Source organism: Phascolarctos cinereus, unplaced genomic scaffold (genome assembly GCF_003287225.1).
Source record: "Phascolarctos cinereus isolate Bilbo 61053 unplaced genomic scaffold, phaCin_HiC Scaffold_3;HRSCAF=262, whole genome shotgun sequence".
NCBI classification, from domain to species: Eukaryota; Metazoa; Chordata; class Mammalia; order Diprotodontia; family Phascolarctidae; genus Phascolarctos; species Phascolarctos cinereus.
The window spans coordinates 202,984,083-203,128,261 of NW_027555736.1; the positions used below are offsets into that span (position 1 = coordinate 202,984,083).

At 36.6% G+C, this 144,179-nt stretch overlaps 1 protein-coding gene across 7 annotated transcripts; it reads right to left on the minus strand.

Moving 5' to 3' along the window:
- Positions 1–56,780: 56,780 nt before the first annotated feature.
- Positions 56,781–116,703, minus strand: TC2N (tandem C2 domains, nuclear). Of its 7 annotated transcripts, none has more exons than XM_021004307.2 (14): positions 116,498–116,703; positions 93,113–93,166; positions 92,450–92,551; positions 89,274–89,366; positions 88,685–88,915; positions 79,307–79,474; positions 77,731–77,822; positions 76,254–76,329; positions 75,399–75,499; positions 74,363–74,479; positions 73,394–73,585; positions 70,312–70,426; positions 60,790–60,989; positions 56,781–58,732 (listed from the first exon to the last, which is right to left on the minus strand). In XM_021004307.2, the coding sequence occupies exons 3-14, from the start codon at positions 92,493–92,495 to the stop codon at positions 58,622–58,624; spliced, it is 1,542 nt and encodes a 513-aa protein (XP_020859966.1). In that variant the 5' UTR covers positions 92,496–92,551; positions 93,113–93,166; positions 116,498–116,703; the 3' UTR covers positions 56,781–58,621. The 7 variants fall into 7 exon arrangements, with proteins under 7 accessions (XP_020859966.1, XP_020859965.1, XP_020859961.1 ...); XM_021004306.2 differs by having other exon boundaries at positions 93,113–93,169; XM_021004302.2 differs by lacking the exon at positions 116,498–116,703 and adding an exon at positions 107,171–107,423.
- Between the last annotated feature and the right edge of the window lie 27,476 nt (positions 116,704–144,179).

Genomic DNA, 144,179 nt, shown 5'->3' on the forward strand with positions numbered 1-144,179 from the left:
AGATTCTGAGCAAGGAAGCTAAGAAAAAGTCCTAGTGGTGTTTACAATCCAGGATAGCATAGGAAGAGAGCGAGGTTTGCAGATTCTTGAAGAGGATTGGCCAAAAGCACAGTACAGCAGTAAAAGTGACATCATTGTTGTTGTTTGTTCTTCATTCTTGAAAAGGATCAGCAGGAAGGTTGTGCTATGACTTGCTTGTGAATTGGATTTTAGTGAGGGAGGGCTGTGCAAAATGACCACCAATATCACCTTCTCCTTTAGAGCCATCTGGGTCCAGTGGCAAGATATAGATCAGGATGACTGGAGTTAGCACTGGATGCAGTGAGAGGTCATGACCTTTTTAAGCTAACGTCTCAGTTTGACTGAGGCAATGCTCATTCAGTGATTAAAGCTAGGTAAGAAATGAGGCAAAGAATGGCCACTTTTATCTAGTCAAGAAAAACATTATTAATCTGGGAAGACCCTCAGGTTTTCTGGTCAAAAACATAAATAATTACTATTTACATTCACTCTGAACAATCAGGGCCCAAACAATGACTCCGTGGGCTTGGACTGGGACCTATTGTTGGCCAATCAGAGCCAAAGTGATTTGGGTTTAAGCCAAATTTCTAAGGAAGAAATCTAGCCCAGAAATCCCAAGACTGTGATTTCAGTGATAAAATTTACATTCCTTTGGGCAGAGCACCCTTAGGTAAGGGTATGATATCCTATGTGGAAAGAGGAAAGGAGAGGAGAGGGAAAGAGAGGAGTGGAGAGAAGGGGAAAAGAGAGGAAAGGAGAGAAGTGACATCAGGCTGAAAGCAGCACTAGCAATGGCAAGGAGCAGCCTAGGAGCCAGGGTCAGTGAGGAGACTGAACATCTGGGCAGAAAGAGATGCAAGGGAACCACTGTCCTAGCGCTGGAATCAAGAAGAGGTGCTACCTAGAAGCTCCGTGGCACATTACACAATTCTGGGTCATAGTTCCAGGGCAGAGAAGAGTGGTCAAAATCACTAGTGAGGGAGCAGGGGTCCTACCTGTGAAAGGAATAAAGAACAGACCAGGAGGGCAGTAGAGAGACCTCTCCCTTGATCACAACACGATGGAAGCACCAAAAATGCACAGTTCGCAGACTGAGCTGTGAAAGCAGCAGATGGACAAAAAAGATGGAAGCTCAAGCCAGTCATACCCTATCCCATAGGTGAACAGAGCCTACACTAACATAAAATCCAAAGTCAAGAAGTAGGCTGGGAAAATGAGCAAACAAATGAACAACAACAACAACAAAAAAGAACCTGACCACAAAAAGTTACTATGGTGCTAGGGAAGCTCCAAACACAAACTCAGAAGAAGATAAAGACTTGAACGTATCTAAAAGCAAACCATAAAAGAAAAATACAGATTACACACAAACCCAACAAAGACAACTAAAAGAGCTAAAGAAAGTAATAAATAAAGAGCAAAAAAAAAAGATTTTAAAAATCGAGTGGTTGAGGAAAAATTGGTTAAAGAAATGAGAGCTATGCAAGAAAATTATGAAAAAATAATTAGCAGCTTGGGAAAAGAGGCACAAAAACCCACTGAAGAAAATAATTCTTTTAAAACTACCCAAAAAGCAATAAAAACAAAGTCAAAAGATGGAAGAAAATATGAAATATCTCATAGGAAAAATGACTAAGCTGGAAAATACCTGGGAAATAATTTAAGAATTATTGGACTATCTAAAAGCCATGGACAAAAAAAAAAGAGATTAGATATTATATTTCAAGAAATTGTAAAAGCAAATAGAGGGCAAGGTAGAAATTGAAAAAAAAATCCATCCATTACCTCCTGAAAGAAGTTCCAAAATGAAAATTTCCAGAAATATCGTAGCCAAAATTCAGAGCTCCAAGGTCAAGATGAACATATTGTAAGTAACCAAAAAGAAACAATTCAAATACTAGGACCCACAGTCAGGCTCATACAAGATTTAGCAGCTACCAATACAAAGGAGTGGAGGCTTAGAATATAATATTCCAGAAATCAAAGGAACTAAATTACAACCAAGAAAAAGCTACCTAATAAAACTGAGTATAACTCTATAGGTGAAATAATGGATATCTAGTGAAATAGAGACTTTCAAGCATTCCTATTAAAAAGATGACGGCTGACTAGAAAATATTATATTTAAACACAAGACTCAAAAGAAGCATAAAAAGTAAACATGAATGAGGAATTAAAAGGGACTTAAAGATAAACTGTTTATATTCATATAATAACATCATACGTGGTCTCTGAGAACTTTATAATCACTAGGGCAGTTAGAATGAGTCTTCTTAGAAGGCATGGGTATGAGTCTATCATATTGGATGATCTCAAAAGAAGAATGGAAGGGTAAGAAAGACAGAGTCACTGGTAGAACAGGGAAGAGAGAGGAAGAATGGAGGAAATTATCTCACATAAATAAGATGTAAAAGGAGAATTTATGCACTGGAAGGGAAAATGCAAGAGGAATAGACAACTCTTGAACCTCACTTTCACCGGAACCAGTCCATGTAAGAAAGAATATACACAAACAGTTGGGTAGAGAAATTCATCTTACCCAACAGGGAAGCAGGAGGGGAAGAGGTTAAAAGAAAGAGGGAGGGGGAATAAGAGGAAGAATAGATAAAGGGAGGTAGTGGTCAGAAGAAAAACAGACCCTTGAGGAGGGGATAGGTTTTTTTTAAAAAAAAAAAGGATAAATATACGAGAATAGGATTGAGGGAAATATACAACTAATGATCAGAATTGTGAATAGTAATAGTATGGACTTACCCACAAAGTGGAAATGGGTTCCATTTCCAATTCCACAGAATTCAATATGTCATTTACAAGGAACAGAATGATACACAAAAAGTTAAAATATAGGGCTGGATCAGAATTTGTTATGCTTCAGCTGAAGTACAAATGTTTTTTAAAAAGCAAGGGTAGAAATCATGATCTCAGGAAAAGCAAAAGCAAAAACAATCCTAATTAAGAGATAACCAGGAAAACTACATTTTGCTAAAAGTACCATAGAAAATGAATTAATGTCAATAAATAATATATGTGCACCAAGTGGCACCGCATTCAAGTTCTTGAATTAAAAGTAAAATGAATTATAGATGGAAATAGAAGTAAAATCATATTAGTGGGGGGCTTAATTTATCCTTCTCAGAACTAGATAAATCTAAAAATAAACAAAAAAAAGAAGTTAAGGAGATGATAACAATTTTAGAAAAGTTACATTTTGATAGTTCTCTGGAGAATATTGAATGGGAATATAAGTGAGTATAGCTGTGCATGAAGCCTTCACAAAAACTGATCATGTACTGAGACATAAAAGCTTCATAGGCAAATGCAGAAAAACCAAAATATTTAACACACCTTTTCCTGACCATAATGCAATGAAAATTAGATTAGATATAAGGCCTTTAAAGTACAAATTAAAAATTAATCAGAAACTAAATAGCCCAATATTAAGGAATGAGTGGGTCAAAGAATAAATCACAGGGGGAAAAAAAATCATTAATTTCATTAAAGGTAATGACAACAATGAGATAACCTATCAAAATTTGTGCGATGCAGCCAAAGCATTACTTACGGATCTCTAAATATTTACATCGATGAAAGAGAGAAAGAGCAGAATGTTCATTGAATTGAAGATACCACTAAAAAACTAAAAAATAAAAATTCCCAATTAAACACTAAGTCCTGAAAACCAATGCTAAGATCAACAAAATTGAAATTTTTAAAAAATGGATTTATAAATAAAAATAGGAACTAGTTTTATGAAAAATAATAAAACAGTTAAACCATTAGCTAATTTGATTTAAATTTTAAAAAAAGAAAGGAGAAAGCCATTACCCACACCAAAAATAAAAAGGATGAATGTAGCACCAATGAAGATAAAATTAAAGCAATTATTAGCTGTTTTGCCCAACTACATGCCAATAAACTGACAATCTCACTGAAATGGATAAATATTTACAAAAGTGTTAATTGCCCAGGTTAACAGAAGAGAAAATATTAAAACTTAAATAACCTTATCTTAGAAAACCAAATTGAACAAGTCATAAATGAGCTCTCAAAGGGAAAAACAAATCCATGTCCAGGTGGATTTAAAAGCTAATTCTACCAAACAATTTAAAGAACAAGATGGAGTCCTTCCAAATTCCTTCTATGACATAAATATGACTGTGATACCTAAACCAGGAAGATTAAAAAAAGAGAAAGAAAACTATAAATGAATGTCCCTAATAAATATTGATGCAAAACTTTTAAATAAAATACTAGCCAGGTGATGACAACAATATATCACAAAGATCAGACACTATGACTGGACTGGATTTATACTAATAATACACAGCTTATTCAATATTAGAAAAACAACAATTGATCATATCAACAATTAAAAAATTAAATCATATGAATTTTCAATGGATACAGAAAAGACTTTTGACAAAATAGAACACCCAGTCCTATTAAAAAACACTAGGCAGCATAGGAATGGAGCTTTTCTTAAAATCATAAGTAGTATCTAGCTAAAATGAAAAGCAAGCATTATCCATAATGAGTATAAACTAGAAGCCTTTCCAATAAAATCAGCAATAAAGGAGAGAAGCCCATTATCACTATTACTATTCAATATTATACTGGAAATGTTAACTAGAGCAACAATATAAGAAAAAGAATTTGAAGAAATAAGCTTATGCAACTAAGAAACAGAACCATCATTTTGTAGATAATATGGTAGTACATTTAGAGAGCCCTAAAGAGTTAACTAAAAAAAAGTCAAAACAACTAACAACTTTAGCAGAGTTGCAGGATATAAAATAAACCCACATAAATCATTCACATTTCTACATATTACCAACAAAACTCAGCAAGAAGAGATAAATTAAAGTGAAATAACACTTAAAATAACTGCATACAGTATAAAATACTTGGGAATGTACCTTCCAAGACACACAGAGGAACTAAATGGACACAATTACAAAACATTCTTCACACAAATAAAGACATCTCAATAATTGGAGAAATATTAGTTGCTCATTAATAAGTTAAAACAATATAATTTTTAAAAAGACAATTTGTTGTTATTCAGTCATTTCAGTCGTGTCCACTTCTTTATGACCCCATTTGGGTTTTTCTTGGCAAAGATCCTGGATCAGTTTGCCATTTCCTTCTCCAGCTCATTTTACAGATGAAGAACACAGGCAAACAGAGTTAAATGACTTGCACAGTCACACAGCTAATTGGTGTCTGAGACCAGATTTGAACACATGAAGATGACTCTTCCTGATTCGAGAACTTGTACTCTATCCACTGCACCTCCTAGCTGCCCTAAAAATGATACTACCTAATTGACTTATTCAGTGCCATACCAATCAGAGTATCAAAGATTTACTTCATAGAGGTAGAAAAAAAATAATAACAAAATGTAACTGCAAGAACTAAAAGGTCAATAGGTGGAAGAGGAGGTAGGAGAGAATGTAAAGGAAGAGGCCCTAGCAGTACTGGATCTCAAACTATATTACCAAGCTGTAATCATCAAAACAGTTTAGTACTGGATAAGAAATAGAGTGGTTGATCAATGAAACAGACCAGATACACAATATACAGAAGCAAATAAGCACAACTTAGCTATTGGGACAAGATCTCACTATTTGACAATAATTACTGGGAAAACTGGAAAGCTGTAAGGCAGAACCCAGGAATAGACCAACATCTCATACTGTATGCCAAGATAAGCTCAAAATAGGTACCATATTCAGACATAAAGTGTTATATAATAGATAAACTTGGGAAGCATGGAAGAAATTACCTGTCAGATGTATGGATAGGGGAAGAATTCATGACCAAACAAGAGACAGAGAAGTTCAAATGAGTTAAAAAGGATAATTTTGGTTACATAAAATCCACATTTTTGCACAAACAAAATTACTGCAGGCAAAATTGGAAGAAAAGAAAGAAGTGGGAAAAATGTTTTCATTAAGTTTCTGATACAGGTCTCATTTTTCAAATATATAGGGAACTGAGCTACACATAAAAAAAAGTCACTTTTTTTTTTCTGGTTCCTGGCTGCTAAGATGACCAGGAAGAAGAAGAAGAACGATGGGCGCCCAAACAAGGGCCTCGGTCATATGCCCCATTTCTGCGGCACCAGCTGCGCCCGCTGCGTGGCCAAGGACAAGGCCATGGAGAAGCTCATCATCCCCAACACAGTGCAAGGCCGCGGTCGTCAGGGACATCTCCGAGGCCGGAGTCTTCGACTCCTATGTGCTGCCCAAACGATGTGAAACTACATTACTGAGTGAGCTGCACGATCCCCAGCAAGGTAGTGAGGAATTGGTCCCGTGAGGCTTCAGACCTGCTGGTGCTGCCCCCAGACTCCCTCCAAAGCCCATGTAAAGAGCTATCTGCCCATCAACATTCCTGAACTGATTGGGGCGGGGGGGGGGGGGGGAATGGGCAAGGCAAAAGAACAGGTAGTTTTCAGAAGAAAATGCAATCAAAGCTACCAATAAACATATGAAAAATGTTCTAAATTACTAATAGCTAGAAAAATGCAAATTAAAACAACTCTCAACTATCACCTCACACATAAGATTGGCTATGCTGACAGGAAAGGAAAACAATAAATGCTGGGAAAACAGGTATACTGATGCACTTTTAGCAGAGTCATGAACTAGTCCAACCATTCTAGACAGCAATTTGAAACCACTTATAAAACTGTGCATGCTCTTTGACCAAACAATACCACTACTAGGTCTGTGCTCCAAAGACTTAATAGGAAAAGGAAAAGGAAAAGGTCCGACATGTATGTACAAAAATATTTATTGTAGTTCTTTTTGTTACGGCAAAGAATTGGAAAATAAAGGGATATTCATCAATTAGGGAATGGATGAACAAATTACGCTATATGAATGTGATAGAAAAACAAAATAGAAAAGGAGAATTAACTGAATATGCATTTTGTTCGTGTATGATATAAGTAAACAAACCTAGAATACACAAAAAAAGGAGATAATAAAAATTAGAGGAGAAATAGATAATGTGGAAACCAAAAAATGTGTGTGTGTAATATATATATGTACCTATATGTACGTATACATATATGACTAACGGCAAGTGATTTAATAAGACAATAAATTGATAAACCTTTAACCAATGTCATTAAAGAGGGCAGAAAAGAAAATCAACAAAGTAGCAAACAAGTTGAAATCATAACAAATGAAAACAATTATCAAAACCTACTATTTACAGTTATATGCAAACAAAACTGAGAACACAAAAGAAATAAAAGAATATCTTCAAAAATATAAAATATCTGAGCTAATGGAAGACCAAAAAGAGATTTTAAATTATCCAGTCTCAGAAGAATAAAATTGAGTTAGTTGTAAAGGAGCTACTGTTGATTAAAAAAAAAACTCCTGGTATTGATAGATTCACAGGAAAATTCAATCAAACTTTTAAAGAATGATTAATACCAATAATACACAAATTATTCTCAAAAACTGAGAAAGAATGCACCCTCTCAAACTCCTTTTATGAGACAAATAGAAGCCTATTGCCCAAACCAAGAAATGAATAAAGCATAGAAGAACTATTGATCAATTATCATTAATGAATAGCAATTCAAGGTTTTAAAGAAAAGCCTGTCAAATCAACCACAGAATTCATCTAAGACATCATTCATTGTGAGCAATCTGGAACTATGTCAGGGGTACAAGGATAGTTCAACATTGGGAAAACAATCAATGTAATTAATCATATTAAAAACAAAAACATACTAAATCACATATTTATTTCAATAGATGCAGAAAATGCTTTTTTCAAATTATAGCACTCATTGATGCTTAGTAAATAATATTCTATAATGTACAGGCATAGAGGGACCTTTCTTAATATCATAAAAAGTATCTAAAACCAAAAGCAAACATCATAAACAATGAAAATACACTAGAAGCTTCAAATTTTAAAAAAATTAATGATATAAAGCAAGGATACATACTCTACCCACTATTATTTGATCTAGTTCTGGAAGTGTTAATAATAAGGCAAGAGCTAGAAATTTAAAGACAAGATAAAAAGGAGGTAAAACTATTGCTTTGCTGATAACATAATTGTTTGCTTAGAAAATCCTAGGAAATCAGCAAAAATACTGAGATAATAGCTTCAGAAAAACTTGCAGGCTACAAAATAAATCCTGAAAAATCAACATCACTTCTAAATAATAATTTTTAAGTCCATGAGGCGATAATAGACAGCAAAATGTCATTCCAAATAACTGCAAAATGCATAAAACTTGGAAGTCAGAGGGAATCAATCTACCAAAGCCTATAAAATGCTTATGTAGATTCAACTACGAAGTACTCCTTAAAGAAATAAAGAACAAGTTAAGTAACCAGAGAATTTTCAGTGCTCACAGTTGGACTATGTCATTATAACCAAAAATTATAATACTATCAAAATTAATTTAAAGTTTTAGTGCTATACTATTGTGCAGAATTCATTAAAACAGTAACAAAATTCATTTGGAAAAGCAAAAGATCTAGAATATCAAAGTAAATAATAAAAAAAAATGTAAGAATGAAAGGCAGAATAGCACTTCCAGACCTTAAACTATATTATAGCAACAGCCACCAAAACCATCTAGTACTGGATTTTTAAAAAGTCTTAGACAACAGAGAATCAGAAACAATGGAACTTGATTACTCAGTGATTGACAAAACAAAAAACACAAATTACTTAGAAAAAAATACTCATTTGATTTTTAAAAACTGCTGGAAAATTTGGAAAGCAGTCTGGCAAAAATTAAGCTTGGAGTTTATGGGAACCAAGTAAGCAGCAAGTTGCTGTAACTTTTCCATCTTCACCTCCAAACAACCAATCATAAAACAGTGCCCCAGAACAGATCCTGGAACAGCAGAGCCTGCAGAAAGATGGGGTGGAGAAGTCTTTTAGCCCAGGGTACTTGGAGGATCAGCAAGAAATGTCCATCACATTCTAGGATAGGAAGTGTCCCAGCAAGCCCTATCTCAGCAAACCAGTGGGAGATCCTGAGCCCCAGTGCAGTGGAGCAGGCAAATGCTAACCCTGGGACAGCTGTGTGCCTTAGCATAGCCAGGGCAGCCAGTAGACTCCAGCTCCAAGAACCACCACATGTTTCAGTGCAGTACCAAGAGGCAGGTGTCCTGTGGTAGCCAGACCTCTGAGTGCTTCAGTGGTGCCCCAAGCAGGAGTCTTACAGCAACTGGCCCTCCACATGCTTTGGCATGGCTCCAGGCAAGCAGGCGTCCTCCAGCAGCAGAACCTCCATGTGCTTAAGCCAGTCCGGGACAAAAAGGAATCCTCCAGGGGCCGGACCTCCACGTGCTTCAGTGTAGCACCAGGAGAAATGCAGAAAAACTTCAGCAGGCATCAGCACACATCAGACACTACCACTCGTATGCCCGATCAGCACCAGGTAAACTGCCAGACACCTACAGCCTCCAGAAGCACCAGTCAATCCTCACCCCACTCCTGCAGTACAGCACCAGACTTGAGGGTCCCTAGTGGGCCTCAGGGCAATATCAGTACAGCATCAAGTAAATAGCCAGGGCCTGCATCCACTAGCACAAGAAGCCTAAAACAGTGCCCCTTCCACACCGGGAGCAGAGATCAAACTTAAAAGAAAAGAAGAAGACCAAAAAAGGGGGAGAGGAAGAGCAGAAAACCACAAAAAATAATCTGATCACAGAAAGTTATTGTGGTGACAGGTGACCAAGACACAAACTCAGAGGAGGGCAACAATGTCAAAACACTTATGGGCAAAACACCAAAGAAAAATGTGAAGTCATCTCAAGCCCGGAAAGAACTCACAGAAGAGCTCAAAAAGGAGCTTAAAAGTCATATGAGAGACGTAGAAGAAAAATGGGGGAAAGAAATGAGAGGGATGCAAGAGAATTATGAAAAATGCCTCAATAGCTCGGAAAATTGCTTAAAAAGTAGACTCGGCCAAATGGAAAAGGCGATACAAAAATCCACTTAAGAAAACAACTCCTTAAAGAATAAAATTGGCCAAATGAAAAAGGAAATACAAAAACTAATTGGGGAGAACAACACCTTAAAAGTTAAAATTCGGCAAGTGGAACCTAATGACTCTATGAGACATCATGAATCAAACAAATTTAAAAGAATGAAAAAAATGGAAGAAAATGTAAAATACCTCACTGGCAAAACAACTGACTTGGAAAATAGATCCAGGAGAGACAATATCAGAATCACGGGACTACCTGAAAGTCATAACAAAAAGGAAGACCTGGACATCTTTCAAGAAATTGTCAAGGAGGGGCAGCTAGGTGATGCAGTGGATAGAGCACTGGCCCTGGAATTAGGAGGACCTGAGTTCAAATTCAGTCTCAGACCAGACATTTGGCACTTACTAGTTATGTGACCCTGGGCAAGTCACTTAACCCCAACTGCCTTTCAAAAAAAAAAAAAAAGAAAAGAAAAGAAAAAAGAAAAAGAAAAGAAAAAGAAAAAAAAAGAAATAATCAAGGAAAACTGCCTTGATGAGCCAAGACAAGTACAAAGGACTCAGATGTTATCCATATCCAGATAAAGAACTGATGGCTTCTGAATGAAGATTGAAGCATATTTTTTTCACTTACTTTATTCTTTCTTGTGTTTTTGTTTTTACTTTTGATCTGTTTCTTCTTCCACAACTGTGATGAATATGGAAATATGTTTTACATGATAGCATATGTATAAACTGTATCAAATTGCCTACTGTTTTCAAAAGAGGAAAGGGAGGGAGAAAAATTTGGAACTCAAAATCTTGTAAAAATGAATGCTTAACATCTTCTTGATTTGTAATTGGGGAAAAAAATAAAATACAATTTAAAGCAAAAATAAATAAATAAAAACACCGTTAAAAAAAAATAGGCTTAGATAACACCTTGCACCATATTCCACAATACATTCTAAATAGAGATGTATCTTAATCCTACCATTAAAAAATTAGAAGTTACAAACTTTTCACAGCTATGGACAGGAGATGTATTCTTAACCAAACAAGGGATAGAAGTAATTACAAAAGATAAAATAGATAATTTTGATTACATGACACTAAAAGGCTTTGCACACAAACAATTTATAGAGATAAAATAAAAAGGGAAACAATAGAATGGGGGAGGGAATCTTTGTATAAATTTCTGTGATAAGGGTTATTTATATGTATGTGATTTTCCAAAAGCAAATCAACTTCCAGTGGCAGATAGGGTAAAAGTTTCCCCAGAATTTACCAAGGTAATATATTAACTTTGATGCTACCCATTTCCTATTAATTAATTTAATACTGGTTTCCTTATCAGAAATTTCACTTCATATTTAGCTTACCAGCTTTTTGATTTTGTACTAGCATGGGTACTACTGTCATCTACTAGGTAACGTGCAAAGGCAAACATCTCAGAGACACAATTAAGCACCAGAATAGGACTTTAATTGAAGGGTACTAGGCAGACAAGAACAAAAAAGAAACACAGCTGAATAAGAATTGCTATGTAGAAAAGAGGAGGGGAAATTAAAGGAAACAGAGAAGAAATGTATAATTAGAGGAGGTAAAGGAAGGATAAAAATGAGAGCCTTCAAAAAGGAGGTAAAAACATATTAAATAAGAGATTGGTACAACTTGCCTTTATTTTTATATGTTATTCCTAATGATAAATCAGGCATCATCCCTAGCAAAATCACAGCATATAAAAGAGGTTTTCCCATCTGTTTGGACAAATAAGAGTCATTTTCACTAAATTGACCTAATCATGTCCCTACTATTATTGCTACGTAAATAAACTTCAATTAACAAAAAGAGTTTTTAAGTTTTAAGCTCCTTAAAATATGTGTTTGAAGCAGGCACTTTAATGCTTGATCAAATTGGATTCACTTTGGTTTTCCTTGCTATCCCTGAAATGAATGGAGCTAAAAAAAAAAAAAAAAGAAAGAAAGAAAGAAAAGAAAGAAAATCCTAGCCCAGAATTTCCTTCCATCTAAGTAACTCTTGGAAGAGATAAAAAATTTTAATTGTAGTTTCACTGGGGCTCTGAGACTTATCCAGATATAACTATCTCTACCATATTAGTTGAACTGACTGCTCAGTTAAATTAATTTTTTTTCACTCAGTCTTCTCAAATTTCTTCAAATATTTTCTATTAATGCCTCATGAATCATTTTCAGTTTATTCTGTCCATTTGAAATTGTAGTTAAACTACATAGAGGCAGATAGGGACTGGAGTCAGGAAGATCTAAGTTCAAATCCAGCCTCACACACTTACTAACCATGTGACTCTGGGCAAGTCACTTTACTTCTTTCTGTTTGCCTCACTTACCTATCTGTAAAATGGGAATAATAATAGCACCTATCTCCCAGAGTTGTTGTGAAGATCAAATGAAATAAGTGAAACATAAGCATAGTGCCTAGCACATAGTAAGTACTATATAAATGTTAGCTATCATTATTGTCAAACTATAACTTGAGATTCATAATCATGCCACAAGTCCTTCTTACCACTGTAGTACCCAACCACCTTCTTCACCCTCTTTTAAATCTGACCAGTTTTCTTCCTCATAGGACAAGAAAGATCTTAACCCCACAGCCTGAGTTTCTACAGTGGAGCAGTTGGGTTGTCTATACCACCATGGTCAACAGTCAGTCAACTTTTCCCTAGTACAGAGAAGAACAGGAAGATTCCAAGGAGGGACAGTTGGAACCTCCAACTGTCTTTTACAAAGCACCATTCAAAAGTCACTGTCTTCAAATACTAGTGAAAAGTATCATTTCCTTGCAATCAGCTACTTTTAAAGAATCCATCTGATGAGGCCTGTGCAACCAACCTGGAAATAGGCTATGATAAGTTAGCTGATCAGAACCTGACTATCTGAGTGACTTTGATCAACAGTAGGTTTTTCTTGAAAAATGTATACAAAGTACACAATGTCCATCCTTCTTCACCTTTCCAAAGTATTTGACACCATTGACCCACCACTCCTTACCAGACACTCTTTCCTCCCTGTGTTTTCATAACACTGCTCTCTTCTGTGTCATGTGGCCAACAACAACAAAAAAAATGTATTAGACATTTCCAAAAGAAAAAAAATGGGGTGGGGGGATTACATACCAGAGGTAGAAAAAACATATACAGCTAAATCCATAGGTCAAGAAAGCAGCTCAGTATTAACAACCTTATGAATTGACGACAGAGAATACTAACTCGTAACGTGTTCATTCAGTACTTTTTTTTTTTTTGGTACCAGTCTCAAAACCCCAGCATACGTATAGCCTATATCAGATTGTGCACCGTCTTGGGGAGGGTGGTGGGAGGAAGGGGGAGAAAAATTTTAAACTCAAAAGCATATGGAAGTGATTGTTGATAAATCAAAATAAATTAATAAAATTTAAAAAAAATTCAAAACCCCAGCATAGTTCACAAACTAACTCTTACTCACTCGTATTAGATAGATTGATAGATAGACAGAGCACTGGCCCTGGAGTCAGGAGGACCTGAGTTCAAATCTGGCCTCATACACATAACATTCACTAGCAGTGTGACCCTGGGCAAGTCACTTAACCCTGATTGCCTCATGAAAAAAAGAAAAAGAAAAGAAATTGAGAGCACAAGCAGATAAATCAACAAGGAGGATACTTAAAATTAGATGAGAAGATAGCTACAAAGATATCAGAGAGTTTACAAAATATTTAAATAAATATTGCTAGACAAAGGAAGGGCAGATAGGTGCCACAGTGAATAGATGGAGCATTGGGCCCAGAATCAGGAAGACACCTTCCTGAGTTCAAATCTGTCCTGGGATGCTCACTAGCTGTGTGACCCTGGGCAAGTCACTCAACCCTATTTGCCTCAGTTTCCTCATCTGTAATGGCAAATCATTCCAGTGTCTTTGCCAAGAAAGCCTCCAATGGAATCACGAAGAGTCAGATGCAACTGAAATGACTGAACAGCAAGATAAAGGAGATTGAAGCAATATCAGATGAAGTCCACAGAAACAAAAATAATCTTATGGATTCCCAAGAAAGTATGAAACTGCAGTAGGATGTTACCATATGGTTCAAGGAGAACTCAGAATCAGGAGAGTAGCTAGAAAGGAATAAATGACAGAATTTATGGCCTGCACAGCTGAAATAATTATCAGAAGAGAAAAACTTAATTCCTGAGTGGCAAGGCTCTCCAAGAGAGAACATGACACTGGAAGTGCAAATATGCAAGAGAGGACAATCTGGAAGGAATTGAGAGGAAGAAGAAAAGCAGAAGTAACATTAGAAGAAAATATGATCTCTGTACAAATAAAAGCCATTTATCTCAAAGACAAGCAGCAGAGAGACAATTTAAAAATCAAAGAACATGAAAAGTCAAAAACCTGAACACCATAGTGTAAGAAATAATACAAGAAAATTGCCCAGAATTTATGAAAACAGAAAGAAAAGCACCAATCAAAAGAATCTACAGATTGCTTCCAGAAAAAAAAAATCTGTATTTCAAATTGCAAGACACATAGTGGTTAAATTTAACAATTATAATGACAAATAACAAATTCCATAAATGACCAAGAGAAAGACTTCAAATAAAAAGGAAATATAATTCAAATAACACAAATCTATTCTACACTTACAAGATATTGTGAAAGAGAAATAAAGAATATATTCAGAAAAGCAAACAACTTCAAAATGAAGCCTAAAATACCATTCCCTGAAAACTTGAGCCTAACCATCAATGAAAATTATGAGAATCCAGTAAAAGAGAGGCATTTGAATAAGTCCTAAAAATATATGTTAGATTAGTCAATGAGCAAATACTTCAAACAACAGAAAAACGAAAAGATAAATAAAAATAAGTAATGAAATTATTCCATCTCTAGACTATTTAAAAAAAAAAAAAGGAGAGGCAGAGCCAAGACGGCAGAGTACAGGCAGGAACTTGCCTGAGGTCTTCCCCAAACCCCTCCAAATACCTTTACATAATGACTCTAAACAAATTCTAGAACTGCAGCACCCACAAAAAGATGAACTGAGACAATTTTCCAGCCCAAGACAATTTGGAAGGTCAGCAGGAAAAGGTCCATTGCACCAGCACAGTCCAGCAGAGGCCACACCAGTGCAGATAGGACCCCAGTAGACCAGGAGTAGGCCTTGGGATAATTGAATCAGTGGCAGCAGTGGTCATTTCCAGACCTCAAAGCAATAGACACCAAAGATAAATTAGAAGGCTGGCAGGAAAGGTCTCTCACACCGGAGATAGTCTAGTGCAGGCCACAACAGTGCAGCCACTGCCTTAGCAAACCTGGAGCAGGCCTTAGGAGCCACTGAATCAGAAGTCCCAGGGCAAAGGGGAGCATTAGCACACCAGAGTTTGCTGCCACAGTGGAGCATGGACCCTCCTCACAGTTCTAGGGCAGAAAAGAGTACTTGTGGTCTCTCACAGACCAAAGCACAGGCCAGGAGAGTAGGAAACACACCTCTCCTTAGATCATACCATCTTGGAAGAACTGAAAACTTACAAGTCCCTAGAAGTATCTCTGAAAACAGCTACACAAAACCCCAGAAGCTTGGGAAAGTGCACCCTCCACCCTGAAAGCAAAGGTCTACTTTAACAAAGAGTTAAAAGTGAAGTAATAGTCCGGGAAAATGAGCAAACAACAGAAAAAAATATGACCATAGAAAATTACTATGATGATAAGGAGGATCCTTTTAAGACAACAAAGTCAAAGCTCCTTCTTCCAAAGCCTCCAAGAAAAATATGAATTGGTCTCAGGCCATGGAAAAACTCAAAAGGGATTTTGAAAATCAAGTAAGAGAGGTACAGGAAAAATTAGGAAGAGGAATGAGAGGGATGCAAGAAAATCATGAAAAAGGAGTCAACAGCTTGCTAAAGGAGCCATATTAAAAAATATTGAAGAAAATAGCACCTTAAAACACAGACTAGGCCAAATGGTAAAAGAGGTCTGACAAAGCCAACGAGGAGAAGAATGCTTTAAAAAACAGAATTGGACAAATGGAAAAGGAGGTACAAAATCTCACTAAAGAAAATAATTCCTTAAAAATTAGAATGGAGCAAATGGAAGCTAATGACTTTATAAGAAATCAAGAAATAATCAAACAAAACCAAATGAATGAAAAAATAGAAGACAATGTGAAATATCTCACTGGAAAAACAACTGACTTGGCAATTAGATGTAGGAGAGAGAATTTAACAATTATTGCACTATCATGATCAAAAAAGCTATGATTTAAATTAAAAAAGCCTGGACATCATCTTTCAAGAAATTACCAAGGAAAACTGCCTTGATATTCTAGAACCAGAGGGTAAAATAGAAATGGAAAGAATCACTGATCACCTCCTGAAAGAGATCTCAAAAGGAAAACTCTTAGGAATATTATAGCCAAATTCCAGATCTCCCAGGTCAAGTAGAAAATATTATAAGCAGCCAGAAAGAAATAATTCAAGTATGGTGGAGCCACAATCAGGATAACACAAGACTTAGAAGCTTCTTCAGACTAAATACTTGACACGTACTAGCTGTGTGACCCTGGGCAAGTCACTTAACCCCAATTGCCTAAAAGCCAAAAAAAAAAAAAGACTTAGAAGCTTCTACATTAAAGGATCAGAGGGCTTGGAATATGATATTCCTGAAGGCAAAGGAGCTAGGATTATAACCAAGAATCACCTACCCAGCAAAACTGAGTATAATCCTTCAGGTGGGAAAATGGATATTCAATGAAATAAAGGATTTTCAAGTATTCTTGATGAAAAGACTAGAGCTCAATAGAAAATTTTACTTTCAAATACAAGACTGACAAAAAGCATAAAAAGGTAAACAGGAAAGGGAAATCATAAGGGACTTAATAAGGTTAAATTGTTTGCATTCCTGTATTGGAAGATGATACATGTAACTCATGGGAACTTTCTCATTATTAGGGCAGATAGAAGAAGCATATATAGACAGAGTGCACAGATGTGAGTTGAATATGAAGGGATGATACCTAAAAATTTTTAAAAAATAAAATTAAGGGGGGAGAGAGGAATGTACTGGGAGAAACAGAAAGGGGGAGGTAGAATGTGGTAAACTACCTCCCATAAAACAAGCAAGGAAAAGCTTTTACAGAGGGGTGAAAGAGGGGGAAGGTGAAAGGGAATGAGTGAACTTTGCTCTCATCAGAATTGGCTCAAAGAAGAAATAACATACAGTGTATATCAAACATACTAATCTGGGTTTAGAAATCTATCTTACCCTACAGGAAAATAGGAAGGGAAGGAGATAAGAGAAGGAGGGGGTGATAGAAGGGAGGGTATATTGGGAAACAGGTAGTCAGAAGCAAAACATTTTTGAGAGACAGAGTGAAAGGAGAGAGAGAACAGAATAAATGGGAGGGGAACAGGATAGAAGGAAATACAGTTAGCAATAATAATTGTGAAAAAATTTTTGAAGCAAGTTTCTCTGATAAATGCCTCATTTCTCAAACATATATAGAACTGAATCTCATTTATAAAAATAAGAGCCATTCCCCAATTGGTAAATGATGAAAAGATATGAACAGTTTTCAGATGAAGTAATCAAAGCTATTTATAACCACATTTAAAAAATGCTCTAACCCACTATTGATTGGAGAAATGCAAATTAAAACAGCTCTAAGATACCTTCTCATACCTGTTAGATTGGCTAAAAGGACAGAAAAGGAAAATGACGGATGGTGGAAGTGTTGTGGGAAAAATGCAACATTAATGCACTGTTGGTAGAGTTGTAAACTGATTCAGCCATTCTGTAAAGCAATTTGGAACCATACCCAAATGGCTATAAAACCATGCATACCCTTTGACCTAGCAATACCGCTGCTAGGTCTGTATCCCATTATTTTGGTTTTGTTTTATAATGTCTTGATTTCTCATAGTCATTAGCTTCCATTTGCTCCATTCTAATTTTTAAGGAAGCATTTTCTTCAGTGGGCTTTTGGACCTCCTTTTCCATTTGGCTAATTCTGCTTTTTAAGGTATTCTTCTACTCATTGGTTTTTGGATTGCTTTTGCAATTTGGGTTAGTTTATTTTTTAAGGTACTATTTTCATCAGTATTTTGGGGGTCTCCTTTAGCAAGCTGTTGCCTCATTTTTCATTATTTTTTTCATCACTCTCATTTCTCTTCCCAGTTTTTCCTCTATTTCTCTTACTTGCTTTTCAAAATCCTATTTGAGCTCTTCCATGGCCTGAGACCAATTCATATTTCTCTTGGAGGCCTTGGATGTAAGAATATTGACTTTGTTGTATTCTTCTGGTTGTATATTTTTTCTTCTTTGTCACCAAAGTAAGATTCTATAATCTGAGTTTTTCCCCCCTGTTTGCTCATGTTGCCAGGCAATTACTTGACTTTTTAACTGTGTTAAGGTAGGGTTCTGCCTCCACTGGGGAGGGTGTATTGTCCCACACTTCAGGGGTTCTGTACAACTGTTTTCAGAGATACTTCTAGGGACCTGTAAATTTTCAGTTCTTCCAAGGTGGTATGATCAAAAGTAAGGTGTTTACTCTTCTCCTGGCCTATGCATTAGTCTGTGAGTGACCACAAGCATTCTTTTCTACCTTGGAACTGTGAGGAGGATTCTCTCTCTCCACCACTGCCACAAGCACTGCCATGCCAGTGCTCCTCCTTGCCCAAGGACCACCACCCAGGACTGAGAACCAGATCCTGGTACAGGCAAAACAGGAGAATCCTGCCTCAGTACCAGCAAAAAGATCCCTACAATCCCCCTCTGATCAGTCACTTGATCCCCCCACCATCTGTGGGCCTCTCTCACCCAAGTCCGACAGACCTTGCCTACTGACCTAAGTTGTCTTCGGCATTTGTGTGTTGAGAAGTCTAGAAATCACCACAGCTGCCAGTGATTCAGTCCCCTGAAGCCTGCTCCAGGGTTGTTGGGACCCCATCTTTGCCTGCACAGCCCACACTGAACTGTGCTCCTCTTCCAGCCTGGCACAACAGACCTTTCCCATCAACTATCCAGGTTGTCTTGGGCTAGAAATTTGTTTCATTCTGACTTTTTGTGGGTTCTGCTGCTCTAGAATTTTAGAGTCATTTTTTACAAGTATTTGGAGGGGTTTGGGGGAGAGCTCAAGCAAGTCACTGGTTCTACTCTGCCATCTTGGCTCTACCCCTGCTAGGTCTGTATTCCAAAAGAGATTAAAAAACAAAAAGGAAAAGGACCTATAGGTACAAAAATATTTATAGCAGCTCTTGTCTGATGGCAAAGAATTGGAAATTAATGAGATGTCCATCAATTAGGGAATGGCTGAACAAATTGTGGTATATGATTGTGATGGAATACTGTTGTACTATAAGAAATGATGAGCAGGATGCTCTCAAAATAAAAAACTAGAGAGACTTACATGAGCTGATGCAAAGTGAAGCATACTGTATAAAAAGTAACAGCAATATTGTAAGATGCTCAACTATGAATGATTTAGCTATTCTCAGCAACACAATGATCCAAGACAACTCTAAAGGATTTGTGATGAAAAATACTATCCATCCCCAGAGAAAGAACTTATGGTGTCTGAATACAGATTAAAACATGTTTTTTACTTTATTTTTCTTGAGGGTTTTTTTTTTTGGTCTATGTTTTCTTTCCCAACATGACTACTATGAAAATGTTTTGCATGACTACACATGTATGAATTATATTGAATTACTTGCCTTCTCAATGGGTGGGAGAGAGGAAATTTAGAACTCAAAGTTTTAAAAACAAATGTTAAAAATTGTTTTTACTTGTAACTGGGGGAAAATAAAATCCTAAACAAAAAAGAGAAACATCTATTTGGTTATTTTAAAATAGTAACAATAATCCTCTCTTGTTTTTTCTCCAACTTTTCTGGCTACTGCTTCTCTCTCTTCTTTGCAGGATCATCAATGCCCCAACCCTATTTACAGCCCTCTTCTCATATTTTCTACCGTTGTATCTTGATGATCACCAGCCTACAAAAGTTCAGCTATCATGTCTAAGCAGATAATTCTCAAATTGTTTATTTAAGTTCCAGTCCCTCACTGTTTATCTTCACCTAGACTCATTATCTTTCCCTCAAACCCCACCCCTGCTCTTCAATTCTTTATTTCAGTCATGGAAACCACCAACTATCTAGTAACTGCAATTCAAAAACTCAAGGTCATTGTCAACCCTTTACTCTCCCTCACCACCCATATCCATTCAGTTGTTTAGTCTTTTCAGTTTTACCTACACAACATCTTTCATATCTATCCCTTTTATTTTTATTCCCAATCACCACCCAAATTTAGGACCTCTTTATCTCTCGCATGGACTATTTTGATAGACTCTTAATTGATATGCTTGCCACCCACCTCTCTACTCTCCAATCCATCCTCCACACAGCTATCAAATTAATTGTCCTAAAACACAGATCTCACCATGCCACTTGCCTGCTAGAAGTCTCAATAGCTCCAAATTGCTTCAAAGAAAAAAAATTATACGTCTCTGTTTGAGTCTTAAAATCCACAACAATCTGTCTCCAACCTCCTATCTTTCAAGGTAGATTTCTCATTACACCCCTTCGTATACTATACATTTCAGACAAAATGAATTAATCACTGTTGCTTGTATATAAAATGTCTCTATGTCCTTGCACAAGCTGGTCCCCATAATTGAAATGCTTTCCTTTCTCAATTCTGCCTTTTGGAACCCCTGACTCATTTCGAGGGTCAACTCAAATGTCTGCTCCTTTGGAGATCTTTTCCAATTTCTACTCTGGTTTCTTCCCTCCAAAATTGCTTTGCATTTATCTTGCATATTTTGTATTTTCTTATCCTTGCACACATTCCCTCCTTCCTCATAGAATGTAACCTTCTCAAGGGAAGGAATGCTTTTGTTTTTTACTTTGTATCCCCAACACCTGTCATAGCAAATGCCACATAGTAGGTACTTAATGAATGCTTCTTGGATATTTAGAATATATAGACCTTCCAGATTTCTACAGCATTATTTCCCAAGTTTTTACGTTTGAAATTTATTTTGGAAACCCCAAAATCTGAAGTGGAATCCAGGGGACTTAATGATGCCCTCAGAGTAAAAGGGAAGTAAAAGAAATTTTAGAACAAAATAGAGGAAATTCAGGCTACATTCCTACTAAATGATAAGTGTATAATGTATTTTGATACATCATTTCATATTTAATATTTTAGAGTGGAAAATGTTGCTAGCATAAAAAAACAATTAAATCTATGAGAAACAATAGGGTCAAAAAATGAGCATTTTTCACATTGGTGAGGGAAGGAAGTGGAGGGTATAGCAAGAGAGAAGTTTCCTTCGAGGACGTGGCACATGAATAGGCCCAGGGAGAAAGATAGGAATTCCAAAAGGTATAGATGAGAAGACATAAAGGCATGTGTGCATTCAACAGGTACAGATATTTCCTTAAGACCAGAGACAAAGGATCAAAAAATCCTAGATTTAGAGGAGGAAAAGAAATTAGAGTCTATCAAATTCAATTCCCTCATTTTATAGATATGGAAACTTAGACTTAAATGGTTTTTCAAAGGTCATATGCAGTGAAGAAGTATCTTGAGTTAGGATTTGAACCTAAGTATTCTCAATTAAACTCTACACCACACTGCACCATAAAAAAAAAAAAAGGGCAAGCTCACAAAACAGCTAATACTAGTGTATGTGGGGAAACGTACTGTGAGATAAAATTGGAAAGTTAGGTTTGGATCCAGATTATGGAGGAACTTAAAGGCCAATATGAAGTCTGCATTTCGTCCTAGAGGTAACTGGTTGTCATTAAAGGTTTTTGAGCAGAATATAATTGACCATATCAATAACAAAACCAACAAAAATCTTATGATTCTCTCAACAGATGCTGAAAAGGCTTTTCACAAAATACAGCACCCATTCCTCCTAAAAACATCAGAGAGCATAGGAATAAAGGGAGCATTCCTTAAAAACGACAGGCAGTATCTATCTAAAACCAATAGCAAGCATTATCTGTAATGGGGATAAGCTAGAAGCCTTCCCAATAAGATCAGGGGTAAGCAAGGATGACCATTATCAACACTGTTATTCAATATAATTCTAGAAATGTTAGCTTTAGCAATAAGAGAAGAAAAAGAAATTGAAGGAATTCAAATAGGCAGTCGGGAAACAAAACTATCACTCTTCACTATAATATGATGATATACTTAGAGAACTTTAGAGCATCAACTAAAAATTTATGTGAAATAATTAACAACTTGAGCAAAGTTGCAGGACATAAAATAAACCTATATAAATCATCAGCATTTCTACACATTACCAACAAAACCCAGCAGCAAGAGATAGAAAGAGAAATTCCATTTAAAATAACTGTAGACAATATAAAATACTTGGGAGTCTACTTGCCAAGACAAACCCAGGAACTATAAGACACAATTACAAAACACTTTTTTTACAAATAAAGTCAGATCTAAACAATTGGAAAAATATCAATTGCTCATGGGTAGGCTGAGCCAATATAATAAAAATGATAACTCTACCTAAACTAGTTTACTTATTCAGTCCTATACCAATCAAATGACCAAAAAATATTTGATAGAACTAGAAAAAATAACAATAAAATTTGCCTGGAAGAACAAAGGATCAAGAATGTCAAGGGAATTAACGGGGGGAAAAAATATAAAGGAAGGTGGCCTAGCAATAGCAACCTCAAACTGTATTATAAAGTAGTAATCATCAAAACATCTGATACTGGCTAAGAAATAGAGTGGTGGATCAGCGGAATAGATTAGGTACAAAAGACACAATAGTCTATGACCATAGTAAACAAGTGCTTACTAATACTAATGTTTGTTTACTAATACCTACTAATACCTAAAACCCAATAAGCCCAAAGACCCCAGCTTTTGGGACAAGAACTCATTCTTTGACAAAAACTACTAGAAAAACTGGAGAACAACAGAACGCAAAATAGGTATAAACCAACATCTCACACTATATACCAAGATAAGGTCAAAATGGATGCATGATTTAGACATAAAGGTTGATACCATAAGCAAATTAAAAGAGGAAGGAATAGTCTACCTGTTAAATCTATGAGGAGAGGAAGAATTCATGACCAAACAAGAGATAGCAAGCATTACAAAATATAAAGTATATAATTTTGATTATATTAAATTAAAAAGGTTTAGCACAAACAGAATCAATGTAACCAAAATTAGAAGGAAAGCCAAAAGCTGGGAAACAATCTTTACAGCAAGTGCCTCTGATAAAGGTCTCATTTCTCAAATGTTTAGAGAACTGAATCAAATTGATAAGAATACAAGCCATTCCCAAATTGATAAATGGTCAAAGGCTATGAACAAGTAGTTTTCAGATAAAGAAATCAAAGCTATACATAGGCATATGAAGGACTCTAAATCACTTTTTATTAGAGAAATGCAAATTAAAACAACTCTGAGATACCACCCCATACCTATCAGATTGGTTAATATGACAAAAAAGGAAAATGTTAAATGTTGGAGGTGATGTGGAAAAAAATACAACATTAATGCACTGTTGGTGGAGTTGTGAACTGATTCAACCATTCTGCAGAGCAATTTGGAACAATGCCCAAAGGGCAATTAAACTGTGCATATTTTTTTCCAGCAATACCACTACTAGGTCTGTATTCCGAAGAGATCATAAAAAAGGGAAAAGGACCTACATGTGCAAAAATATTTATAGCAGTCCTTTTCGTGGTGGCAAAGGTATTAGAAATTGAGTGGATGCCCATTTATTGGGAAATGTTTGAACAAGCCTAACCCTGTCTGGGATAGGTATTATATCACTTCTCCCTTGCTCTTTAATGGTTTTGATTTGGTAAAAATGTTATGTATATCAATCCCTCTAGAATCTGATTTCCCCTTCTTTAATTTATGGTATACACATCATCAAGCCTATGGCAAGAATTCTCTCTACCAGCCTCTCTCTCTCTCTCTCATATATATATATATATATATATATATATACATATATATTTCTCTCTCTCCCTTACCTTTTACCTGAGCCCATTTAAAAAAAGGAAAAAAAGACCTTTTCTCCTTTGCCTCCTAAAGATTTCTCTCTCTGGTTTTTAGGAAATTTCCTTCACCCTCCTGGATTTCTAAATGCTTAAATCTTAGAAGTTCTCTTACACTGGACTTGTTTTCTCTAACTTCCTTGGTTTTGGTAAATCAGATGTGATAGCTTATTTTAACAGTTGGCTCTGCCTTTATCAAGGAAGTTGGCTTCTCTATTCTTTTGTCTAGATAGGCTTTCATTCTCTAATTTCCTGGAGGCCATATGGTCCCAGGAACTATATGATCTAATCATTTATGATTGCCTCCCCTGAGCTCCATAATCCCATGCTACCTCTGGCACAGGTCCCATTTTTAGACTCATCTTTCCATACATATAGAGTAGGAATGATAAGCCCACTTGGTAGCCAATAAACAACAAAAACCTTTTTTTCTTTGCTTTTTTTTTTTGCCCAAATCTTCCCCTTTGCTCTCAAGTGGTTAAGGCACAATTCAAGGCCCTCCCTGAAGAGGACTTGCTTATAAAAAGACCTTAACCATACATTTTTTAATGGAATGAACTCCTTTCAACCATCATCAAAAAGAAAGAAAACTGGGGGCACCTAGGTGGAACAGTGGATAGAGAACTGGTCCTGGAGTCAGGATGACCTGAGTTTAAATCTGGCCTCAGACATATGATATTCACTAGCTGTGTGACCCTGGGTAAGTCACTTAACCCTGAGTACCTTGCCAAAAAAAAAGAAGAAAAAAGAAAACTATGTTGGAGGCTCTGAAAAGTTAAATGACTTATTGATTCAGCCATCTATCCACTCTTTCACAATGTCTCTTAATGCTTAATAAAATAATTATATTAAATAATGTTAATAATTATAAACATTTTTCCTATTCATCAGGATAGGGTCACAGCACACAACACCAAACATTTAAAAGCAGTGATCTTTTGGGTCAAAGCTAAACATCCCCAGTTCCTTAGGATTAATCTTAATCTGAATGGATATAGAGTTAGGAGGATTGTGGAGGTTATTTAATCTCTTTTGCAACTGAGAAAACTGAGTCACATAAAGATTAAGTGACTTATTCAAGGTCACAGAGGTAATGAATAGCAGAACTCAGATCCTGTCACTCCATGTTCATTACTTTTTCCATTTTGCCATAATGATTCATATGTTATGATTTTGATGAGGATGGATATGAAACTCAATGCTCTTGAAGTCCTATTTTTTGAGACATTCGTTTCTTCCCGGGACACACCGCTCAGTAACTATGATTCCTAAAGGGTCACTGGGATTCAGTAATCCTATCCCCAAGTTGTTTTGCCACAGTGGGATTTAATTCATCTGAGCCAAGGGTTTTGAAATCATCGAGGACAACTAGGTGCTCTCTCAACTAAATTCTCACCTACCTTAGTTTTCATTGTCCTATTAACAATATCCATTCTGTCCTATTCTATATAAAGATCATTTTCTTTGCCAGAGTTTATTCATTTATGTGCTCACTTTTTAAGAAAATTGGAAGCAAAATAAGAGTTGAGAAGTACTCAATTTAATAGTTTCCCTCTTTGGTCTATTACTATGGTCCTGCCCACACCACACAGTAGATTTGTCCCTTACATTGTTCCTATTCTTTTTTTAATTATATTTTCATAACGCCTTCTATGGAATTGAAAAGATAATGTTAAAGCAATGTTGTAACTACAAATTATAAATGGCTGGGTTAGAATCACTTTTTCCAATATCCATGTGATTTAAGGAAATTACATTTTGATTGGGAATGAATTATACTCTTTCAATGATTTCTCTAGTGCTAGTAAGTAAATAACAACAAAAATTGCTTTTTGAGGGAATGTCATCCCTTAACCCCCTTCTGCCTGTTGAATAGCTATCCCTTACTTCAAAGTATCCAACTTATAAAGTCTAGCACTCTAGTTTGCCAGAGCCAAAAGATACATTAAGATCAACTAGTCCAATCCCCATATCTCAAAATTGAGGCCAATTGAGGCTAAGTGACTTGCCCAGGGTCACACAGCTAGTGAGTTGTCATGATATCTTTCCTGATCTCCTCCAATTACAATGATGTTTCCCCACAGAGCCTCATATAACATCTTTGCACTTTAGCAAACATCATTTATATCATTTCGAGCTATAGTAATTTGTGTATCTCACATATCCCCCCACCAAGCTGTAGGCTCCTTGAGGGAAAAGAATCTCTAAAATTCTTTTCTAATCTTTTGTATCAGCACCACACCTAGCATAGTGCTTTACACAAAGCAGATAGTAAATGTTTGCTGAATTGAATTGAATGCAAAAAATGCTTTCAAAAGTATTATGGAATCATAAAGCATTCAACATTCATAAAACATAAAACATTCAAAGGTCACCTACTGCACCATGGTGCTCTAACATTAGATGGCAAACCCAAAGAATTCCAACCAGTTGAGAATTAATATGAAATTTAAAAATTTCTTCAACCACCCCTTCCAATATCTAACAGCTCTCAAATTCCTCCTACTGTCTAACCTACATGTCCTCATTTGACCTCATCCAATGTAAAAACTTGCCTCTAGAAAAATATTGTCTGTTTTTCTAAAACTGTTAAGTAGTAGTTTCTTCACTGAAAGGAGCAATTGGAAACTTCATAGGAAAACTCATTTATGTGAAATGAGGTAAGAAAGTATATCTCCAGAAAGAGCAAACTCATCTTACCTTCATGTTTGCCTTCATTTATCTGTGACTTCTAAGTCAAATGAAGATACACAATATAAACTAGTAATGTAATCTCATTTTTGCTTTTCTGGCCACAAGCATCTGTGAAATATCATCTACATATTCTATTGCTTGGAGGTAATTATTCTGTTATTTTATATTGAAAGGAGTGGCAAGGTTTACCCAGAAAGGACTGCAATATTTGACCCCAATGTTATATTGAATCTATAAGTTGCAGGAACCACAATTGGATAGAAAAATAAGCCCCTATCATATTACACCTTTCTCTTTATTAGAAGAAATAAACTCTCCTTAAGTTGAATGATCACTTTTGCAAGACTCCAAATAATAGTAAACATAGAGATCCAGTTCATTCTAAGGACATTTTTTGGTTTTTGGCAAGGCAATAGGCGTTAAGTGACTTGCCCAGGGTCACACAGCTCATGAGTGTCATGTGTCTGTTGAACTCAGGTCCTCCTGACTCCAGGGCTGGTGCTCTATCCATTGCACCACCTAGCTGCCCCTGAGGACATTTTTAAAGTGTGAAGCATGCAAGGTCTTAAAACATATTATAATGCTAAGAATCTGATTGTACTTTTTGCAGAAGTAATCAACGGCACAGTTCCTTACTCTTATTTTCTAACTAAGTATTTAATCATTTTTTTAAAGAAAGTAAATATGTATGCAGAGAAGTTGGTTAGCTTCCTAAAGAAAATATGATCTTGAGGCCCAAGAAGGATGTGCCAATTCTCTGAAAAATAAAATGTACACTTGACACATTTTAATAGTAATACTTTATCATTTTCCCAAACCTAGATAAGCAAGAAATGAAATCCTGATTTGTATGGTTTGCCAATTTCTGAAATATAAATGCTCACACTGAAAATTTAACAATTGGCTTTCTCTAGCCAGTTCAAGCAGTCTCCAACATACCCCAGGCCTGCACATCATTGATTTTGTATTTTTACTCATTTTAATAGGGCCTGATTGAATAATGAAAAACTCTCTAGGTATTATTTTGGAATAAACCGAGGATCAAAATGCATTTTTTAAAAATTATCAAGAGTCATAATTAAAGTGCTAGAAGAAAATATGAATTCAGTCCTAATCTTTATTGCAATCCCCTCTCCATTCCTTTTCCCCTCCATCCAACTAATCTACAGTGAAAACAGATGAAAGATTAAGGAATGAAGAAAGGAATTTTAAAGCATTACAATTATCATTATTGAACTAGAAATTTGGTGAGAAGTGAAAGACAGTAAAAGATTAACTGGGATAGAAGCCCATATATACCATATATGAGTGTATCATTTAATCAATTAGCATTAATCAGCCTTTACAAAGGGATACAGAAAATTATAGTAAGAACAAAAAAGTAAACATTGCTCCTACAACACCTGGGGGTGGTTAGCGGGGAGGGAGAAGCATAGGCCCAGACTTGCTACAGTACTTACTACAAAGCATTTACCCAGTTCACTTCTAAATGCGGGCTGGCCAATTAAAGTACCCTCTTGGCCAGCTTTAATGCATTGCTACACCAGGTCAAGCAGGTCAGTTGGGGCTTTGTTCTTCATGAGGTTTGCCTGTCCAAAAACTCTGGCATGGACTCTCATCAATGGACTTCTGGTGGCTTACTCTTCCAACCTTTCAAAGCACACAAGGGCATAATAATCATTCAAGGGGACAGAAGCAACCATAGAGCTAAGTGCTTCTGGCTTACTTTCAGTTGGGGTAGAGAGAACAGGCCTCTGACACTAGCTCTCTCTCTCTCCCCACCTGGAGGCTTACAACAACACTCTTTGCCTCTTCACCTGAACGTAGAAGGGTAGGAAAGACTCACTTTGCCTGATTAGGGCCTTTTGAATGCCAACCCAGTTCTGGTTCAGCAGCCAGAGGTCTGACTCTTCACCATGTGGTGAATGAACCAGAAACAGTCTATAACCTTAGAGTTTCTAAAGTGGAGAACAAGGACCTCCATCATATATCCTCATACACTATCAGAAGCTAATGGACCACCAAGCTTTCCCATGTGATTTCCACTGCACATGCTCTAAGGACAAGGCACCATTTGTGGGACTTTTCTCTCTTTTTGACTTCCTTGGGCTCCTAGTGGTATAACCCTGAGTCAAAGGGCATATGAACAATTTGTTGACATTTTTAGTAAAAGACCAAATTGTTTTTCAGAACACTTGCACCCATTTACAGCTTCAACAACAATAGTGTATTAGTGTTATATTTCCCTCTTCATGAACTGTAAGGTACTGGACACGTAGGGGTGAGTAGGGACTGGGCCTCTATCTCTTTCCTTGCCTGACAACTAATGGCAGAATCTGGGTAACCAGCCAGAAGTTAATCCTCTGATCTTTGGAAGTGTCCCTCAGCATATTACCAAGGCAGAAGGCTGGGCTCTAAATTTCAGCCACCATGCTGTCAAGGGACTGCAGCCAGTATTTTAAGTTTGCAAACACTACAGGGGTTTGTTTTATGTGTACGCTGAGTTTAAGGTATTAATAAAAAAAATAGGAGACACAAATCATTTTTGTCTGAGATGTCCAAAAAATCTTTTGCTCTCAAATCAGGGATTTGTGATTGGGGGGGAGGGGGTTGATCCCAAGAATTGCTCAGTTGTAGGGGACAATCAACCTGTTCATGGAATCACTCAGGTAAACATTGGCACCAAATGACTGAGTCACCTTGAATCTTTGAATAACACGGAAGCCTTTTCATACTTTCATTCCTCAGGCTTCCTGATGGGAGGACTGTTTTTTTTTTTTAAGCTAGATATAATGTTGACTTGGTTATGCAACATAATGAGTTTTATTGTCAACTTTTTGTTTTAAAAGGGTGTGCAGGGTTTTGTCCAACAGGAACGGGGGAGGCAAATGTGAACTTCCAGCTTGCGTCATCTCAGCATCTGCCACATGAATTATACCGGATCTGCGCACAAATCTGTCACACATTTAAGCCATCTTTATCAATGCAAATAAGAAACCAGCTGCAAAGTAATCAGTAATCATTTATTCTTTGCTGCAGTGAATCTTAAATGAGTACAACTCGTAAATAGTAATGAGTTATGATTTTATGACAATCTTCCTCCTAAGAAAGATTTTTTTTTCTGAAAGAAGGAAAGAAAAAAAGTGATCGCTGAAGTCATGTCAAAAAATATCGTGATGATTCACAATTACAAATGTGGTTCCCTGGGTACACATGGGAAATCTAAATGTGTATTGTAAACATCAGAGATATAAATTCTAGTTTATAAGTTGTTATGTCAACATGAGAGGATCTCAGCTCTTCCATGATCTAACCTCGTATCTTCCCTACCCTTCCTGACCGTGCCTCCTGCTAAGCTTTCACACAGATAAAATTTCAAGGACTCTTTAGAAATGAAACAACTCAAACAGAATAGGTATCTATTTTCATTTTAATTACTCCAAGGAAAGAAGTTACACCTTGAGAACAGGGACTGTTTCATTTCATTCATTTCTGTCCCCACAGCCTAGTACAATACAGGGTGCATAGTAGGTATTTAATAAATGTTTGTTCATGGATCTCTGTCATCTCTAGGCATTCTTAAGTCCTGGAGAAGCACCTGAATGAAATTCTGGTAATACAGACACAACTGATACCAACAAATAATAAAAAAAGGAAATATGTTAAAAGATCAATGAGGTTGATAAGGGATAAAATTCATATTTTCAAGGATGTAGATAAGAGAGAGAATCCTAGGCAGGTAGCTGCAGCTAAATACAAAAAGTGCTAGGTCCCGTAGGAATATTATCAAAATATTAAGGCTCTGATGCCAATCACAAAGCTAGTATGGCAGGATATGATGATAGGCTTTCATTGTGATAAAGGATTTCAATTATCAAGTCACCTAGAGGCAAGCACATATTGTGGAATTGTGGGAATTGTGGCTGCAAATGTGCTTAAATTCTTATATACAAATCAGGATTTCATTTCTTGCTTATCTAGGTTTGGGAAAATGATAAAGTATTACTATTAAAATGTGTCAAGTGTACATTTTATTTTTCAGAGAATTGGCACATCCTTCTTGGGCCTCAAGATCATATTTTCTTTAGGAAGCTAACCAACTTCTCTGCATACATATTTACTTTCTTTAAAAAAATGATTAAATACTTAGTTAGAAAATAAGAGTAAGGAACTGTGCCGTTGATTACTTCTGCAAAAAGTACAATCAGATTCTTAGCATTATAATATGTTTTAAGACCTTGCATGCTTCACACTTTAAAAATGTCCTCAGGGGCAGCTAGGTGGTGCAATGGATAGAGCACCAGCCCTGGAGTCAGGAGGACCTGAGTTCAACAGACACATGACACTCATGAGCTGTGTGACCCTGGGCAAGTCACTTAACGCCTATTGCCTTGCCAAAAACCAAAAAATGTCCTTAGAATGAACTGGATCTCTATGTTTACTATTATTTGGAGTCTTGCAAAAGTGATCATTCAACTTAAGGAGAGTTTATTTCTTCTAATAAAGAGAAAGGTGTAATATGATAGGGGCTTATTTTTCTATCCAATTGTGGTTCCTGCAACTTATAGATTCAATATAACATTGGGGTCAAATATTGCAGTCCTTTCTGGGTAAACCTTGCCACTCCTTTCAATATAAAAATAACAGAATAATTACCTCCAAGCAATAGAATATGTAGATGATATTTCACAGATGCTTGTGGCCAGAAAAGCAAAAATGAGATTACATTACTAGTTTATATCATGTGTATCTTCATTTGACTTAGAAGTCACAGATAAATGAAGGCAAACATGAAGGTAAGATGAGTTTGCTCTTTCTGGAGATATACTTTCTTACCTCATTTCACATAAATGAGTTTTCCTATGAAGTTTCCAATTGCTCCTTTCAGTGAAGAAACTACTACTTAACAGTTTTAGAAAAACAGACAATATTTTTCTAGAGGCAAGTTTTTACATTGGATGAGGTCAAATGAGGACATGTAGGTTAGACAGTAGGAGGAATTTGAGAGCTGTTAGATATTGGAAGGGGTGGTTGAAGAAATTTTTAAATTTCATATTAATTCTCAACTGGTTGGAATTCTTTGGGTTTGCCATCTAATGTTAGAGCACCATGGTGCAGTAGGTGACCTTTGAATGTTTTATGTTTTATGAATGTTGAATGCTTTATGATTCCATAATACTTTTGAAAGCATTTTTTGCATTCAATTCAATTCAGCAAACATTTACTATCTGCTTTGTGTAAAGCACTATGCTAGGTGTGGTGCTGATACAAAAGATTAGAAAAGAATTTTAGAGATTCTTTTCCCTCAAGGAGCCTACAGCTTGGTGGGGGGATATGTGAGATACATAAATGGGCTGGCCACATTGTTCAAATGTCAAACATAATGTTTGTCTAAAAGACTATTTTACAGAGAACTCACACAAGGCAGGTGCTCACATGGTGGTAAGAAGAAGTGATATGAAGATAATCTCAAGGTCTCTCTGAAGAACTCTGTTATCAGTTATGAGACATAGAAGACACTGGCATAGGATTGTCTAGCATGGTAGGAAAAGCATTCCAAACATGAAGGACAACCTGTGAAAAAGCCCAGAATGGAGATGTGGTACTTTATTTGGGGAACAGCAAGGAGGCTAGCGTAACTAGATAGAAGAATACACGGGGGGAAGAACAAGGGCTATAAGTACACAGTTACAAAAGGTGTAAATGAAACCAAAATGTACAAATAAAAACAAAATTAAGGCCACTATGAAATCAGGGTAGTTTTAATATATCTGGATTTACTTTTGAAGAATTCAATTCACTTAGATGCAGATGTTACATAACCCAAGAAGAAGAGTTTGGTAACATAAAATCCAAAGTGATAACTATTTTCAAAGCTTTGGAAATGTTGTGGTGATAGAGAATTACTTTCTAAAGCAATTCATACCACTTTTCAATAGCTCTAATTATCAGGTTTTTCTTTAGAATGAAGATCTTCCTTTCTACAATGTCCATTCAGTGTTGCTCCAGGGACAAACAAAACATATCTAATTCCTCTTCCACAGGATGGTGTTCAAATATATTAAGATAACTGTTATGATGGTTTTTTTCCTGTTTTCTCTTCCATATTCAATATCCTCCTATGTTGAAGTTCTGAGTCTCCTCACCAACCATAACTCAGCCAAAAAGCTTGCCTGATACTTCATTGAAATAATTAAAACTATTCTTCAAGAGTTTCTTCTTCTTTCCTCAAGTGTTCTCCCCACCCCATTTCTTATTTTATCCCACATCTAATGAAGATAAAATGGCTTTCGTTGCTAAGCCAAACCTCTTTCCAGTCATGCTTGATCTCTTCTCATCCTATCTTCTCTAGCAGATTTGACCCCTCTTCTCTCTCTAATCTTCCATATTTCCCTAACTAGTCATCCTTTTTGCCCATGTCTCTTCCATCCCTAACAAAAAAAAAAAAACCTTCACTTGATTCTACTATCCCTGACAGATACCCCTATATCTCTTATCTTCTCATCCACACTGGAGAAGGAAGAAAAGGAGGAGGAAGAGGAAGAGGAGGAGGAAGAAAAGAAAAAGAAGGTAACCTGGCTTCTGATCTCATCATTCAACTGAAACTGTCTCCAAAGTCATCAATTATCTCTTAATTGTCAAATCTGAAGATCTGTTTTTTTTTCTCATTCCCCATCTTTCTTGATCTCTCTGAAAACTTTGACATCGTTGATCATTCTCTTCTCTTGGATATTCTGACCTCTCTGATTTTCGTGGAACTGCTTCTAATTGTCTGACCACACCTTTCTTAGTTTCCTTTGCTGGTTCTTAACCCAGGTCATGATTACTAACTGTGGATGTCCCCCAAGTTTAAATCTTAGGCCCTCTTCTCTTCTCCTTCTATAATATCTCAATTGATAATCTCAACAGTTCTCATAAATTCAATAATTATCTCCAGTAGATGACACCCAGATCTCTATGAACATCCCTAACTTCTCTACTGAGCTCCACTCTTGCATTATAATTTTAGGGCACCTGGAACTGGTTATCCCTTAGGCATCTCAGATTCAGCATTATCCAAAAAAGCCCCCATTATCTTTTCCCTAAAATCCTCCCCTCTCACAAACATCAGTATTATTTTCAAGGGCACTACCACTCTCCTCACGTTCATCCAGTCTCACAACAATAGTGTCATCCTCAACTACTCTCTTTCACTCACTCCACTTATCCAATCAGTTGTCATCTTGCCATTTCTACCTTTACATCTCTTATACAGACCTCTCCAATCTCATAGCCACCACACTGATACAGAATTGTATCACCTTACACCTGTACTACTTCAATACCTCCTAAATGATCTCCCCATTTCAAATTTCTCCCCACTCCAATTCATATTCTGCTCAGCTACCAAAGTCCTCAAGTGGCCCCCTTCTTCTCAGTAAACTTCAGTGGTTCCCTCTTACCTCCAGGATCAAATATAAATTCTTTTAAAGCCTCTTACAACCTTGTCTTTTCCTATATTTCCAGTCTTCTTACACTTTATTTACCCCATATATTTTATGATCAAGCAACAGGACCTGCATTATTACTCTTCTTCCAACACAACACTCCATCTCTGATTCTGTGCCTTTTCAGTAGCTGTTCCCCATTGTTGGAAAGCTCTCCCTTCTCAACTTCCCCTCCTGGACTCCTTGGCTCCCTCAAGACCCAGATCAAATCCCACCTTCTGCATATGGCCTTTCCTTATCTCCTTATATATTTTTCATATATACATATATGTATATAATATTGTATGTACATAGTTGTTTATTTTTATTTTGTCTCAACACCATTAAAAGATAATCTCTTCCAGGACAGGGATCATGTTTTTTGCTTTCTTTGTAACCCTAGAACTTATTACAATATGTAGTGGATAGTAAGTGCTTAATAAATGTTCATTGACTGATTAACTGATCACTCTTCTTTGGATGAGCTCTAACTTAATGACGTCCTTTCTAAAATGCCCTTATACTTATGACTGAAGTAATGATGTATTAACTCTGGCTTTCATTCTGCAACATACGAAAGAAAGAAGAAATAAACACTCTAAAAGGATATATCTTCAAACTAATATGTCAACTATTTTCCATTAAAGGATATTTAATTAATTTCTTGGTATAACTATATAATTACTCTTTTAGCTATTAACCACATGTGCTTCTTCTGTGTCAGGTTCAGTTTGTAAGATTTCTGAGTATCTCTGGCCAAGTGATAAAGTCAATTAGGAAGAAAGCAAATCTCAGAGATTGAGATGAGGAGAAAGAACATTCAAGGCACAAGAGACAGAGTGTAGCATTCAAGAAAGAGCCAGTATTTCAATTTGGCTAGCGTACACAAGCTATAAAGAAGTATGATATGAAATAAAGCTAGATAACCATAAAATAAACAAGAAAGAAGTTAAGGAGGTGAAGAGAATTTTAAGGAAGTTGGTATGGCAGACCTCTGGAGAAAAGTGAATGGGAATAGAAAGGAATGTACCTTTTTCTTGGTGATACATGGCACCTGCACAAAAAATTGACCAGGTATAAAAACCTCACAATCCAATATAGAAAGGTAGAAATAGTAAATGCATATTTTTCAGATCATGATGCAATAAAAAAATTACATGTAATAAATGGCCATAGAAAGATAGACTAAAAATTAATTGGAAACTAAATAATCTAATCCTAAAGAATGAGTGGGTCAAACAACAAATCATAGAAACAATCAATAATTTCATCTAAGAGAATGACAATAATGATACAACATACCAAAACTTATGGGATGCAGCAAAAGCAGTTCTATCCCCTTATGCTTAAAACGGGAAGAGCCAAAAAAGAGGAAGAATATTATAGAGCAATTTCCTTAATAAATGTAAATGCAAAAATTTTGAATTATTTTGAATATTTCTATTAGCAAAGAGGTTATAGCAACTTATCTTGAGAACAATACACCATGACCATGTAAGATTTATAGCAGGAATGCAGGGCTGGTTCAATATTAGGAAAACTATCATCATAATTGACCATATCAACAACAAAACTAACAGAAATCATATGATTATCTCAATATATTCAGAAAAAGCTTTTGAAAAAATATAACACCCATTCCTATTAAAAACACTAAGGAGCATAGGAATAAATGGAGTCTTCCGTAAAATAAGTAACATCTATCTAAAACCATCAGCAAGCATTAAATGTAATGGTTATAATAAGCTAGAAGCATTTCCAATAAAATCAAGGGTGAAACAAGGATGTCCATTATCATCACTGTTGTTTAATACTGTACTAGAAATGTTAGCTGTAGCAATAAGAGAAGAAAAATAAATTGGGGGAACTAGAACAGGCAAAGAAGTAAAGCTATCACTCTTTGCAGATGATATGATGGTATACTTAGAGAATCCTAGAGAATAAAAAACTACTTGAAATAATAAACAAACTTAGCAAAGTTACAGTTTATAAAATAAACCGATATAAATCATCCACATTTTTATGTATTACTAACAAAGCCCAAAAGCAAGGGATATAAAGAGAAATTCCATTTAAAGTTACTGTACTCATTATAAAATATTTGGGAGTCTACCTGCCAAAACAAACCCAGAAAATGTATGGACACAATTACAAAACACTTTTCACACAAATAAAGTTAGATCTAAATAATTGGGAAAATATCAGTTGCTCATGGGTAGGCCAAGGTAATACAATAAAAATGACAATTCTACCTCAATTAATTTACTTATTCAGGCCATACCAATCAAACTATCAAAAAATTATTTATAGAACTAGAAAAAATAATAACAAAATTCATCTGGAAGAATAAAAGTTCCAGAAAACCAAGGGAATTAATGAAAAGAAATTCAAGGGAAGGTGGCCTAGCCATATGGATCTTAAATTGTATTATAAAGCAGCAATCATCAAAACTACTTGGTATTGGCTAAGAAACAGATTGGTGGATCAGTGGAATAGGTTAGGTACACAAGACACAATAGTCAGTGACTACAGTAATCTACTGTTTGATAAACCCAAAGACTCCAGTTTCTGGGATAAGAACTCATTATTTAACAAAAACTGCTGGGAAAACCAGAAAACAGTATGGCAGAAATTAGGCATAGACCAATATCTTACACTACATACTAAGATACCCTCCATTGTTCCTCAGCTCAACATCAGATAAGCTGCCAGATCCCTATAGCCTCCAGCAGCCCCAGGTACCCCCTACCCATCCCCTCAATGGAGCACCAGATATGGGGTTTCCCATGGGCCTCAGGGCAATACCTGTGCAGCACCAGGTAAATAGCCAAGGCCCGTAGCCCTTGGCACAAGCCTGAGACAATGCCCTTTCCACCCAGGAGCAGAGCTCAAGTTTAAAAATAAGGGAAAAGGCTAGAAAAGATAAGGGAAAAAAATAAAAAGGAATTTGACCATAGAAAATTATTATGGTGACAGGGAAGATCAAGACACAAACTCAGAAGAGGACAACAATGTCAAAACACTCATGGGCAAAGGGCCAAACTAAAACAGGAAGTGGTCTCAAACCCAGAAAGAACTCACGGAAGAGCTCAAAAAGCAAATAAGAGAGGTAGAAGAAAAATTGAGAAAAGAAAGATAGAGATGCAAGAAAATTATGAAAAATGAGTCAACATCTTGAAAAAAGAAAACAATTCCTTAAAGAGTAGAATTGGCCAAATGGAAAAGGAGGGACAAAAGCTAACTGACGAAAATAATTCCTTAAAAATTAGGATGGAGCAAATGGAAGCTAATGACTTTGTAAGAAATCAAGAAACAATCAAACAAAATCAAAAGAATGAAAAAAAAAGAAGACAATGTTTAATATCTCATTGAAAAAACAACTGACCTGGAAAATAGATCTGGAAGAGATCATTTAAAAATTATTGGACTACCTCAAAGCCATGTTCAAAAAAAGAATCTAGACATCATCTTTCAAGAAATTATCAAGAAAAACTACCCTGATATTCTAGAACTAGAGGGTAAAATAAAAATGGACAGGATCCACTGATCACTTCCTGAAAAAGATCCCAAAATGAAAACTTCCAGGAATATTATAGTCAAATTCCACAGCTCCCAGGTCAAAGAAAGAATATTGTAAGCAGCCAGAAAGAAATAATTCAAATATCAGGGAGCCACAATCAGGATTACATAGGTCTTAGTAATTGCAATATTAAAGGTTCTGAGGTCATGGAACATGATATTCCAGAAGGCAAAGGAGCTAGGACTACAACCAAGAATCACTTACCAGGTGAAATTAAGCATAATACTTGAAGGGAAGAAAATAGTCATTCAATGAAACATAAGAATTTCAAGCTTTCATAAAGAGAAGACCAGAACTTAACAAAAACTATGATTTCCAATATCAATACTCAAGAGAAGCATAAAAAGGTAAAAAGGAAAAAGAAAACATAAAGTATTCAATAGGGCTAACTTGTTTATATATGTATGGGGGAAGGTAGACACTTGTAATTCTTAAGAACTATATCACTAAGTGCAGCTAGAAGGAGTATACATAAACAGAGGGTGTGGGTATAAGGTGAATTTGAGGGAATGATATAAAAATAATTAAGAGGTAAGAAAAAGGAGTATGTAATAATGTCTATTATGAAAACAGACATAAAAGGTGATGCCATAGGCAATTAGAAGAACTAAGAATAGTTTACATGTCAGATCTATGGAGAAGGGAAGAATTTATGACCAAAAAAGAGATAGAGAGCATTACAAAATGTAAAATAGATAATTTTTATTATAGTAAATTTAAAAGGGTTTGCACAAACAAAATCAATGCAACCAAGATTTGAAGGAAAGCCAAAAGCTGGGAAACAATCTTTCAGCAAGTGTCTCTGATAAAAGCCTCATTTCTCAAATATATAGAGAACTGAACCAAAAAAGGAGGTACACGAGAGAGAGGTAGAATGGGATAAATTATTTCACATGAGGTGCAAAAAAATCTATTACTGTGGAAGGGAGGATGGAAGGATAGGCACTCGGCATCCCTAGGACCTTACTCTCATCCGAATTAGCTGAAAGAAAAAATAACATACACAATCACTTGACATAGAAATCTATCTTACCTGACAGGGAAGTAGGAGGGGAGAATATTAAGTAAAGGAGGGGGGGGACACGGACAGAAGGAAGGGCAGATCTGGGGAGGCAATAGACAGAAGCAAAACACGGGAGGAAAAATAGGATGGAGGGAAATACACAGTTAGTAATCATAGCTACAAATGTGATCAGATATATACATTATGACCAGATGAGATTTATACCAAGAATGCAGGGCTCGTTCAATATTTATATATATATATATATATATATATACACACATATATATATACATATATATATATATACATATATACATATATATATGCATATATATGTATGTATATGTATGTATGTATATCAGCATAATTTACCATTTCAATAACAAAATCAATAGAAATCATATGATTATATCAATAGATGCTGAAAAAGCTTTTGACAAAATACAGCACCCATTCCTACTAAAATCACTGGAGAGCATAGGAATAAAGGGAGCATTCCTTAAAGTGATAAGCAATATCTATCTAAAACCAATAGCAAGCATTATCTGTAATGGGGATAAGCTAGAAGCCTTTCCAATAAGATCATGGGTAAAAGCAAGGATGCCCATTATAACCACTATTATTCAACATAGTACTAAAAACGTTAGCTATAGCAATAAGAGAAGAAAAAGAAATTAAAGGAAATGGAATAGGTAATCAGGAATCAAAACCAATACTCTTTGCCAATGATATGGTGGTATGCTTAGAGAAACCTAGAGAATCCATTTCAGAAACTATTTGAAATTATTAACAACTTTAACAAAATTGCAGGATAAATCATCAGTATTTCTATGTATTGCCAAGAAAGTCCAGCAGCAAAAGATAGAAAGAGAAATTCCATTTAAAATAACTGTAGTCAACATAAAATACTTGAGAGTCTACTTGCCAAGACAAACCCAGGAACTATGTGAACACAATTACAAAATACTTTTCACACAAATAGAGTCAAAACTAAGCAATTGGAAAAATATCAATTGTTTATACATAGGCTGAGTCAATATAATAAAAATGACAATTCTACCTAAACTAATTTAATTATTCAGTGTCATACCAATCAAATACCCAAAAAATTATTTGATAGAGCTAGAAAAAATAACAAAATTCATCTGGAAGAACAAAAGGACAAGAATATCATAGGAATTAATGAAAAATACAAAGGAAGGTGTCCCAGCAATACCAGATATCAAACTACATTACAAAGTAGTGATTATCAAAAACTATCTGGTACTGGCTAAGAAATAGAATGGCGGATCAGTGGAATAGATTAGATTAAACAAGACACCTTTACTGTGTAAATGACCATAGTAACCCAGTGTTTGATAAACCCAAAGACCCTAGCCTCTGGAATAAAAATTCACTATTTGACAGAAACTACTAGGAAAACTGGAAGACAATATGGCACAAACTAGGTATAGACCAATATCTTACACCACATACCAAGATAAGGTAAAATGAGTACATGATTTAGACATAAAATGTGATGCCATAGTAATTAGAAGAACTAAGAATAGTCTACCTGTCAGATCTACGGAGAAGGGAAGAATTTATGATCAAACAAAAGATAGAGGGCATTACAAAATGTAAAATAGATAACTTTGATTATAGTAAATTTAAAAGGGTTTGCACAAACAAAACCAATGCAACCAAGATTAGAAGGAAAGCCAAAAGCTGAGAAACAATCTTTGCAGCAAATGTCTCTGATAAAAGCTTCATTTCACAAATATATAGAGAACTGAATCAAATTGATAAGAATACAAGCCATTCCCCGGTTGATAAATGGTCAAAGGATAAATGTCAAAACAGGCAGCTGTCAGATGAAGAAATCAAAGCTATCTATAGTCACATGAAGAAGTGTTCTAAGTCACTTTTGATTAGAGAAATATAAATTAAAACAACTCTTGAGGTACCACTTAACACGTATCAGATTGGCTAACGTGACAGAAAAGGAAAATGACAAATGTTGGAGAGGACATGGGAAAATTGGGACACTAATGCACTCTTGGTAGAGTTAAGAACTGATCCAACCATTCTGGAGAGCAATTTGGAACTATGGCCAAAGGACAATCAAACTGTGCATACCCTTTGATCCAGTAATACCGCTAATAGGTCTGTATCCCAAAGAGATCATAAAAAGGGAAAAGGACCTACATGTGCAAAAACGTTTATAGTAGCTTTTTTGTAGTAGCAAAAATTGGAAATTGAGGGGATGCATATCAATTGGGGAATGACTAAACAAGTTGTGGCATGTGAATGTAATGGAATACTATTGTGCATTAAGAAATGATGAGTGGCAGGTTTCACAAAAACCTGGAAAGACTTGTGTGAACTGATGCAAAGGGAAATGAGCAGAACCAGGAGAACATAGTACACAGTAACAGCAGCATTGTGTGATGAACAATTATGAATTGCTTAGCCCTTCTCAGCAATGTCATGATTCAAGACTAATTACAAAGGACTTACGATGGAAAATGATATCCACATCCAGATAAAGAATGATAGACTCTGAATGCAGATGAAAGCATGCTATTTTCACTTTATTTTTTTCATGGTGTTTTTTTCCTTTTGGTCTGTGTCTTCATTCACAACTGTGACTAATATGGAAATATGTTTTGCATTGTACACATATATAGCCTTTATCAAATTGTTTACCAATTTAGGAAGAGGGGAGGGGAGGGAAAGAAGGAGAAATTTAGAATTCAAAATCTTGTAGAAGTGAATGCTAAAAATTATCTTTACATACGACTGGGGAAAATAAAATACTATTTGAAAAAAATACAAAACTGTGCATCCAAAAACCAGACAAGAAAGAAGAAAAGTAGATGAATAATTTCTGCTATTGAGACCATATCCTAGAAATGATAAATAGAAAAAAAGTTTAAGCTTTGAGTCAATTAATTACTCTCCAAAGTCTGCTTTAAGAACAAGATCTTCTTTTATTAACTTTGCTGTGATTTGCTAAGCTGATAAAAATTACTCTTCTTGGCAAAATCATTTCGTCTTTTGTATTCAAGTCTCCCCTAGTCAGCTCAAGATGACAATTAAAAATTGCTTTCAGAAACATATCACAAAATGGCATTTAAATGAAGAAACTACATTACTTGATAATGAGAGCACTTTTTTGTTGGTTGTTTTTTTTTTCCTTTCTTAACTCTCCTTAGAGATTCTTTATCTCCTTAATATATGATATATATGGTAGGTGAGAAAGAGATTAGCATACCCTTGGTAGTAAACTTGGATTAGAGAAGTAAAATTGTGTTTGATTGTACCAATCTAACACCACACCTCTTACTAAATAGTTATACCAGACTTGGACTGAATCATCTACTTCTTTTATTCTTCTTGTGAGGTAGAAAATTGAATACAGATTATTATATCCAGACAACAGATTAATTTAACTATATTTTAAGACTTGCATCACTGCCAAATAGCACAAGAATGAAAAAGGGAAATATTAGTAGGGCAGCCTGGGACAGTGGGAAGAGTGTTGGCTTTAGAATCAGATGTGCATCCAAATTCCTGTTCTGTCATTTCCCGCCTGCATGACCTTGGGCAAACCACTTAAGTTTTCTAGGGCTCAGTTCCCTCTTTTATGAAATAAGGGGGTAGAACTAGATGATCTCTGAGGACCTTTTGCCCTCTAAACTTATGATTCAATATAGAAAAAAATCCATCTAAAGACATATAAAGATATAGTTATAATTGGTTCCCCAAAATGTTTGAAAAATATCCCATCTCATGCACTGGAGAAGCCAAGAAAGAAATGAGTAATTATAAATTATAATAAATATAATAAACATTTATTGTGTGCACTGTGTACAAGGCACTTTTGCAAGGTATTAAAGAGATACCAAATTGGGAGAAGACACCATGCTGCCCTTATGGAAATCACAGTTTAATAAGGAGACAGAAGACCAACAAATAATTACTTTGGCATGATAAGTGCTTCTGAGTTACAAAAATGAGGTACAAAAAAGCAAAGGGAGAGTTTAAAGGGAAACGTGGGATGCATCTATATGAAAAGTGAATGACTTCTAAATTTGTCATATTGACAAGAATCTATTGACTAGATAGAAGTTGAACTTTATAATGGCCTCAAATGGAAGGAATTCTTTCAAAAGGGATCAAATCGTGTTAATTGTTATTAATATTTAGCTACAAATTGAGGTGACCAGAATATCCTTTCCAAGCACTGGGGATACAAAAAGAGGCAGAAGACAGTCTCTGCCCTCAAGGAACATACAATCCAATGGGACAGGCAACATGCAAATAACTAAAAACAAGTCACATACAGGACAAATAGGAAATAATTAACAGAGATAAGGCACTAGAATTATTAGGGGTTGGGGAAGGCTTCCTATGCAATGTGGGATTTTAGTTGGGATTTAAAGAAAGCCAGGGAGGTCAGTAGCCAGAGAAGAGGAAGGAGAGCATTCTAGACATGGGGGACAACCAGAAAGAATTCCTGGAGTGGAGTGGAGAGATCGTGGATCTTGTTCATGGAACAGCCAGTAGGCTAGTGTCACTGGATTAAAGAGACTGTGTAAGAGAGTTAAGTACAAGAAGATTGAAAGAAGAACTAGGTTGTAAAGGGTTTTGAATGTCAAACAAAGCATTTTATCTTTGTTCCTTAAGGCAATAGGGAGACACTGGAATTTACTGAGTAGGAGATTGACATGGTCAAACCTGTGATTTAGGACACTGCCCTGGTTGAATACAGGATAGATTGTAGCGGGGAGAGATTTGAGATTTGAACAGGCTACCCCAATGGTCTAGGTGAGCAGGGCCTGAATTAGAGTAGAGGCAGTGTCAAAGGAGAGAAGGAGACCTATATAAGATAGATGTTACAAAAGTGAAATCAACAATTCTCAATAATAGTTTGGATGTAACGGATAAGAGATAGTGAGGAATCCAAGATATCAGAGACTGGGAGAAGAGTGTTGCCTCTATAGTAGGAACCTCCAGCTCAAAAAAGAGCAACCCTCCTTTAGCCTGCTGTACCTGTGCTTTGAGAGTAGAGGAGCAGCCCCTTCCTTTCAATGTCAACATTCTCATATTTGGTCACAACCTTTACAACCCAGGGACTTTGAATCCTTATAGATTATCATTCAAACCCTATTCCATACCCCTCACCATCTGATTCCTCATTCTCATTGCACTCAACCCTCGCACTCCAAAGTTTCAACCTAACTCTGCCCAGCCCTTCCACTGTGCCCTCTGAAATGCCTGTTCCATAGACAGTAAACTTCCCTTCATCTTAAATCTTTTCCTCTCCCATTCGTTCCAACTACTAGTTCTTACTGAAACCAGGCTCCCCTCTCTTTTCCCTTTATAATATCTCACTTGGTGATCTCATCAACATCATGAGTTCAATTATCATTTCTATGTAGATTATTCCCAAATCTAGGTCTAGGTCTAAGGGCTGGTCTCTCTTCTTAACTCTAATCCTTCATCTCTATTTTTTGGACATTTTGAACCAGATATCCCATAGGTATCTCAAACTCAATATATCTAAAACAAACATTATCTTTTCCCCAAAACCCTCCCCTTATCCAAACTTCCCTATTATTGTTGAGGGCACCAGTAGTTTCACAACCTCATTGGCATAATAAACTTGCCCTCTCTCACAATTTCTTTTTTGGCCTGGGAATGGGGAAACCCCTAATCTCTGCCATAATGTTTCCATATGTCTCTCTCAATCCTCTTACCACTTTTTCTCTCTCATCCAAGAAAACAAATGTCATTTATAAAACTCTTACAAGCTGAACCAAAAAAAAAAAAAAAGCCAAACGGTATACTTGAGCCAAGTTATACCGCTCATTGGGCATGATATTATTCCATGAATTTTTTGCACTCTCGATTCCAATACAATCATATTTTCCTTTCAAACTCCTCTGTGAGCATCTCACAGAATATATACTAAATTTATCCTAAGGTCACTTTTTTTTTCCTTCTATTTCTTTTTATCCTCTTACTGCTTAAGTGGATTTAATAAAATCAAATCAGCTTTAAGAAATAAAGAAGCATATTCAAAAAGATCTTGGATAAAATATTTGGTACCTTTTTAATATGCTAAAAGAGATCATTCATTGGAAAACTACTTGCAGCTTAAATATTTAAAAGAATGTGCACTCATTCATCTTTCTTCTCCAAGGCAGAAAACAAAAACACACTAAAACACTTGAATCAATCTGTTTAAATGGATGAGCAGAGCATAATGGATTTATGTACAGGTGAAGTTAGGAAACGTTAAGAAGAATTTAAGCATCTACTATGTATCAGGCACTGTGCTAAATGCTGGGGAATGTATATGTAACAGGAACAGGCATTTATGTTTATTAAATGTAGAGACTTGATACTGACACATTTATTCTACCAGTCTTCCCAGAAAGTTTTAATCAATCTCTGTAGGTAGTACTTTTTTTGTTTAACCAGTGTTCTCAGAATCAATAATAATAATAATAATAATAACAATAATAATAATAATAATAATAATAACAATAATAATAAAAACCACAGGTTATTAAATCAATCTCAAGTGTCTCTTAGAACCAGGAAACCCCAGGGTTCAAATGACCTCAAATCAAACCTGATTTTCAGGTTTCTTAAAGTAATCATGACACATTCTAAAATTAAAGATCTTAATGGACTAATTTTTTATTAAATTCAACATGTTTTCCCTCATTTTCAAAGTGGTCTCAAGAAAATAATGCTATCTTGAGAGTACCTTTCCCTAAGAAACTCAAGCTATTTTGAAGACAATAACTCATTAATCTTTATGATCAGCAGTAACATTTTAAAGTATTTCACTGGGAACCAAGAGACTGAACTCATAGTATTTACAACTCAGCCAAGGCTTTAGAAAGAACCAAAAAAAAGATGAGCATGAGACAAGTGTTCAGTCTTCTCCAACGCATCACATATTACTAAATAACAATGCAGGAAGTTAATCAAATGAGTCAATGTTCTAAGTGCTCCCAGATCATCTAAGAATGACATGAAAGGATATAAATTACCTACAGACACCGAGTTGTCACAGAGATATGTTTTTATTTTGAAACAAACAAATATGAGAACTTTGTCTTTGTTTTTCTGAAGGAAAATCTGAATGGGGAGTGTTAAATTAAAATGGACAGATACAGAGTAATAGTGTTTATTTTGACATATTAACATTTACTGTTCATAGGATCATAAATTTAGAGCTAGAAAGGACTTGAAGAGCCATCAAGTCTAATCCTGTCAGGTTACAGATGAGGAAACTGATGCTAGAAAAGGTCATGACTTTCCCAGGGTCACATGACCAGTAAGTGATGTAGGATTTTGAAATCTCTATTTATTATGTAAATTAGCTATCCCCCAAAAGCCTTATGAATTCAGTTAAATATTCAGCAATATTCGCTTAATATTCCATTTGACTTGCTTTATGTTCTAAGAATTGTTTCCTGGATTTTAGTACTTGATTTTCTCTATATCTTGATTGCATAAACTCCAGAGTCATGAGGATGTTATTTTTTTTTCTTTTTCATAGTTCAGAAGCAGATTAATGGATTTAAAAGGGAAAATTACAACCTGACTGACAAAGTGGTCATTCATTTCCCATTGATCCCAATCTGAACCAGCGGGAGAGCTACATCTCCAAGCTGAGAAATAACTGAGGGCAGTTTGACTATTGCTTTCCTGAGGAAGAAACAAAAGCTAACTCCCACATTTCCCTGGCAAATGGAACAGCCACCATGAAACAATCAGCAATAAATATAATGTAGAATTAAGAGGATCCTGGAGTTGGAAAGAACTGAAGTTTCTTAGCTTATAGGATTATAAGACTGGGAGCTGAAGAGAATGAATTCCAAACCACTCATTTTATAGATATGGAAAACTGGAATCAAGAAGTCATGGGATCATACATTTAAATCTGGAAAAGACCTTAGAAGCTAAGTCCAACCACTTTAATTGTGCAGATAAGGAGACTAAAGCCTGAAGAGGTTAAATGACTTGTCCCAAATCACAGAGTAAAAGTATCCAAAGTGGGATTCAAACCCAAGTCTTCTCTAAGTCCAGGGTCCATCCACCACACCATGCTATCTCTCAAAAAGAAGTGAATTACTCAAGGATACACGTCTAGTTTGATCCAGTGCATAAATTTCCTCTGTACATCAATGGTTCTCGAGCTTTTGGCAGTGTCAGACTTCAAGACTTAGCTCAAATCCTATCTTCTACAGGAGACCTATCCTGGTCCCTCAACTACTAATTCCTTTCTGCTTCAGATTACCTTCACCAATTCTCTTTACATCTTGACTATATCTAGTTATTTACATAACGTCTTCCCCTTCAGGAAGACCTGTCCCCAGACCCAGTATCAGATCCTTACTAGCTGTGTGACTCTGGGAAAAGTCATTTAACCTCTATTTGCCTCAGTTTCTTCTATTATAAAATAAGGATAATAATAGCTGGGTTGATATGTGGATTAAATACATAGATATTTGGTATATGATAGACACTATAAATGCTTATTCCCTTTCCCTATCTATTCTATTTTATGTATTTTCTCTTTTTATAGTTACTCTTATTATACTTTTGGAAAGAAATTATTCCACTATCTCTGAATCTCCATTTAGACTTCTCATGAAGTTATGCTGTTTTGCTGGGTTTAGAACCAGGATGCCTGATACTGGGTTGGGCCAGGGCGACCTGAATTCTGCTCAGAACCTTTCTTCAGCTATGGCTGGGGCTCTAGGACCACCCTGATGCTAAGGCCTTTCTTCTGCTGCAGTGGAGCTCCAGATCTTCCTCACACCAGGTTCTCCTCATTTTTCTTTTATTGCAGCATGACCCCAAGGTCACTAGATTACTTTGCTTTATATTTCCCCTTCCACCTACCATGGTTCATCTTCCACAGGATTCTGGCAATCTTTTGTGCAATCCTAGACTGGCTAGTAAAGTTTATAGCTGAGTCTACTCTATTGTATTTCTTATATTTTGAAAGCTTTACTAAAGTGGAAGGGAGGAATTGAGGAAGTAAGGAACTGGGATTCTCTAGGTCAGCACCTGCAAACATCTTCCCATAATAATGTAAAAGTAAAATATCTTCCACAATTTCTCATTTTTTTACAGTCAATACTTTGACATGGTCAGATCTATGCTTTAAGAAAATCATTTTGGCAGTTATGTGAATTGTGGATTGGAATGGGGAAAGACTTGAGACAAGGGAGACCATTTAAAATGCTATTTCAGGAGGGGTAGAGTAAGATGGCAGAGTAAAGGCAGGGACTCAACTGGACTCTCCCCAATTTCCATCCAAAAACTTTAAAATAACACCTTAGAAGGAAGTCTGGAGTGGCAGATCAACAAAAGGATTGGGTGAAACAATTATCTAGCCCAAGACAACTTAGAAAGACAGAAAGAAAAGTCTGTCTCGGGGCAGCTAGGTGGCACATGGATAGAGCACCAGTCCTGGAGTCAGGAGGACCTGAGTTCAAATCCCATCTCAGACCAGACACTTGACACTTACTAGCTGTGTTACCCTAGGCAAGTCACTTAACCCCAATTGCCTTGCAATGAATGAATGAATGAATGAATGAATGAATGAAGCCAAAAAAACCCTTAAAATAAAAAGAGAAAGGTCTCTCTCACTGGACTGACAGTGGAGTGCAATTCAGCACAAGCCATGCCCCAGCAAGCCAGGAGTGGCCTTGGGGGCAACTGAATAGGCAGTGGCATCTTCTGGAACTCTCAGCCCACAGATGGTAAAAGAATCAGACAACTGGTCAAAAGGGACCCTTTACTTACACTGGAAGCAGGACTCTATTTCATTGACCATACTTGGTTCTGGATCACAATCCCAGGGTAAGAACACTAGCCCACAAGAACATGTGCCTACAGGGGAGAGGGAACCCTGAACACAGTTCTGAGGTGGAAAAGAGCACCTGTGGTGGCTCATGGACCAGAGCACAGGCCAGGAGAGCAGTGACCACACATCTCCTTATGTAATGCAACCTTAGAACTAAAAGCTTTTCAACTCCCAGGAGTAGCTCTGAAGGCAGCAATACAAAAAGCCTGAAGTTTGGTGCTGTGCCCCCTCCATTTTCAGAGCAAAGACCAACTTTAACATGAAGTTAAAATCAAGAATTAGGCTGGGGAAATGAGCAAACAACAACAACTAAAAAAAAAAAAGAACCTGACCATAGAAAGTTACTATCATGAAAGGGAAGATCAAAACACAAACTAAGAAAAAGGCAATAAAGTCAAAACACCTACATGCAAAGCCTCACAGAAAAATGTGAATTGGTGTCAGCCCTTTCCCAAAAAAAATTCCTAGAAGAGTTCCAAAAAGGATTTTTAAAATCAAATATGAGAGGTAGAATGAAAAAATAGAAGACGATGTGAAATATCTCACTGGAAAAACAACTGACTTGGAAAATAGATCCAGGAAAGATAATTTAAAAATTATTGGACTATCATGATCAGAAAATTCCAAGAAATTATCAAGGAAAACTGCCTTGATATTCTAGAACCAGAGGGTAAAATAGAAATGGAAAGAATTCACTGATCACCTCCTGAAAGAGATGTCAAAAGGAAAATTCTTAGGAATAATATAGCCAAATTCCAGAGTTCCCAGGTCAAACATAAAATATTGCAAGCAGTCAGAAAGAAATAATTCAAGTATGGTGGAGCCACAGTCAGGATAACACAAGATTTAGCAGCATCTACATTAAAGGATCAGAGGGCTTGGAATATGATATTCCAGAGGGCAAAGGAGCTAGGAGCAAGAATCTCCTACCCAGAAAAACTGAGCATAATCCTTCAGGGGAAAAATGGACATTCAATAAAACAGAGGACTTTTAAGTATTCTTAATGAAAAGATCAGAGCTGAATAGAAAATTTGACTTTCAAATGCAAGACTCAAGAGAAGCATAAAAAAGTAAACAGGAAAGGGAAATCACAAGAGACTTAATAAAGTTAAACTGTTTGCATTCCTACATGGGAAGATGATATTTGTAACTTATAAGATTTTTCTAATTATTAAGGTAGTTAGAAGGAGTATAGACAGAGGGTGCAGGTATGAGATGAATATGAAGGGATGACATCTAAAACACAAAATTAAGGAGTGAGAGAGGAATACATTAGGAGAAAGAGAAAGGAAGAAATAGAATGGGGTAAATTATTTTACATAAAAAAAGGCAAGAAAAAGCTTTTACAGTGGCGGGGAAGAAGGGGAAGGAAAAGGACCTATATGTACAAAAAATTTATAGCAGCTCTTTTCTGGGGGCAAAGAATTAGAAATTGAGGGGATGCCCATCAATTGCGAAATGACTGAACAAATTGTGGTATGTGATTATGATGGAATACTATTGTACTATAAGAAATGATGAGCAGGATGCTCTCAGCAAAACCCGGAGAGACTTATACGAGCTTACACAAAGTGAAATGTACTATATACAAAGCAATAGCAATGTTGTAAAATGATCAACTGTGAATGACTTATCTAATCTCAGCAACACAACAATCCAAGATAATTCTGAGGGACTGATGATGAACAATGTTATCCATACCCAGAGAACTGATGATGCCTGAATGCAAATCAAAACAACTTTTTCTCACTTTATTTTTCTTGAAATTCTTTTTGTCTATATTTTCTTTCACAACATGACTATTAAGAGATGTTTTGCATAACTATACATAACCTGCATTGAATTTCTTGCCTTCTCAGGGTGGGGGGGAAGAGAATTCGGAACTCAAAATTTTAAAAATGAATGTTAAAAATAGTTTTTACTTGTAACTGTGGAAAATAAAATACTAAATAAGCAATAAATTAAAAAGAAAATAGATTGAGGAGAGATAAATTAAGAATTATTGGACAATCTGAAAGGCATGATGAAAAATAAAAAGAGCCTAAACATCATCTTTCAAGAAATTATCAAGGAAAACTGCCCTGATATTCTAGAACCAGAGGGTAAAATTGTCATTGAAAGAATCTACCAATCACTTCCTGAAAGTGACCTCAAAATCAAAACTCACAGGAATATTATGACCAATTCCAGAGCTCCTAGGTAAAGAAAATATTGCAAGTAGCTGGGGGGAAAGCAATTCAGACATGATGGATTGGCAGTCAGGATCACACAAGATTTAACAGCTTCTAAATTAAAAGATCAGAGGGCTTAGAATGTGATATTCTGGAGGACAAAGTAGCTAGAATTAAAACCACGCATCACCTATCCAGCAAAACTGAGTATAATCCTTTAAGGGAAAAAAAATGAACATTCAAAGAAATGGTGGACTTCCAACCATTCCTGATGATAAGACTAGAGCAAATAGAAATTTCGACTTTCAAATACAAGATTCAAGAGAAGCATAAAAGAGTAAACAAGAAAAAGAAACCATAAAGGATTCAATAAGGTTAAACTGTTTACATTCCTACACAAGATAATACATGTAGCTCCTAAGAACTTTCTCATTATTAGGGTAGTTAGAAGGAGTATACATATGCAGGGATCACAGGTATAAGTTGACTATGATAGAACGGTGCCTAAAAAAAATAAAATTAAGAGGTAAGAAAGGATGCACTGGGAAAGGGAAAGAGAGAGGCAGAATGGGCTAAATTATTTCACATAAAAGAAGAGTGGAAGAATTTTTACAGTGGAGGGGAAGAGTGATGGGGGAGAGGTAGACAATGCTTGAACCTTACTCTTATCAGAATTGGCTCAAAGAAGGAATAACACACACTTAGTTGGGTATAGAAAATTATCTTATCCTACAGAGAAGAAGGAAAAGGGGTAAGAGAATGGACAGAGGGGGCTGATAGAAGAGATGGAAGATTAGGGGAGGTGGTGGTCAGAAGCAAAATATTTTTGAGATGGGACAGGGTAAAAGAAAGTAGAGAGAAAAAAATTAACAGGAAAAATAAGATGGAAGAAAATACATAGTAATCAAAGCTGTGAAAAAAAATTAAAGCAAGTTTCTCTGATAACAGCCTCATTTCTCAAATACATAAATAACTGCATCAAATTTATAAGAATACAAGTCATTCCTCTAATTGATAAGTGGCAAAAGGATATGAACAGGCAGTTTTCAGATGAGGAAATCAAAGCTACCTATAGTCATATAAAAAAAATCTAAATCGCCACTGATTAGAAAAATGTAAATCAAAACAGCTCTTGAAGTACCACTTAAAACCTATCAGATTGGCTAATATGACAGAAAAGGAAAATGATATATATTGGAGATGTCAGAAAATTGGGACACTAATGCATCATTGGTGGAGTTGTGGACTGATCCAACAATTCTGGAGAGCAATTTGGAACTATGCCCAAAGAGCTATAAAATGGGAGGGAGGGAAGGAGGGAAGGAGGGAAGGAAGGCAGGCAGGCAGGCAGGCAGGCAGGAAGAAAGGAAGGAAGGAAGGAAGGAAGGAAGGAAGGAAGGAAGGAAGGAAGGAAGGAAGGAAGGAAGGGAATCTTTACATACAAAAATCTTTACAGTAGCTCTTTTTGTGCTGACAAAGAAGTGGAAATTGAGGGGATGTCCATCAATTGGAAATGACTGAATAAGTTGTAGCATATGATTGTAATGGAATACTATTGTACTATAATAAATGATGAGCAGGATGTTTTCAGAAAAACCTGGGAAAATTTATATGAACTGATGCAAAGTGAAGTTCACTTTGATCACTGATCAGAATCAAGAGAACAATGTACACAGTAATAGCAATATTGAGAATGATCAACTGTGAACGACTTAGCTATTCTCAGCAATACAAAGATCCAAAACAATTCTGAAGGACTTATGATGAAAGAACTGATGAAATCTGAATGAAGATTGAGGCTTACTTTTTAACTTTATTTTTCTTGGTGGTTTTTTGTCTGTTCTCTTTCACAATATGACTAATACAGAAATATAATTTGCATGACTTTGTATAATCTATATCTAATTCCTTGCTATCTTGGGGAAGGGCATAGAGAGGGAGGGAGAGAATTTGAGATAATTTTTTTAAATTAAGGTTAAAATTTGTTTTTTAATATGTAATTGAAAATTTTTTCTTTAAAAAACTATTCCACAAAAAAATAAAAATGCTATTTCAATAATCTGGGAAAGAAGTTATGTGGGCCTAAACTGTGGTGTAGTCTGTGTAGGTGAAGAGAAGGCAGTGTATATGAGAGATACTGTAGAGAAATAACTAACAAGATTTGGCAGATTATTGTATATGGTAGGTGGGGGAGAGTGAAGAATCAAGGATTATGCCAAGGTTAGGTAACTGGAAGGATAGTGATACACTTAACAGTGGAGTTTGGAGTAGATTTTGGGGGAAAAGATAACGAATTCTGTTTTAGACAGGCAGGCTGAGTTTGAGATATCTATGGGACATCTAGTTCATAATGTCTTGTAGATAGTGGTGACAATGGACTGTAGCTCAGGAGATAAGATCAGAACTAGATAAACAAATCACAGAATCATGTGCATAGCGATGATAATTGAAACCATGGGTGCTGATGAAATCACTAAAAAATATATAGAAAGAAGAAAGCTCAGGACAGAACATTGATATCCACTCAGTTAGTGGGTAAAACATAGATGAAGATTCAGATTAAGAAGAAACATGTAAGACTGGCAAGAGGTGAACCAAGACAGAGTAGTCATGAAAAACTTAAGAGAATACCCAGGAGACGATGGTGTTTGATGGTGCCTAAAGTTTCAGAGAAGTCAATTAGAATGAGAATTGGGGGAAAGCCATTAGATATGGCAATTAAAAGATCATTGGTAGCAGCAGAGAGAGGTTTCAATTGAAAAATGATGTTGGAATCTAGATTTCAGAGGATTTATAAGACAGTAAAAAGAAAGTACGTGGAGACACTGCATGTAGATGACTTTTTCAAAGAGTTTAGCTGAAAAGTGGAAGAGTGATACAGGATTATAGCCAGTAGGTATAGTAGGAGCTACTGAAGTTGTTTTTTTTTAAATTTATGGAAGACTTGAATGGGTTTATAAACAGCAAGGAATGATAGTAGATAGGGATAGATTGATGTTTAGACAGAGCATAACGTTGATATTGAGAGCAACCTGTTGGAAAAGGTGGAAGGGGATGGGATTAAGGGTACATGTAAAAGGTTTATCGTAGCAAGCAGAAGGGCCACCTCATCAGTTGAGACCAAAGGAGGATAAAATGGAGGATGATGTCAGAAAAATTTAAGAGGAAGACAAGAGATGGGAGTTCTTAATTAATAGCCTCATTTTTTTCAGTTTGGTATGAAACAAAGTCCTCAGACAAGAAGGTGGAGGACAGGTGGTGTGGTGGTGTAGGGTATGGAAAAGAATGTTTGGAATAACTGCTGCAATAAATGAGAATCAATCAGGAAGAAGTATTGTGATTGCAATATTGCAGTGAGAACCCAGATAAGATTAGCTAGCACAAATCTGTAGTGGACCCAGTAAACATCTTTTCTTAATTTCTTCCAGTTCCACTCAGGAGCACATAAATAACAAATCAGGTTGAGAGTAGAAGAAAAAAAAAGTAAATGAAGGGTGAGGAACAAAAAAGAAACAACTGGCATTAAAGCAGCTTTGTGTCGTTCAGACGTTCCTGAACAGGCCAATGACATAAAAGCTTGAAGTGTATATTCATCAATTACTTTGAACACATAGGTATTCCTTATTCAGGTGTTTCTCTGTCAGGTTTCTGTGTCTTCTAACTCCTACAGATACCGAATACATTATTGGGAGAGTATCCCACATACAGTCCACACATAAACCTGGACTATAATGTATTGATTATTCTTGAATCTTCTTTACTATAAATATGGTTTTTTTATTATTATTATTGATAAGAATATGGTTAGGTTTAAGATATAAGTGGCTAGTTTTGTGTAAATGGAAATGCGCTGGTGGGGTCTTGAGCTACAGCTTTGAGTACCTTTGGTCACAACTATATTCCTCCTAAACAGGGTTACCCCCAGGACACTGAGTTTGAGAGTTACTAAATGGTGATCCTTCTCTAGTAACCTAGACTTACCAAGAAGAGGGTAAGTTGGAGTGAGGGAGCCATCTCAGAGACTGCATAGGTGTTACCATGTTCCTTGTAAGAAAGGTGAAGCATTGGGGCAGCTAGGTGGCGCAGTGGATAGAGCACCAGTCCTGAACTCAGGAGGACCTGAGTTCAAATCTGACATCAGACCAAACCCTTGACACTTACTAGCTGTGTGACCCTGGGCAAGTCACTTAACCCCAATTGCCTAAAAAGCAAAAATAAAAAGGAAAAAAGGAAAAAAAAAGAAAGGTGAAGCACTGTAATATGGGTGGACACCTCCACTCAGGCATTAGCCAAGAGATATTCCATCTCTTTTTCAATGCTAAAGTCCTGTTTGATCCCATTTCCTTCAGAAACTTGATCCATCAATCACTACCTTTGTCATCTTCAATCACTCCTTATCTACTAGTCCTTCTCCATGGACATGATTACCCACTCTAGTAGTTCAAACCCTCATTGGGACATAGCATAATATAGTGGAAAGAGAACACTGGCTCTGAAACTAGAAGCTCTGGGTTCAAATCCTGCTTCTCTCCACACTCCAGGTGTGACCTTAGGCAAGTCACAATCTATCAGAGCCTCAGTTTTCTTATGTATAAAATGAAGGAGTTGAATTTGAACTAAGTACTCTTCTAGCTCTAAAATCTATGGTCCTTGGAATTCTCTTCTAGATTAAAAAAAAAGTCTCCTAACTGGTTTCCTTGCTTAAATAATGGTCTCTCTTCAAATCATTCTTTATAGGGTTTACCAAAATAATCTTCCTAATAATATACATGTCTGACCATGTCACTCCAGTCAAAAACTTTACATGAGCTCTTGTTACAGGATAAAATACAAATGCCTTTGCCTGGAAAATCTGACCCTAACCTACTTTTTTCTGCCTTTTCCCCCTACAATTCTCCCATCTCCATGCACTGAAGGTGCCAGACAAACAAAATCAGTAGTTGCTCCCCAGATACGACATTGCAACCCGCACTACCCCATTGCCCAGTTCCCAGTAGGTGCAGAATTCCTGCAGTAACAGTTAGAAGCCAACTCCCAAATCCCTACTTCTACTGAATGTATTCCCAGAGCCCCATTTTATTCTAACTCATGAACCCTCAATCCTCTTGGTAGGGGATCCATCTGCCCTCCCATTACTCCCTAAAGTTCTCAAGACCTTGCCATCTTCCCTCCTACTTTCCTAAATACTTCTTGGCCCTTCCATCTGTCATGAACTAAATATGAGTCCTTCTATATGTGTTGTCTCCCTTAGTTAGAACATGAGGGAAAATTGAAACTATATGTATTCCCGGTACTTAGCACAAGAGCTTCACACTTAAGTTAGTACTTTATAAATGATTTTGATTCCATTCCATTTTATCTTCCATTTCCATAGATTTGCAAAGACTTCCATACCTATAATGTACTCCTGCCTCATCTCCCCTTTTGGAACCCTTTTCTTTCTGCAGCCTATGTCTGTCTCTTCCATAAAACCTACCCCAATCCCTCCAGCTCAAACAGTCTTTGCCTCCATAATTTTTTTAAAGCACTTTATCTGGATTTCTCATTTACCTCCATCACATTCAATATTGTATATATATACATGTTGGATCTTCCCTAGCAGAATACAAATTCTTTGATAGTAGGGGCTACTTCATTTTTTTTTATTTTTTAGCCATAGAACCTAACACAGTGAATTGAATATTTTGTATGCTTAATACTGTCAAATTTAACTGAATTAGCCATGGGGGTAACAAAATGTTTATTTTCCAGGTACCTTGGATAATATCTACGGCACACACACATAGGGAGATATAGGTGGGGACCATGTAGTCTGGTTCTCCCACTCAACCCAAATCCAACTATGAATAAGTCACATCAATACTATGAGGTTCTAGTTCTCTTTTGTTCTTCTCAATATGAACTTTCCATAATTCCACATATGAAAAGAATGAAAAGGCATTTATTAAGTGCTTTACTATATGCCAAACATTTTGCTGAGCACTGGGGATAACAAACACAAGAGCAAAGACATTAAATAAAGATCTGACTGAAATTCACCAACAAATGCAAAAAAATACTAATAATTAGCATTAACAGATGATGCAAAACTGCTAAAATAATTTTCTTCAAATTTATCTATTTGAATACTTCTATAGCACGCACTAATATAACTCTAATTTCTGAAAAAAAAATATGCAACAGTAACAAACATGACATCTCTTCTTAAAAGGTCAAAGCAAACATTGTCTTTTCTAGGATCATCTTCCCCAAAATAAAAAAAAAAAAGAATTGCTTAGCATTCATGACATCAGGGAATTCCTCCCACCACCATCCCTAATGCAGTGAATACTGCAAAGCATAAGGTGCAGAAGCAAAAGACAAGGGGAGTGAAGGGAATATAATAAATTTTTAGGAAAAAGGAAAAGACAGTGAAAACCAGTGCTGAAATGGGAAATGTGTATTGTAATAAGTGGGTTTGTAAGAATATTAATGAGCTGTAAATACATAAATGATACATGGAATGAAAAGGGAAGTATGTGGCTGAGTTGTGGCAGAATGCACATACTATCTAAAATAATCACCAGCTGTCAGGAGAACAAACCAAAGTGACTGCAGAGCACTTGGTCTACACTAGCAATAAGCAAAACCACGAGGGTTTTTTTGGGGGGAGGAGATTTCCCCAAGATCTTCATGTTCAAGATGCTTTTGTAACCAAGCAGAATTTTCTATCTCTCTCTGCCAGCAACTTGTATGTCCAAACTAACATGAAATTTCTTATAAAATGAGTTCTAATGAACACTTGAAAACAAGTTCCAACAACAAATATTTACTTACAGCTTTGTATAACTATGCCTGCCTGTACAGAAACACAGGCAAATATTCCAACTCACAGGAAAAATGATTCATGTTTAAAAAAAAAACATGGAAATGATTTATGTCAAACGCTGAGTTTTCCACTTATCCTCACTTCATTCTTTTAATTAGGATTGGCCACATGGATGCTGATTTCATTTTAACTTAATACAAAATGAGCAGTAAAATACCTGAAGGATGAAAGCACATACATTTGTCCAAAGTGGGAAGCACCTTAAAATCCATGGATTCTAGGTTTTCAATTAAATTTCAATCTTCTGAGGATTAATTTCATTTACTCAAGTTCTTATTTCAGGGGGTAAAGGCTCATTAGCTTTTGGAGATCACATAGCTCTTACAAAGTGGCAATGTCATGCATTATGAATAAAGAGATTACAAAATATGAGTCAAATTTTCTTCAAATACACAAAACTGAAAAAGTCAGGGGAAAGTATTTCATTAAACCTATTTGGCCTTTTGGGACAAAGTATGTATATGAAGATATTCCACAAAACAGAGACATAGTCAGCGATTATGATGACTGAAGTATTTGGCAGCAAAAGTCTTCCAATCTCATACTAGTTTCATCCGAGACTGGATTTTAGCATATGAAGTTTTGAAAATAGAGCTTTAGGAAAATGGCAAACACAGAATAGCAAGATCTATATTTGGTGTTCTCATCTAATTTGAAGTTGATTATACTGCCTTACTAATACCTACCTTTCATTTTCCTGTTTTCCCATAGATCAGACATATTTTGTACAGATCTTTCCTTCTCTGGTAACAATCATTATTTTTAGGTTTAACCACATGAAGAGTACCATGAAAAGCAATGATTTTCCTTTTCAAAAAATGATTTTAAATTTTTGAAATCACAAATATTTTCTACAAGAATTCTAAAGTCCTCTAGCAAACATTGCTAAGATCTTCAAGATGGATGTAATTTGTGCCATTTGATAACAACCTTTTCTGGATTTGCAATTGTTTCTTTCCATTGGTTCACAGCTTCAACACAGTTACTCTCCTCACTTATCCAAATCTGTAAAAGAGTTAATGATGAAACCAATTAATCAGTGAGAAAGCTAACTGCTATACCTAATGTCAAGAATTCTTAAGAAAGACTGAGTTGTTCATTTTGATTTACATATTGTCAATTAAGCATATCTTAATAGCTCCTGATACTATTTGGGATTTTGAAAAATTGATAAAATATCTGGGTATGTTTAGTCTAGAGAAGATCCTGAGTATTCTAGGTGCAAGAATTTGGAAGATAGGACATAAAGATGGTGGCAGACATTCTATATGGCTCCAGAAGAGTCCAGAACAAAAGAGAACACAACCAATTTAAAGTTAACCATGGTGTGATTGAAAGAGCATTTACCTGGCATTCAGGGGACTTGAGTTCAAAAGATGCTACTATCTAATGATGCAGAAATTATTCCAACTTTCTAGGTATTAATTTACACAATAATGAAAAAAAATGGAGTTGGACTAGATTGTATCTAAAGTATTTTTTTCTAACATTTTGTGATTTTATAATTCTCCAATGTCCCAGCGCCATACTACTTTTTTCTTTACCTAAAATATTTCTGGGTTGCATGGCTCCTTGCAGCAATGGAAACATGGGTTAAAATATCATCAACAAAAACAAATTATGAGCTGAGGACTATATACTCTAAAATATAGAGTTAACACCAAGTCTTGGTGAAATTTTGTGTTTTGAGAATAATATATAGCACTAGAAACAATAAAATTAAAGTACCAGATTTTGATATTCTGGTAAAAAATGAAAAATTTAAATTAGAAGTATACCTTTTAAAACTTTGGTACCTTTTTCTGTTACTACAAAAAGCTATGGAAAAATTTATGATTAGCATAAAGGTGCATAGAATAACTGTTACCAGTCCCCTATAAAATAGAGAAAAGGAAGACAATTTTGTGAAGAATCACAAGACTTAAGCAGATCTTAGGCTTTACGATAAAACTTACTGAATATTTTTAAACAGTGCCTGAATAGTATCATTTAAACCATCATGATAGAAAGTTATAAAATAGATAAAGACATACTTTATCTAAACATTATTTCCTGTACTGGCAAAAGTTCAACAACTTTTTTTTCAAGCTATCAATTTATTTACAATCTAACAATTTATTTACTCATATGTAAACAGACCCAGATTAATCATAAAATATGATTTGGAAAAGAACCAAATGTTTGCTAACAAATCTAAATGAGAGTTCACTCAGACACATTTTCCCTCTCCCATGAGGGTTTGTCATCAGGACCACAGTCTGATCCTGCCTCTTCTATAACATTCAGATCTATAATGGTACTAATTTCAGTGTCTTCTCACTTTTGATCGGCTCCAGGTGATCCTCTACCTTGTTTGCACATAGTTTTTTGCATATTGTCTCATCCTAATTTAGACTGTGAGATCCCTGGAAGGAGGGACTGTCTTTTATCTCTCTTTGTAGCCCAGTACTTAGTATAGTTCCTGGTACAAAATGCTAGCTTATTGATCACAAAACTGGAAAAAAAAATCTTTCCTATTTCAATAGAAATCCTGACTGACTTTCCACCAAATGTACTGATATTTAATGTAAAAAACATACATAGTAGGCAAGTCTCTCAGAAGAACTGACTTTTAGCTAGGAATAATCAGTGATTTGTTTTTTGTAGTCTTAATCTGAACTGCTAGATTTTCACTACACAGGACCCTATGCTGATAATAATAATAGCTAACATTTATATAGTACCTATCATGTGCCTGCAAATATCATCTTAATTGATCCCTGCAACAATTCTAGAAGATAGGGGCTGCTATTATTATCCCCATTTTACAGATGAGGAAACTAAGGCAAACATGGCCTAACTCACACAGCTAGTAAATGTTGAAGGCCATATTTGAACTGGGATATATGAGTCTTCCAGACTCCAGGCCCAGCTCTCTAGCTACTGCCCCACCTAGGTGCTCATAGTTAAGGGTTTCCCGTTAGTCTTTCCTATGCTAATGAACTGTGGCTGAAATGCAATGAAATGTAGCCAGATGACAAAGGGATAGAATCTCAAAAAGTTAAATAAAAATCAAAACTAACCTGTCCCACAAAGTGTTTTCTTCTTACTGAGCTCCGACTATAAAGCTTAATGAGAAAATTAATTTCTTTCTCATTCTGTGTAAATGGAAAAATCATTGTTTCTCCCCACTTTACTCTTCCATTGGTGGATTTTAGTAGACGAGTCTTCTTCTTGTAAATTAAATCTCCTGAACTAAACATTGCCACCTTCACAAAGAAATCTGGAAAATAAAAAATTGAGAAAAGGTTGTTTTGCTTTGTTTTTAAAGTAGAGAAATTACAGGCCAATGTACTTTAAGTAACTGTAAACATTTCCTTATCAAAATACTATATATAAGATAAGGAGTCTGTACATTATTGCCCTCACTTCATACCTGAAAAACTTCAGTTTCCTTAACATTAAGTGACTCATCTGTGGTCAAACAACTATTGTCAGACATGAAATTTGAACCTGGATCTCCTAACTTCTGGGTCCAATATTCTTTCTATACCATTACATGGTCTTCTCATATGAAATGATTATAAATTAAAACCTTAGAACTTTTCTTAGGGGGAAGGGGGAAGACCATCAAAATTGATAAGCTATCACCATATCTAAATTTTTAAGAAACTCAAATTACTAAAATAATAAGAAATGGTAGCTAATGATGAAATCAAGAAAATTATCAGATAGTATGTTTTTGACATTAACTCAAAATTCCATGTAGTATGAATAGAATTATGGCAAAGAACAATTTTTTGCCAATAAAAATAACAATGTACGTGGTGGTTGCTCCTGTTGTTTGGTCATTTTAGCTGTGTCTGACTCTTCATGACTCCATTTGGGGCTTTCTTGACAAAGACACTGGAATGGTTTGCCATTTCCTTTTCCAGCTCATTTTACAAATGAGGAAACTGAGACAAACAGGGTTAAGTGGCTTGTCCATGGTCAAACAAGTAGTTAAGTGTCTGAGGTTAGATTTGAACTCAGGTCATCCAGTGCCAGTGCTTTATCTACTGTACTAACTAGCTGCCCAAAATAAATGGAGAAACATCTATAACAATATAAAATACCAGAACTGATGAAGTAAGTGGTGAACAGAAGAATCTCAGAGAGAGATATCAGGCAAGTCAGCAACAAATGTCTCACAAAAATATGCCAGGACTAAATGGATTCATGAGTAAATTTTTCCACAATTATAAAATATTTAATTCAACAAACATGCTCAAGGCACTGCATAAGGAGTTCTGAATTAAAAAAAATGAAATGAAATAAAATAAATTAGACTCTATCCCTGCCTTCCAGAACCTTATAATGTAACGGAGGATTAGGACATATATTGGAGGAGGGGAAAAAGAAGGAAATAAGAGGGAAAAGAGTATGGGCAATGAGCCAGCAAAGGAGACTAAGAAGGAGTCAGGCAGATGTGAGAACCAGGTTAGAACAGAGTCACAAAAATCCAAGCAGGAGAGAATGACATGAGAAGTCATCTCCCCTCACCACTCGATTTTGGGAAATGATGGGGGATGGCAGAGGGGAAAATGTCTCCAAAGATGTCAAACTACATATAATGTTTGGGGGTTTGGGTATATTGTTAATTTGTCTATTTTTTTTCCTTCTCTTATTCCTGGTTTTTTTAAATTCCATTTTAAGGGACAGATATCTGGAAGTGGAGAGGTGGAGGGATATAAGGGGAAACCTAGGAAATGTAAGAATGACAAGAATGAAAAAAATCAATAAAAATTTACTTTAAAAAAGATCATTGGGAATGTTGTAAAAAAAAAATAAAACCGTGTCAGTCAACTGGTAGTGTTGGAATTTTCCCAGGGTTTAAGAAGTAAGTTAGTACAGTGGATAGAGTGCTGGGCCTGAAGTCAAGAAGACTCCTCTTCCTGAGTTCAAATCTGGCCTCAGATACTTACTAGCTGTATGACCCTGGACAAGTCACTTAATCCTGTTTCCCTCAGTTTCCTCACCTACAAAATGAGCAGAAAATGGCAAACTACTCCAGTATCTCTGCCAAGAAAACCCCAAAATGGAGTCACAAAGAGACACAACTGAAATGACTGGACAAGTGAATAGGTGGTCAGAAAGAGGAAGAAGCAAGCAGGCTAGGCAGTATCTTCGAGGCATTTGGCTATAGAAATGAGATATGAGAATGGCAGCCAAGTAAAGGATTAAAGGGAGATTTGGGCATGTACATAAGGAGCATGGAAGGGAAGGAAACTGAAGGCAGTAGATAAGGTGCTTAAAAAGAAACAGAATACCAGAAGGGGAAAGTTTCTAGAGAAGAGAGCATCAAGGGCTCAGGTAGAAGTCCTCAGATAAGAAAGGTCACTTCTTACTCAGATAATAGAGTAAAAGATGAGACAACAAAACAAAATAGTTAAAGGGACATTGAGATATGATTTAAAGGGGAAAAAAAGGGAGCTCCCAACAGATGGCCTCTATTTTCTCAGTAAAAGTAGGAGTTGAGGTCATCTGCTAAGAAGCAAAAGGGAGGGCTTAAGGGACAGGGAAAAAAAGAGCTTGAAGCAGCTGTGATGGGCAAGAAAAAAAATAATAAAGGGATTGTTATGCATCCAGTGAGAGTCCAGGTGCAATTACATAACAAATTTGTGGTAGATCACAGTCAGCAAGGTTTGTGACTTCCTCCAACAGCATGAAGCAACAGGCAAGTGGAAGCAGACAAGACAAATAGCAGGCGTAATCAAGCGTTGTGGTTTGGCAAGATGAGGAGACAAGGGGGAAGGGATTCAAGAAAATAGGATCACGGAACTGGCTTACTGTAGTCCAGATGGTGAAGGGAGATAAGTAAGTCTATGATACAAGCAACGGACTAGGAGAACAGAGAGTTATGGGAGGACTGAACATCACAGGGAGTTTAAGAATAGATTGAAGAGCAAAAAAATGGAGGACCAGGAAGTTACAATCAGAAAGAGAAATTCTGGAATTCAGGATTATGGAGGCAGTAGCACAAACATGAAATCTAAGATGAGATCATCCCTGTGTTTTTTGGAGGGGGAGTGATGCTATACATCACTGGATTTCTGGAGACTGATGACCTGAAAGACTAGAGTGTTTGAGGGAAAAACAACTAGTATAAATAATTATAGAGATATTTACTACTCATGGTGGGCTATGACAATACAATAAAAATTACAATGCTTTCCAAAATTGATTCAGAAATTAAATTATTGATGTGATGCCTTTTAAAACTACACAATATCATGATAAATTTTATTTAGAAGACTAAAGCATCTAAATTTTCAAGAGTAATTCAAGAAAGTCCAAATAAAGAGACTATGGCATTATCAGACCCTAAACATAACAGCTGTCATCAAAATTACTTGGAACTGGTTAAAAAATTGAAAAGTACATTAACAGAACTATATAAATAAGCAAAATATATATATATAAGGAACCAAAGACAGTAGTCTACTTGTTGTTAAATCAAAGAACATAAATTACCAGGGAAGGATTACCTTTTAACAACTGCTAAGCAAACTAGAAAGAGATTCTCTAACACCACATTCTGCAATAACCTAATATAAAAGTCTATAGCATGACAAAAAAAAATAAAAAAACACTAGAAGAGAATAAGATAAAGTCCTTTTCATTATTCGGGCTGGGGAAGAATTCTTAATCAAAAAAAGAAGAGAATGCATTATAAAAAATAAAACTTACAATTCTACCTATGTACAATTATGAAGTCTGGGACAAATCAAATCAATGAATATCTAATTCAGAGAGAAATGGTAAGTGTGGGGAAATTTATTTGCAAAGAACATCACCAATAAAAGTCTAATATCCAAAATGTAGAAGAATTGACAAAAATATGTAACATCATTCTACAAAAGGTAAGTGGTCAATGGATATAAAAAGCTTTCAAAATAAGAACTGCAAACTATAGATGAGCATACAAAATCATGCCCCAAATCACTAATGGTAAAAAGAAATATAAACCAAAACTCTGCAGTTTCACCTTATTCCAAGCAAACTGAAAAATATGAAAATATATGAGAACATCCATGTTGTAGGAGACAATGGGAAGACAATCATTCTGAATTTCAATTTGGAATCATGCAACAAAAGTGACTAAATTATCCATTCCTTTTGACCAAATAATCTGTCAACTTGGCACATAACCCAAAAAGCCAGAGAGAAATAAAGTTCAAATATATACCAAATAACAGAACCCTGTGTGGTAGTAAATAACTGTAACTTAACTATTATTATCCCAACTTGTTGACAGGGAATAGCTTTTAAAAACTATGAATGTAAATTTTCAAAAAACAAGAACATGAGGAATAAACATGGAAAGAGTTGTATGAATTAATGCAAAATGAAATAAGCAGAACCAATAGAATGATGACTACAACAGTGCTAATGAAAAGAGCACTAAAATGAAATTGAAATCTGAGTAGTGGGAAAACCATGAAGGCTCTGGGAAAAAGATTAAAAAAAAAACGGCTACTTCCTCACAGCAGAGGGGTATGGTATTATTCAGAGTAATATATATACATATATATATATATATATATATATAGTCAGACAAGGTTTCTGCATCAAGTTTTTGCTTTTCTATTTGTTCTTTACAAGTGAAGGTTAATCAGGAGAGTGAGAAATTAGTGTAAAGAACAAAAGATCAATAAAATGCATTTTTAACAGAAAATCAACATGCATATTGAAGTATGACTCTGACCACAGTAGTTGGGGTAGAGAAGAAGACTGAGAAATAAGGAATAAACTCCTTAAGAAAGCAAAGAAAGTGGCCCTAGATACTGGCAAATTACTGCAACAAGGACTTAGACCAGCTGATATAGACAAGATGGGGTGAACTTTAAAAAGAAGAATTGTTGTTAAGTGATAATAGCGGGAAAAAAAGGAATCTGCTCTATCCTCCTTCTGGCCCAGTGCATCATCAGACACGAGAGGAAGACTTGAGTTCAAATCCAGCCTCAGATGTTTGTCTGCTATGTGAACTTGGGTAAAGTCACATAACCTCAGCTTGCCCAAGGTTGTGAGAGATCAAGTGAGATAATAATTGCACAGAGCTTCACAAAGTGCCTGGCTCTTAGCACGCACAATACAAAGATTAGCTATTATTATTATTGTTGTTGTTGTTGATTATTATTACTACTATTATGATGTGTCAGGCACTGTGATAGGTACAGAGGACACAAATACAGAAGTGAGATAGCTCTTACATTTACATTCTAATAGAACATCACACATATAGGGAAACAGTCACCTGGAAAGGGGTTTTGTTCTAGAAGCGCAGGGATTGTGAGTAAGGCCAAAGGGAAGTCAAGTATCATGCCAACTCTTGTAGTAGTGGTACTGATTTTATACTGTGCCCAGGCCAGGAGGTAGAAAAAAGAAGGCGAGGGAAGACACTCAGTGGCAAGTTACCCAGGAAAAACACCTGGCTTCCTGGTAAACGGTATATGCAACATGGTCTAGGGCCAGCTGGATATAACAACTTAATTGAATTTTCACTCACCCACCAACCTATCAGAATACCTCACTCCCAGGACAAAGTTTAAAAATCGAGTGGATATACTTCCTCAAGAAGATGAGGCATAGTCTCTGGAGGTCTGGTCCTGAGGGTTGCTGTTCAAGGTAGGCAGGACGAAGACAGCAACTACAGGGCAGGTGGTCAATCAGGTTGACTCTGGTTTCTTCACAGATGACTTAATAAGAGGAGCAATTATAAGGTGGGGAATATCTATACATCTACACAGGACCTGATATAGAAAAGAGATTTCACAGAATTGGAGAATCCTGAGAGTTGGAAAGATTCTTCTAATCAAAATCATATCTGAAAAGGATGGAATCCTAGATTTAGAGCTGGAAGGGACCAAGTCTAACAGCCCATCCAATATGCCATTTCAAACCGCCTAGGAAGAGCTGATCGTTAAATGTTTAGTGTAAGCATTGACACCTCCCAAATTGGCAAATGCAACAAATGAGGACTTGATTTATTCTTCTGTTGATTGAGCTTTAAAAGGGATGGAGAAAATGTTAATAATGCAGATTAAATTTTAAAATGTCATGCCTTTTTTAGAGAGTTAGTCATTAAACATTTACCAGCATGCTGCGCCTGTAGTGATGGCTATCCTGAGATAGCCAATTGCAACCTCAGCTCTAATTTTCAGGAAGATTTCCCTTACATAGAGCCAAAATTAGCCTTTTCTGTCCACACCTATGATTCCATTGGCATAGTAAACTCCCAGTAAGGTAATTTCCTGTACCAATAAAGAACAGCAATTGTTCTGCAACTTATTCTCTTCTAAAACCTTGCAATTAGAGGAGAAACATCTTTTTCCCCCTGTCTATTCATTTCATTTGTGAGCCCATCTGCCAACACACTCTTCCTCACACACATACACACAGAAAGATGTAATCATAGCTAAAAAAGCATAATAACAATAAAACAGCTGATTATTTATTTTTTACTTTGTGGTTAAAGAATATTTTTACATTCTTTATCTCACTTGATCCACAAACAGTCCTGTAAAGAAGGCAGTCCAAGGATTATCACACCCATTTAAAAGTTTAAACAACCTGCCCAAAGACATGTGGTAGCAAAACCAGGGCAGAAATCTCCATCTTCTGACTCCAAGTCTCAGTTCTCTTTCTATTATAAGAATGAATAAGAGTAAGGCTAGCAACCCATCTGAATCAAGGAAAAGGAAATCAATTTTTTTTTTACTTTTTAAAAGAAATACTATCTCATTTTATCCTCACATCAATCCTGGAAGTAGGTACCACTATTATCTCAATTTTACAGATGAAGAAACTGAGGCAAACAGAGGTTAAGGGATTTGAACTCAGGTCTTCCTGCCTTCAGGTCCAATGCTCTCCACTGGGTTACCTAGTTGACTCATCTATTATGTTAATTTTAACTAAAATCTAACACCCTAAAGTGCTTAAGTCTCCTTCAAAATCTTCATAATTCTAGAACAATCTCTACTTTCTCTTCTAACTAAACTGCTTTTCTTTAAGCATTATTATTTAAGATTAATATCTTTTGTGGGTTTTTTAGTGACTAGTACTATACCTTCCTTTCTACTATTTTTATTGCAAACATATTATTATATGTGTGTTATTGACTAAATAGATTTTAATTTAGTCATGGTCAGAAAACTGACCGTGATTTAAAACACTGGAACTTAGATCTCTTCTAGAAATAAACTTAGACATTTACAGCAGAACATATCTGTGCATTAGGGACTTCCTGTAATGATAGACTAGTGAAGATATAATATATGAGACATGGCCTTCAGTGAAGAACCTTGAATTTGTTAAAGATTGTTAATGGTTCCCCTGAACTTCTCTTTTTGGGTTGTCATATTTTCCAGAAACACTAGACCCAGTTCATGGGTCAAGGATGAACCCCCCACCCCCGCTGACATAATTTGTTGTTTGTACCCCAACCTGGATTCCCTGTGTGTCCTTGCGAGGCAAACCAGGTATCAACCAGTATGTGCCAGGCTTGGAAAATGCCTGTGCAGGTAGGGTCTTTTGCAGATAAGCAGACCCTCCTATCTTCACAGTCTAGCTGTTCCCAAGGAAAAAGAATGAGACTTTTCCTATCCCTTTGCTCCTCTCCTTCAGAAGAGTTTTTGCCCCTTTTCCACCTTTACTGTACCTTTCCCCTCCCATGCCACACCCTTTCCTGTTTTCTCCTCCTCCTTTTGTTGTACTATCATAAATACACAAACTTCTGGAAAGACTGTGAACTCTTTGGATTCTACATAGATATTCATTTCTCCTGTAATAAATCTAGTTTTCAAAACCTGGAAAGACTTGTATGAACTGATGCTGAGTGAAGTAAGCAGAACCAGGAGAATGTTATACACAGTAACAGCCACATTGTGCGACGACTAACTTTTTGATAGATTTGGCTCTTCTCAGCAATGCAAGGATCTAAGACATCTCTAAAAGTCTCATGATGGAAAGTGTTATCCATATCCAGAGAAAGAACTATGGAGTCTGAATGCAGATCGAAGCATACTATTCGCTCTTTTTTTTCATCTGTTTTGTTTTGTTTCTTCTTTCTTGTGGTTCCTCCAATTCATTCTAATTCTTCTTTACAACATAACTAATGTGAAAATATGTTTAATAGGAATGTATATGTAGAGCCTATATCAGGTTGTACACCATTTTGGGTAAAAAGGTGGGGAGGGAGGGGGAGAAAATTTAAAACTCAAAAGCTTATGGAAGTGATTGTTGAAAACTAAAAGTAAATTAATTAATTTTTTAAAAAAAATAAACCTAGTTTTCACATAAGTCTCATGACATTGTGATTGCCCGTTGACAAAGTCTAGCTGGAGAATTTAAAATTATTTTTTCAAAAAGTCATTTTTTCCACATAATAAAAATTATATCAAGAGGAATCATCTTGTAACAGCTGTATGCAGAACAGGATGGGAACTAAAAGATAAATTAACAGACTACAGATTTTGTAGCTATAGTCCTAGACTAGAAACCACTGTTGGACTTTAAGTAAGACATCTGTCCTCATCTGTGAAATGGAAATGATAATATTACCTGTCCTGTCTATCTCACTAAAGTTCTTTTGAGTCTCAAATGTGCTACAGTATGGGAAAATATTTTGTAAATTATAAAGTGTTGCATAAATTTAAGTTATTATTCTGAAAGGATGAAGAACTAAGTTAGAGTTACTGTTGACTAAGTAGGCAGCTAGGTAACAGGGAAGAGAGGGTTGGACTGGCAATCAAAAAGAAAGACCTGAGTTCCAATCTGGCCTCAGACACTTATTAGCTGTGTGGCCCTGGGCAAATCACTTAACCACTGCCTGCCTCACTTTCCTCATCTGTAAAATGGGGATAATAATAGCACCTACCTCCCAAGGTTGTTGTGAGGATAAAATGAGATACCTGTAAAGCTCTTTGCAAACCCTAAAATGCTATACAAATGCTAACTAGTAGCTATTATTAACTGTGGAAACAGAAAAAAAATAATTAATCCAAGAGATATCATGAAGAAAGGTGAAAGAAATTGGTGAAGATTGGATATAGGAAATAAAGAGACAGGAAGACTCATGATCAACTACATAGTTTTGAAACAGGGAGATAGGGAGGGTGGTAAGAATTCTTTCAATAATTTGGATATTGGGGGGGATTTGGTTGGGAGATAAAATGGCTCAGTTTTGCATACTTTGAGTTTCAAAATATTGCTAAAACTTAAAAAGTTAATATTCTTCAGACAGCTAAAGATATAAGCCTGCGGAAAAAGTGAAAAATATAAGGTATCCATCTTTTGTATTACCTGTACTTGAAGACCAGAAAGAAATGGTATCAAATACTATGGGGGGGGGGAGTGTCAAGAAGAATAAAACCTGAGAGAACCATGACCAAGATATTAAAACTGATTGTTTTTAAATTACCAATATTAAAGTTAAGGGCATAATCTTTGCGTTAAAAAAAGAATCATAAGACTACAGCTTTTTTTCCCTAGATGTTAGGAATGAGAAAAGTCTCTTATTGGTAGTTTTTTTTTAATATTCTTTTACCAACTGTTATTGAACTTACTCAAAGTTAGAGGAGTAGATGAGCTTGGAAGGTGTTGCGCCTCAAGAATTTGCAATTGAATCCTGCTATTGACTGCTTGAAAACAAGTTCCCACCTCAAGTTCCGCATGACACACCTGTGTGATAAAACAGGGTTACGTTATAGTTAGGATCAAGGCATATGTGTACCTTGAAAATTCAAAGATGTACACCTAGAAAACATCATGTTCTACAGGTTTTCAAAACCAAAGCTGCTTGTGATAATTATGGAGTTAAATTCCATGGATTCTACAAACACAAATACTCACCCACCACTAATATCTCCTTTGACATCAATGAGACAAAGGGTAATTGGGATAATTTAAGCTATTCTCTGAAAATAAGAACTCTGATCCCTAAATGTTACACAAAATGTTCTTCATTCAATCAGAGGTATACTTGGATATAATGGTGGGGGCACAAGTTTTTGAAAGGTTGATTTTTCTAGAAACAACATAATTACAGGGTTCAGAATCCAAACACCTAGAAAAATCAAATAGCTATTTTTTTTCCCCAAAGAATACATCAAGGAGAGAAGTTTACTGCCAAGATTGGAAACTCAAGAAGCTCCTTGGCGATGTATAGATTATATGACTAAGAGACTATAAAAGCTAAAACACTGCTAATATAAGAATTATACTATAGTTATTTATTATTAAATAAATAAATTAATATTCTTATTATTTATAAGAAATTTCTTATAAAAATGTAGGCAAGTCAATAAAGAGAAAAAGGCAGTAGTGGAAAACCAGGGAGTGGTAATGAATGAAAAAGGAAAGTCACAGAAAAAAATAGCAGCAAGAAGAAAAAGTTATTAACACATGGAGCTCTTCAAAACAATTAAGAGGCAGCAGAAGAGTTAATATCATTGTGCAGTTGAATATAGTACAAGTCATCTTTTCATATGGCTTCAAAAATGCCTCCAGTGAAAAATAGTGAAGTTATATAAACACTATAAGAGAAAATAACTACTTGGATCTATAAAAAGATGGTAATATGAAAATTTTGGTATGAGTACAACATTCACTAGTTGACTAAAATATCACTGTTGAACAATATACATTTCTAGTCTCTACACCTACATAAAGTCAGTGAAAAAGGTAACCCCTATCTCTTGCTAAATATCATTCAAAAGGCAAAACAAGTTATGAGTAAACTCAACTTATGAGGCCATGTATATTTCCTGAAGCATGACTTTGAAGTTTTAAAATGTACTCTGTCAAGGGGCAGCTAGGTGGAGCAGTGGATAGAGCACTGGCCCTGGAGTCAGGAGGACCTGAGTTCAGATCCAGTCTCAGACACATAACAACCCCATTGCCTATCCAAAAAGAAAAAAAAAAATATATATATATATATATATACATATATGTATATATGTATATATGTATATATATATATATATACACACACTTTGTCACAAGAAATCTGCATTTACCAAGCGAAAAACAATTCATTGAACATAAAATTGAAGAAAAATGAATTAAAATATAACAATTCAAAATTATGTAAATAAGGTGACCAAAATGTCCATACATTTTGACTCAAAGACTCCACTGTCCGGCATATACCATAAGGAGATCACTAACAAAAAGAAAGGCTCTATATACATCAAAACACACCCAGCAGCATTTGTCGTGGTGGCGAAAAACAGGAAATAAGCAGATGTTCTTTGGGTAATGGCTAAAAAGAAACTGTGGCACATAAAATGGAATAGAATATTATTCTGCTATAAGAAATAATGAACATGACAAGTATAGAGAAGCAAGTAAATACATGAAGTGACACAACATGAAGTAAGCAAAGTGAGGAAAATAATATAGACAGTGACCACAACAATGCAAACAGATAGAATGACCAAAAATAATTAAGTATGAATGTTGCAAAATTACACAGAACAAGCTTGGCCCCAGAGGAGAGATAAGAGAAGATACTGACTTTGACTCCTTTTTAGATATAAATTTATGAGTCACAGTTGAACAAACATGCTGACTCATTACTATAGTAGTACAGATAGATTTCTCAAATTTTCTTTAATCACTACCATTAGCTCATCAAAAAGCAAAGTACCCAAACTACAAGCTACTAAGCCCACCAAGAAAACCTTTATTAACCTGCGATTTATGTTGTCTCAGCCTTTAAAGCAATATGAAAAAGGAATAATCCATTTGAACCATGGCTCTGACTTCTGTAAAACTATTGAATAAGTTTTTGGGTTTTTTTAGAAAAGGACCCAGGTAATAAATAAAATATATAAATGAAATAAAGGTTTAGGCTTAATTCCACGGAAGAAAAAAACTGCCTCCAAAATGAGTTTATGTACATTGTAGAATCAGAAAGGAGGGGAAAGGTAGTAGTGCCTTTACCCCAAAGAAACTTAAAAACTTGATTCAGTACACAAATATCTATTCCTCTTGCTTCCTTTGGATGGCTTCTGTTCTGCCTATTACCTCAAATTATCCTACTTCGTATTATGTTTCAATTGTAAGACACTTCAATTCTTTTTGGAGGCAGGTAGAAGCAGGCTAAATAAATAGCCCAAGCTTTGACCTTGGGTAGACTTACCTCCCATAGGTATCAATGATATGTCTACCCAGTAACTCTTGCATTAAATCCTTATGGATCAGTAAAAGTTTATAACCAACATCTGGTTGTCAAGTTAATGAAAGCAAGTAGTAGCTCTTCAAAACAATCATTTATCAGACTGGGAAATAGTATATTGTACCAAATTTTTCAGGCAGGTATGCTATTTTCTGGTAATTAGAAGAACATACTTAAGATAGCTACTGAGCAAGCTCTGATTTGGACTGGAATTTATGATTCTTGCTTTCCTTAAGCAACCAGCTGCTGTCTGTTACTATAATATAAATTTATTTTCTTCTAAAATATGAAACAATTAAAAAAAACTTAATGGTGCTTTTTGTAAAGCATTCATACTTAAATAGTTAAGCTTATTTAACAGGAAGAGTGGGTTAAAATCCTGGGTAAGTCTATAATTAGCTTATTCCCTCCTCCCAAATCCATGAAGTAGAAAATATTTTTCCAAGTTATGTAACACTATTACTTACTGAAATTTTTGAGGGAGGTGTTATATCCAAACAGTAATCCTTTTCCTGCATGTTAAGCTCTCTGAGAGATAATGAGCACTCTCCAATGGTTTTCTTCCTAGGAGTCTGGATTTGGATCTTAAATACCAGCCTAACAGTTTTCAGGCTTTGGAGTTTAATAGCAAATACAAAAGTCTCCATAAATTCAATAACCTGGGAAAAGTAAAAACCAAAGCGATTATACTCATTTTATTTTTGAAAAGCATTTTACAATTACAAACACCTATCACAAATAGCCTGTCATTTTAGTCTTAACAAATAGGATGTGTTAAAAACAAATTTTATAAAAATGAGGTAACTGAGGTTGAAAGAAGCTAAGATCATTCTACTACCAGGTAACAGAGCCAAAATTAGAAAGTAGATGCTGTACCTCCCAGCCTAATGGCCCTACTAAACCACCTTGCATCCTCAAAACAACTGAATGAAACATCAGTAACTTTACTATTTAAAGAAAAAGAGATTTATAGTTAGAAAAACTACAAATTACACATTGTAGTTTGGGTGGTTAGTCAGAATATCAAATTTTTATAGTCAAACAAGCATGACAAGTCACCTTTTTTACTGGCTTGCTCATATGTAATAGTCGTTCACATCTCCATAGCACTTTCAAATAAAAGTTGCAAAAAGTAATAATTTGGAAATTCTTTTTTTTACAAGATTTATTAAAGATCTGCCATATTAGCCAGACTCTTAAGGAATCTGAGCAGTGACTAGATTATAAGAATCAGAGCCTTGGAAATTCTTTAAAATGGTTTTATTACCTTTATATTTGATATTTAAAATCTAACATTCTGAGCCACAGAATAGCATTTAACTATTATGGGGTCACATATCATTCTTTCACTTATTCTCACAGCTCATTACAGATAGGACTGATGAAAACAAGAAGAATTAAATAATGAAATTCAAACACAAACACTTTTCACTTACACTGGATCCTTCTTTGGCTGAAGATCTGAAATGTACTGGTTTGGGCAAAGTTAATATTCCTTTTATAGAAATACTAGGGTTTTCTCCATAACTGGAAGACCAACTCAAATCTCTGCACTAAAACATTCAAAATGGAGTTTTTAGGAGTCATTAAGAACATAAACATGTAATTCATATTTAGCATCTTTAACTATGTTGTATATGTATAAACTGTACGAAAAACAGAACTTCAAAATTAATCCAACTGATGAAATCTCTTAACTCTTCTAACGTCAAACAATAAGGAAGTGAGCACATACCAATTGCCTTTGTATGTTTTCAGTTATTTCCAACTCTCTGTGACCCCATTTGGGGTTTTCTTGGCAAAAATACTGGAGTAGTTTGCCATTTGCTTTTCCACCTCATTTTACAGATGAGGAAACTGAGGCAAACAGGGTTAAGTGACTTGCTCAGGGTCACACAACTAGTAAGTGTCTGAGGCCCAATTTGAACTCGGGAAAATAGATAGGTCTTTCTGATTCCAGGCCCAGCACTTTATCCATTGCACCATCTAACTACCCAGTTGTCTTGATGAGGTACAAATAAAAACCAAAGTAAAAACACACAAGGAATCTGCAATTTTAACAGTTTAGGACCTTCTTCCACCAACACAGATCACAATCTGGCTACATGCCTGAGTAGATACATTCTAGGTAGTTAACTGTAATTAAATAACATTTCAAGTGTCACAGAGCTAATAAGTGTCAGAGGTGAAATTTGAACCCAGGTCTTCCTGACTCCAGGCTCACTCAACAGTCTATGTACTACACCATAATGCTTCTACAAATCAACCATATACAACAGCAAATAAACATGATGAAATGAAAACAATCTACAAATTTGACTGAGTACTTTTGCAACATCTTACAAAAAAGTTAACTCCCATGAACAGACATATGGTGCTGTTGTTTGTAAAATAAAAAGCCATAAGGGGATAATTCGTAGTATCCCAGAATTCATTTTGTAACAAAGCAGGAAACCAACTATACTGAATTACCTGTAGAATCGTAATCCAAATCTGTTCTACTGAAGAATTATAGAACAATTTTATGTTCAGTCTTCCAAAATCTCTTTCATCTCCCGATAATGTGATTGTATCTAAAGTGAGAAGAAACAAATGACATTTGAAATGCCATCCAAAAGATCAGTCTATATGAACTCTGATTTTATCCAGTTTGATTTTAAGCACTTTAACACAACATCCTGTGCATGTTCTTCCCCTATTTGAGCACAAGGTCCTGGAAGGCTGGCACTATATTTTTTCTTGTATTTATAAACATAAATGCCTGTTCCTCTTGCTTTCCTTTGTTACCCCTTTGCTTAATATGGTACCTATCACAAAGCAAGCACTTAATAAATGTCTGTTGCCTTGTCCTATTCCCTTGATATTTCAGTTGTTTAAAAAGGGGGAAAAAAAGCTGTCATTCAAAAAACTAAATTCCTATCAAAAGATTTGTTTTTAAGAAACTAAAAAGTTGAGGAAATAGACAAGCAGAATCTTAAAACAGATTTTAAAAATGCAGTGGAGGGAATATAAATTAGGCCCAGAAAAGAACTTCCAAATTAATATTTTAGGACACTGGAATGCATGGTTCAGGAACCTCCATTAAAAACTTAACATAACCAAAAAAGACATTCATTTGATGGCGTTGCAGAACCGAAGGCAGAAGAACAGATTCTACAAGCCAACTAAGTTTCCTAAGATCACCTATCACCTTGGTGATACTCCCAGTGCTATATGGACATAGAAAACTTTCCTTCCCACCCTATCCTCACCATACCACAAGTAGTTTTTAATTACTACTATTTGAAATTGACTCTGTGATATAAGCAATAAAATTATATTCTTTACCCAGGCTTCGAGTACTGCCCTGAGAATTCTTCCTTGAAGATGAACTGCTTGGTACACTGGACAGTGAATCATATCTCTACAATGAAAATTTTTTCATTATTCAAAAAACCTCTCATCAAATTCTAAAGATCCTGACGCACTTAAAACACAACATCTGCTTCCAGTTCCATTCTGCAAATAAACTAATTTGTGATGTCAGCAGTCTGAATTTTATACTTTTAGATACTAAAGAATCACCCCACCAAAGTTATCATTCAATTATGGCAATTAAACCCCTTTACCTAAAATGATACCATTTACATTGCTACTGAACTTATTATTAATAGATGACATTTCATAAGACTTTAAGATTTACAAAGCCCATTTGCATGCATGATTTCATGTGATCATCATAGCAACCCTGTAAGGTAGTAAGTAATATATTATTATCCTATTTTAATAATGAAGAAAATGAGACTCAGAGAGGTTAAGCAGCTTGTTCACAGTCACAGTCACAGTAGTAAGTGATTTATCCTATATTTCTCCTGACTCCAAATTTAGTGCTCAAAAAGAGTTTTCCATTTTTATCAAATGGAAAAATATCTTTCATGCTCAGTTCAGTTTTATTATAAGGAGAAATAAAACATGCTAAAGCCATTAATAATTATATGTAGTAATGTAGAGAAAAATAAAACTTCTTCTCAAGTACTATAGTACCCAAAAACTCAGTTAGCCATTCAAAAAATTAAACTAAGACAGTGAACTGTTTTTCTATTCCAAACAGACATGTGGGTTTTTATTTTGGACTAGACCTGTGACTTTTTTGGGAGCTTCCTGTAACTAATTTCCCTTATGAATGTAGATCAACACCTTCTCTGAAATTTACAGTTAGAGAGTTGTCTGTATATGCAAAAATAAGGAAACTGAAATTATTCAAATTTTTAGTATGTAAGAGCAATATTTCTTCTTGCTGTCTCAATTTGCACCAAGTGGAAATACTTTGCACTCAATGATTTTTTTTAATCTGCAGTTACATTCAAAGAGAAAAGGTAAATTAGATAAGTAATTTCAGCTCAAAGTTTAAGTTTCCCCAGATAAGAAATACAAGATCCAAGAAAAACAAGAAAATTTTCAGTTGTCAATTGAAAATTTCTTTTTTTTTTTTTTTTAGTGAGGCAATTGGGGTTAAGTGACTTGCCCAGAGTCACATAGCTAGTGAGTGTGATGTGCCTGAGGCCAGATTTGAACTCAGGTACTCCTAACTCCAGGGCTGGTGCTCTATCCACTGTGCCACCTAGCTGCCCCAAAAACTTCTTGAAATGATGTATCTTAATTCTTTCAAGTGCTTATTCATCCTACATTGAAGCAAATAAATCTAAGAGAGATTCCATCACAACTTATTGTTCCCATTGCAGTTTACTAAACTGTACAAATTCCTGGAATTCTTTAGTCTAAAAATCAATCACTAGTACAAAGTAAATGTATTTTAACAACTCACTTGCATAAATCGCTGTGATGAACCTGTAAGGTCAAACATAGACTTGCTTAGTCCAGGGGACCCAGGTGTTTTTGGGCTCCTTAAGTCACAAACTATAAAGAAAAATAAAAAACGCATTGGAATTTTAATTATGTCATGAAGGGAAAATGGGCTTCCATATTAGCATCTTGTTAGAAAAATACAACCTTCTGGAAAAAGTTGTTTTTTATCAAAAATCAGCTTAGATTTAGTTTGATTATTTAATTTAATTTAATTAGCTATTGCAGAGAACAAAGAGGTAAAAAACAACATGAAGAACTAGATAAGAGTCTCTCAACCAAGTTAACATAAACCTTAGCAATCACTTCACAGTGCACACAGGTGGAGTTACACAAAACATAAGAAACCAAAGGCTTATAATATTAGTCAGAAGTCTCACATCTGAATAACGTGAATACTTTCTTCATGAGAGAATCAAAAGGTGCTCTATATGGCAAATTATAATATCACAAAAAATGAAAACAACTGTACATTAATAGATAGGAAAATACTGGTTACCAATGTGGGAACAAAACCCTGACTATTGAGAAAAATGGCCAAAATCAATGTCAAATTACAAAAAAAGACAATGGCATGTCAAAACTGAGGTCCAATGAAGTTAAATAACTTGCCATGGTCACACAACTAGTACATATCAGAAGCAAGATTTTAAATCAGGACTCAATTCTCCAGACTCAAAGTCTTTTAGGAGTAAATGCTTATGTTATTAGATTTTTGGAGATTAAAACACCATAATGTGCATAAAGCATTTTGCAAACCTTAAAGTATTACATGTCTGCTGTTAATTATTGTAATTAGATTACAGATATATCCTTGAAAGCAAGTTAGAATTTTATAAATAAGGTAATTACAGACCAGATTAAGAAATTAAGCAGCAAAGGTTAACTTTTACAGAAATTCACCTTTACAAAAAAACAAAATGGACAATTTCCACCATCCATTATATAATATCTACTTCCTTTGTTTATGCTAATCAAAAGGTTTGTAAAGTACCAAAATGTAACAGATGGCATTTCTACTATTATAAGCTATGCAACATTCTTCCTACATGAGAAAAAAGAGAATATTAACATTCCTACAGGAGGATTTATAAATGAGTATACTGTAATATTAAAAGAAAAGATTCTTTCTCTCAAGGAAAATTAAAATGTAATTGAGGTTTGCCCATATTACATGACTTATCACCCATAAAGGATGTCATAGAATCATGAATTTAATGTTAGAAAGTACCTTGGAGATCATCTAGCCCAATTCCCTTCCTTTTACAGAAGAAGAAACTGAATTCCAAAGAAGTTGAGTGATTTGCCAAAAGTCACAAGTAGTAGTACGAAGTAGTAGAGCCAACCCTAGAATCCAAGGCCTCTAGCTGCAAAGTCATCAGTCTTTTCCACACTTCCATGTGTGCCTTACAAGTACTAAATTACTAAACAAAACTTTATTTCCAATGACAAGAATGTTATTGCATTGTACTGTGATTTAGCTTTGCTTCTGTATATGCTGGGGAAGAATGTAAAGTCAACAGAACATTGCTTCCTACCTGACCCATACAGCCTCAGAGCTTCACCATTAGGAGGAAATCGCCTAGTTAAGTCAGGTGATACATGCTGATGCATGAAGACTGGATTATATATGTCATAGTTAGATCCATCCAAGGGGGAGCTGCAAAGTTCTGTTTTTCGATCTCTAAAGGAGGCTCTGGCAGAACCTGAAAAACACAATGTCCATTAAATGAACTACATAGACACACCCCACTGAACATTAACTCTACAGAAACACAACTTTAGGTAAAACAACAGTGGAAAAAGATGGAGAGGTAGAAAGGACAAATTCAGGAATTTTCTCATGACTAGTTTAAGCTTGAACATTTGACTTTTATCGAAGTTGGGGAAGGCATATTCCATTTCCCCAGAGGAACAAAACAATAGAACAGTACCAGGAAGTTGCATTTTATGTGGGGGTTAAGTTCTAAAGTCCATATGGTTGGTTAAAAAAAATAGATCTAATCAAAATTACTCTTGAAAATAGATTAGGAGACATATTTTTGTGTTTGTTTGGTCCATGTTTACAAAATATCCTTGCCAAATTCCTTTCTTCTAGGGTTGGAGCCATCAACTTTCAGATGACTGCTCAGGCTGTTACCAACCCGAGGATTCTAGCCTGCTGAACTTTTCACATTTGACCCCTCAAACAGGACCCAGAGAGGCAGGGACAGCTCTAAACCCCTTGCCAGCTGGAAGTAGTTTCAGAAGTCGAGAGCTTCGTTCCTTTCCCCAAAAGAATTTGGGTCAAATTTGTTTGAGGGGGGAATGATAGGGCATGGCCCAAGCTGAGGTCTTCACCCCTTGTCCCAAAGGGAATCTGGCTCCCCTTTTGTCTACAGGCCCCAGCCCTTCATCTCCCTTTGAAAGCCTTAGCCTACCTTTTAATCTCATTCAGATACCTTTCAGTTCCTTCATTATCTATTCCCATTGTCTGTTCAATCTCTTAGACATTCCAATCTCTGGGAATTCTCACCCAGACCCTTTTCCCAGACCCTTCCCTGGTCACCTAAAGTATATAAGATCTACCCTGGCCCTCATTCGGTGCTGAGAATCTCATGCTCAAAAGACTGAGAACCTCTCATGCCCACTCGTATTTACGGGCGTCACCCGGCTGAGAATCTCAGGCCTGCAAGGCTGAGACTTTCTCATGCCTGCCAGTCCTTACGGGCATCACCTGGCCTATATGTTTTATCACTAATAAACTTTTCCTCTGGCTGAAAAAAAAATGAAAATAGTTTGGAAGAGGGCAGAGCCAAGATGGAAGATTAGAGGCAACGCAGCCGAACTCTCTTAACTTTCTGATACAAACAATTTTAACACAGTCCCTTAAGTCAAATTTTGGAGTGGCAGGTTGGAGAGCAATAGCAGATGTTGATCATAAGAAAGCTGTGGCCCTGGTCACAGTTCTAAGGCAAAAAGGAGCCCTAGCATTTGTGATTGCAGAGCACCAGGAGACTTTCTTGGGCAAAGATGAGAGCACAGATCAGGAGAGAAGTGACCACACCTCTCCTGGCATCACACCATCCTGGAAGCACTGAAAACTTACAGACACCCACAACTAGTCCTGAAAACAGCAGCACAAAAAGCCTGAAACCTGGGACAGCATCTCTCCACTCCAACATGAGCAGAGCCCAATTTTAACAAAAAGTTCAAAGTCAAGAAATAGGCTGGAAAAACAAGCAAACAGAAAAAAAAAAAGAATTTCAACATAAAAAGCTACTACAGTGGCAGAGGAAGACCAAGACAAACTCAGAAGAAGAAAATAATGTGAAAACAGCTACCCAAAAGAGCCTCAAAGAAAAATGCTAATTGAACCTAAGCCCAACAATTCCTGGAAGAATTAAAGAAAGAGCAAAGAGTGGTAGAGGGAAAAAATGGAAAAAGAAATGAGAGTGATGCAATAAAAATTTGAAAAGAGAATTAACAGCTTAGTAAAAGAGGTACAAAAAAACTGAAGAAAATAACATCCTAAAAAAAGAATTGACCTAAAGAAAAAAAGAGGCACAAAAATTCATTGAGGAAAAGAATTCCTTTAAAAACAGAATCAGGGGGGCAGCTAGGTGGCACAGTGGATAGAGCACTGGCCCTGAAGTCAGGAGGACCTGAGTTCAAATCTGGCCTTAGACCAAACTCTTGACACTTACTAGCTGTGTGACCCTGGGCCACTTAACCCCAACTGCCCCCCCAAAAAAAAACCCAGAATCAGTCAAATAGAAAAAGAGGTACAAAAGCTCACTGAAGAAAATAAATTCTTAAAAATTAAAATTGGCCAAAGAGAAGCTAATGACTCCATGAGACATCAAAAATAATAAAAGTCAAAAGAATGAAAATATTGAAGAAAATGTGAAATATCTAATTGGAAAAAAAACTGACCTGGAAAATAGATCAAGGAAAGATAATTTAAGAATTACTGGACTACCTAAAAGTCATGATCAAAGAAATATACTAGACATTATATTCCAAGGAAAACTGCCCTGATATCTTAGATCCAGAGAGTAAAATAGAAATTGAAAGAACCCATCATTTACCTCCTGAAAGAGATCCCATAATGAAAACTCCCACGAATATTATGGCCAAATTCCAGCGCTCCCAGGTCAAAGAGAAAATACTTCAAGCAGCCAGAAAGAAACAATTCAAATATCATGGAGCCATAGTCAGGATCACACAAGATTTAGCAGCTTCCACATTAATGGAGTAGAGGGCCCGGAATATGATAGTCCAGAAGGCAAAGGATTTAGAATCACAACCCCAGAAAAACTGAGTATAATCCTTCAGGGGAGTAAATAAGCATTTAATGAAATAGAGGACTTTCAAGCATTCCCAATAAAAAGACCAGAGCTGAGTAGAAAATTTGACATTCAAATATAAGACCCAACAGAACGGTAAAAAGATAAACATGGAAGAGTAATCATAAGGTTCTCAATAAAGTTAAACTATTTACATTCCTACATGTAAAGATGATACACGTAACTCCTAAGAACTTTATCATTATTAGGTCAATTAAAAGGAGTTTACATTGATGACATGGATATGAGTCATTTATGTTGGAATGATCTAAAAAAAGTGAAGGAGTAAAAAAGGATGAAATGGGAGAGAGTGGAAGGAAGAGGAAGAATAGGGGAAATTTTCTCACATAAAAGAGGTACACAAGAAAACATTTTTACAGTGGAGGGGAAAATGAGGGGGGTAGAAGGCAGTGCTTGAACCTCACTCTCAGAATTGGTTCAAAGAGGAAAGAATATATATACACACTTAGTTGTATACAGAAATGTAACTTAGCCAATATGGAAATACAAGAAGGAAATAAAAGAAAAGGAAGGGAGGGATGGTAAAAGGACAGATTAGGGGAGGCAGTGATAAAAGGAAAAATCAGCTTTTGAGGAGGGACAGATAAAAAGAGTGAAAGAATAAAAAAATAGAAGGAAAATGGGATGGAGAGGAAAACATAGTTTGTAATTATAATTGTGAATATAAATGGGATGAGCTTCCCTATAAAACAGAAGTGGATAGCAGAATGGACTAGAAACAAAATCTAACAATATATTGTTTACAATACACACACACACACAGAGTTAAATAAAGGGCTGGAGAAGAATCTAATATGTTCCAGCTAAGCTAAAAAAAAAAAAAGGCAAGGATAGCAATCATGATCTCAGACAAAGCAAAAGCAAAAACAGACCTACTTAAAAGGGATAATCAGGGAAACCATATTTGCTAAAAGGTACCATAGTACCATGAAGTAACATCAAAAGTTTTTACAGTAAGTTTTTCTGATAAAGGGCTAATTTGTCAAATACACACCGAGTATGGAACTGAGTCAAATTTATAAAAATATGAGCCATTCCCCAATTGGATAATTGATAAATGGTCAAAGGATATAAGGGGCAGCTGGCTGGCACGGTAGATAGAGTGTTTGGCCTGGAGTCAGGAAGACTCATCTTCCTAAGTTCAAACCTGGCCTCAGATACTTACTAGCTATGTGACCTTGAGCAAGTCACTTCACCGGGTTTGACCCAGTTTCTTCATCTGTAAAATGAGCTGGAGAAGAAAATAAGAAGCCACTCCAGTATCTTTGCCAAGAAAATCCCAAAAAGGGGTCACAAAGAGTCAGACATGACTGAAAACAACTGAACAACAAAGGACAAAAATAGGCAATTTTCAGAAGAAATCAAAGCTATATATATTCATGTGAAAAAATGTTCTAAATCACTCTTAGAGAAGTGACAATTAAAAGAACTCTTATGTACTACCTTATACCCTATCAGAAATTATAAATGGTAGAGGGAATGAGGGAAAAATAGGTACACAAACAAACTGCTGGTGAAGTAGTGACCTGGTCCAAACATTCTGGAGAACAATTTAGAACTATGCCCAAAGGGCTATGAAACCCAGCAATACACTACTAGGTCTGTATCTCAAAGAGATTAAAAAAAAAGGGACTTATATGTACAAAAATATTTATAGCAGCTCTTTTTGTGGTGGCAAAGAATTGGAAATCAAAGAATGCTCATCAATTGGGGAATGGCTGGACAAAGTTGTGGCATATCATTGTGATGGAGTATTATTGTGCTATAAGAAATTATGAGCAAAGTGGTTTCAGAAAAACATGGCAAGGCCTATATGAATTGATGTAAAATAAAGTGAGAAGAACTGGAAAATCATTGTGCACAGTAACAGCAATGTTATAACAGTGATCAACTGTGAAAGACTTGGCTATTCTGATCAATACAATGATCCAAGAGAATTTCAAAGATCTCATGATAAAAATGATGAATCCTGAGTGCAAACTGAAGTATAATTTTCTCACTTTCTTTTTCTTGCTTTTAAAAAATATGGCTAATATGAAAATATGTTTTGCATGATTTCACATGTATAACTGATATACTGCTTGCCTTCTCAGCCAGTGAGGGAGAGGGTCAGATGGAGGGAGAGAATTTGGAACTCAAAATTTAAAAAAGAAAATATTAAAAATAAATAACAAATTTAATACAAAAAAAAAGAAAATAGTTTAAATTGTCCTGAAAGTATACAATGCAGTATCTTTAACTGTTGTAACTGCAAAGGGAACTCAGTCTCTTTTAAAGAAGGAGGTCTGTATCATAGAGCAGAGATTAGCTAGATGGTTGTTATAGAAACAATTGAATGTAAATTTTATCAGGAAAAGACCAGAATGAGACTTCTATGTGAAAAAAAGAATGCAAACACAGATGTTTAAAAATACCTAACAGGAAAATTTATAATTAGAGGGAAAGGTACCCTTGAATAGGCTTCACACATAAATCTGATTATATTAGGAGATTATATCACCACATGACTGCCTTTTCTCGTTTTACCAAGGAAATCAAATGGTACCCAGCTCTAAAGCACACGCTTATTGAGTGGAATAACAACCCATACAATTTAAATTGTTATTTTTCTCTATCTCTTTGTTTTCCTCAAGTTCATACAGCTGAATTTGACTAAGTGAAATAAAATAATATATGATGCAACTCCACTGTACTGAGCCAGAGTACAGTGAAGAAGGAAGGAGATTAGAAGTGAAGCTTAGGAATTAAAAAGCAAGTTATCCTGATCTTCCCTCTTTCAAACATGAATTGAACAAACAATGGGATAGTAAATTTTATCTTGTTTTAAGCTTTTTCATTTTTTCTTTTCCTGTGTTCCAGAAGCAGCCAATTTATTGTAAATGCTAACAACATGACTCTTTTATGTAAATGCAGCTGCTTATCAGTAAAACATTTACATAAAGTACTTGACATCTATCTAATATTTAACAGCCTAAGTTAAGAAAGAAAAAAAGAAAGATTCAAAATAGGTAGCAAAGCTAAGCAACTGAGTTGGAATTGGTTAATAAAATAGGAAACTCTGACTTTGGGGTAGGGTTTGGATATAATGTGCTTATTAGGCACCAGTGAATTACACTGGCCTGACAACTTTATAAAGGAGTATGCTTATAGAATTTTCTATTACAATGCAAGACAATCCTTAATTGCTCATAAATTTAAATAATTGTGATGTTAATTATCATAAATTTCACGACCCAGAGAATAGGGGGGAAAAATCCTTAGGAACCAATAATCTTCATCAGTAAGAGAAACTCCGAGTGTGGAAATTCTCTTCACCAATGCAGATCAACAACTGACTTGTAACTTACAGTTTTATAGAGTTGTCTGAGGCAATGAGAGGTTAAGAAACTTGCTGACGGACACACAGTGACTGTCAGAGGCAGGACTTGTACCCAAATCTTCCTGAGTCAACGGATGTCCCTTTGTCTTCTATGCTACATTGTCTCTCATCATAGCAGTCAATAGTTTCAACACAATTCAATCATTTAAGTATCTACTACATGCAAAAGGTATAATAGAGATAAAAAGAAGACTGACATGGTCACTGACTTCAAGAAGTCTGTCATCTATTGAACCTTGATTTAAATAGCAAGATGAAATGTTTAGGAGAGCAGCCCAAACATAATGACCACTGAGCTACATATGATAATTTTTAGACATTTGAAAACTGAAAGCAAAATCACACTAAGGTTATGCCACAACTACTTTGGTGGGGGGAGAGAGGTAGTAGGTTAAAATTGTTATCTGAAAATATTTATTCTGAGCTCTCAATTTACTTGATTCTAAAATGCCACAAATTCCTTGTATAAGGGACCAATGGTGAGACAGTTAGCTATCCAAAACGGCAAAGAGAGAAAAAGAACTAAGGATACAATCCTAGCTTCAGCATTGTTCTAGTCAACTCTAAATTGTCTTCTTCCATTCACTTATGAATCTAGCTTCCTCCTATAAACTACTGCTAAAATCACTACTGTCAAACTTACTAATATCCACAGGACTCCAAGACTGGTGGAGCAAAATACAGATTGGTATCAGAATACATTAATAATGTATACTACAGGACGTCATGTGAGCAACAAGATGGCACACAACATTTTCTTCAAACCCTATAACTTCTCAAAACTCTCCAAAACAGAAATTATGCACCAAAGATAAAGCAACTTCAGCTGTTTCCATGGTGTGAGACATCCAGAATCCTAAAGAAAGTTAAGAAAAAACTCAAAATCTAGGAACTGATGCTCACTAACCTTGAGTTCACACAGCACCCCTCCCCCACCTCCAACACTACCAGCAGCAAGGGAGGCCGAACTAACAGACCCAAGGGCACGTCACAGGCTTACATAAGAACCTACCCCCTATATTCCACTCTCCCCACCCTCTTTCCAGTGCCATGGATATCCCAACTCCAGGCTATGGAAGTTTGTTCAGGCCTCAACAACCAGCTTTGCCACAGTCCTTCAGGAGCAAAAACCTACTGGGTCTGCAACCTGGAAACAACAGTGCTACCAAGCTCTGAACTGCCAGTGCCAGATCAGAGAACTAAGGAACAGAGGGAGTGACACAAGTCACCAGAACAGAATACCTTACATGTGGAAAGCCTAGCACTCCACCAAGCCTGAGGGAAAGCAAATTATCCAGCTGGAGCCGTTTCTGACCACTCAAAAGTCACTCACTACTAAGGGTGATGTTGAGCACTAAGTAGCTTACCCTCTGAGCTTCAGGTTTTTTTTCATCTGTAAAAATAGGGATAGTATGACTAGTCCTGTACTTTGTACGTTATTACATCAACTGTACAGAGGTACTGTGTTATGACTTCCAATAAGGGGACAGATCTACTTGTTCAGATGTTTTCCTGACAAGATGCCTATATGTGCCACTTTACAACCTCTACTCATTACTCTTAGTTCTGATTCTGAAGCCAAAAAGAATAAGTCTAATCCATCTACTACACGACTACTCTTCAAGTTCCTGAAAGCAGCAATCAACTGCCCCTTGATTTCTTATCTTTTCAAACTAAATACCACCGTTCCTACAACCAATTTCTCAGGCCATTCAGCATCCTGACTGCCCTCCTGTAAATAACCATCACTCAATGTCCTTCTTAAACTATGGTGACCAAGATAATGAGGCCACTGCACTCTGAAGTATTGTTTACCAAGTCCTTCTTAAACTATGGTAGGCGTAGTTTAAGGACATTGATAAACAATACTTCAGATGAGGTCTGACAAGGGCAGAGTACAGTGGGCTCATTGCCTCCCTGTTCTCAGAAGCTATGTCTATCAATACACCACAAAACTACTCCAGCTTTTTTGGTTGTCATATGACACTGCTATCTTATATCAAGCTTTGTAGTTCACTAAACCAACAAATAATTTTCACAACAAATTCTATCTAAAAATGTCTCTCTAAGGTCCTTGAGAGAGAGGATTTGTTTTCTTTTTTTGTCTTTGTATCCCCAGTGCTTAGCACAATCCCTGGAACATAGTAGGTGCTTAATAAATACTTGCTGATTTACTGATTGATTTATCCTTATTGAATGTCATTTTATTAGATCAACCTAATTCTCTAGCTAGCATTCTGTCATCTAGTGTGTTAGCTATCCCTCCAAGATTTGTATCATCTGCAAATTTAACGAGCATAGCATTGATGCCTTTATCCAAGTTATTAATAAAAAAAAAAGTTATACAACATAGGACAAAGCACATTTTCCTAAAGTGAGCCCACCTGCCACACTGACATAGAATTATATGCAACTACTCTCTGATTCAGGCCATCTAAATATTTCTGAATCCATTTTAATTGTATTATCACCTAGTCCACATTTGTTCCATCCTCTCCACAAGAATAGCATCAGATACTTTATCAAAAGCCTTGCTAAAAAGCAGGCAAACCACAGTCATCACGTTCTCATCTATTAGTTTAATAATCCCATCAAAAAAAAGTTACTGATTTTGAAATGTCATGACCTTTTCTTGATGAAGTTATGCTGGCTCTTGGTAATCGTTTCATCCCTTTCCAGATATTCACCATTTAAGGATCTACTCTAGAACTGCTGTAAGAGTATAAGTCAAGTTCACTGGCCTATTAGAGTGAAGATTCTGTTCTTTTCCTTTTTTTGATAATTAGGATATTTGTGCCCTTCTCCAATCTGGTGGTGCCTCTCTCATTTTCTATAATCTTTCAAATATTACTTGACAGTGGCTCAATAATCACATCTGCTGGTTCTTTAATTATAAAAGGTTTACATTAAAGGATGGAATACAGTATAATAGAAATATCCCTGGCATTGCAGTCATACAACCTGTGTTCAAATCCCACCTCTGAAGTTTACAACCTGTATGAATGGGGAAGTGACAACCTCCCTGGGTCTTAGTTTCCTTTCACGTAAAATAAGCAGGCTGAACTAGATATCCTTTGAGGATCTTACTAGCTCTGGATCTATGATCCTAGGAATGCAAAAATAATAGCAATATCAACATTTAAATATTGCACACTTGGATGTTTAACCTGTGTCGTTTTACCATTTACCTTGAAGTTCCTCCAAATGTGAGGGAGTTGCTTGAGTCTTGGGTTGAATGTAAGATAATTTAAATCTAGGCACAACAAAGGGCACTTCTCTTCCACCAGATGGAATTCTGGAAAGGAGATAATCCTCCGTACAGCCAACCTGCCGTTTAACAGACACTGAAGACATCGGAGGTAGACACGTAACATTTTGTCCTTCTGGGGCTGCTGTTTTAGTGTCTTTTTCCGGGGAAGCTGTATGCGAACAATAATGATGATAATAAAAAGAAAGCACAAGAAATATGCACCTATTTACATATAATAATAATTAATAATAATACCATATTACGTAGAAGGTACAATGCATAGTGGATAAAGTGCTAGGTTTAGAGATGGGAAGACCTGGGTTCCAGTTTCACCTCTGTTACCAGCTGTGGGACCCCAGGCAAGTCACTTAACCCGTCTGTTGCACCCGCTTCAACCAACTCTGTAAATGCATACTAAATGTTAAATCTATAGAAGTTGGTAGAGAAATTCCCCCCTGTTGATTTATAGATCTTTCACATATTTACCAAAACCCAAAAACTCATATTTCATTTCAGAAATACTCTACCTTTTCTCCAGTTCCCACAGTCCCTCACTACTTTTCTTTTGCTTAGTTGTTTCACACTCCTTCCTGCCAATCTGCTCATCCTTAGTAGAAGTCCTATGGGTATTACAATCGTACATTTTAGATTTTCCCTCAAACTATCCCAACTTAAAATATTCCACCCCATTTATAAATGGAAGGAAATGGACCTATGTCAGATCATGTATCCCAATTCCTGATTCAGGAAATATGATCCTTATCCATGGAACCTCATCCATGATATGTTAAACCTTATCTATCCCTAAAAGGACTGCAAGAGAAATTTGTAATGGAAGGAATTCCCTTTTAGAGTCTCATAGACCTTCATCTGCTATAACCTTCCTCCTATATTGGTTTTTGGACAGAAGAAAATTGGTCTCTGTGTCAATTACAGACTGTTTTAGGGCAACCTAAATTTTCTTCTCCCATTGATTCCATAATAAAATCTGCCTGAGAAGCAAAATTATGAATTTTAAAGCTTCCACTGTGGGGAGTGCAAATTTAATGAATCAATAGTATTTATGTGGTAGTCAAACTAAGATAATACAATCTTAGAGTGGAATAAAAGAGGCATCCTCTCCAGGACTAGAGAAGTAATAGTCACCTTGCCCTCTGACCTGGTGATATCATACATGGAGCACTGAGTTCAGTTCTATTGATAAATGGAAGATTATCCAGTGGAAAGCAACAAGGATGGTGAAAGGTCTCAAAATCAGAGCCTTTGAAGAGAATTTGAAGGAATTAGGAATGTTTAACCCAGAAAAGAAAAGATAGTTTTCTCCAAATATTTAAGGGTTGTCATATGGAAGAATGATTATGCCACAGAAGGTACTTAATAAATACTTATTGACTGACTTATTGTTACACATTAGATTTATTATGCATATGAACAAATGAAGATCTAAGAACAGTGGATGGAAGTTGCAAAGAGGCAGCTTTAAGTCTCATTTAATTTAAAAAACTTCTTAATAATTAGACCTATCCAAAAGTAGAATGGCCTGCCTCAAGATGTAGCAGGATGCTCTTCAGTGGAGACCTTCAAGCAAAGCCCAGATGACCATTTGTTAGATGTTTTAAAGCAGCTATGGTAGTATGGTGGGTAAAGTGATGAACTTGGAGTCCTGAGTTCAAATCCTGCCTGACACACTTACTATCAGTGTGACCTTAGGCAAGTCACCTAACCTTGGTTGCCTCAGTTTCCTCATCTATATATGAAATAAGGATAAAAATAGCAACTACCTCCCAGGGTTGTTATTAGGATCAAATAAGATAACATATGTAATACACTTTGAAAATCTTAGAACACTATGTAAATGCCACTATTGTTATTATGTTCTATAGCTATGGGCTGGATTAGACAGCCTCTAAGCTCCCTTCAAGGTCTAAAATTCACTGAGTAGGAAATGAAAAGGAAGAGATAACTGTGAATTTATCCACTCTTTTTGAGCTGTTTGTGAATCAAGAAAATCCTAATATTCAACAGCCCTTTAAAAAAAAAGTTTTCCCTTAGCAACATGTATTTCTAAAATAACTTTAGAAGATTTTACAAGAGTTCCACCAAAGTTTTGTTTTGTTTTTAAGTAAAGGTTTCCATTTCAAATCACTAATAATGAGAGAAATGCAAACCAAAACACCACCATTTCACCTCATACCCTGAAGATAGGCCAAAAAAAAAAAAAAGACAATGGCAACAGTCAATGTTGGAGGGGTTGTGGAAGGATAGGCACACTAATATATTGTTGGTAGAGCTTTGAAATGGCACAACCATTTTGAAAAGCAATTTAGAAATATGTATTTCAAGTAACTAAAATGTTCATAAAATTTGAACCAAAGACTCCATTATTTGAACCAGAGGCTCTTTATACCCCAAGGGAGCCACCCACAAGAAGAAAGTTCCCACATACTCCAAAATAATTATAGAAGCATTTTTTGTGACAGCTAAGAATTGAAAACAAAGTAGATTCCCATTGACTGGGAAATAGCTAAACAAACTGTGGTACATGAATGCATGAGAATATTACTGTGCTATAAGAAAACTGATGTGTGTGATGAATACAAAAAGCATGGAGAGATCTGTACAAACTGACATAGAGTAAAATAAGCAGAGCAAAGAAAGCAATTTACACAGTAACCAAACAGTGTAAATGTAAAGAACTGCATACCAAAAAAAAAAGAAATCAAAAATAAATGTAATAACATTATAAAGATTAAGCAGGACCTGAATGAAGAGGTATGAGAAAATACTTCAACCTTCTCCTTTGCGGTTATGGGAGGTCCTCAAGTGTAATACATTGAACATGTTTTGGAACTTTTTCAATGTATTGATCAGTTGTGTTGATTTTTTTTCTCTCTAAAAACCATTATTGTCATAGGAGATGGCTCTCTTAGAAGAGGGACAAGGAGGGATACTTGGGATAATTATGGTGAAGAAGGAAACATAAAATATCAATAAAAACTTATTTTTAAAAAAAAAAGGTTCTACCACTGCAAAAAAAAAAAATTTCAGAACAGCTTTAGATAAAGGGGAAAACATATATACAAAAAATATGTAAACGCCAATTTTGTGTGACTGATAATGCCTAAGATAATAAGCTAATTTCTATTAGACATTTGTAACCTAACTATTCAAAGACATTTTCCCATAGGGAAAAAATTTACTATGAGTGTTACACTATGCATAAAGATACAGTAACTTGAAACAAATGAGAATCTAAGATTCCTTTCTTCTCAATCTCCTCCTCAAAAAGATAGGGTATGCATATTTTATGAACCAAGAATTGGGATACTTTGAGAAAGGAAATAACATTAGGTTTCTCAACCCAGCCCACAAAAGTTTTTTAAACTATAAAGACTATACAGAGTACACAACATGCATTGTAAATACAATTTATGACACTGTTTCTATGGGAAAATCTCTCCACAAGGTAACTAAGGACACCAGGAAAAGAGCTGTATTAGCCATGTTAACTGCCTAGGTGATTACTTTGATACTCATATCATCTCTATCCTTAAGTCAAGTGCTTAAAAGTCAGGACTACCTTAGTTTACCAGTAATATTAGTAAGTATTTAGTATTATATACCAATTAGTGTTAGTAATAATTAGTATTTAGCTTAATAATAATAGTTATAATACTATCCCAGTTATGCTTTTTCATCTCACCATAGAAACAGCCTCTGCAGCAGCTTTTTACAAATTCTGTTGCCATTACTTTTAATATCCAATCTCATAGCAACAAAAACAAGGTTCCAAATGTAATTTTATCTGTTGGTAGAAATCAAAAAGAAACCAAAATGATATTACTTTACATTAAATAATCAATCCATCAACAAGTGTGTATTAAATGACAACTATGTGCCAAGGACTATGCTAGGCACTGGGAATACAGATACAAAGAATAAAACATTCCCTACCTACAATGAATTTATATTCTAATGGAGGAAGACAGAAAGTACATATAAAAATACATAAAGATTATTGCTGAAAAAGACTTGTCTATATTTTGGAAGTATAATGAAGATTGTGAGGTCAATACCTTTAAATAAGTGTAACAGCATTTTCTCTATGTCCCTTATGTAATTTTATAAGCTTTTCCTCCTAAAAAATTATTGATAGTTTTACTTACTGAGACCAAAGTCTTCTCTTAATATTAAAACTGAAAACTATATTGGGAAAAACTCTGACTTCCTCATTCTTTAAAGCTATTTGAACCAAAATCCACTCCTAGAATCAAATTGGAAAGATAATAAGGCCCTGACAGAAATATGTAGAAATGGCCCCCTTTTCCTACACAATGTCTAGATCCCAGAAGAGAGAAGGACCTACCAGAGAGAAGGACCAATGCTTCCTTTTCTTGACGTTAAGTCAATTCTGCCCATTCTGCTGAAGAAAAACAAATATTTGTAAAGCTCATTGACATATAAGATATGATTGACAGCTGAAGAGGAGTATAATTGCTTTGTAATTTGCTAGCAGTAGATTGACAGTTTTTCAGATCAGCCACTGTCAGTTCTTTTTTCCTTCCCTCTGCTGCCTACCTTTTACTTGTTGATGTTTTCATTAACTAGTAGTTCAAATACCTAGGACAGCATTTCTCTAGTACAAAGAAAATTATTTCACCAATATGTAGTAGCGAACCAAGCTCTTCCCTAGTTGACACAACTGTGGCTTATCTGTTGAATCAGACTACTACTGGGATCCTCCCTCCCAGAATATCTTATATCCTTTTCCTAATCCCTTTACCCAACAATATATATGCCACTCCCTCTCCTCCAAATTATATCTAAACTTCAAATTTTTGCATGGTATGAGATGATCACCAACTCAGTCCCACCTCTCACATATATTCATTGTGTGACTGTAGGCAAAGGTACACCTCTCAGTAACAGGCAACTCTCTTAAGACTGTCAGCTGCAGAGAAGGTACCAACCTGCACTGATAGAAGAAGTTTCATCATGGAGTTCCCTATAGGAATTAAATTGCAAATCTAGTCTCTATCCTGACAACAGAGTCAGATTTTAGGTAAAGGTTAAGTTCTAAAATTAGCAGATAAGATGAAAATAGCATAAAGTCAATATTAAATTCACTGATTTAAATTAAATTAAATTCATTAAATTCAGATTTCTTTCTTATCAGAATTTTCTTCTAATGGGAGCTCAATTTTGGCAGAAAGTATAAGTAAGGCATAGAGGTCAATGGCTTTTGGGGGGCATAATATGTTGCCTTCAGGAGTTCGTGTTATCCAACAATAAATTAATACCCTTTTAAGTCACCACAAATGCCTTCACAACTTTTAATTAGCTAAAAATGTCATACTTTATTAGAATGAAATCTTAAAGGAGAAATTTTCCCCCACAGTCCAACAGCCACATTCAAGAGTATGAACACTGTCTTCCCAACTCTGAAAACAAACACACACACCCATACCCTCTGTCCCCCAGGTAAGTAAGGAAACACAGCAAGTTGGCTTCCTCCCTATGGCAACCAGGTGTGCTATTTACTTGTTCAGCACTTCCTTTCTCTTATCCTCTGCCTACCTACTTCACAAAGTCTAGAGACTACAGAAATAACAGAAACCCACAATGTCCTTGAAGTTATGTATAAGCAGGGGTATGTGTGTGTTCATACACCAGGGCTGAGGGAGAAAGTAGTTTAAAAAAAAGAAAAGTGAAGAAAATAAGAACACAGAAAGTACCAAGAAAGCCCCGCTCAGCTAGGGTTAGCCCAACAGGTAGCAAGAAAAACTGAGTTGACAGGTCATTGTCCAGGGAGAGCCATCACTCTAGGTGAACAGGTACAGATGAATCCAAGTATGCTAAATGACACCACAATGTTGTGACATATTTTGATGAATGAAACCTCCTTCCTCTATCTCAATGGTCACCCCTCCTTGAAAAATCCTTATGATTTTGAGATTGCAGGTCATAATGGATTGAGAGCTTGTCTCAGTCAGGAAGACTTGGGTCCAAGTCCTACTTCTAAGACACATTGGCCAGGTAAGTGATTTAATTTTTGTTGCCCTAGCCTAGGCAACTATCTAACACTCAATTTCAGCAGAAGGTGTTCATCTGCATTGATAGCAAGCATTCCCTTTACGAATGATATCATGGAGGTGAGCTGGGAGTTGGGATCTCAGTATATATCTGCTTTTGTAAATTAAAATTAATTTGATTTTGAACATTTTTTGAAGAATCTGAAATAGAGATGAATTCCAAGTTCCTTAAAAACAGAATTAACTTTTTAAACTTATGTTCCCGAAAAAATGATGTTAAATTTTAATTACAACAAAACCAAAGAAATCGTGTTTACTAATTCAATATTAAGATTTCTAGCTTCCCAGACTATTTTGACTAAAGGTATCCTATGTATTTTTTACTGACTCCCTTAGCCCCTCAATCTCAAAGGAAAACTGCAGCCTTAAAACCTCAAAAAGAAGAGACCAAAGTAATTTCAAAAAAGGAAAGACTGTTCCAAAGTTACAATGTGCTTTGGCTGCCAAATCCAATGGCCTTTTTCTCAGTGTTTACCCTTCTTGACCTTTTTGCAACATTTAACACTTTTGATTTTCCCTTCTTCCTAGAATAAGAGGTTCTTAACCTGGAGTCTATAAAGTTTGGTTTTTTATAAATTTTTACACTTACATTTCAATATAATTATAATCTTATTTATTTTATGCTTTAAAAACATTATTCTGAGAAGGAGTGTAAAGGTTTCAACAGACTGCCAAAGAGGGTCCATGACATAAAAAAAAAAAGGGCAAGAAACTTTATGTAATTTCTTCTCCCTAGGTTATTATGACACAGCTCTTTCCCAGGTCCTCCTTCTATTTGTCTGATTACTCCTTGGTTGTGTAAACTGGATAACTGGATCATCATCCTTGCCTCGCTATATGTGAGGTATACTCCCAGGGCTCTGTCTTTGGCCTCCTCCTCCTCCCTCTTTATACTTTTCTTTCTGTGAACTTACCAAATCCCACAAATTACCTATTACTTCTATATAAACAACTCCCAGATAGATTTCTTTCTCTCTCTCCCCATGCATACACATGTGTGTGTGTGTGTGTGTGTCTAGGTACATACATATGTATGTATGTATGCATGTATATCTAGCCCATCTTTCTTCTGAACTTCATTCCCACATCACCAACTGTCTACTGGCCATCTCCAACTATCTCCATAGGCATTTCAAGTCAACAAGTTGATCTTTTTAAAATCATTAGCTTTCTGCCAGAAGCCCCTCTTCTTACATGCCCTCTCTCTTTTGATTCACCACCATGTTTCTATTAATCTAAGTTCAAAACTTCAACTTTTCTCTCTCCATCAACCTTCACATCCAATCATTTATCAGGTCTTTTTGATTCTTTCTCCACAATGCATCTCACAATTGTACCTCTTGTCTATGTTCACATAGCCACCACCATAATTCATGCCCTCACCACCTCATTAAAGGAATGAGGTAAGCCATATCTTTGCTTTTGCTTTCTTCCTCCATTTATATCATTTCTACTCTGTCAATGGGATATGTTTGGGGTATGCATGTCTCCAGGCCACTAGCTCAGAAGTTCTGTTATGTCTGTTATAGCTCTTCCAGCTCACGTTGGTTTTCTAAGATTTTCCTAAGTTTTTATTACTTCCCTAAAAGTTCCACCAATTCTTCTAACCTTTCTCATTCTATAAACCACGAACCACACAGACAGTTCTTAAATGATTCTCAGCCTTAGTTTTTTCTGACACTCTCAAATATCTTTAATTATCTCAAGAGGCAACATGAAAAATCTTCTCCCCAAATCCCAATTTTATTAACCTTAATTTGGAAACAAATAGATACAAATATCTATTGATAATTTTTTAGGGAGTGAAAAAAAACCAAGAAGAAACAAAAGCAAACAAAAAATTGTTCAGAATCATTGGTCTATATATAAGAAAAGGAGACACCATTGTGCAAATTGGTTCTCAAAACAAAGAAGTGATGGCTTTACATGAGGTATCAGTATTGTTCAAACCAAAGAAAGTCTTTAGGCTAACAGCATCATCCTAATACTAACTAGGAAAAACTGCATCAACCATTTGATGCCTCAATGCCAATAAACCAAATTTACAATATACATATGTAGGAATAATTGGCTACCATTATTTACTTTTGTAACAGAACAGGCATGGGAGCATTTTGTACAAAGGCATGGAAATGGGAATTGTAAAGTCATGTATGAACAACAGGAAAAAAAACAGTTTGGTTAGAATGGAGAGTGAGTACAGAGAGTAACGTGCAGTACACCTGGAAAGATAGGCTGGAGTCAGATAATGGAGGGTTTTAAAAGCCTAATCAAGAAGTTTGTATTTTATCCTAGAGGTAATAGTCACCAGAGCTTCTTGAGCAAGGGGCTGATACGGTCAGACCTGTGCTACAGGGATGTTAATTTGGCAGCTGTGTAGATTAACTGGAGAGAAAAGAAACAAATTAGCCAACTACTTCAATAATCCAATTGAGAAGTGATGATGGCCCTAACTAGAATGTGAATGGAGAAAAGAAGGCAAATGTTAAGTAGGTGTACAATCAATAAAACTTCGATTTACTTCTGCTGACTCATGTTCATAATAAAACTGCCAGAAAAATCAAGAAAGCATTGGTAAGTACATTAAAAATCCCTGACAAAACTGAAAAGCAAGGGCTTCAAAAGGGCAAAAGCCTATTTAGCTGATTAACAAGATATATCTGAGAATGAGATTTGAACTTCTGGACCACCCCTTATTGACTTTTGGTCGGGAATGGAATGTACCTAACCAGATCTAATAAACTAATCTGCCTAAGAGTCTTGAAATTTTAATCAAAAAGACTAAACTTAGAGGAAGAAGAATGAACAAATTGCCAAAGTATGCCCAGCAAATCAGATAACAAAGTATGTACCTATAATGTAGAAAGGAGAGGGAGAGAGAGGGAGAGGGAGGGGGGGGAAGAGAGAGAGAGAGGAAGAGAGAGAGAGAGAGAGAGAGAGAGAGAGAGAGAGAGAGAGAGAGAGAGAGAGAGACAGAGAGAGAGAGAGAGAGACAGAGAGAGAGAGAGAGAGAGAGAGAGAGAGAGAGAGAGAGAGAGAGAGAGAGAGAGCGAGAGAGAGAGCAGCAGAGTCCTGGAAATCCCCAGAAGAAAACAAAGAAACCAGAAATAAAAACATGGACCTCAAATGTCTGTCTGCAAATGCATAAGGAGATACAGATAGATATATGTAGGTATACAAAGGAAGGAAGGTGAAGTACAGACCCTAATGTAATGAAGCATATTTGACTGGATAAGGATCACTGATAATATTGGATGGGATCTACGAATGGAATATAGTTATGGGAGGGCATATCTTATTCAAACAGAAAGGGACAAGTGAAAAGAGGAGGGGAAGAACTGTGATATTTTATGGATACATTAGTCATGTGAAGAAATCTGGAAAGCAAATGAAACTAGGCTTTGGTGTATGGCCAGATCACCACATGGAGGCAACCATGTGGGAGACACCAAACATCTCTTCCTAGGAGAAAACATTCCTATATTCTCCTACCATGAGTGGGAAAAGCTTCTCTCCATTGACTGTATAGCCAGACCTGGCTATATCCTCAAATATAGCTGATGGAGGCTTAGCCATTCTCTCCCATACTGGTAGCTTCCAGGACTGCAGGTCTTCTTTACCCACACCATAGGCACTGTGCACTAAGTTGGGTGAAGGAAAGGTCTACCTTTCCTTTTTCCTCCTTTTAGGCCCTATGGCCCTGAGAAACAGAATTGGGATTTTGGTTTTATCTCATTGATCTTTTTCAGTTTTAGGTATACTGGACCTCGGAGTCAAGACTCCAGGCTAGATGTTACAATCAGCTCAGCAGGGGAAGCCACGAAGACTGTGGAATTGGTGGGATTAACACTGAGAATGAGAGAATCTAATGCTCCTCCCCAAATACTAAATGGATAGAGGAGGAATGACACTCCGGGTGTTGAAGGGAATGTTTCTATGTTTATCCTTGCTATACTCTTGAAGTAAATATTCTTTGAAAAAGTTAATATGACTGTCAAGTGGTTAAATAGAACTGGAGTGCTTAGACTCCTAACGCTGAAGGAGTATATTTGGTAGAGGCTTGAGCCAGTGCCAGAAACTATACACCCCCAAATACCTAAGAGCGCTGGAAAACCCTAGGGGAGGGGATAAATGTCACACAGTTGAACTTCTGGCAACAGGGGTCAGCATCACTGTTACACATGGCATGCAGCAGTAGTGTCAGTGGTGTCAAACTCAGATAGAAATGGGGCCACTAAATCCTATATAAGGATCCCTGCAAGTCATATCAACTTAGAAAACCACTTATTAATATTATCTATGTTTCATTGTATTTTTATTTTGTTAAATATTACCCAATTATATTTTAATCTGACTCCACAGAGGTTTTGTGTTTGATACTTCTGGTATAGAGTACTGGGGTAAAGATGAATGGGGCAAAAAAAAAATAGTATCATATCTGAGCAATGCTACAGACCACCTGGAAAAAAAGATGAAGAATTTGAGAAGCAGATCACAAGTCTGGCACAAAGAAATCACACAGTGATCAGAGACTTTAATTACCTACAAATCTGCTGAAGTACTCTTTCTACTGAAAGTACTTTGTTGTTGTTGTTCACTCGAGTCTGACTCTTTGTAACGCCATTTGAGGTTTTCTTGGCAAAGACACTGAATTGATTTGCCACTTCCTTCTCCAACTCATTTTACAAATGAGGAAATTGAGGCAACAGGGTTAAGTGACTTGCCCAGGGTCACACAGCTAATAAGGGTCTGAGGCCAGATTTGAACTCAGGAAGATGAGTCTTCCTGGTGCTCTATCTACTTGGCCACCTAGCTGCACCTTTTAGCCTTGTATTTTCATTTTTTCCTGAGCCATTAACTTCTCAGAAATTCTGATGCTTTATTAAAGTTGTACAGTATTTTCTGACTTGTTGATTTTCATAACTTTGCATTCTCCTAATTCCAATTGTCCAAATTTGGAAAGTACAAAATTCACTAACACTGGAGCGTCTTAAAGCAAAGACTGAATAAGAGACACAGTTAATAAGAGAGAGACAGACAGACAGACAGACATGCTTCAAGTTTAGATTGTGCTAAATGATTTTAATTCCCTCCTCTCAGAGTCCCTGTTTTTGCAAGGGATAGGGCCTGACCTGGCATCTCATTAGTGTACAGAACTTGAGATGCAAGTTAACAGTTTTCCTCTTGACTTGAGACAGCTCTATCTACTAAAACCAGGAACTCTCACGACTCCTCTTATGCATTTATATGCTAATTTCTGCCATATTTGTCTATGTTCTTATAACCCTTAAAAGACTCCACCATCTAGTAGCCTTACTAGAAGCAGCATGGATAGCAAGTACTTTAGAGATGGAGGGTAAAGCTAAAATAGTGAATGCTACATTTTGTACCAAAGCCATCTTCAAACTTTGGACTGTAGAAACAGAGTACACTTTTCTGTGTCTTTGAAAATGAATAATGATATCTTTGTAATCTCTCTCATTTACGTTAGCAGATTCTCATGTGAAGCAGTGCATATGAAAGGAAAAACAGCTAAATAAAGAAAAAAGTCTTCAGTGCTAAATAGCAGCTGATTTTCAAGCTTGTTACTAATCTCTCCTTATTCCAGATTAAACTTGAAAAACACCTGTATTTGTACTGGAAATTTTTCCAAATAACAAAAACAACTTATCCATCCACAAAAAGAAACACACATAAGGAAAATGTGTCATCTGGGAGATGATCCATACCCATGAACTGCCTGGGAATTTATCCATAATTACTTATATTGTACATGTTACCTAGTATTTCAGAGCATACCATTTTCTGTCTTCAAGACATCTACCTAGGAACACAGACAGACAACATGCTCTATGTTTACAGATCAAGTATTCTGTATGTAATAATAAACAGGGAGGGTTTTTAAATTTTTTTTTTGGTGAGGCAATTGGGGTTAAGTCACACATAGTGAGATTGTGTCTGAGGCCAGATTTGAACTCAGGTTCTATTCACTGCACCACCTACCTGATAATAAATGGTTTTTGAAGACGAAGTTTGTTAAAGCGACATACTGCCCAATCAGTAGTTTTTCCTTTAATTAAGAGTATTAGATATTGCCTTTCTGAACATTTCATATATGTAAGACAGGAAAGTTTGAAAGGCTTTTCACATAGTTAGAGAGCTATGGAAAAATGCTTAGCTGGCTTAGTTTAACCAAGTAATGACAAATCTTAAAGTTTTCAAACAAATAAAAAATACACCATGTAGACAGATTTTTTCCTTTCACCAGTCACTCCAAAAGCATTTATTAAATCTTTACTGTGTCCACTACTTGCTAAGTACAGATCAAACGAGATAATATTTGCAAAGCAGACATAAGTTCTATGATGACAAAGCTTACATTATGGAGGAGGTAACATGTAAATCACTAGGTATATAAAAGTTATGTAAGGAGTGGATGGAAGGCAATCTGAGAGGGGAAAGCATTAGCACCAGTAGAGATCAGGAAAGGCTTCTTGAAAAATGTGGGATCTGAGCCGAATCCTGAAGAAAGCAAGAGAAACCAAGAGGCAGAGGTGAAGGGGCAGAACATTTTAGGCATAGGTAAATAGTAATCACAAAACCTTGGATGGGAAGTGACATGATATGTTGAAAGAATTCCAAGTGGGCCAGTATTGCTAGATCATAGAATGTACAAGGGCAAGCAAAGTATAAGACTGGAAAGGAAGGAAGGGGGCAGGTTATGAAAAGCTTTAAACACCAAACAGAAGAGTTAATTTTGAACCTGGAGTCAATAGCAAGCCATTGGAGCTCACTGAGCAAGGAGGTAACACAGTTAGAGAGGTTGGTGACTTTGCACAGCCCTCCCTCACTTAAATCCAATTCACTTGCAAGTCACAGAATCACCTTCCTGATGCCATGGTCCTCTTAGACAATAAAGGACAAACAACATTCAGAACTGCATATTAAGAAAATCACTTTGGTGGACAACAAATAGGAGTGGGGGAGAAATGTGAAACAAGGAGGCCAGTTAGAAGACTATTGTAATAGTCAAAATGAGAGGTAATGAAGGTTTGGACAAAGGTTATTAAGATTGTGCAAATGGAGAGAAAGGAACATATACCAGAGATGTTATGAAGATAAAAGCAAAAAGACTTGACAACAGATTAGAGATTTGTGGTGAATTACAGCCAGTTGGCAGAAAGAACTGTCACCTGGAGGTCCTCTACCACCCTTCCTTTCTTCCTCCCAAGATTGGGCTATTCCTTAATCCAACCAGTATGGCAAGACAGGAAGAATGTTACCAGTAAGGATACCCAAAGTCTTCTTTTCCTCCCTTGCCTGGGCTATCTGCTGTTCACAAGGTTTGGAAGAGTTGCAAATATTTCTCCTGATGAGATGGGAGACCACCACACCTTACCATCTTCCCTGCCATTTCATCCTAAGATCTACTCAGCCTTCCTATTTAGCCTGTCTCTATGTCCTACAGTCTCTTGGCACTGCCATTCTAACTATTCAAGCAATCTAAGGGTATCTGGGTCTTGCCATCCACCCAGTAGGAGTTCTGTGACTTTCCATCTTCCCTATAGCTAAACTTTCTTTTATGTATTCTCTCCCCCAATTAGAGTGTGCACTCATTCCCTACCTGGCCCCCTACATGATTTTCTGGACTTCAAAATCATGGCTGTACTGATGTCTCATCTTGAAACTCCCTTCAGTGCTTGGGAGCCCTTTGCCCTGGAACATCCTACTAACCCTGCTGCTTGCTCATCCTAATAGATGACTCCCAAAGCCCACTCCCACTCCTTTGCCCATATTTTAGTTCCTACTGAACTCTCCATTTTGTGAAAGGGCTCTGCTTTTCATTTCCTTCCCAGGGCTGTTCCTGACTTTCTGGACTTCAAAACCAACCCCCTCCCCCAGGGATGGATGGATGGATACCTCTCTCTATCTATCTATGTCTCCACCCCAAACACTTTTCCATTCCCTTTTGTGTGTTGTCTTCCATCACTGGAACGTAAGCTTCTTGGGGCCAAGAACAGGGCCTGGCATATAATAAGAGTTTAATAAATGCTTTTTCGTCCACTCATTTATGACACCAAAGCTGTAAGACTGGGTAACTGAGAGGACAGTGGCATCCTCATCAGGGAAGTTCAGAAAAGGGAAAGGTTTGGAAGGATGGGGGAGCAGATAATAAGCTCTGTTTTGGATATGTTGAAATGCTAAGAGGCAACCAATCCAAGGCAAATGGTAATGGGATACCGTAGCTCAGGACAGAGGCTAGAGATGGACATATAAATCTAAGAATCATCTGCATAGAGATGACCATTAACCCCATAGAGGCTGAGAAGATCACCAAGTGAAACAGTATAGTCAAAAGAGAAAAGGGCTCTGGACAGAACCTTGGGGACAAACACAGTTAGTGGGTAAAAAACCTTTCACTGGATGAAGAATCATCAAAGGAGACTGAGGACTGGAATGGTCAGACGTGCAGGAGGAGGACCAGGAGAAAGCAGTGTCATGGAAGAGAATAGAGAGAGTATTCAACAGGAGATGGCAATCAACAGTGTCAAATGTCTTAAAGAGGTCAAGAACGATGGAGATTAATAAAAGGTCATTAGATTTGGCAATTATGTGATCAGTTTTAGTTTAGTCCAGAGAAAGAACTGATGAATTATGAGTACACAGTAAAGTACAATTTTTCTCACTTTGTTTTTCTTGCTTTTTTTGCAACATGGCTAATATGGAAATACATTTTGTATGATTTCACATGTATAATGGATATCATATTGCTTGCCTCATCAGTGGCTGAAAGGAGAGAGAGAATTAGGAGCTCAAAAAAAATTAATGTTAAAAATAAACAAGTAATTTTAATAGAATTGAATTTTAAAAATAATAGGGGAGCCATGCAGAATGTCAGTAAAGGAACCAGTAAATAAAGAGACATTAAAAATAAAAGAGAAAGTAGGGATGAGACCAGGAACAATCTCCTGGAGAAGTCAGGGGCATAAGTTAAAGAGTGTTTCTTAAAGGGGCTGGTTTTGACAGGAAGAGATAACTCTTCATCAGGGACCAGGTTAAAGGAGTAGATATTGAGGGAGGTGTCTGAATTAGGTGAGGGGAACAAGAAGGGAGAAGAGGGTCATCTTAGCAAATGGCCTATATTTTTTCAGTCAAGTATGAAGCAAGATGTTCCTATGAAAGAGTGTACGGAGGAGGTGCTGTAAAAAGGCTTGAGGAGAAGAAAAGTTTGGAACAGTTACTGAGAAGAGTAGGATAGGGAGTCAACTGAATGCAGAAGGTTTGCCTTGCTGCAGTGAGAGCACAGTTGGAAGGAGATAACATAAATGATCCGATCAGCATGGTCTCATGATTTCCTCTAAGTCCATTCAACTGCATGTGAATAGGGGCAAAGAGGCAGACAATGACAGCAATCTAAAGTTGGTGTTTGGAACCACCTTATGCTTAGCTGCTCTAGTGCAAGCTTTCTAACCTTTAAAATTTTGTTCCCCTTATATAACTCATGTTATATATTTAGTTGCAGATTAAAAACAAAAACACCATTCCTGAGGAACAGAATGAAACACTGAGTGTCCAACTACAGAGTGAACTAGGGAAAAGTGACTAAAAAGTCATTATCTAATACAATGGTTCCTGGTGTTTTTAATTCCTGCAAAGCCCTTTCAACAATAACAACAACAACAACAAATGTGTTGTGAATCTCCAGAGTAATTTAATACACTACTCATTCTTTACAAACATTCACTGCTTAAAGTGCCATTAAAGAATTTTTAGCCTGATTCCCTAGAACCATCATTGAACCACTAAATGGGAACCACTGTTAACACCTTCTGTTTTAGGAGCTCACTTTGGCTTTGTTTCAAGTATTTTTGAGCAGTCAGCAATGATAGGTGTTTCTATTTTAGAAATTTTATTTATGTGCTGAAGATTTACCATCATACACTTGTTTATATCTAGGGGGAGGTGGCCAACTTAGTGGAGTTTAACAATGGCTCAGAAGTAACTATATTAAGTTTTTGTTAAGAGCTGAACAAACTGAACACTTGAGAATTAGCATCATCAACTCAACAAGTGTTAGTTCCAGCAATTCTCCTTAATACAACTCATTCTATATAACAGGAGGATACATATTTAGCAGGTCAACTTATACAAAGTACAGGGTCTAAATACCTCAATTTATGTTTCATTGAAGAGTCATTTCTATAACAAAACCAAGGTACCCCCTCTCCTACAGGACAGGTTTGGACAGAAGCTGACCTTCTGGCAGAGGACAGGGAGGAAGAAGAACAGACCAAACCAAGAACAATTAGAAATTTTCATTTTATCCTTCACTTTATCCAGGCTAACCTAAAAGTGAAACTAGTTTAGATTATATAAAACAATGCCTTTTCAACACTTTTAGCATTGCTACCACAGTCACATTCCAAATGTGTCAACAGCAACATAATCTGGCTCCAGAAGTGACCTTCCAGGGGCATCACAATTTTCAAAATGGACAATTTTATTCCAACAATGCAATAAAGTGGCAAACAATACAAGCCTTTACATTTTAGAAAGAACTTATTAATTTCACCTTCATATTAACAATGTCATTGCACAATGAAGAAAATTCAACTAACTGCATATTCTGTTTCTGATAATGGTCATTTTCCCCATATTCTCAAGCAAATACTATATAGTAAAATGATGCCTTATTCTGAAACAAAACTAAAAACTAAGTTTTGTAAGAATTTGAAATTAAAATATAATTTTTATGAAACATCACTTTAAAGAATATGTTCTCTACAAATGACTGAGGGATTTACTGGCTTAGATATCTAATTTAAAATATTTAGAGATTTAGTCACTTTGAGTACAGCGGTACAGTAATGTCATTCAGAAAACAAGACAAAACCCAAGACAGCTATTCCCTAACAAGATTATTAATATGCAACATTTTAACACAGAAACTGTTTCAGAATGCTTAAACTGTTTAGTTCTTACTACTAATATGTTGGTCTGTTTCCTTATTGAAACAAAGGAGAAAAAAGATAAAGGATAAAAAGATGATGAAAGTTTTAATTTCCACTGAAGTAAAGAAGATTGGACTAAATTATCTGTAATAAGCTTTGAAATTCCAATTCTGTTACTTGAAGGTACTTTGCCACTACTACTCAAGGTTCCCAAATCAGCTAGCAAAATGCCTGATTAGTATCATTCTCTGCCTTGATGGAGGTTAAAAAAAAAAAACACCAATTCAGAACGCTTAGGCAATTTAAGTTTAAGGGAGTAAAACAGTGATACAATCAGCGGAAAGCTAGTTTCCTGGTCTTTGTCCCAGGACTCTACATGCAAGTGCATTATACATACTATCCATTTCTTAAGAATTAAAAGCAGTAAACACCGAAGGAAATTAGCAGCTTTCCCCCGTTAAAAAACATCTTCAAAACACCGGAAAAAATTATAATATAGGTTATGAGCAAATTGCAATACATTACGAAAATAAATCATCACTATCCCCTTTGGAAAAGGTCAAAGGGTTAGAGCTGAGGAATGGTGACGATGAGGTACACGATTTTTGAGGTTGCAGTCAGGTGTGTATTGGAAAGGGCACTGAAGTGGGCTTCGATTAGCATCTAGCTGTGGGACCTTGGGAAAGCCCCCTTTCCCTCCCTCCGGCTTCAGTTTCCTCATCTTTAAAGACTAGCTGAGCTCTGAATCAGTCGCCTTTAAATCTGGGATCCTGGGCTACTTAAGGCATTGCTGATGCTGAAAAGATTGTTGGCAGAGGGTGGGAAAAAGTCAACACTGCCAAAAAAGAAACACTGGAGAGCCTTGGGCAGGCTGGCACTCCCAGTTCCTGCTCTTGCCACCACCTCCTCCAGGCCTAAGTGAAAGGTGATTGCTGAACCGCGGGCTAAGGCGATGTAGACCTAAGAACTCTAGATCTTGCGTCAGACAGTCAGGATTCAAACCCTGCCTAGGCTACTTATTGTCTACATAGCTTTAATCAAGTTCCTTCTTCCTCTCTGGGCCTCAGTTTCCTCCGTCGTAAGGGGATCTCGAAGGTCCCTTTCAGCGCTAAATCTCCTGACCAAATGAAGCAAGGTGGAGAAGTCTTGGATTGACAGCTAAACTCCCAGGGATTAAAACTCTACAGGCAAGTTCACCTGAGTAAATCTACCGGTCCAAGTGGCTGGGAGGGGCAGAGAAAGGACCTCCCAGCTGGGGCACGGGGGGTTGGGGGAGCGAAGATCCCAGGGATTTAGGCGCAAGCCAGAAGGCTTGCGGGGAGGGGGAGAGAGGAACCGGGCCTCTCCTCTATCCCTCACCTCCTCCTAGGAATAGCGCACCTGAATAACGGACGCACCCAGCCCGAGTCTAGACCTCCTCGGACTGAGTCTTCGCCGCTCTCAGAGACGTCTTCTCCCCTTCTTGCTTCACCGGCGCGGTCCTCGCACCTGGGCTGGCGCGCTTCCCGGCAGACCTCGGTTACTAACCTGCTTCGTTCCCCGTAACCCAGATGGATGATGCTGTCACCGCCGCAGCCTGGGCGATCTGGTTCTCCCCACCTACTCGCGCCAGGAGCCGAAAGCTCCACGAACCCCGCCCCACCCTTAGGGAGGTGTGGCCGGGAGTGAGTGCGGAACAACTCAATGACCTACCTGAAGTTGCGCCTGCGCCTTTTGTGCCCCCAGCACCCACTCCCCCATCCCCCGCCTCTGCCCCGAGGGTGGGAAGGGGCAGAGAGCTGGAGGCTTTTATTATGCTTTAATAGACTGGACGCAAAAAGAAGGTAAAGGTCACCGAAGCTGGGAGCGGTGGCACTATGAATAGGGGTTGGGGTCTTTCCAGCTGGACACTGTTTTGTGTCAAATGTGTAATACAGGGAGTCTTTATCGCTAGGTTCCAACGTAGCGGAGGTCAGGAGAGGATCTACTAGGTCTTTATAAGTTAGAATCAATCCTCCCTGCTTCCGACCCCCACCCCAAACCCGTACACGACACACCTCTGATCGTAGAATTTGAAACTGGATGGAACTTTACAAATCATAAGACCCAACTCCTTCATGTGGATACTGAGGTTAAGAAAGGCTGTGGTTTGCACAAGATCATAGAGGTAGCAGAACAGCAATCTGAATCATGATTTTAAAGACTCCAAATACAAGATTTTCTCCGTTATTGCCATTTCGTATCACTTTCGCCTAAATTGGCGAGAACTGGTGGAAGAGGTGTGTCTTTTTTTACTGTAAGCCTAAAAGGTAAACTGGTATGTTCAAAGTGAAATAAGATTAAGTAGGACCTTCTCACCTACTTGTCTCACAGTCTCTCCTCTAATCCAAATTCTACCCACTTTCTAAAACCTTTCTAATCCTTAATTCTACCTTTTTAACAAATCCCTAACTGCCCCAGGTAAACAGTCTCTGTCCCGCAAACTTCTAAAGCTCATTGGTATCAGTTACTTGGCATTTAGCATATGTTACCTCCTTGAGGTCTTTGGATTGTTATTTTGAACTTTTAATTTTTTGTAACTTTATATCTACGTTGTAAATATGTAAAACAGAGACTGAATATTATACTTCTTTGTATCTCGCCTAAACCCAACAGTAGTATAAGGTTTCACACACACTGTGTTAAGTAAATATTTGATGAATTAACTTCTAGAACTATTTCCTGACTATCTGACAGATTCCTACTTCTGAGGTGCTAATCTGTTGATTGAAATGATTAACTCGTGGTTTGGAACAGAACAATCTTATTAGCAATTCCTCTGAATACATTCTCCAATGCGTTGTGTCTTCTTCCCCTCCTTCCTACATGTACTTTCCCATTTCTCCTTTACACTTTCCCTGTCTGTCTGTCCTTCCTATTTGTATCATTCTTGTCTGGGGAGAAACAAGTAAGATGTCACTGGAGCTAGCAGATGTGTTGTACTTCCTTCTTATGTAGTCTAGGTGGGAGGTGGTATGGTTAAGAGGCAGATGGTATGGATAAGACTGGACATGTGAAGCCTAACAATCTTCAAGCAAAGGCTGGATGACAAGTATGTTGCAGAGCAGTCCTGCACAACCTGCAGCCCACCAAAGAATTTTGGGTGGCCCAAAAAAAAAATGTAGAGAAAAACATCCTCTATATTTTTCATGGGCCAAAATCCGGCCACAGGTTGTGCAGGCCTGTTGCGGAGGAATTCTTGGGCAGGTAAGGATTGGTCTACGTGTGGCTTATCCAACTCTGATCTTAAAATTCTATTATCTTTTGTCTGTATCGTTGTCTCGATTTCCTCTTTATTTCTTCCAGTATCCTCCTAGAAAACTATCCCTCATAACAGACATTTTTAAGGAGAAAAATATTCAGCAAAACCAATCAGTCCATAAAAAAAATCTGACATCATATGAAATGTTCCAAAATAATAATTTGTCTTCTCAAATGTCTCTCCTTTGAGGCTAAGCTTGGGTTTTTTTTTTAAATTTCACAACACTCAATTTCAATTGTTTTACATTATCATCCTTTCCATTTACAATGCTATAGTCATTGTGTATATTGTTTTCCTGACTCTGCTTTATTTTGAATTAGTTCCTCAGTTTTTAGATGCTTCATTATTTTCCTTGTTTCTTACAACACAGTAATAAATAATCCATCATCTTCATGTACCACAACATGTTTAGCCATTCCCCAGTCAATATGCATCTGTTTTGTTTTTAGTTCTCTGGTACCACAGAAAGTGCTGCTATAAATATTTTGTTGTTTGGGGAGCTGTAGGTTCATTTGTTCGTCTATATTCTATGCATTACTTTAAAAGACAATTTCTCATTTACTGAGAGAATTTTGAAGAAATCTGGCAGTGTAGTATAATGTAAAAAAAAAAGCTGGATTTGCAGTCTGGTGACTAAGAGTTGAATCCCAGCTCTGCAAGGTGCTGGTGGTGTGACTTTAATCAAGTCATCTGATCTCTCTGGGCCGTAGTTTTCTCATCTGTAAAATGAGGAGTTTGAACTAGATCAGGGGCTTCTAATTTTTGTGCCATGGACCCCTTTGGCATTCTGATAAAGCCTATGGACCCATTCAGAGAAAACAAAAGTGTTCTCAAATGCATAAAATAAAATACATAGGATTACAAAGGAAACCAATTAAGTTGAAAAACAATTATCTAAATATTTTTTAAAGCAAGTTCAGAGATGCTAGGTTAAGAACCCCTGGACTGGAGGATCTCTGGGGTCCTTTCCAGCTTTCTTTGTTTATGACCTTTTAGCATAAAAGTGTCAGAATTAGGCTAAGACCCAGGGTACTCAAGGCCTCCTTTTGCTCAAGAAAAGTATTCCCTCCCCTCCCTTTCTTCCTATTACCTCCATCTAATAGGAGTCTGCCATTGTGCTCCATCCTGCAAAAGGTGACTCTGAGCACCATTTCTTAAGTATACCTCTTCTCCCCCTCCATTAATTTCAGAAGCAGACTGACTCAACTTTTTAATTCAGATAGGCTAAAGTTTCATGTATCTGTCACAAACGTAAAAATGATAGCAAATCAAGGTGAAAGGGATTCTTATCTGTCCTGAAGAAATTTTACCCCTTGTTTTCATGCTTTCATTAGAATGTGAGCACTTGGATTATTTCATATGATGCTTGTATCCCCCGTACCTAGCCCAGTGCCTGGCACATACTAGGCACTTAATAAATAGTTAATTGATTGATAAATTATTAGATTAATCGATCTCTGATCTCATTAATGTGTGTACTCTCTCCACTAGTGTAGACCAAGAGCAAAACCCATTCATGTATTCCAGTCCCAAACAATGTATAAAACCTCCAGAGAGAATTATTATTACTATAATTATTAAATAAAATGTTAGAGAAAAATTTTTATTTTGAAAAAAAAAGGCTCATTATGCCCCTTTTGCTTCTCCCAAAACCTACAACCCTGCATCTTTTGTGGATGCAGTGTCCTAGGGAGAAGGACTCCTCTGCATTCCCAGGGTGGGTTGAGATCTCAGAATCAGACTAACCCACAGCTCAAAAGGAAGGAAAGAGAACAGCTATGGAGAAGTGTGGGAACTGTAAGATAAAGAGTATAAGGGAAAGAGAGTGATAGGAGTACAGCACTAGTTGCAACTATTTAATACAGTACAGGAAGAAACAGGCAACCAGCAAAGCCAGTGAAAGATGTAGAAGGAAACTAATTGCAAAGACTTCTGGAAACATCCCGGCCTCATAAGAGTTTCTTGGAGGTACTCCCCCACCCCCACCCCTATCACATTTCTGACCAACTCATTCACTCCCAGTGGGACTGAAGGAAGAAGTATCAGAGAGGAGAGTGGTGTCCAGAAGTAGAACTGAGAAAAGGGAAGAACAGACCAAACTACAGTGGCCTTTGAGTCTCTCCGCAGCAATAACCCTGACTGTTTACTCTCACCCCGTATGGACTACAAACTCTATATAATCCATCCAACCAAGTCAAGACAACAAGCTTGTATTATAACACTTGCTATGTACAAGATACTATACTAAGTGCTGGAGATATAAAAAAGGGCTAAAACAGCCCCTGGCTGCAAGGAGCTCACTCTCTAAGGGGGGTGGGGGGAGACAACATGCAAATTACTATGTACAAACAAGATATATACAAGATAAATTGGAGAAAATCTCGGAGGGAAAGCATGAACATTAAGGAAGACCAGAAAAGGCTTCTTGGAGTAGATGAGATTTTAGCTGAAACTTGAAGGAAGCCAGGGCACATAATATACAAAGTCTGGAAGAGGGGTACAACAATGCTGAGCTTTCAGTGAGCAAAGAGCCTGTAGCAAGAATCACATTTGCATCAAGAATACTATATAAAAACAGCATATAAAAATCTTGATAAAGACAGAAAAAAAGCTGAGTAGAAGAAATGGCACACATTCAAAGAAAAGAGTCATGTCAAAAGACAAACTTCACAGAAAAAAGCAAGTTAAGTCAAAATCCCTTGAGGAAAAGAAAAGACATTACAAGAAATTCAGCATGGCTCCCTGAAATGAAAATTCCAAGAACGTACAGAATGATTCAGAAGAGCAATCAAAGAATTAAATAAAAATATCAAAGAAATTGGGGAAAAAATTAGGGCTCTTAAGAGATCCTTAAAAGAGGTAGTACCAGGGAAAATCTTCAAACCACCAGTGCCCCTGGCAAATCTCTAAGATTAGAAACTGCAGAAAAGTTTTCAGGCTGTATTTATGGAGGGAAGAAAGAAAAAAATGGGGGGAGGGGAGGGAGAGACATAAATGTGTCAAATAAGCTGCCAGGAAAAAAGAGATGCTATAACTGTAAATTCAGAAGAGGAAGGAGGAGAAGAAACAACAAGATGACTATAGAGGCAGAAGGAAAAATAATAGAATACGTTTTTAAGTTCAGAAGAAGACATTAGAGCTCCAGAAAACAAGACTACTGAACTTGAAAATAAGATGCAAAAAAAAAGAAGAATATAAGCATTATAGTCCTTCCAGGAAAAATAAATCATGAAAAAGAACATATAAATCCCATACTTTTGAAACCATGCAGAAAATTCCTCCTCTGTGGAAATAGATGGTACATCTTGAATACATATTGAGAGACTATACAGAATTCCAACAGTAACATCCTGAAAAATTGTGTCAAAACATCAAAGAAAATAATTAGACATTCAAAAAAAAGAAAAGATTTCAATTATTTTTTCACAAAGCTCTCAGGGGTGAACAAGTATTAATTTTACAAAATTATCAAATAGAAGAACATTAAATACTTCTACATTGTAATGAAAGTGTAGGAAATGAAATCTTTTTACCTGTGACTAAAGCTTCAGTTCATGAAGTGGGAAGTGGGGGAGTTCTTTTGTTTAATTTTCTTTTAAAAATAATACAGAATGCCTGAGTTACACTGAGATTATAAAAAGAAAAAATGAGCTAAAGAGAAATCTGAGGAGCAAAGTATGTAACAGGAAAAATTCAAAGCAATGGAAGATGTGAAATCAAATTTCAGTGCAAAAATTTAATCCCCTCATTCATAGATATACATTGGGATGATACACATAAATAATTCCTCCTTCTGGTGTGAGGGAATGGGAAGTGTGGGGCAATAGGAAAATTCTCATTAGGATATAAGAAGAAAGGTTTTAATCTATCCAAAAACACATAAGTACCTGAGGAAGACTAGAACATTGAGGGGCAGATCACATAGGGAAGAGTGGGAGAGGCTCCCATTAGCAGAAAGAGCATTATCTTGCAATGTTGTGCCTCAGCCCCACAGATAAGAGAAAGTTCTGGAATAAATTCTGCTGAGCAGAGTTAGAGAGTGGAGGTTCGACTTTTAGAAGATAAGCTTCTACAAAATGGAGTTCTGAGTCTAGGTAAAAATTCCTCTTGGAAGGAAATTATTGAGACACCACCCCAGCCCCAAGGGAGTAAGCGGGTACAGCTTAGAAAGGATTGAATGGGGTCCAAAATCAAGATAGAATGACATCAAAAAGGATAAGCCAAAAGGAAAAAGAACAGAACACAAACAGGCTCCTATAATAATAATAATAAACCTTCCCACTATATCCTGCCATGTCTGTTAAAAATTAACATTTCTAGGAATATACTAAAGCATCCTAGAAAAAGAAAAGAGTAGGAAAGGGGGTTTAATGAAAATAGCACTTCTTTAAAAGCGATATCACAAATTAAAACTACTTAAATAGAAGAATGAATGGAGTAACAACAAGAATTCAATACTACAGTTTTATCTAAACTGGAAAAAAGAAGGATAAAATAGGTGAGACAGAATGAAAATGATGAAAGAAAACATAAGCTTGAAAACTGTAACTCTAAATATTAATGGATTAAATTCCCCTATAAAGAAAAATAAATGGAAGAATGGATTATAAACTTAGCAATTTGTTGCACATAAGAAATACATTTAAAGCAAAAACGTAAAGGAAAAATTCAGACAATTATAAAGAAGCAGAAGTTGCTATCATGATCTCAGATAAGGCAACAAACAGATTGATAATGTTAAAAAAAAGTCAGAGAAACTTTATTATGTTTAAATATGCTATTCACAATGAAAAGTTTCTAATATGAATTATATGTACAACAAATGGCATAGTAGATAAATTCTTAAAGAAAAGCTAGGTGAATTGCAAAAAGATTGTGTAACAGCATAATAATAGTAGACTTCGATATTCTTCTGTCATTGCTGGTTAAATCTAACAGAAATATATTTAAGAAGGAAATTATAATGCTGAACAAATTGTGGGGAAAATCATATTTGACCTATGGCAACTTTTAAATGAGATGCACATATATGAATGTACTTGTTTCTTGGCATCTTAATGTATCTTTTACAAAAACTGATAGTATTTTAGGACATAAAGGAATCATAAACAATAAGCAGAAATAATAAATGTATCCTTTATAGACCAGAGTACAATGAAAATAGTATCAACTAAGGGAAACATAAGCAAAAGACACAAAACTAAATAGGTATTTAGCAATGACAGCCTAAATAAATAAAGTGTAGGTCAAAGTTGAAATAATAGAAATAGTAAATTATTATAGTTAAGTTAATCAAAACTATGAGACAACATACTAGACCTTAAGAGTTTAAAAAAAAAAAGTCCCCAGAGGAAATTTTATATCTGAATATTTATGTTAGCAAGATAGAAAAAAAAAAAGAAATCAACTAATTGAGCTTTAAAAGCTAGAAATTACATTATCAAACTTAAATAGAAAAGAAGAAATTTTGAAAATTAGAGGGGAAATAGAGAAACATGAAAATAGGAGATTGTGGAACTGATAAGCCAAACTAAGGAATGGCTTTTTGCAAAAACTAACAATGTTGGTTAACATTGCCTTTCGTGATTATGAAAAAAGAGAGGAAAATCAAATTACCAAAATGGGAAATAAACATAATGAATTGCAACAAACCTGGTGGAAATGAAGATTCATTTAAATCAAGTTTGATGAGTATCTGCAAAACATATAAAACACTCAAACTAACAAAACAAACAACAGAGATAGTAAATAATCCAATCTCAGAAAAAGATATTGAGCAAGCTACAAATTAACTACCAAATAAGAACTTATGAACCAAACAATTTGCAAATGAGTTCTATCAAACATTTTAGGAGCAATTAATACCTATGCTACAAAATTACTCTCAATGACATCAGTGAGATAAAGCAGAGAAAGGAAAAGATGGCCCATTCTCACTAATGAATATTAACAAAAAATGTAAGTAAAACCTTCATAATGAAACTATAGTAATATATTGAGAAAATAATTCACCTCAACTAAATTGGATTCATGCTAGGAATTCAAGGATGGTAATGGGATTCATACTGGACCCCTAAAAGGAAAGGACTATGTCTTTGGGACTTGAACCCCAAAGCCCCTGAACCCAGATCTCTGGCATTTGCCTGAGGCATTGCCATTCCAGTCAATAATCCTTTTAACTACCCTTTCATTATGGCCTTCATTGGCTACACCTGGCCCACCCGGGCTACTTGCCATTCCTAGATCCCATCCAGATCTTCCCACAGTCTTTCTGTACAAAAGTACTGATTTTATCCTCATCAAATGCTCAGATTCTTAAAATCTGGCCCACTTGTACTGGCATCACAAATAATTTGGACTCACCAGGAATCTCCCTCACCCCAACCAGTGTTTTAATTAACTACTTGGATTGAAAGAAGGCTTGAGGGGTGGAATTCTTTTGAGGCAGACCCGTGTCCTTTGCCATTGAATTTTAGAGTTCCCAAGACCCCTAAACCGCAACAGTTCAACATCAGGAAAACAATATAATCATATGAACTGTGAAAATAACAAAAGGGACTTAATTATTTCCACAGATCCAGGAAAAGCTTTTGATAGAAACCTAACACTTGTTTGTGTTTAAAAACCCTGAAAGCATAAGCATAGAAGGATACCTCTTTATGCAATCAAAAGACACATTTAAAACCATGCGCTAGCGTTGTTTGCAGTGGAGAAATGTTAGCAGTTTCCCCAGTGCAAAAGGGAGAAAAGCAAATTTGCCCATTTCCCCCCTACTATTATCTCCTATTATTGTCTCTGAATGTATTGTACAATAAGAAATGGTGATTTTTGAAGAATTCAGAAAAACATGGCAAGATCTATATGTACTCATACAGAGTGAAACAGGCAAAAGCAAACTAACAATATATTCAATAACTACAGTAATATCAATGAAAATATCAATAGCAGGAAGCCATATTCTGAATAAATGAAAAACTAGTGATGGTCCACCAGAACAGACAATATATGTTTCTTCCCCTCTTGGCAAAGAGTTGAGAGATTACTAGATGGGAATATTGTATGCACATTATCAGAGGTGATCACTGTATTGGATATTTTTGCCTAATTGTTTTTCTTTCTTACCAGGGATAGCTAATCTGGGAAAGAGGTGAGGGAAGAGGGTTCTTTTCCAGAAATCATTTTGATTTAAAGATAAATGCCATCAATAAAATGTATTTTTAAAGTATCTTTTTCTCTGCCTAGACATGTCCAACCATTTCGATTTACTCCATGACATCTTCCAAACTACATCATTTAGATCTCCCCTCTCCAGACCTCTTCACCTTAGTGAAAGCACTGATTTCAGTACTCAATCACACTTGTTAGCTGTAAGACCAGTTTCCTTATCTGTAAGGTAAGACAATAAATAGTAAATAATGAATACCTACCTTACAAATGGTTATAAAGAAAGTTCTTTGCAAACCTTGAAATCTATGCAAATGTAAATTATCATTGAGGGTGAGTCTTATTTCCTCAACTAAATTATAAGTTCATTGAGGGCACAACCTTGCCATGTGTTATACCTCTCTTTAATATCCTATAGAACCTAGTCATGGTGCCAGATTCATAAGCTTATTGAATTGAACCTGTGGTCCCTTTCCTGAATAACTGATCACCAAGCTGCTCCTTAAAACTGAAATCCTGAGAGCCACACTGCCCCAAACTGATTTGACTCTTACACCTAACAAAGCACTTCTTAGAAGAACCTTATTCAGAACTTTCCTGAAACAAGTAGTTCTTTGAAAACAATCAACTGGGAAATCACTTACTGAATTTCCATTGAAATTGTCTTCTCCCTGTTCTACTTTCAGAAGTTGCATTATCCTGAGATGAATGGAGGAAGTCTGCACACCTTTCTTTGTGCTATTGTTTTGAATCTCTTTGCATAAAACTTTTGTTACAACATCCTGGTAGTACTTTTTTGTCCAAACACCAAGTTTAGCAATTTAGTCGTAAGTTGAGACTTGAGTTCAACTTTGGGAGGCAAAAAATTCAAAGAGAATAAAGCCATTCAGAAATCACTATATGCATTAATCTCAAAGACTGACAGAACATTAAAACATAAAAGTAAATATAGATCATCTAGTCCTATCCACTCAATTCAATTAGAAAAACATGTTTTATGTACAACACACTATAAGATACAGTCCCCTTCCCTTAAGAAGTATACAGTCTAATAGGGGAAATAAGACAAAGTCACAAAAAACTGACTAAAAATTAGAATGTAATAAGCATATAGGAGAAATACAAAGTGATAAAAGTTTGTAGGCAAGGGAAAGGACACTGAAGGACATAGAGATCATATCCAGGTAGAAAGATAGGAAAGACTTCATAGAGGAGATGCCAACTGAGCTGAACTTGAAGGTCAGGTGTTCACTAGGCAGAGACTAAAAGAGCAAAACATAGAAAATGTTGGGGCTGGTGTGAGCAAAGGGACAGAGGGAGAAAAGGGTAAGATGAGTTTAGCGAACAATAAGTAGTCCACTTTGACTAGAACATAGAATGTAAGAAGAGGAAGTTGAGAGAAAATGCACAAGAAGATAGGTTAAATCCAAATGGTGAAAGGCTCAAAAGACTAAGAAATTTGTATTTTATTCAATGAACAATGGGAAAACATTGAAGATTTTTCGACCTAGGTAATGTTGTGATCAGACCTGCACATTGGAAAATTATTCCAGCAGTGATATGTAGGGGATTTGAGGCGAGAAAGTAGAGGCAGGAAGACAAGTTTTTGGCTATTGCAGTAGGTCACATGAGAGATCATGAGTTCCTGGGCCAAGATTGGATGGAGGGGGGGGGGTGTTGAGATATAGTAAAGATACAATCCACAATATTTAACAACTGATTAATTTTTTTAAAAAAGCTAAAGTTTTCAAGACAGTGACTGGGAAAATGGTAGTGTAAATAAAATGAAATGATTACAAGGAACAAGATGTAAGCAACAAATGAAGGATTCAGTTTCAGATGCTGAATTGGAGTTATCAACAGAATATTCAGTTGGATAAGTACAATAGGAGTTGTAAATAGGAGGGGGAGATAGAAGGGGGAGGAAGAAGGAAATGTCAAGTCTGGAGACAGATATCTGGGAGTTATTTCTATAGATATGAGTAATTGAAGCCTTGAGAGTGGATAAGATCTCCAAGTGAAAAGAGACAGAGGGAAAGAAGGGGAGATAATATATTCCCAACATAGAGGAGGCAGGAGTAAAAAGTGTCCTCAGTAAAAGAGACAGAAGAGGAATAATCACAAAAATGGAAACAGAACCATGAAAATGTTGTATCCCAAATTCCAAGGAAGAAGAAACATCTAGGAGTTATATAGTGGTTAGCCTTATTAAATACTGCAGGGTTATTAAAGAGGATGAATACTGATAAAATGTCATTGTATTTAGCAGTTAAGAGGTCATGGGTGACCTCAGAGAAGAAAAAAAGAGTTTCAGTTGAAGATAAAGATGGAAACTAGAATGCAAAGGCTTGAGGAACAAGTAAGTAATAAAGCAGCAGAGGCAAAAATGTAGACTGCTGGAATACCCCACATGATTTTGCCCTAACCAATTCTGTTATATTTGTGGTTAAAATATTTATCACCACAACCTTCACTAAGTCATCACTAAACCCTCTGTAATGTTCATTTTGTCTTCATTTAAAATTAACTGTTGTAAAGATGTAGCATAGTTTAGACATATTTCATGAATTCAATTACTATTAATCAGTGGGGTTATGTATGCTTGCACTTTCATTAGATGCTTGATAGTAAAATGAAGGATAAATTGTTTAATAGCTTGCTGGTGTTAAATGAAGCTTTTTTTTTTCAGTTTGAGAGGGTTTAGGATAAAGGGACCCCTGAGGAAGTTTGTAGGTAGAGGGAAAAGAGACAACAGGGAGACTGAAGTTACAAGAGAAAAGGAGTAGATGATTTATAGTACACGTTCTGTTGCGGAATGAGAATGAATGGCATCCATGGTACAGAAGGAAAGTTTAACCTTAGTAAGGAAAAGAACTGTCTTTTCTGAATTTGGAAGGAAGGAGATGGTGGGTGGAGCTACAGAGAGTCTTTAAGGAATAGAAATGTTCATCTCAGATTGCTGTAAGCATGAAGGGAGGCATAGAAGAGTGGAAAGACTACTAGATTTGAAATCCCTCATCTGTAAAATGAGGGTATTAACTTGTCCTATTTACCTCACAAAGTTATCCCAAAGAAAGAAGCCTTAAAGCCTTATGTAGCCTTAAAGCACTACATGAACGGGAGCTGGTTCAATTAAACAATTATCAGGCACCTACTATATGCAATGCACTGTATAGATGATGAAAGTGATACGAAGATAAATAAGGCTTAGTTTCTTCCTTCAAAGGGCTTATAATCTGAGTAAAGTAGGAAGCAGGTTATTTGCTAAGAAATGGAATTGAGGGCCTGGAGAGAAGAGGTTTGGGAACAGTCTCTCTGAAGAAATAATGATTGATAAATAAAAATATTGCAGGGAAACGTTGAGGCTCCAGCTGAGGCTACATACGTTTTTAGGGGACCCAATCAGAATAACTCTTCAACAGTGTTTGGTTGCTGGAGAGCAAGGGCAGCAAAGGACATTGTCGGGGGCTCCCCAGGTTTGGGAATTGGCAGAGCTAGAACAGCAGGTCACTGGAGGAAGGAATTCAAAAGTAAAAAAGCCTTACAAATTAGGAAACCAAGGCCCAGGAAGATTAAATAATTTATACAAGCTCAAATATAGTCAGCTGCAAAGATGGGTCCAGAACCCACCCTCAGATCAGTAAAGTGATCTTTCCTCTATGTCACACTCTAAATTCGTTTTTTGTGGTACTCTAAGAAAGGCAATCTTTTCTCAGAAGTTTACTAGGTATATTTAAATGGAAACTATTTACAATTCACAAATTACTTCACTAGGCACAAGGTGTATTGTCTCTCAGTACCCTCAAGGTATGTTCTTGCTCCAGAAATGTTCTCATAACAGGTTAGCCAGGACACCAGACTGTAGGATTTTCTTCTTAGAGACATTACTAGGAATTAACAGAGGGAAAGTTGCAAGGGGCAGGGAGGAAGGGAGGAAAAGAGGAGAGGGGACCAGGAACACTGAGATAATTCTGGGCTCTGTGCCACTGATGAGAGGTATGAAACCCATACCTGTGCTTCTTTCTCCCTGCAGGTTTCATTTTACTGAGTTTGAATGAAATCTGGAAAGTTTCATTTACAAAGTATATTCCCAGTAGTCCCTGGGTTTCTTGTGAACTTTATAAGGAAGAAATCAAAAGGACAAAGGGATGTTTAACATCACTTGTAACAATACCATTTTTAAAAATTCCATTTTATGCAATATTGTTTAAATAATAATTAAATAGCAGATCAGAATCACTTGTGAGAAATGGATATAGATTTCCTGTTGAAATTTTAAAGAATCATAAGGTTGTAGAATGAGATAGAATCTTGGAGGGCAGGACATCCAATCCAACATAGTTACAGAAATCCACTTTACAATACAGAATCATATAGTCTTATGTAACAACCTTATCCTATCAGCAGTCAGCTTCAAATCACCCAGCACCCTAATCCACATTATTATATCCCTGGGCATTTTGCCTGGTTATGCCTGTCAATTACGACAGTCACATATGGGCCCAGCCACCACCTTCTGGCCACTACTATTAGTTCTATAATACTAAGTGGCCCTAGGGCCACTGCTGCTTTTAGTAAATCAGACACTTGAGTTACGGGGCAAAACAAAAGGTTAGGGTGGGGAACTTTCAGCCTTGAGGCTACATGTGGCCCTCTAGGTCCTCAAATGTGGCCCTTTGACTGAATGCAGACTTCACAAAACAAATCCCCTTAATAAAAGAATTTGTTCTGTAAAACTGAGACTCAGTAGGGGCAGCTAGGTTATGCAGTGGAAACAGTACCAGCCCTGCAGTCAGGAGGACCTGAATTCAAATCCAACCTCGGACACAACACTCACTAGCTGTGTGACTCTGGGTAAGTCATTTAACCCCAACTGCCCTCACAAAAAAAAAAAAAACAACAACTTGGACTCAGTCAAAAGGCCACATCCAAGGACCTAGACAGCCACAAGTTCCCCACCCCTGCTACACTTATAGTATGATGGAGCAGACTGAAGAAAGACCTAGGTCATATTCTGGCCTAGATTATATTCTGCCCTTGGGAGTTTAGTTTAAAAAAACCTGTGAATGGCTTGTGATTATCTGGGTCCCAATAAGAGAAACAGATTCTCTAACAGAGGTTCTCAAATTTTTTGGTCTCAGGACCCCCTAACACTTTTAAAATGTTATTGAGGCTCTCAAAGAGTTCTGTTCATGTGGATTATATCTATTAATGTTTACTATAAAGGAAATTAAAACAACTTAGTATTATTATGAAAATAATTTTGATCTCATGGACTCTGCCCCCAGGAGAACCACTGTGCTCCAACAACAGGATGGAGGTTGGGATTCTAGCCCAGGGAAGAACAAGCCCCGATCTCCTCAAGGGACCCAGAACTGCCCCACTCCCACCCCGACCCACACTTGTGCCATGAAACAACAAAAACAAGGAAATACACTTATCTGGACCAACCACAGAAGTGGATGAGAAGTCAAACTAGTTCTGTAAAACACTATAGCAGAATGAACGAATATACTTAGAAATGAGCACCAGTCATATGCAGTGGAAGCAGAAGGGAAAGGAGATAAAGAGAATCAGCTCTTCTACATGTTCCACAACCCAACTGCTTTTCACCACTTTCCAGTCATCCAAGAGGACAATCACAAGAAAATATGTTCTTATACCTTACCCTTCTCACTTTAATATTAACAATAATAATAATAATAATAATAATGATAAGAGTAGTGGTGGTAGTTGTGGCGGTGGTAGTAGTAGAAGTAGCAGTAGCATTTATATAGTGCTTTAAAGTTTGAAAAATACTTTATGTATTTCTTTTGTTAACTTCTCACTTAATTCTCTTGGTGGGTTTGTAGAAGGGAACCAAGCTGCCATTACAAAAGTGCTCCCTGGTAAAATTAAGAAAGTATTAACCACTTGTATCATAAAATTCAACATTCTAAGCACTTACCAGCTCTGATTCAAAGCAAACCCTGCTCCCTAAGGTTGAAGTTTGTTAATAGAGAAATAACCAGGAAGTTCGCTTGCTTCATAAAACTCAAATCTCCACACACTCCAAATCAGGGAACCATGACAGTGACGCCAGTTAGCACACAAACAGGTCTGTAACTTGAAGTCTTTTTCCTCTTTCACTGGATGGGGGTGAGTGTGTGTGTGTGTGTGTGTGTGTGTGTGTGTGTGTGTGTGTGTGTGTGTGTGCATGCTGGTCTCTACAAGCTGTACTTCCACATAACTCTCTTCTGGGCTGGTTTGTACCTCTCAGTCACAGCCTATTCTGTCCACCCACCTCTGCAGCCCATGCTAGAGTCAGAGTTAATGAAATGGAGAGCTCTCTACCCTAGTGCTGGAAGCTAAGTAAAAGGGAGACAGCTGTGTCATTGCCAATGTCTTTACACTTCACTTCCATAGGTCCTGTAGTGTTTCTGTATGCCTCACACATGGGTCCAAAGGGAAGTCACTTTTAGTACTCGTGTACTATTTGTCCCAAAGCCTTCTGGGAGAATGCTGGCCCCTCCCAATACTCACACAAAGGTTGCTTACACTTAGAATTACAGAATTTTAGAACCCTACAATCACAGACTTACAAAATACTAGAATGTCAGAGGTGAAAGGGACCTGAAAGGTCATCTAGTCTGTCCTTCTACCACATCCCTTCTGAAATATCCCTGGCAAGTGATGGTTACACCCATGGCACTTTTGACACATTCTATCTCCTGTAATTCAGGAAAAGAAAAATATATTTCCCAAAAAATTCCTAATGTAAATTATTCATTTTTGGTTTTCTGGAGAATCTGTTTTTATAGAATTATTTCAATTTTTTAATAGAGACCAAAAATTTAGCACTTTAGTGCTCGATTAAAAAATTCCTATTCTAGTACTTCATTGTAACATGGTGATCCTGGGTTCTTGAAGGCTATGTCAGCAGAGGATAAACTCTGGCAGGTTACACAACCATGAAACACTTCAAGTACAAATCTGTACAACTGGAAAAGAAGGTGGGCCAATTATGTATACCACCACCACCACCACTACTGATATTGATATGGTTTGCAAAACTGCTTCTCCAGTGCCCTCCTTCTTAGGGCTAGTAGGATTTCCTTTCCTATTTCCCCACTCCAAAGGTGTGTTTGGGGCATTCACAGCCTCTCCCCTTAAATGATCCTGGCTTTGAGCTCTAGTTTTTAAAGGGCATTTATTGGGAAGAACTCATTCCCATTCCTCTGAGACCAGTGTGGAAGAGGGCCTTTTATTGAGACAGAACAGAATTTCCTATACCAATGAGCTAAGTGCTGTAAGCCCCTGCATCAAAGACGTGAGCCAATCTAACATGGTTGTACCCTAGGGAGCCGAAAACTTTGTCCTACCCATCATGAATATTTCTACTTTCTTCACCATAGGATCTCATCTCCCATATGGAGGCCAGGCCCCAAAACCTGTGGACTAGAGGATCCCAGACTAAACACTTCTAAGTTATTCCATGAGCTATATGTAAAACACCAACATTTACCTATGAATGCTGGGTAGCACCTGCTCAGTATAGGTTATGAATCATTGTGATTGTCCAAGGACATACAGTTCTCCTTCCCCCATGGGTCATGTAATAGCCCTTTCAAATTGGACAAGCATGCTTGTTAGGCCTATTAGATTGTCAGGGGCAGGGTAAGGATAAAGCAGTCTTGAAGATCACCACTCAATCCTCCCTTCAGAACTTCAACCAAAACAATTCTTTTTTTATTTTATTGTTTTTAAATTTTTTTTTTGGCTAGGCAATGGGGTTAAGTGACTTGCCCAGGGTCACACAGCTAGTAAGTGTTATATGTCTGAGGCCAGGATTTGAACTCAGGTCCTCCTGAATTCAGGGCCGGTGCCCTATCTACTGTGCCCTAGCTGCCCCCAACCAAAACAATTCTCAAATCTCTGAACTCACTCAGCTATTCCAGAAGGGACCCAGCATGAACAAGGCATCATTCTTGTTACTTTGCACTTCTATAGAAGCATCTTGCAATACCCAAGTATTTCTTTGCATTCCCTTTAAAATTGCTGGTAATCTTTCAACAGGAGACTGCTGTGGTTTCCACCTAGTCTACAGGTGTTTCATTTTGACTAGTTGGTGCTGTCACATTGGCAAAAATTCAGTCAAGGGGTTTGAATTACCTCCAAGTGCAATATCTGAATCAGACATCAGGTGGTACATGATTTGAGCAATTCCTCCCTGTCTGCCCCAACTGTACTGCCTGGAGAAACCCCCTTTTAGCATCCTGCAGTATCCCCTCTGGCTACTAGGGGGCATTCAAAGCCTCAGCAAGTCTCACTGCCAAAAAACTAGCTGCTTGACATTTTTTATTTTGTTACCAGGGTCTTAGTTTAGGAGATGAAATAGTGATCATATATCAAAATATGGAAAGTACTATGATTATTTTGGCCCCAACCCTAATTCACTATCTCAGTTCTATCCCCTCCATTTAGTCACAGATTTAGACATAGCCAGTAGAGTTTCACTCCAGCTTTATTGCACATAGAATAAAACTGGAAAGGAAAACAAATGAACCCACATAGAGATAAGTCCTTGCTAACTCTGTCTCCCTTTCACGGCCCTTTCCTTCCCAAATCTTCTATACAGATAGGGTGCCAGAGACACACAAGGCAGAGGCAAGTGGAATGTCTTTCATTCCTTTTCCTCCGTACCTCTTCTTCATTTAGTGGTAAGGTGGTAAAGTCCAAATGCGGTCCTCCCATTATTGCCAATAAGATCAAATCATTGTAAAAACGCCACCAGATCAGTTTCGTTTTGTGTCTCCGTACTGTTACCTTCCCAGTTTCAGCTTCAAATATTCTTGGGATGATCTCTCTGCAGGCTCATTTTTCTCAACTGCTTGTCATCTGACCTGTAATCAGTTTTGTTTCTCCCCTCACCCATCCACTTGAAAAAGTTACGGAATGTAAGGAGCATTAAACAGAGTCAATGAGGTATTAAGGTTTTTACCCCTCCAAATGTGAGTGGTCACATTCATAGCCTCTGAGTAGTTAACCTCCTGAGTAGCCTATTCACAGCTTATAACATGTGGGAATCTGGAAGTTACAAGATTAAACAACTGAAAAAGGTCACCTCATATAATTTAATTGGGATAGTGTAAAGCAGAGGTGTCAAATACATTACCAAGCAGACATGCTGCTCACAACACTTTTGAGTGATGCATGAACTAGATAAAAATAATTATAAAATATTTAACAAAATAAATAATATTACATTTTAAAACTAAGTCAATATGTGACCCACAGGGATCCTTATGAATGGATTAGTGGCCCCCATTCTATTTGAGTTTGACATCACCAGTGTAAAAGATGTGGGGGGAAGTTCCTTAAGCAACTTGATGAAACTATAGGGCAGCTAGCCATCAGCAGGCTAAGGAATCAGTCATACTTCTGGTAGCCCTAAAAATCATGAGCTAGCTTTGAGAAGGGAGTCATTGCCGGCAGTCCACAAGAGAGACAGCTAAAGAAGAAAAATTTGTATGTGTCTCTTCCAGAGTTGGGGTAGAGGCTGGGAGAGGAAATTTCTCTCCCTCCCCTTGTCAACTCTCCCAACAGGAGATGCACACCCAGCAGAAAGTAGGGCCCAAACAATCCAACCACAGAGTCAAGTTGAGCTGTGAAAAGGAGCAGGCCCAGCAGAGTGCTAAGTTGTGCCCAGAGGGAACCTCATGAGGATGCTACGAGAAAAGGCATAGGGACCCTGCACTGGTAGAAGTCTGAGTTGTCCCAGCCTGACGTGTTCCCTCTAAATCTACCTCTCCACTAGTATACTCTATAGTTGACTGTTGCTCCTGCTGATGCTGGGAGCGTGCCCCAGGTTTATGAAGTGAATGTTCATAGTAACTATAAATGTCCTTCCTTTGAACTAATTATGTCAACAAACTGACCGATAAAGGCAGTGGGGATTTATGAACTATAGTTTTAGGAGTGTAGACCACTAGAGTACCTTGAACCAGGGTAGTCATCCCTAGAGGAACATAGCTAGTAACTTCAAGTTAGAGAGCAGCTCAGAGAATGGGGTGTCCTATACTATTTTGTGTGGCGATATTGACTCGTGATCTTTTGGCATATCCTACTTCTTTATGTGTTTATTTAGTTTGCTTGTTTGTTATTTGCTTGTTTATTTGTTCCAAACCTGTCATTTCACTGGTTTGAGAACTCCATGTGTGGGGGCAGCTAGGTGGCGCAGTGGATGGAGTGACGGCCCTGAAGTCAGGAGGACCTGAGTTCAAATCCAGCCTCAGACCAACCACTTGACACTTACTAGCTGTGTGATCCTGGGCAAGTCACTTCACCCCAATTGCCAAAAAAAAAAAATAAGAGAACTCCATGTGTGGAAATAGCCATTACTGATGCAAATCAGCATTTCATCTGCAACTTGTATTCTCAGAGCAGGGGTCAAACCAAATCCTCGGCCAAATTCAGCCTGCTGCCTGTTTTTGTACAGTGAAAAAGAATTTATGTATTTTAAGTACATATGCCAGCCATACAAAATCAAGCATCAGGCCATGGCCTGGTCTGTGGTTTGCCTACTCCTGGCTTGAAGTCACTGAAAGGTTAAATGACTAGCCCAGGATCACGCAGCCAGTATGTGCCAAAAGCAGATCTTGAACCTAGGACTTTGAGACTCCAAGGGCAGCCATCCCTCTGTCTCCTTCACCATGCTGCCTGCGTAACATTTAAAATACCAGCTCCTATTTTAAACCAACGCTGCCTTGGTGCAAGCATCACTGTTATCATTTTAAAGATGGAGTTTCTGAGGTTCTAAGAAGTATAGTTATGCCTTCCACATCACGACTTTCCCCATTGCAGTTTCAATATGTTGTGGGTTGGCATAAGAAATTAAATGGGAATTTTGGGGGAGTTTTGCAGAAACCGTATACAACATGCAAAGGCCAACAGACAACACAGAAAAGGTTTAGAAAATCAGAAATGCTTAAATATATGTATAGCATTATATAATATCAATCCAAATGTTACAATAAGGTGCTATAAATATCCCATAAGAGAAAATGAAAATCAAACTTTTTCTCTGGTATTAATAGATGGCCAAAAATTTTTACATAGATTTTCCCGATTGTGGGGGCTTCACACACCTAACCCCTGTAATGTGGAAGGGATAACTGTAAATGATTTACCTAAGGTCACACTGCCAGTAAGTGACAAAGTCATGACTGGAAATCAGGTCTTCTGAATCTAAAGCCGGTACTCTTTCAACCAGGTAAGGCTAGTCTCTGTTTATAACCCTGTCCCCAAAGTTGTGGTTCAGGGGCTAAGCAATCTGATCATATCCAGCCACTAGAAGCCCTCAGTAGGAGAAATAGCATCTAATACTCTACATAGCTATGAGTTCATGATCCTAGTCACCTCTTCACTGCATGCAATATGCTTTCCACAGTAAAATATCATCTGACATCTGCTCTGCCTTAGGATAAATGTACAATCCAAATATGTGTCATATCAGGGAAAGAAAACATTAAAAAAAAACCTTTTGGAGGAGCTCCTGAATGATTACATGGTTGTTTTTAAATATTAAGTGTTGTTTTGAAAATAATGCCCAAAAACACAATCTGAAATGAAATTTGAAGCATATCATCTGAGATTTTGTTTTCATCAATATTTCAGGAAAACTCCTGGATACTACAAGATCCTTATGAAGTTTATAATTCCAGGGCTTCCCATCCACATTCCCAACCCCACTTTAATCTGTTCCAAATTAATAAGGAGGATTGATAAATACACATAATTAGTTGATGAGCCAAAGAATTTTGTTTTGCAAGAACTAAAGTCCTTACATTTTGTTTGCAAATTTAAAGTTAACTCTAGTCATAGTGTCAGAGACCACAGCCAGAAGGTCCCTTTGAGACCATCTACTCTAACAGACTCACTTTACAAATGAAGAAAATGCAGTAACTTGTCCAAGGTGACATGGCTTGTTAGTGACAAAGCCAAGAGTAGAGTCCAGGGCTTCTGTCACAAATCAGTCACGTTCACTGAAATCTTCAAAAAATCATAATTTATAACCATTTTTCAGACATCCCCTTCCCCTCAAGGACTGAGTTTTGGGTATGTTTTTGGCTTTTGGGAGGCTGGGGATTGGGTTATGATTGTTTTGAAGGGGAGGGAAATAGGAAGATGATAATACTTGGAGGAGGGAGGGTGGTTGAGGCAACATGGAAGGTTTGAAATCCAGTGCCCTGTAGTTATGGATTATATTACTGGAATGGGGGTGGGGAGAATGAAAATTGATGCCAGCTACACAACAACATCAAAGAAGTGAGTCACCAAGGAATTCCGTCTTCATCCCTGAGGTAGACAGCAGAGCTGAAGGGCAGCAAAGCGGTGAGAGGAAAGGCCAGTGAAGCGTACCCTCTACACTGCTGAAAAACGTGCTCCCCAGATACTGTTCCTTGGCAAACGATTTGATGTTTCCTGCAAAGCAAGAACTTATTTGGCAGCAGGACGAACTCATCACCCCTGTTCTTCTCATACCACATGACTGACTAATGATAATAACTCACATCTGAGGACAAACTGAACATAGCTTACTAGGAAAAGAGGAAAAAACAAAATGAAAAAACAACCGTGTCAGAAATCCTTCTTTAAATTCGCTTGTGCATACAAAATGTAAATGGACACACAAAGACTCATAATGATAACATTTATATAGTGCTTTAAGGTTTGCAAAGAACCTTACTTATGTCCATTATTTTCCTTAATAATCACAATAACTCTTTGAGGTAGGTGTTATTATTATCCCCATTATATAGATGAAGAAACTAGATCTGAGAGAGGATAAGTAATTTGCCCAAGGTCACACAGCTAAAAAAATGTCAGAGGGACAATTGAACTCAGGTTTTCCTGACTCCACATAAGCATTCATGATAACAAGACATTGAATGTGACAGGGTTAAGCCCTAATCCTTCATGTCACCTAGAGACCACAGATACAAGTCTTATAATGAATTTTAGGTAACTATAGGAACTACATTTTTCAATGAACCTTACCACTACCATTGCCAGTACTGTTATTATTCACACCCTTGTGTTTGTTACAGCGGAAATGCCCACCCTTTTGCCCTCTTCTTATCCAAATCCAACCTTTCTCTCAAGCTACTCTGAGGCTTATTGACTTCTCTCTTCTCAGTTAGAACGGTAGCTGCTGATTGTGATATACTATTTAACACTTAGTTGTAGACTATTTTGTATTATTCCTACTGTTTCATTTGTAAGAGTCTTATCTCTATGCTTTTTGAAGGCCACGATCAGAACTATGTCATCCCTTTCTGCTGTATATCCACAATGCCTAGTATTGTAGCGGCAAGTGGACTGCACATGGAGTAAAGAGACCTGCATTTGATTAATTATGTTCCGACATTTAATAGCTGTGTGGCTGAGGTCAAGTCACTTAGGCCTCTCCGAATCTCATTTTTTTTAATCTGTAAAAAAACAAACAAACTAATAAAAAGTATGCCCAAGCATTATCTCAGGTCTTCATTGTCCCCTTGCCAATAAGGACCTTGTTCTAGCTTTGATGTTTCCCCATCTAAGGTATGAAGTACTGACACTGATGATGCTTATTATTGATAAGCTGTAAAGTCCTTGCCCTGTCCTGGGTTGCCCTATTGACACTACATTGATTGATTGATTGATTGATTGATTGATTGATTCAGAGCCAGTTCTTACATTTGGACTTTACCCTTGGCTCTGGTCTTTAATTGGAAGAGAGACAGAAAGCAGAGAACAAGAGCCGGGAGATCAGGCAGACAGAAGTTGGTCAGGCACACACGGGCTCGGTTCCCTGTTGTAAAGAAAGACCCACAGCCATACAGTCACAGTAGAGAACCATGTGCTACAGAGTTCCATGTGCAGTAGAGGTATTCCTGGACTCAGGCTCCTGAATAAGGCAGAAATGGGAGCTTAAGCAGCAAAGGACAGTCATGATGGAGAAGAGCAGACATTGACGTTCAGTGGTGCTGTGCTTTACTTATACCATGCATGTTCAAGGAAAGGTGATAACTGTAGTGATCTTGGCTGCTTTCCCCTAGCAACAGGGCTTCAATTCCAGGGTAAAACTGTCAGGAAGACTATATAAATCCCTAGGTAAGGGGGAGGGGTGACTCATCAGGGGGTGCAAATTGCTTAATGCTCACAATCACAAATGTTTCTCCTTTTTGCAGTGAGAGCGAAGGAACATGGTTTAGCACACTGCACTTAGCACAATGCCTAGTATATAGTAAGTGCTTAATAAATGCTCTGTCAGTCTATCTATCTATCTAGTTTGGAAAATACTATGAGTCCGTGGTGAAATAGAGCTCAAGGTGATGAAGGAGGGTTATCTTAACTGCTTAATGTCTCAGATGTCTGTCCTATTTGTTAAGGTGGGGTGGAAGGAGGGTGCATGTTTTGGGTAGGGTTTTTATTAACCCTGTCACATGCAATGTCTTGTTCTCCTGAATGTTTACATGGGAACTAAGGCCTCTTCTTTTTTTTATGGAGACCTAGAAAGAAACCAAATTCTGCTATTCTCAGTACGAACATGAACTGAAAAGAGTTCTGTCAGATACACCCCCAAGACCGAACCTAGTTCATGTGAACTCAGAGCCTGATTCTGGACGATGTGTAACACTCTCTCAACCTATCTCATAAAGTCGTTGTTTTGTTTTAAAGTGAATTGTTTTTATTATTATAGTACGATGCTAAAAACATAGACATTTAATATATGCTCATTGATTGGCTGGAGAATGATATCTGTGAGGGATGAAAACAGGAAAAATCAGGATGAGTCTTTGTCTTGTCTTCCCATGGTCACAGGAAATGATAATTGGGCTTCAGGAAAAATATGTAACAACAAATTTATAAAATTCAGCAGGAAGTCTGCTCGGTAGAATTCCTCTACATCCCTCCCCTTTCTCTCTTTGGTTTAAATATATGATTTCATTAGTGTGAGGAATACCCAGTGTCTAAACGGCCTCCACCTGTGCATAAGGGCATGGATGGAGCACTAACAGGTTAAGTAATTTGAAACTTAGTCACTTGGTCATATATGTAGTACTTCCATTTAGAAGCAAGATTTAGGGCAGCTAGGTGGCGCAGTGGATAGAGCACTGGCCCTGGATTCAGGAGGACCTGAGTTCAAAATCGGCCTCAGACACATAACACTTACTAGCTGTGTGACCCTGGGCAAGTCACTTAACCCCATTGCCTAGCCAAAAAAAAATGAAACAAAATAAAAATAGAAGCAGGATTTGAACAATAATTCTCTGCCTTCAAGACCAGTCCTGTATTCATTCATTACATCATTCCATACAGCCTGCCTTTAGGATAATAAGTATCTTAAAGTATAGAAAAAAGAAAAGGGCCTGGGCAAATACATGCTCATAGAATTATAGACAAGTTTAGAAAAAACGTCAGAGGTCATCTAGTATGGCCTTACACAGATCATTAATCCTTTCTATAACATCCTCAACACCCTTTAGTCTCTATCTGAAGACTTTTAATAAAGACCTCTTCCCCAGTTTCTGAAGCAAACAATCCATCATACTTTTGTATGACTTAATTGTTAGGAAACTTTTCCTTGTGTTGAGGCAAAAATATTCCTCTGGGTCACTTCCTGCTTCTTTCCTCTGGAGTCAAGTGGAACAAGCCCAATCCTATGCCCAGTTTGAACTATTTAAATTAAGTATTTACTGAAGCACAAAGACATAGCCACACCCACCTTAAATGGATCTAGCTAGAGAATTTCTTGAATATTATGCAAACCACAAGATAGACCTTTTAGTTTCCCTCACTGCCATCTGTTTGTTCTTCATATTACAGAAAAGATGACAGTCATATGTGTAACAGCTCCTAGGTTACCATTATCCAGGATAATATCCCAACTCCAGGCTACCATAGTTTCTAGGGGATTCTATGGTTTTATAGAGAGTTAGACAAAGGGAGGTGAAAGGTGAACAAATTCCAGCTACTTCTTTGGACAGCTCTGATTGGCAGGAAGTTTTTCTGTACATCAAGTCTAAATCTGCCTCTGCAATTTCTTCAACTCCCAAACTCACCATTCACCCTCTGAAGTTAAGTTGGACAAAGTCTAATCCCTCTTTCACATGACTGTCCTTCAAATTATTGAAAATATAGCTATCATATCCCCAAGCCCCCACCCCAAGGCTTCTCTCCTCCATCTCAAGATTTCAACTGATCCTTATATGAAATGATCTCCAGTCCCCTCATCGTCCTGATTGCCTTTCTCTATCTCCAGTTAATTTGTCAATGTCTTTTCTAAAATGCGGAAATTCTGATTTCAAAATATTCCTATTTACTCAAACTCATTAGAACCAGCTTGAACTTTAGAGATCAGCCAGTCCAACTCCTTCATTTTACATAGGGAAAAACTGAGATCACAAAAGTGAAATGATTTGCTCAAGGTCACACAGGTAGCTAAATAGTAAAACCAAGATCTGAACCCAGGTGATCTAATTCCCAGTGCATTGCTCATCCCACTACTGACAGTTCCGTAGCAGAAGATATACTTTTTCAGTAACCGTAATACTGCTTTCTGTCAAGGTGGCAGGAAAACTGAATTAGAAAATTTCTTAGCAAGCCCTGAATCAGAGAAAAAGAACATTTATATATCCAGCCCTCGAGACATCTAGTCCCACATCACCAAATACCTGTTGCACATCTCAAACTAGATTCCCCATAGTCATCCCAAGCTTAACATCTCCAAAATGGAGTCCATTTTCTTCTGCCACAACCACTACCCCAAACCTAACCCTCCTTTAAATTGATCCATTTCTGTTGCAGGCCCAACTATCTGTTGAGGAACCTATGGTTGAAAGCTAAGAGTCATCCTTAAGTATTCTATTTCTCTTTACCCATACCAAATCAGATGTCAAGTTTTGCTCCCTCTACCCCAACAATGTCTCTCACACCCTTCCCTTCTCTCCACTTACATGGCTACCAGTTTCCTGGATTATTAGAAGGGAACACCATCTGGTTTTCTTTTAAATTTTTTTCATTTTCTTTTATTCTAACCTTTACAAATACTAACATATATGACCATTTCCATATACAAAGAACACACAAAAAAGAGGATTTTATATGAAACCATGAATATTCTATTATATATAGCTTTTTAAATAAATAACAAATTCAACATATTAATTCTAAAGCTATCTTTTTTGTATATTTCCTAAACTTATATCTTGTCTCATCTGTGAACTTTTAAAAACTGTTTAATTGATGCTTTCTTCTTTTTAGGGAGTAGGGGGATCTTACAACCACTGCCCCCTTTCCTTATCCATGTTTTCTCCCTCTCTGTCCCCAAAAGCCTTACTTTTACTAAATAAGTATAGTTAAGTGAAAAAAAAAATCCACACATTGACCATGTCAGAAAATGTATGTCTCCTTCTGCGCCTCTAATCCACCGCTCAGCCGTTTAGAAGTGGGAAGCATGTTTAATTATTAGTATGCTGGACTTGTGCTTGGTCATTGCATTGATCAGAGTTCCCAAGTCTTCCTAAGATTACAGGCTTGTAGTCAATGGTTAAATTATTCTCCTAGTTCTCCTCACTTTATTCTACATCAGTTCATACAACTTTTCTCAGGTTACCTAAATCTATCCCATTTGTCATTTCTTATCACACAATAATATTCTAATACATTTTTAGTCCATAACTTGTTCAGATATTCCCCCAATTGATGAGTACTTTTTATTAGTTTCTAGTGTGTCACTATAACCAAAAATTCTACTCCAAATATTTTAGTACATAAAGACCCTTTTCCTTTTTGTTTCATCTCTTTGGGATAGATAGACATAGATATATGTGTGCATATGTATGTATATGTATATATAATAATATTTCTGGATCAAAAGACTTCATAGTTTAATGACTTTTTGATTTTAGTTCCAAATTGCTTTCCAGAATGGTTAGATCAATTTACCACTTCACCAAGTGTCCCTATTATTTCCCTATCCTTCCATATAACCTTCAAAAATTGTTATTTTCCTTTGCTATTATCTTTGCCAATCTGATGGTTATGATAAGAAAATTCAGTTGTTTTAGTTCTTATTTCTCTCATTATTAGTAATGTGGGGCAATTTTCAGATTGTTGTTGATATCTTGGATTGCTTCTCTTAAGAACTATCTATTAATTTTTTTTTTACTATTTATCTATTGGGGGATGGCCTTATATGTTTGAATCATTTTTAACACATCAGACTTTTAACAGAGAAACTTCCTATGAAGATTTTCCTAGATAATTGTTTCTCTTTCAATTTTAATTTCGTTGTTTTTGTTTATGCAGCAATTTTTCAATTTTAGATAAAAGCAGTTGTCCATTTTATCTCTTGTAATTCTTTCTGTTCTTTGTTGCTAATAACTCTTCCCCTTTTCATAGTTGTGAAAGGGTTATTCTTCTAATTTCTTTATGAATTTATAATAAGGTCATGTATCTCTTTGGAGCTAATCCTTGTATAAAGTATGAGATATTAGTCTAAATCCAAATTTCTGCCATACTATTTCCCAATTTTCCCACCAGCAGTCGTGGTACTTGTATTTATCAAACACTATACTGCCATGTTTATTTGTTTCTGTCCTTTGAACACCCAGCTTTTTTCAATTAGCACCAAATATTGTAGTTTTAATGATTACTACTTCGTAATGTAACTTAAGACTTGGTACTGATAGGCCCCTTTTTCATTATTTCCTTTGAGATTCTTGACCTTTAGGTCCTCCAGATGAATTCTGTATTAAATTGTTCTAGTTTTATACACTTTTGTTTGATTATGGTGCTGAAGAAGTAATTTGATTTTAGGTAAGATTGTTATTTGTATTATATTGGCACGACTCAACATGAACAATTATTATCTCTCTGATTATTTGTCTCTATTTCCATAAAGGGTTTTGTAATTATACTCATGATTCCTATGTGTGTCCTAATAGGCGAACTCCAGTATTTCTCTTTTGAATTTTGAATAGACTTTCTATTTTTAATCTCTTCCTCCTGGCTTCTGTTGGAAATATATAAGAAGGCTGATACATTTGTATGTTTATTTTATATCATGCTACTTTGCTAATGTTAAATTATCTCAATATTTAGTTGAACCTCCAGGATTCTTTAATTCATATTTTAATTCGTATTTCTTCATATTATATGTGTATATAATTCATATTTTAATTCATAATTAATTCATATCATTTGCAAAAAAGCAAACAGCATTTTCTCTTTGCTTAGTCTTATTCCCTTGATATCTTTTTCCTTGTCTTATTCCTAAAACCAACATTCAACTATATTAAATAGCAGTCATGATAATGGACATCTTTACCTCTTTTCTTATTGGTAAATCCTCTAGAACTTCATTACAGATAGTGCTGGCTCTTAGTTTTAGATAGGTAGTATTTAGCTTATTAAGAAAAGATCCATTTATTCCTGTGCTTTTTAATGAATTAACACAAATGGATGCTTTATTTGGTCAAAAGCTTTTTCTGTATGTATTGATAGAATCATGTTATTTCATATCATTTTATTATTAATATTGTCTATTTTGCTTATAATTTTCCTAATATTTTATTCGATATTTATTTAATTTTTGACTGTAGTCTTTCTAAAAATCCAAAATAGTTATAAGTTGCTATAGCCTCTTGGATGCTATTCCATTTAATAGTTTTATATCCATGTACATTAGGGATATCAGACTATAGTTTTCTTTCTGTTTTATTTCCCCCTCATTTAGGTATCAAGAACCTACTTGTTTCATAGAAGGAATGGAACATCTTCCCAATCAGCTTCCTGTTTCTCCCTTTTTCAATAGGTCTTCCACACAGTTGTCACTATGTATGTCACTCCCCTGCTCAAGAACTTTTAGGGGCTTATTATCGCCTCTAGAATAAAATATGAACACTTCACCTTGACATTTAAAGCCCTTTATATTCTCATTTTCCCCTAACTTTTCAAGCATATTTCATATTATTCTCCTTCATATGCAGACAAAGTAGACTACTGGATATTCCCTGATGTTGTCATGTCCAGCCTCCATGTCTTTGCCTAAGCTGTGCCTCTTGCCTGAAATATACTCCCCTCCTCACCTTAGAATCCCTACTTTCCATCAACACTCGATTCAGATGCCACCTCCCTTAGAAGCCTTTCCTGATCCTCCTGGTGATTGTCGTTCTCCCCCTCCTTATCATATTCAAACTCATCTGTTTGCAAGTTTAATCTCACCATTAGCATGTAAGCATATTGAGGGCAGGATCTTCTTTTCTTTTTGTCTTTGTATCCACCGCCCTTAACCCAGTGCTTTGCACATGTTAGACATGTGCAAATTTTTTTTTATTGGAATTGGAAGCATTTGAAAGATATTTTATCCAGGCCATGACAGACCCCAGGAGTATTATTCAGTGAGCCTATACTCATATATCTATTATCAAAATTAAAAGATTGTAGAGTTAGAAAATAATTCAGAAGTCATCTAGTACAAACTGTAACTGAATATCAGTCCCCTTCTACAACATTCTAGTGGTCATCCACCCTTTGCCTAATGACTTCCAGCGAAGGGAAACCTACCATCTCCCAAAGCAGCCAATTCCACCTTCAGATAGCTTTCCTTGTTAGGAAGTTCTTCCTTGCATCAAAACTAAATCTGCCTCCTTGCATCTTCCTCTCCATGTTCCAAATTCTGGTCTCTTTCTGGAGGAATGCAGAGTCAATCTAAACATTTGAAAATGGCTATCATGTCTTCTTTAATTCTTCTCTTCTCCATGCTAAGCATCTCCAGTTCCTTCAACTGAGGCTCACCTGCAATAAACCTGAAACTTTTTATCGTCCTTACCATCCTTTTCTTTAGTGCTTACTCCAGGCTGTCAATGTTTTTTTTCTAAAATGCAGCATCTGCAACTGAAGAGTCTTTCACATTTGCTCAGAACAGAGCATAGAAAAATGAGGCTATCCTCTTCCTCATCCTAGATCCTATACCTCTCTGTGCAGGCTTAGATTGTATTCATTTTCTTGGCTTCCTTATGGCACTTTTCACTAATATTAGTTTTCCCTTCACTAAAACCCCCATTATAAAAAAGAAATAATGTTAGTTTGGCATAACTTTTTCCTACTTTTCCTGTCCCAAGATTAAAGATTACCCCCTTTAAGATCAGTGTCAAAGTATCTGGCATAGTTGAAAAAGCATTGGCCTTGTAATCAGATAACTTGGGATCACATCCCAACTCTGTCATTTATTAGCCCTGTGACCCTAGGCAAATAATTTAACCCCCTTGGGGTTTGATTTCCACATATATATAAGATGAGGGGATTGGATTGTATCACTGGCATCAAATACAAATGGGAGTCACTGAATCATACATAAGTATCCCTTCCAGGTACATATTGACTTCGAAAGCCACTATATTAACATTATGTTTTATTGTATTTTTTATTCATTTGGTTAAATACTTCTCAGTTACATTTTAATCTGTTTCTAACCATGGTATTGTGGGCCCCACATTTGACACTTCTGGACTAGATGACCTCTGAAGATTTCCAGAACTATGAACCTGAGATGGGGATGACTTTTTGCACCTGGCAACTAGCTACTCAATCAATATAAATGGTTGACAGCCTCTGGCCAGCTTAGGTTAAAAAAAAAAACTACGCATAGTACAGATGATATTATGAATGAGAAATTTTGGAGCTGTCAGGCATTCCTTTGTGGAACCATTATAGTTGGAGCTAGGATTTGGTCAAAAATAAAGTTTTTACCAATTGAACTTTCTGGTCAGATTTTAAAAAACATCAACCATAAAAGCCTATCTCGGGAAGAGTGTGAAGTCACTGATTGCCAAGAATCCCAGCAGACCTCACAGCATTTCTCGTTATTAAAAATCATTTCCTTGGGCTTACATCTTGGTTTTAGAAGCACAAGAGGTCATGAACTGTAATATCTGAAGCAAATGTGTTGGACATCTGGGATCTGGCACAAGTTTCTCCTGTGGGATATATTGTTTGTGCAAACTTTTATAGAATTAAAAAAAATAATCGTGAGTTACAAAATATTCCTGTAGCCCAGTAATTATTTCCCTGAAAGCCAGAAACAAAATCCAAAATTCATCAAACTGCTCAATAAACTTAATTTAAAATCAAGTTTAAAATAATTTATTATAAACACATTTATAATAAAAATATATTAGCTTTTAAAATCTGGAACTACAGCAGCTTCAGTGGGAATAGGGCTGTACTAATTGATTTGCCCAGGTCAGACATTAAAACTCATCACTACTTTTAAAGAGAGGTTTTGTGGTCTAAAGGCAGTGGTTGCCATTCAGTGGCTCATGAACCCCTTGAGGATTCTTGATGATGGTCCAGAGGATTCACACTAAAAAGTTTTAATAGTATATTAAGCAGTAAATAATTGCAGAATTATGAATAGTATATTAAGTTACCCTGGGAATTCACAACACATTTTGTTATTAATTGCTGTTGTTGAAAGAAGTTTATATAACAACAACAACAAAAAAGATTAGGAACCACCATTCTAGAGAAAAGTATACAGGATCAGAAGTCAACAGACCCAGGCTCTTGGCCTGGTTCTACTCCTCACTGGTTACATGACCTCAAATAAGTTATTTAATCAAGGAATCAACAGGCATTTGTTAACCACCTACTATTTGCCAGGCACTCTGATAGCATTGGAAATACAAAGGCAAAACAAAAAAAGGAAAAACAAAATCTCTGCTCTCAAGGCGATTACCTCTTATCAAAGGACCTTACAATATATCTGATCCAGTGTTTCCATTTCATAGAATTTCATTTAATCACAGAGTTGGAAAATACCTCAGAGATCATTTAATTCAACCCATAACCCCACCTAAACAAGAATCCTCTCTCATAGTAACAAATGACATTTATTTTTGAAAAATGCTTTCCATATATTCTTTCATTTGTGCCTAATAAAAGCCCTGTGAGGTAGGTACTACAGATATTATCATCTTCATTTTTCAGGTACAGAAACAGACTCAGAGAAGTTAGGGATGGCTTACCTCTTGTCACATAGCTGATAAATATCAACAGAGGTACTTAAACTGAGATTTTCCTGAACTCCATCCACTATACCATTCTGCCTTTCTAGTAGGCAACCTATTCTACTTTTGGATGGCTCCAGTTATTAGGAATTTTTTTCCTTAAGTTGATCCAGAATCTGCCTCTCTTCAATCTCCACCTATCCCTACAGACTCTGCCCTCTGGAGCCAATCAGAACAAGTCTAATGCTTCAATCCAAATAACAACCCTTTAAATACTTGAAGACAACTATCTTGTCTTCTATAATTATCCCCAGAGCCTTCAGTCTTGGACCGTATCATCTCCATCCAAAAACAGAAACCTTTTGAATATAATTATTCATATCCAATGATTTTTCGTTATTTTGATCCAAAGAGAACTTGTGAAATAATGGAATTGGATTTTTCCAAATTGTTAAGGAAAGTTTATAATATTCAGAATGAATAAGTTAAAATGGTTTGAATATATTAACTATTTAAAGGGAAGCAGAAACAGAATCTGGAAAAGGAAATGGCAAACCAGTCCAGTATCTGTCAAGAAAACCCCATATGGGGTCACAAAGAGTTGGATGCAGCTGAAATGACTAAGAAATAACAGCAAAGAAACAAAATATATACTAGTATAATGAGATAAAATAAAAATATAAAATTCATCTTTTTGGAATAAATATATTAATATATTGTACATAATAAATATATTAAGCAACTAATGGCAAATTTGCTTGACCTCTCCCAGTCTTAGTTTTTTCATCTGTAAAATTAAAGAATTAGGTTGGATGACCTGTATGGGCTCTGCCAACTCTAAAGTAATGATCCTATAATCCATGATTTCATCATTGTGAGTACTCCCTAAACTGACTCAACTGTGTTAATAGACTATATTCTCATGGGTCTCTATTGCCAAAAAAAGTCATTATGCTGAGATCACCTTTTTGATGGTAAAACTTTCTGAGGTTAACTAGGTTGATCTTTTATAGACCCTTAACCACAGGCTGTTTCCTACCAAGGTTTGTACTCCAGAGAGCCCAGGGTCAACTCTATTTCATGATTAGGCATCAAAGAAGGACTTTCCGTAGACGATGTTTAGAAAATGCAATCTTACTGAATTTTTCAACAACAACATTTTTTCCAGTGTTGCTATATGAATAATGTAATAATGGCACGATCTTAAAAGAATGCAGATCACAGATGACCTAAAGAGCAATGGAAAATCATAATGATCGTAAGTAGGCTGCAATATTACCACAAATAATAGATTAACTGTAAAAAGTATGAAAGATGTAATACAATTCAGTTCAACAAAACAACCATTTAGTAAGCAACTACTGTATGCAAAGCATTATGCAAGACCTAGGAACAGAAAGACAGAAATGAAATAATCCTTCACCTCTAGAAGTTTATATACCAATGAGGAAGATACAGCATACACAACAACCAGGTGGCACAGTGGATTGAAAGCTGGACCTGGAGTTAAGAAGATCTGAGTTCAAATCCAGCCTCAGATACTTAGTAGTTGATAACCCTGGGTAAGCCACTTAGCCTCTGTTTGCCTCAGTTTCCTCATCTATAAGATGGAAATAATACCCACTTTCCAGAGTTATTATGAGAATATAATGAGATAATATTTGTAAAGGGCTTTACAAACCTTTAAGTACTATATAAATGCTAGCTCTAATAATTGGGTCAGCTAGGTGGTACAGTAGATAGAATGCTGGGCCTCAAGACCTGAGTTCAAATCCAACCTCAGATATTTAGTGGGCAAGCCTCTTAACCTCTATTTGCCTCAGTTTTCCTCATCTCTAAAAATGGGGATGATTAGAGCACCAACCACACTTGCAGGGTTGTTGTGAAAATCAAATGAGACAGGATTTGCAAGGTCCTTAGCACAATGCCTGGAACATAATAGGCAACATATAAATTATATACAAAATAATACAAAGCAATTTCAAAGGGGAAAGTATTAACAACTCATGACAGTAGGGGGTCAGGGGTTAGGAAAGACTTTGTATAAGAGGTGACACGAGCTATGTCTTAAAGGAAGCTAGGGACAGCAAGAGGCAGAAGTAATGAAATATTATATTCCAGGCATGGTGGCTTACCTGTGTACAGCTTCCAAAGTTTGGTATGGAGAACAGCCCACAAGCCAATTTAACTGAAATGGAAAGTCTGAGAAAGACAATAATGTAAAATAATACTAGAAAGTTAGGCAGGAGATAAATTGTGGAGGTCCATCAATGCCAGGTTTAAGATTTTGTACTTCTACTTCAGGTAATAGGAAGCTATCAAAGATTTTTGAGCAAAGAACTAACACAATCAGATCTATGTTTCAGAAATATCACTGGTATTGATCAACTATGAATGACTTAGCTCTTCTCAGCAACACAATAATCCAAGACAATTACAAAGGACTCATGATGGAAAACGCTATACACATCCAGATAAAGAACTGATGGACTCTGAATGCAAATCAAAGCATCCTTTTTTCACTTACTTCATTCCTTTTTTTGCTTTTGATCTGTTTCTTCTTTCACAACTGTCTGAATGCAAATCAAAGCATCCTTTTTTCACTTACTTCATTACTTTTTTTGCTTTTGATCTGTTTCTTCTTTCACAACTGTAACTAATATGGAAATACTTTACATAATTGCACATATATAATCTATATCAAGTTGCTTACCATTTCAGAAGAGGGGAGGGAAGGAGGGAGAAAAATCTGAAACTCAAAATCTTGTAAAAAGGAATGCTAAAAGTAGAAGAAGAAGAAGAAATATAGTTATTCTTGCTGATGTGGAAGATAATGGAGAGAGGTGAAAGTGGAAGCAGGGAGACCAATTAAGATTGTAGATTTAGATCTTTAAGGAGCTCAGAGGCCCCTCATTTTACATATGAGGAAACAGGTCCAGGGAAGTTAAAGCCAAGTCATTAAGGACTTTTACCTCTAAACCCACCCTTCCCCTCTCTGAGAGAAGGAAGAGAGAAGGGGAAAATCCTTAGCCTCTTTCTCTCCCAAGAAGCCACACAAGGTGATTACAATCAACAGAAAAGAGACACGGGCTCATAGTGGAGAGTGATGTGTGGGAGAAACAGAAAAACCCATATTCTTGTCTTAATTTTACCCTTGGGATTTTAGCTATCAAATATATAGGATAAACAATTCATAAATGTTACCAGGTGGTCTTCTTGACCACTAAACAAGGATCAGGGTTCTAGCTTATATAGTCTGTTAAATATAAAAACTTCCTGGGGGCTAGCCCCAATCCCCTTAGCATACAACTGAATTTATAGTTATACTCAGCAGAACAGTGGAGAATGAACTTTATCTAAATGGGGCTAAAGCTCAACAAGAAGCCAACATTTCACAGTGAAAAACTAATATAAAGGGAGTTCAAGCTCTTGGGGGGAAAATATCTCCATCTTGGCAGACAGAGGGGAGAAAAGAAGGGAAGAGAGAAGATGCCCTCTAATGAATATCTTCAGAGACAATAGAGGATGAGTCCATTATCCCTGTGATTCCCTCTGGGTATTGCTCTCTGATTGTTGGTACTCGAGGGGCATCTGGTTTCACCTAAACAGTCTCTAGACGCTCTCAAGTGTGGGAGTGTGTTCCCAAGCTCTCGCTCACTCTCTCACTGACCCCCTTTCTTTCTTTTCTGCTTTACCCCCATCCCATGCTTACATCTGACTGCCCACTAACTCTCAAAAAAAAAAAAAAGATGAATTATTTGCCAGAGATAAAGCAACTATAGCTGAATCCACAGGACAAGAAAGCAAGAAACCCCCAAAGGTAAACAGCTTTATTAATTAACACTGGGTAACTCTAATCCTTAAGCCATTCACACAGCACCCTTCTCACACCAACTTTCACACTGTGGCCAATCGTACAACGTGACTCAAAGGCTGCTTCAGAGTCTTTGCCAAGGCCTTATCTCATTGCAACAAGCAGCAGAAATTGACTCTGCTTAGATACATAAAGAAAAACGAGGAGAATCCAAGGGGCAGGGTTCACGTTTCCCTATGATTGAGCTGGTCCTTAGGTTAAGGAATGACAAAAGAGCAGAAACTCTGCCCACCCTGTCCTCCCCCAGCTTTGACAAAAGCAGCAGATGCTGTTTTAGCCCAGCCAGAGAGCTAACAGATACAGAGAACTGGGACAGGGTCCAACACACATGGCTGCAATGTGCCTAGGAAAAAGAGGACTAGAATCAACCTAGGGCCAGTTCTATTCTCCTAAAAGCAGCCTGGAGCAGGGACCAAAGACTTTCAAAGTAAATTCCCCAATACTGGAGGAGGTAAAGACAGGGTTTTTATCTAGCCCTGGGGATATACCCACTATCAAAGTGAGAGGATTCAGAAAGAGTAAAAGGGGAAAATCTGGGGAAAAGGCTAAAAAGACCAATGTTTTCAAAAGGAAGAAAATTTAATTAAAAACTAGAACACAAGCATATAAATCAACAGAGAGGATACTAAAAAGCAATGGTGAGTACTAAAATATCAGAAAGATTTTAAATTTCTAGAAATAAATATTACACAACAAAGGCATTGAATGCCTGATAAAACACAGAACCCTATGGACTCCTAAGAGATCATGGAATCACGTGCTAGAATAGTTAAGAGAAAGAAACAGCTTACATGAAGTTAGAAAGGAAAAAATGCTGGAAGTTATACCTTAACAACAGAAATAATTAGCAAAATAGAAAAACTTGAATCCTCAATGTCCAGGCTTTCCAAAGAAACTAGGATACAACAGATTGATGATACAAATATATTGAATCGAAGAATAATCTGGTAAAAGAGAAGCAAAAGGGATAGGTGACCTATATGCAAGCAAAAGCCTTTGATCTCAAAAACAATGTGTAGAGACAACTTAAGAATT

Excerpts from the sequence above, each read along its gene's own strand:
- TC2N (XM_021004307.2), bottom strand. The coding sequence starts at position 92,495 with ATGGCAACAGAATTTGTAAAAAGCTGCTGCAGAGGCTGTTTCTATG. Across the intron at positions 75,500-76,253 it reads GGGCAGTACTCGAAGCCTGG|ATACAATCACATTATCGGGA; the intron begins GTAAAGAATATA and ends TTCTCACTTTAG. Across the intron at positions 73,586-74,362 it reads CAGCCAAAGAAGGATCCAGT|GTTATTGAATTTATGGAGAC; the intron begins GTAAGTGAAAAG and ends TACTTTTCCCAG.